The 144,179-nt window shown below is 38.1% G+C and overlaps 1 protein-coding gene across 2 annotated transcripts; it reads right to left on the bottom strand.

Moving 5' to 3' along the window:
- Positions 1-48,027: 48,027 nt before the first annotated feature.
- On the bottom strand, positions 48,028-133,684 carry sty (sprouty signaling antagonist). Of its 2 annotated transcripts, XR_016192834.1 has the most exons (2): positions 131,507-133,684; positions 48,028-48,890 (listed from the first exon to the last, which is right to left on the bottom strand). XR_016192834.1 is itself a non-coding variant. In XM_089233298.1 (1 exon), exon 1 carries the CDS (start codon positions 133,157-133,159, stop codon positions 132,263-132,265), a length of 897 nt encoding a protein of 298 aa, XP_089089424.1. In that variant the 5' UTR covers positions 133,160-133,684; the 3' UTR covers positions 130,574-132,262. The 2 variants fall into 2 exon arrangements, 1 of the variants encoding a protein (XP_089089424.1); XM_089233298.1 differs by lacking the exon at positions 48,028-48,890 and having other exon boundaries at positions 130,574-133,684.
- Between the last annotated feature and the right edge of the window lie 10,495 nt (positions 133,685-144,179).

The raw sequence follows: 144,179 nt of genomic DNA, 5'->3' as shown, positions 1-144,179 counted from the left end.
AATTACCGATGCTTTTTCTCTCTTAAAAAATCATTCATTATTGATCACCCATTTGTAATAAAAAAAAATGAATAAAATAACAGACACGTGATTGACGGATCATAAGAATGATTGTTTACCGTGTATGTCGCCTCCAGTGCAAGCATGATTACGAGAACCAACATATTAAGCTAAAAGTCATTAACAAAGTGATGATAATTACAGCTTCACATGTTTGTAAAAAAAAAAGTCCTTGGTACAAACTAAAGACATCGCAGATGATACAAAAGGAAATGGTGATAGATTTACGGTTTAAAAAAAAAGTATATATAATAATAAATGATTGACGACTTCCGAGGGTAATTAGTATCAGGTTGAATATCAGTCGATGTATTCCATTCACGAAAATGGTATATTTGCAAGAAAGTAACAAACGCAAAGTCATTTACGAAAGAAATTTGTGAGTCAGATGACCTTAAATGGAAATAAAATTGGTGCGACCTCACAGATCGTCTTTGCCTTAGAAAATTGAGGAAGAGAAATGGCTTGAGAGACGTTGAATATCGGCCTTCGTTAATAATGAACAGGATGAAATAGAGACACACGGGACAGCCCAATACCATCCCCTGTCTTCGGATCGAACGATGGAAAGAACTAAATAAAAAGTCCATCACGACACCTAACGATGATTGATTAGGATGTAGCACGTTTTTTAATGGATTGAGCTGTTAGATCATGTATTGATGATATCCTATGAAGAAACACACGCAAGTTTCTTTCACTATCATTGCAGCAGGCATATATATATATTCATCTTTGACCGGCTTCATAATCTGCATAAATCGATGTGAATCCCTCAAAGTGCTATAATCCTATATCTAATTGCTACATCACACATAAAGGGCGGTGAGTATTGTATCGACCAATTTGAATTACCAATGCTGCAAAATACACGCGTATGAGCGGTATACTTACACTCATGCTCAAAAGTTAAGCAACAAACTGATAATTCTCCATTGTGTAACGGTATGATAATCTGGACAGAAATTGTTATTGGTGTCCACATCGACCTACATGTCTTCAATAGAGGTTCAGAGACGATTTTGCACTATCAAGATGACATCCTTGCACCATATACTCACATCATTTCTTTCTGTCACGAGACCAACATGATGATGCAAAAGTTAACACTGTTTGGGTTGCCGAGCATTACGTTCAGTCCTAAAAGCTGAATCGTATGGAATAGTTACCCATTTCTTTTGATTTGAACTCAATAGAGAGTATATTAGACATCCATGGAAAACATTCAACTGCTCTCCATGACCCTTCCCAAAGCCTCGGTGAGCTGCTAACAAGTGTTTCGCTTAAATAGACCCTGATATCGCAAAACACCATTGATAATCTTATTATTGGTATACAGGGTGATTCAGAAAAGATGGGAAAAACTTTAAGAGGTGATGGTACACACCGATACAAACAATTGTCATCAAAGAATGCATGGTATAACATGAAACGCAAACGCGCTAGTGCGTTTCGAAACGGCCGCTCCGCAAACGTTAGAACGGCACTCGCACGATATGGTGCATTTGATACCCACAATAAACATGTCTGGGCGTCCGTAAATCCGCATGCGCATCAGCGACTCTTCTCCATCAATGTTTGGGCAGGAATAATCGGCGACCACCTAATAGGACTGTATCTTCTGCCGGAACGCCTTGACGAGGGCAAATACCGGACGTTTCTGCAAGAGGTGCTGCCAGACATGCTGGAGGACGTTCCAATTGCCCTCCGGCGGCGTATGTGGTTCCAGCACGATGGAGCTCCAGCCCATTTTGGGCGAGAGGCACGGCACTATCTGGACGTCATTTTTTCCGAACCCATGGACCGGGCGAGGTGGTCCTGTAGCTTGGCCACCACGATCGCCCGATCTGTCGTGTCTTGATTTCTTTTTGTGGGGACAACTGAAGAGTCTGGTGTATGAGACTCCTCTTGACTGTGAAGAGGACCTTTAGCAAAACTTTCGGCTGCTGCTGAGGAGGTTCACGATATACCTGGAATATTCCAGAGCGTTCGCAAATCCCTCCTTCGCCGATGTTCTTCTTGCATCACCGTTGGTGGTCGCTTTTTTTGAGCAATTATTGTAAATTATTCATTAAAGTTACTTTTTTACCTCGGTTTTACTATGTTGCGTCCTGTAGCACATTTGGGTCGCTTGACTGGGATCTTTGGTGGTACCCCCAAGTCAAACTTTTCACGGACCCTTCTATAAAGAATTAATAGTATGAAAAAAAAGATGATATTTTTGTCCCGGAGGGTTTGAACCCTGTCAGCCCCGCCCTTGTGGGGAGCCATGTTTGAAACTAAAGGCGCATTTATGGTTTTGCCGCCTGCGGGCTACACGAATTTTGCTGCCCTTCTCCCATTATAGTCTAATTTTCTTGACTAAACTCTTTCCTCGAATTTCCCACCCTGTGCTATAACCCGCTTGGCCTCCCCCTCCCCCTACAAGTACACTGAGTGTCTAAAGTCACTCTTGTAGTCAATCTTATGTTTGCACACTGTTTTGGTCACTAACATTTTTGCACAGGCTCGAAGGTCACTCACTGACCTGGTCCCTCGCTCCAGGGCCGTAACTAGAGGGGGCAGGGGGAACTTGCTCCGGACGGCAAAATTTAGGGGGCGGCAGTTTTAGGTGGGAACAAAGCAAAGAACACCATATTACAAAATTATCGAATTTTAACGCCGTGGAGGCGGCAAAATAATCTTTGTCACGGGCGGCTGAACCGTGTTTGCCCCGGACGGCAAAAATACTAAATACTGCCCTACCTCGTTCTGTAGGTCACACGTCTGGTCATGCATATATCACTTGAGTGACTCACAACTCACTTACAGATCACTTAAGCTTCCCGTAAGCTTCCCGCGACACATTTACACTTCACTTGAGCGACCCACTGCATTTGTATAGATCAATTGGCTAGTGGCTCTCGGCATATTTCCAGATCACTTAAATTGCCAGCGACACATTTCCAGATCACTCAAGCGGTCCGCGGCACATTTCCAGATAGCTCAAGTGGCCCGCGGCACGCTTTAAGATCACCTGAGTGGCTCTTAACACGTTCCCAGATTACTTAAATTGCCGGACACACATTTCCAGGTGACTCAAGTGATCCGTGGCACATTTCCAGATAACTCAAGTGGCCCGCGGCACGTTTCCAAACCAATGAAGTGGCCCACACTTCCCGAAAGGTTGAGGAACCTTGATGGACAGGTTTTAAACACAGTGGAACGTCGATTTAACACCACCATCCATCGCAAATAATTTTTGGGGCCCCTTAAAAAGGAAAAAACTATGCAAAATAAGTGTAAATTTTTTGTGAGAGCCCCCATTCGGCTCGGGACCTCGAGGCAGTGCCCTGATTGCCCCCAGCCTAGTTACGGCCCTGAATGGGTTATTTCATTCATGGAGTTACACTAATAAGACATTGACATACAGTAGTTCGTAATAAACGTGTTAATTTATATATGGTGACATATCTGATGCCCCATTTCGACCACGATCCGACATAACGCCAAACTCATCCGACCAAAATTATTTGGTACGGATGGTGGCGTTAAATCGAGGTTCCACTGTATTTAAACCTGTGCCACTCTGAAGAGTGCTTAACCTTCCGGGAATTATGGGCCACTTCATTGGTTTGGAATATGGAGACGTACCAAGAGCCACATAGGTGATCTTAACGTGTGCAGCGGGCCAATTGAGCTATCTGGAAATTTGCAATACCCACCCCCCCCCGTGGCCCTCTCGCCTTATCTCCGTCCATGCTGGATACGCACAGTTGGCAGGCTTAAGAGATCTGGAAATGCACCGCGAGCCACTGAAGTGATCTGGAAATGTGTCGCGGGCCACTTGAGTGGTTTTTTTTAAAACCATTGAGTGGTTCGCCATTTGAGTGGTTTCGTTATTCATCGCGGGCCACATCAGCCGACTCCGAGAGCCACATCCGACCCGCGGGCCATGGGTTGAGCATGCATGCTGTACATAAAACAGGTCAAAAAGCCAGCCACGAGCGTCGTAGGTTTCGTTTCTCCGTGCGCGCGGGTGTGATGCCGTAAAGAAAACATTCGAGAATAATTCTTAGTTTATGTACTCGCCGCTAGATGGCGGTAGAGCATCCGCGGGGAAAAAAACCCCTATATATAAAAGCACCTGAATAAATAAATATATACGGAAAAAGTATGAGCATATTACAAATATTGCCGATGAAAAAAAAAATCATCGTGACATCACGTATGAATGATATATTTGGATATTTCTTTTTGAATATTTCTAGAAGGAAAGAGTTTAGCGGAAACTCTCGTATATATAATAGGACTCGGTGACTCTCTTTTATGTACATAAAGTCCAAATTAAATTGTTCAAGGCCCGATGACATAATGAGCCTCTTTCAAAACGGGGTTCTTCCTGACAAAAGAGAAATGCATTGTAACCGTTTGACCGCACGCGTTATGTTGAAACAGCTGTTTTGAACGAATAAGTGCAGGAAATAAATTCATTTGGTGTTTTATTGCGGTAATTTTTGATAAGGAAAGTAAAAAAAAAAACGCTAAACAATTATTAATTATTTTCCTATGTTGTATAGGGAGAAATGCGGCGGAAAACTCGGTTGCGATGACCTCGGTTGTAACGACACCTCGGCTATAACGTCTCTAATGCTAAGACAAGAAGTTTCTGTGCCCGGAACAAAAATGGTCATTTCTTATGTAATTTAGTGTGCTGAACACGAATTTTTCACCGTAAAAAAAGGCTAGATTGGCTACGATTTGCTCTGAAATTGCAGATTCAATACATATAGGCTATAGGTTGCATAGGTAACAGGGAAAATGGCATTTTACTGGCGAACAGTTTATCCTAGAAGTACACTACCAATTAGAAAAATTATCCAAATAACGTGTAGAACTCAGATATGTCATTCTTGTTGCAAGGGGTTTTGTATAGTTATTAAAATAAAAAAAACACTAGCTTTGACACCCTGTGCTCAAAAGTCCAATTAGAACGTTTTTGCCCTGTCTATCCTGATGTCAACAAAAAAATTTCACGTTTCTAAGTGCAATATTCGCAGAGATATTCGGAAAACGGATGAAATTTGGGAAAGAACAGCGATAATTGCGGAAAACCCGTTTTACCCGAATTTAACGCTGTTCTTCCCTAATTCCAAAAAAAATTGCGTGTTTCTAAGTGTAGTATTCCGCTGAGATATTCGAATTAAAAAAAACAGAAGGAAGTTGGGGAAAAAACAAAAACTAACGAACAAAATGCTTCTTCCTTATGCTGTTCTTTCTCTACTTTCCTCCGATTTTTGAATCGTAATTTGTTTATTGTCTTCAGGAGAGACAGGACAACAACTTTCTAATTGGGTTTTTGAGCACAGCGTGTCCACATAAAAAGTTAATTTTTATACAGAATTTTAATAACTATAATCCCTTACAATATGAATGACGTGTCTGAGGTCCACACGTTATTTGGACATTCCTTCTAATTATAAGTATGCCTCTAGGATCAATGGTTCGCTAGTAAAATGTCATGCACACTGTATAATAACACAATACAATACATTGAAACACAACGTAAGTAAATAGAAAACAAATTAAATTTACAGAGAAAAAACAACAAATATTACAGAAACTTCAATATATTGAGTCACTACATTAATATACATAAAAACACCATTCAAATACGTGCAAAAACAAATGTAGTATAGCACAATTAATTCATTTAATCGTTGTCTGACACGTTACTTCGGTTTGCACCAAACAAAAGGAGCCTCTGTCACAGTTGTCCATTAGTAATTAACCAGCATCGAAGTTGACCAATTGAAGTTGGTAAAGTTGTTATGGTCTCTATCACTTTTTCATCATAAAATAAAGCTCGTATACCACTTTCTAACTGTTGCTATGATGATGTCTCTTAAACAAGAGCCAATAAAACTTTTTCAACTTGATATTCGTGTTCAGCAGGTCAAAATCATTCGGAATTGCATTGCACATGCACAATTCCATTGTTGTCCAGTGTAATTGGCGGTCTAGACTGATTCCCATAGAACATAGAAAATAATGTTAATGAATCTTGCTTATAAAGTCAATGAAAAGCGATAAAAAACGACAAACTTTTCGTCACTTTTGTTCGGCTTTCAATATGGTTTTCTAATAAATTCTTGAGAGATCACATCCAGGGAATGCTCGTCTGTTGTTTTATCTATATCTAACACTGAAAAAAAAAGATTTATTTCATGTTCAACGTTACGACTTGCTCATTGGCATGACCACTGTACCAAACATTTCCGTATTTTGTCCTTCCCGACTTTTTCTTATAAACTATCCCGTTTTTTTCAACGAAACTCACAATTTCTAATCTTTACTAGAAACAAGAATAAAGGTAATTTGCATAATTTATATAAGGAATGTGACCGTAAATATTCATCTCACATATTTGCCAAGTTCATTTTTTTTCTGTGAAGTACATTTTATCAGACTTGCTGTAGCATTGTATAACTCACCAAGGACTATTTATAAGTTATATTTCTTATCACCGACATTTGGCAACATGTGTAGTGAGAATAAACGTACCCCATATTAATTAATATATAATTTCCCGTATTTTTCTCGCTCAAATATGGTCACCCTGATCATAAACAAATAAAAACTTCACTCACAGTACTTGATTGCCTGTGATTATATTTTCCGTTGAGAAAGGTCTTCAAAAACGTTAACCTCAGTAAAAACGATAATATTTCGTCGAATCTTGAATGTCGTTACAACTGAGTTTGAGTGTATATTTACTGCGAATCTGGAAAATTCTCAGAATTCTGTACGAAAGAAAGGGTCCGGAATTGGTGGTATGAGAAGTAATTTTGTGACCGGAAACGCGTTGGCGTTGGTCATAAGAAGTTTGGCCATGGTTGGTTCATTTCGTGTAGGAAATCAAGCGCAAAAACCTATTGTGGGTGAGGTCATGTGAAGGAGTACCTTTAACCAACCCTTTGGATTTAGCATCAGATACGCGAGAAAGACTTCGTTCGGTTCGATATCCTCCGTCACCGGATGAGACGATTTACCAGTCTTACAATTATTGCAAATGCGGTGAATCTATAGAGTTCTGGGAAAACGGGCTCCTAATCGAACAGTGTCCCTTAAATATTTGAAGGATTCACTTATTTTGTGAAATCATTCCTTTCATAAATTCTCAATTTTCATACATGATAAAATTCTGAATCTCATACTTAATGAAATTCTGAATCTCATACTTAATGAAATTCTGAATCTCATACTTAATGAAATTCTGAATCTCATACTTAATGAAATTCTGAATCTCATACTTAATGAAATTCCGAATCTCATACTTAATGAAATTCTGAATCTCATACTTTTTTGAATTATTTCCAGCATGAATTCTGAATTTTCATCAATATTCTGGAGTTATTTCTGTTGTAAATTCAGAATTTTCATTAACTACATTTCTTTCATAAATTTTCAATTTTCGCTACATCTGAAATTGTATCTTTCATAAATTTCATTAATTCTGAAATTATATTTTTCGTAAATTCCATTAATCCTGAATATTTATAAACTCTGAAATTAATTATTTCTTTTATTCTGAAACGATTCCTCTCTTTAATTCTAAATTATCATCAATTCTGATGTTATTCTTGAAATTGAAATTTATTTTTATTTACACGCACACACATATATATAAAGACACAGAAAGTGACAACACACAACATATAATGAACATACACATACATGGTTCCATTAAATTATTACCTATTGGGATGCTAACTTACTACCCCAAGCATAAAATATATTAAAACGGGGGGGGGGGGAGTTGAATGGACGACGGTCCTGGGGCAAATAACGAGAAATTAAACTTCGCAATTATGTTTCCGTCAGAATTAAATGTAAAATTCGTTTTGTTATAACTCAAATATCAATGATTTGATAGAAATGAAACTAAACCTTTAGTACTCATACTTTTTGACTCAGTTTTTCTCCCACAACTCAATATGGGGTTTATGGATATGAAAACCAGTTTTCTCAAAGAAAAGGAAAAAATATGGCAAAATGAGCATTTTCACAAAGACGACAAGACAGCTGAATAGTAAGGGTAAAAATAGTTCTGTCTCGTAAAATATGGGACGTATATATATCCGTACTGGCATATCGTTTCCATTTCTGTTTTCTGCTTATGAATACTTTTAATGGCCGTATAGGAGCTAAATTGCTTCTTCGAGAGCCAAATATGGAACAAAAATACTGAGATGAAATCAGTGTGTTTAAATGAATACTTGTTATATAATTAGTGCGGTGGCAGAGGTGCATTTATGGTTTTGCCGCCTGTGGGCCAAACGAATTTTGTCGCCCTTCTCCCATTTTAGTCTAATTTTCTCGGCTACTCTTTCCTCGAATTCGCCACGCTGCGCTACAATCCGCTTAGCCCCCTCCCAACTCCTGCAACTCCTCTACTTGTGTCTCTGAAGTCACTTTTTTAGTCATTCGCATGCTTGCGCACTCTTTTGGTGACTCACATGCTTGCTAGGTCACTCACTATGTAGATATCACTCATTTGGTCATTCACATGTGCTTGCAAACTATCTAGGTCATTCCTTTGGTCACTCACTGACGTAGTCCCTTGCTGTTTGGGCAGAGGAGGATTTATTTGAGGGTTATTACACAAATTTCGTCGCACTTCTATTCTACTAATTTCCTTGGCCACTCATTCCTCAAATTTGCCCCCCCCCCCGTACTTACCGCTCAGGGCACCGGCTACGGCTCCTTTAAATACGCCACTGTACAGAGGTGTTTAAGAACGTCCAACAATTTTAGTAATTTATCTAATTCTATGTCGTGCACATATCAGGCAGGGTGCACACACACGCTGGACCGATACGACATCTACCGACCGACCTACCGAGACGCGTAATGAAAAAAAAAAAGTTACGCGTCGTGGTCTTATCGTATCGGTCCAATGTGCACCCTGCCCTACATTCAAATTCACAATTTTCAATTCGCCTTATATCGCAATTGAAAATAAAGTAATTTTTAAATTTATTTCCAGGCCAGGTGAAATTCCCAAGTGTGCCTAATTGGTCCTCGGACTAGAGTTTGCGCACGAACTAAACGACCATATTCTTTGAAGTGTCGGTACAACCCATCTGGTCTAGCTAGAGAACTTCGATACAATAAAATGGTGAGCGGTTCTAAAGGGTTTTAGATTGTCGCAACAGCTTATCTCCCGCGTAAGCCCCTAACTAAACCCATCAAAAGAGCTCGTCGTCGTTGCAAGAGTTCACGGCTCGAGGATGCGCTTAATTAAGACGAATTAAAGTCAATTGGCGATACGTCAGCGAGGTCGTGTATCAATTCGTCTGCCTGCCTCCCGTCTGTGTTAAACAGCAAAACGAGTACATTGCCTGCCTACTACAGTCAACGGAAATGGCAGCGACTTTCAATCGATGTGATGTGATGCCCGTCCTTATCAAAGAACCATCCACTTTTGACGTGAATACGTCTTTTAAATCATCTGACCATACTGGCGGCATTCGCAAAAAGTTACGCAACGGAATAATTTAAATCTGATATCTCAGGAAGTATTAAAAATATATGAGTTTAATAGATCGGGTATGGGATCTTGTTAAGACAAATCCAATGATACCACTCTGGTTTTGATACCTATTCCGGATCATCAGGCTGACGGCCCGTTTTCGTAACGAAATGGTTTTTCGCTATATCTCGAGAGGTTCGCAACGCAAATAGAAGCCAATGGTGTTGTCTGATAGATATTCTTGAGAGAAATCGAATGACGTCAGTCTGGTTTTGATATCTTTTTCGGTCTGTGTGCTCACGACCCGCATTCGTAACGAAATTGTTTTTTGCAATATCTCGTGGACTCCGCAACGCAAATAGAAGACAATGGTGTCGTCTTATAGACATTTCAGAGACAAATACGATGATGTCACTCCAGATGCCGCAACTAGGGGGGAGCAGGCGGGTCTCGTGCCCGGGCACTGGAACCGAGGGGGCGCAAATTTCATTACGAAACCTTGCCTTCAGCATTACAAGGCGGTGTCAAAATGCGTGCTTGCCCCGGGTGACCAAGCATCCAGTTGCGGCCCTGTGTCACTCAGATTTTGATACCTCTTCGGAAGAAGCTCTTCCGGTCTGGGCGCCAAGCTCACGTCCCGCTTTCGTAACGAAATCGTTTTACGCTAAATTTCTAGAAGTTCGCAACGCAAATAGACGACATCGGTATCGTCTGTTAGCTATTCTAAAGACAAATCCGATGATGCCAACTTTATTATGACAGTACCTACCACGCGATTCAAGGCCCAAAGAATGTATTCCCGTCCCGCAATTTTTTATTTTTATTTTCTTGTTCTTTCCTTGGGTTGAAAAACCCAACTTACCATGTTAGCAAACAAATTGGTAAATGGTCAAGGTAATTTAAATGGATCAACAAAATTCTCTTTCCTCTCTCTCATTATGCATTGTTCAATTTCCCACCGTCACTTCTTCAAATTTCCTTCAGTGAAACTAACAGGTGGTCCAGTAAAAGATCATCATCCGCTCACCTGGACCCTTTTATTTCTGTATGTTGTGAGTGCAGAGCGTAAAATTCGACCATCCACAAAAATATGGGAAGCGAGAGGTTTTTTCCTCTCACCTATGCCCCCCATTCTTTTATTCGCGTTACATGTATACGCAAACTTAGAGTTTGTATCAAAAGTAGAAAAAGGAAGCCCCGTGAAAATAATAATAATATAAAAAAGGACATAAGTTAGCCGAGGCTTTTCTTAAACTCTGACTGTAGCGCGCAGTTCACATGGTCATAAAGTTTTCATTTATAGCGTCGTATAAGCAGTTAGAAGAGAATCTGTACGAGGTGTTATAAGAAGAGAAGGGGGGACATCACAAAGATTCATGACATGGCTGAGCCCCTGTTACTCGCAGAAATCCCATGCGGATGGCGCAGCGATACAACATCCCGTTCTTTGTACCCGATCCACAGCTGTATGGCAACGCTGTAAAAACACGTAATAACACAGCAAGCAGCTGTTTGTTGTGTTATTGGATTCATTCGAGTGAATCTTTCCCAAAATTCAAATGAAATTCTGATTTCATGGAGAAACACCCTCGTCTCGAAACCTTTAATTAATACTGTATTATATTCCCTTCTCTTCTACGATACGAGCGGGGTATAAATGTTTTTGATTAGATACCATGAAATGCAACCGGGAAATGAAATTTTCCAGTGGAATTTCAATTAATGTGGGAAAATGACGAGATGCCATCAAAAAACAAACTATACCACAGTGTTTTTTAAAGTGGGCGTCTTGGCGAGCTGGAGATATCGACTCTGTGTGCCTATTTATACTTTTAAGCAAGTACTCCTTCTACATTACACGGGGGCGCCAAATGTGTGCTAGTCCTGGCACAAATTCAATGAAGACTTTTACTCCAAAAGACAATTGGGTAAAAAAACACTTTATTACAAAACTATCGCATTTTAAAGTTGGGGGCGGCAAAATCCAGCCCCCCCTCCCCGAGCAAAACCCTAGTTCTGGCTCTGCAGTGGTGGCCGGCTGAAGTTTTGTTTTCTGTGGTTTTACAACTTCGAATGAAGATGTCTCTCTCTCAGTCGGTCTCCCATTTGAAAAAGTCTCCCCACAGAGAGCAGGCAGATCTACACTAGGATAAAATACATCAGGGCCGTAACTAGAGTGGGGGGCAGGGGAGGCACCGGGCAGCAAAATTTAGGAAGCGGAAACTTTAGGTGGGAACAAAAAAAAACCGTTTTAAAAGGATCAAATTTTAAAGTGTTGGGGGCGGCAAACATCCTAGTTACGGCTCTGCTCAAACTTCAGTGCCATCGTAGATTCTAATATTGGAAACGAGTAATCCTGTCAGGGACTAAGGCCGGAATAACACTATAAAAGTTTTATAAAATCCCTTTTATGAAACTTGAAAAATCTAACCAATAAGGTTATTGGTTACATTCTAGAAAATGCAACCGTTGACCTCATTGGCTGCATTTTTCAAGTTTTATAATAGGACTTTTATCAAACTTTTATAGTGTAATACCGGCCTTAGGCTGATACTGCGAGAGGTTGAGCACATTTTACAAAGAATCTACAGGGCGAGCAATGATGCCGAATATCCGGAGGGTTAACGGATAAAATGTACAATTATTTTGCGTGTGGTGCGTTTCTTTTCCTCCAATCTTTTTTTTTTTGCAGGTGCCCTTATTATAAAGAACAGGAATGTGCATATAAGAAGCAATTCGGCAGTCACGAGCCCCAGCAGCAGTCAGTCGCGTCTCTCTCTCTTTTAATGCATCGTCTCCTATAGAAGATGAATCCTTACATCGCCCCTTCCTTTGCCAGCAAGGATCGGGATCGAAAACTCCCTCAACAACTTCCAGTCGGAAGCACCCTATTTCCTATACAGACATTACAGAGCAGAACAGAACCATTCCCCCAATGGCCCCGGCTTCCTTCCTTTTTGAAATCACCTTAACTTGGCAGTGTCATTGTGTGCGAGAAGTGTCTCACAACTATTCCACAATTCCCCCAAAAGCTTTTTTGAAAAAAGTTTTAAAGAGACGATATAATATGGACCTATAGATGGAGGGGAATGAAATACAGTACCGAAGAGAAGACTTCGACAGCTGTCGCTGAACGAGCTCGCATTCGTATCGTACTTGAATTTACCAATAAAACTCACGAAGAGTAGTATCAAATTTTGTTGATTTTCTGGATTAGACCAGGGAAGTGTTTCCTCAACTTTTCTGAACCTAAGGACCAGTAAAATGTTTGAAACAATTCGACGGACACACTTGTGCCCAGTAAAAATACGTCCTGTATTTTTCCGAATTTTTTTTATAAATTTGTCCCGTTTCTCCAGCGATGCTTATTCGAATTTGTAATGTTTACTGAAATCGTGAATGAACAGCGTTTTCATAACTTACGATAATTATAGTTATAAATACAAATATTTATCTAACATTCATCTAACGTCAGGTTCAACGTTTTCCTTCAATATTTCAGTAATTTTAACTGTAATTGGGGACTTTGCCGACTTATGGCAAAGTTTTGCACAATTTTTGACCGTATTTTATTGTATTGAAGAGATTTCATTTCCCCGTATTTTCAGGAATGAAATATGGTCATCTACTCACTTCGATTATTTTTTCTTCAAATCATTTTTCTTTACTACGATTTGTAGTGGCCCTTTATTCCCCCACCGTTCACCACCTTTAACAGAAATTAGCAAATTTGTCGTAAATTTCATTTTTTGGCTACAGTTAGCGATATCCCAATCTTATTTCCCGATCTGTGTTCTTTTCTTTTATGGTGAACCTGAGTATGAAGGTACAATTTTTACTTGAGAACCCATATAGATAAACTGAAGAGCCAAAAAAACTGGTACAGGCATGCGTATGCAAATAAAGAGATATGGAACCAATCAGAGTACGGCGCTGCGGTCGGCAACGCCTATATAACACAACAAGTGTCTGGCATAGTTGTTAGATCGGTTACTGCTGCTAAAATGGCAGGTTATCGAGATTTAAGTGAGTTTGAACGTGGTGTTATAGTCGGCGTACGAGAGATGGGACATAACATCTCCAAGGTAGCGATTAAATTTGAATTTTCCCGTACGACCATTTCACGAGTGTACCGTGAATATCGGGAATCCGGTAAAAAATTAAATCTACGACTTTGCTGCGGCCGGAAAAAGATCATGCAAGAACGGGACTGACGACGACAGACGTGCAACCTTTCCGCAAATTGCTGCAGATTTCAATGTTGGGCCATCAACAAGTGTCAGCGTGAGAACCATTCAACGAAACATCATCGATATGGGCTTTCGGAGCCGAAGGCCCACTCGTGTACCCTTGATGACTCATAACACCAAACATGGCCCCCGCTCTGTCGGGAACCCTTGATGACTGCACGACACAAAGCTTTACGCCTCGCCTGGGCCCGACAACACCGACATTGGACTGTTGAGGACTGGAAACACGTTGCCTGGTCTGACGAGTCTCGGTTCCAATTGCTTCGAGTTGATGGACGTGTATGGGTATGGAGACACCCTCATGAATCCATGGACCCTACATGTCAACAGACGACTGTTCAAGCTGGTGGAGGCTCTGTGATGGTATGGAGCGTGTGCAGTTGGCGTGATATGGGACCCCTGATACGTCTAGATACGACTCTGACAGGTGACAGGTACGTAAGCATCCTGTCTGATCACCTGCACCCATTCATGTCCATTGTGCATTCCGACGGACTTGGACAATTTCAGGAGGACAATGCGACACCCCACACGTCCAGAATTGCTACAAAGTGGCTCCAGGAACACTCTTCTGACTTTAGACACTTCCGCTGGCCACCTAAATCCCCAGACATGAACATTATTGAACATATCTGGGATGCCTTGCAACGTGCTGTTCAGAAGAGATCTCCACCCCCTCTTACTCCTACGGATTTATGGACAGCCGTGCAGGATTCATGGTGTCAATTACCTCCAGCACTACTTCAGACATTACTCGAGTCCATCCCACGTCGTGTTGCGGCACTTCTGCGGGCTCGTGGGGGCCTTACACGATAGTTCTAGACGCACTCTGGTGCGTCTAGTTCTTTCAATGTCAATTCTAATATGGGGCACCACCAGCAAAATTACATACTTGTTCTCATGAATGATAATGTCTCCTTATCGCGTGCGTAGAGGTGCCCGGGCCCATACGCTAAGACCCCGAGTGTGCCGTAAAGTTTATGTGAGTTCTGCGGTTCAAGGATTCTCACTCCACGGATGAAGTCGTGGAATCTTTTTAACTACTTATAATTTCTTGATGAAACTGAAATTAGCATTTATTTCGTCTTATCTGACGCAAGCAGTTGGAACCAGCTTCTTGTTTAAAAATTCACTGAAAAAAAAAACTCGAACTAATACGCAAACCAATAAAATGAAGTGACATCTGACCTAGTAAAAGAAACTGCCAGTTTTGAGCGCATAAATCTCTGGAGGTTACTAAAAGTTTTTTGTTTTGCCCACAATGTTACATAACAAGATGTTGATTCGACAGTCAAAGCACTTCCGCGGAACCCTTGATGATAATGAGGCTGCTCTACGGAACTCAAACAAATTTTTGAATATTTATCCAAAAAGAAATGGGTCCCTACTGCCTTTTCAACAGCATCACAGCTCCAGGGCAGAATGAAAGGGGGCTTAGGGGCACCACCTACTAATATACATATTTATCGTCAGATCTTATCGTGGCGAATGAAGTCCCTGTGCCGTGCCTGGGTGGAACTCGTGTATTAAGATGGTCCTGAGTGTCCCGTAAAGTACACATAAACGCTGATATTCAAGAATCTTCACTTCTAGTGGATAAAAAAAATTCCTTAAAAACATATTTTTTACACCTTATAATTTAATGATGAAATAGAAAATAACATACATGAACTTCTGGAGCTTCTAGTTCCAACATTCGATGTGAAAAAATGTAATGTTACTGTTTCCTAACTTGTTTAGTCATCCAAGTGATCTGATTTTTTTTCTTCAAAATAACACTATCTTGTTAAAATTCAAATAAAGAACAGCTTCGCGAGTGTTAGTAACAAGAAAGTTTTCTTCTTTGAAAGCTCTTCTGGATTCCGAGATTTTTAAGGGATCCGTGGCGTTTGTTCATGCGGAACCCCAAAAAAAGCTGTCACGGAGCTCCTAGGTTCCGCGGAACACCAGTTGGAAACCCATGGGTTAGCCACATAAAAACAATCGAACGAAAACTACGGAACTTGGTTGGTGAAAGAAAGAGACGGTTTTGTTTCGAGTAATTATCTGATAGCCAAGCAATGTTCGAAATAAAGAACGGAAGGCAAGTAGATGAAGCGGAACAACCAACAACTTACAGAAGTCTTCGACCTCAAACCTAACGTCTTATATGGTACGTAAGAAAAGGCTGAAGGTGCCTGTGATTTCAACACACCGTGTTTCCGCTTCATTGCCTGCTTCTTCAGAGACATTATGGTGGTGGTGGTTTCTATCCACCTCAACACTTCTTGACTCTCGTTGCACGTAGAATAGGTAATTAGTTGCTCAAAGAAGAAGTTTCGCTATTATAATGGATTCATGTAGCATTTCCCTTCCTGTCGATCGATGGCCTGTAAAATGTCATACGTGAGATCAGTAATCAATGAGAATTAACGTAATTAAAATTTCATTTTCAATGTTGTTTCCAAGTCTTTTTTGACGGGAATACGTTTTTAACCCTCTATAGTCCAGAGTATATTTGAATATGCATGACAAATGCATTGTCGGCAAACCCATTTTACAATTCCTTTTCTTCATTTTTTGGTGTTTTACCGAAAGTTGACCTTTTAATGTCTTTTAATTAGGAGTGGTCCGATTAATCGATCAATTGTTAATCACAGTTAAAATTTTAGTTGAGTTAATCGACTCGATAAATCCGATCAAAATTCGATTAAAATTTTTATCAAAAGTTTATAATTGAACTTAATTTATTTGACTAAACCGCTTAAATGTCTTATAAATTATGTTCCTATACAAAGCATTTCAGATAAGTGACCGTATTTAAAAATATTTGAATCAATATTTTGATCAAATTTTTTGACATGAGGAAACACAAGTCGATTCAACGAAAACTAGTGATGACTTCTAAAATTACTGATTAAAAAGACTACAAGACCCAAGTTAAAAAATTCCAGGATATGACAAGCATATTCAGCATATCTTCCCCCTTATACCAGAGATGTGAATGTACAATTTTTCACTTTTGGGTTTATCAGCTGGTTGGATAACTTATTTTGCTATCTAAGTTTTTCTAGAAACGCGAATATGTGACTCTTATTGAAACGCATTTTACAAAACATTTTAGAAAAATTTCCATCGAGTAACATGGGTAGAGTAAACATTCAAATGTCGTTTTCCAAGTTCTAGAAATTTGGACATTCATTTTTCGGCATAAGGGACGATACTACATAGCTTCAAGCATTTTGAATTCTTGAAATTCAAACATTTAATACGTTTTCATGGGGGTGAACCATAGAGGGTTAACTTCAGAATCGTGTATGGGACCCTCGGAGAAAGATCAGCTTTTAAACTAAACATAGGCGAGTTTTGTCGTCTAAACCAGCGTTCCTCAACCTAAGGTCCTTGAACCAGAGGTGACTGTGAATGATAAGACAGGTAGCCCCCCCCCCCCCCCAGCGTCAAAGGTGGAGTCGACTGGTCTAATGTGCATGTGTATATATGAATTGACATCATCATCATCATCATCGTGCCCCCTCAGAATTTCAAGTCTATCTCCGACTGATTACAATACGATTAAAATGAAGCAAGTTTCAAAAGTTAGATTTTCTGTTTCTGATAAGTTTTCTGTTCCTACACTAAAAATTAAAATCCATAGACAAAATAAAAAAATTCTTACACAGTTTTTTGCAATAAAAAATACAATGTTGAATTATGTTTCTTCAACATTCACAAAGCAAGAGTAGGAAACGTGGGTACCTTCGGATATCACTTGTCAAGACAAATTCAACAAGACTAATTCACATATTAAATTCTCATCATAACTTGTGAAGACTAATTCACTATTTTAGCGAGGACCGCAACCCACACGTAAAAGATTTAAGAGTGCAAAAATTTCATAATGCTTAACCCTCTATGGTTGCTTCATAAAAACGTATAAAACGAGAAATTATGAAAAAATGTCATAAAAATGAATTCAGTTCATAGAAACGTGTTGAAAAAAAAAAGTACAAATACTGATGTAAAAATTAGTGTTGTTAACATATTTTTTATTGGCACAATACATTAACACGGCAATTTAACTAATTAGAGTGGTTTTTTTTTTCTTTATTAGTTACGGTTGTAATTAAAAGTAAAATATAAAGTTTTTCTTTATCTTACTGTTATCTGTAAACTGATAAAATCTTGCTAAATCTAAAATCTAAAATTTTATTTCGGATTCTCTCAATTTGGTGCTATTTTATACATCTCTGAACACGTAAAATTTCGGCAGCTCTCAAAGAATGACACCGCCAAGGAATCGACTACTTTTAGATAAAAAAAAGTATTGTACTTATATAGCCGTATTTTGTTCTGAAATCACACTAAAAGATGTACTTACTGAAATACGAAAAAAATTGAGAAAAGAAATTCGTATAATGGGTTTTTTTTTGCCGTGAACTTACCATGTACTGTATATTCAAATGTACACCGGACCATACAGGGTTGGTAACTCATTCATACCATAATGAATGAGTTATCACCAGACTTGTTCAACGAGAATCATCTCTAGACATCCAGTTAGATTGTCTAACTGGGTGTCTAGAGATAACTCTCGTTGTAGTCCAGAGATAACTCATTCATTATGGTATGACCAGAATCAACAGAAAAAGCCAAAAAAATCATGATGTCGAATAATTTTATAGTTCGTGTTATCTAAATTGAATAATATACTGATTCAATAGCAGGAAAAATAATCTCAAGCAACCATAAGCTGGAGATACGGGGTGGGGGGGGGGGGGCAGGGTGAAAGGTGGAGCCTACTGATCTAATGTATATGTCTATATATGAATTGACATCATCATCATCATCATCATGCTCACCCCAGCAATCATCATCTTGCCCCCCCCCCCAGACTTTCACGCCTATCTCCGCCTATGTCAACACCCTAACAAACTCGTGACATTCGAGTAAAGCTCAAAGCTCTAGACATATTCGCATAAAACACTTGCGGGTGTGTCTCCAAACACAACATATCTAATTTTTGTCTATCAACGGGGGCACTAAATTTGAATCAAAGAGTCTTCGATAAAACCGTTATATCGATTATCGAATTTATTTATTTATTTTTTGCTGCATCAGCTGAAAATAGAACTTTTCCATCATCTCAATGGAAATGTTACGGCGGTAAAACTACAAAAGACATTTTTTTTTTTACATATCTTTCTTTCAAGTCTGATCTTTAAGAAGCTGGTCAAACAGATAAGATTGGAACGCGCCACTTCTGAAAAGTAAAGGAATCGAACTTCTGTTATCTTTCGAACAACTTTGAGCTGTTGCTTGTTCTTCTTGGGAATGACAGTTGGCACATACAACACGTAACATGATATGCGATTCGGTAGCTCACGATCATTTAAATTCGAAATACACTTGAACTCGATTATAACGACCTCATTTGTAACGATACCTTAGTTATAACATCAATAATTTGTGGTTGTGACTAATTCCCATAGAGACCAATGTTAATTAACCTTGCTTAAAGTCAGTGAAAACGCAACGAGACCTCGGATATAACGACACTTCCTTTTTCGTTATTCCTTATTATTTATCATAACAGTAGACAGCAAATTTCGAAAACTTTTTTGCGTCCTGAAGAAAAATCGTCAATTCCTATGTAATTCTGTGCGCTGAACACGAATCTGACCATAAAAAAGGTGGATTGGCTCCGGTTTTCTCTGTAATTGCATATTTAAGACATATATATAGTAGTACAATACAAATACATCATAACACAATGGAGAAAACAATAAATATGCAAAAAACAACATAAAGGTATAAAAATATCGCAAATATTAGACACAACATTAATATAAAACACAACAAAAATGAATAGAAACAAATATATTACAGCCTGTTGTTCATTCATTCTTAACATGATAATATCTCCGAGAAAAAGACCGATAGAACTTTTTCATGGCAATATTGATGTTCAGCAAGTCAAAACCATTCGGAATTGTGTATTTTCATGCCGGTCTTCAACTATTGGACTTACATATCTGAAATTTCATTGTTGTCCACAGACACCGCTCGTAAACATTTTCAACACTTCGCATGGTAATATCTCCAAAAAGGCCAATAGAACTTTTCCATGGTGATATTCGTAGGTCAAAACCATTCAAAATCATGTATTTTCATGTTGAGCGCACTTTCATTTTTATCCGCAGATCCCGCTCGTAGAGCATTTTTTTCACACTTCATATGGTGATATCTCAAAAACAAGAACCAATGCAACTTTTCCATGGGAATATTCATGTTCAGCAGGTCAAAGTATTCAAAATTAGAAATTGGAATTGAATATTTTCATGTCGGACGCAATTTCATTGTTGTCCAGTGTGATTAGGGTGATATAATGTGACACGTATATGAGACATTTCGTAATTTTGATCCATTTGGCTTTTCTTATAAAAATGGATCCCCTTCTATTCTACAAAGTTTAATTTAATTCATAATCCTTATAGGGGATGAAGATAATTTGCGTAATTTATGGATTAGATTATGGTAATTATGACTACAAATATGAATATTTGTCAATCTCACATATTTGCTGTGTTCACTACCGTCTTAACGTATGGGCCCAACATGGCACGGTCTGGTGGTCTCAAGTGAGGAAAGGGCATCATGAAATGCGATCTGATCAAATTTTCGACAGAGTGTATGCAAACTGGGTATCAAGTACTTCTAACCAGGCAGGGGGCTGCCTGGTTAGAAGTACTCCTTCCTCCTCACCTTAGAAGTAAACTTCGTAAGAAGTTTCCTTGGAGCTCGTGTACACTGAAAGGGACCGTAGTGTACACGAGCTCCAAGGAAAGATTGAGAGATTCGGTGCCTCTGTAGTCTAGTGGTCTAGGGCGTTCACCCGGAAAGTGAAAGGACGTGGGGTCGATTCCCCGCAGGGGCCGCTGAATTTTCTCTCTTTCCAAAATATATCTTCGCAACAGCCAGTTGTTAAAACCTTCGTACTCAGATCTATGTAGCGCCAGTTCTGGTTGACGAATTCCTTTGAAACTTCGTATATACGCTATATGAACCATGGGATAATGTAAAATGCACCACTTTTTCACTTGGTGGTCGAAAATTTAAATATTTTTGTACTTCATAAATGTCTCCCGTGGTCTCATTAAGATATCCTAAAAGTTTGGCTGTATTCGGGTACGCGGTTTTTGAGAAAACTACTCAGAGTACGAGAACTCTAACTATAATCATCCTGTATTTTCCAAATCAAAGTTGTTAGTAGCACCGTTGGTATTTATTTGCTGCCAAAACAATTATACATGTAAATCAATTAATAAAATAAAAAACTAGATGTTTCACCCCGTAAAAGTATTTACTGCATTATACTTTTTTGTACTACCCCCCCCCCCCACCAAAAAGTTTGCCCTTACAAATGTACGCAACAAATTATGATTTCCTTCGGTGGTGAAATTAATAAACATTCCTGCAGCTGTATTATTAAACATATTTTAATTAGTATTTTGTAATTTTTATTGTAAGCGTAGAGTGCTGAAAGTACCACGCCAATGAATTTGCTGTATACTAACTAATTTTTAGAAAGAAAAAAAAAATTATTTGTAGGGCTTAGTGAGAACTACAACGACCTACCAAAAAAAATTTACATGAGATAAATCTTTCATTTTTAACATAATGTGGTACCGAAAGGGTAAAACAGAATTCAAATTAATTCAAATCTCTTTAAACTCCTTAAAACACAACAGTCATTTTAAAAAAAATAAGGAGGAACATGTCTTTTAAGAAAAGAAACAAAACAAAAAATTAATTGAACCATTTCCTGTGTGTGTTTTTTGTATTTTTTTGGTAAAAAGAGATTTTTCTCTCCAAGGGATAGGAAATAGGATGAAGATTCGCTGAGATGAAACCACAAGTTTTTCCAAGTGAATGTTCGCCCTCGAGCGACGTGGTTTCCATTGCTGCTCTTCCGTGAATCCGTTTTCTTGTGGGAAAAGACAATCAACTAAAAATCCAATAATAATAATAAAACGTCGAAGGAAAAAAAAAAGCAAAATAATAATAATAATAATATAATAATCGATCTATCAAATCTCAGGAACAAAATTCCAATTAAAATGCTTATTAATGACTCAATTACAGCTGAACCTCCAACCCCGCGAAACAATCGTTCATCAATGCCCGCTATATATTAATAATGACTATGTTGTTGTTGTTGTTGTGTTTTAAGTGTAATCCAAAGTTGTAATAAATTAAATATTAGGCTATTTAAAAAAAATTAACAAGAAATGGCCGTTTTCGATGAGGAGTTGAGAGCCGATGTTTTTTTGTGAAGTCGTGAATATAGACCAAGGGTGCTCAACCTTTAGGACGGTGCGGGCCACGTCATTCGTTTGAAAACTCGTCGCAGATTAAGTGATCTCGCATGGAGCCGCAGGTTATTGGGGTGATCCGTGAATGTACCGCGGGCCACTCGAGTGATCTGTAAATATGCTGCGGGTCACTTGAGGGATTTGGAACCGAACCGCGGTCCACTTAAGTGCTCTGAAACTACGTCGCGGGTCACTCAAGTGATCTCAAGTTATGCCGTGGGTCAATTAAATGATCTGTAAATGCACCGCGGGACATTTAAGTGCTTTGGAACTGTGCCTCAGTGATCTGTAAATATGTTACGAGTCATATAAGTGATCTGTAACTGTGCCGCGGGCTACTTAAGTGCACTGTAAATGTGCCATGAGAAGCTTAAATGCTTTGGAACTGTGCCGCGGTGATCTGTAAATATGCCGAAGGTCACTCAACTAATGTGGGACTGCACTGTGGGTCACATAAGTAATCAAGAAATGTGACGTTCAGTTCTTTTTTTACAAAATTAGGTTTTAGGTCGCGGGACATGGGTTGAGCTTGAATGATTTAGAGTTCATAAAAATTTTTGATTTAGTGAATTTTCACTAATTTAGTGAATATTCACTAAATTTTTTATATTCATTTATTGCACTGTATTATTCTAAGCACAGCTTCGAAGAGTTGAATCTTGGTTTTATGTGAAGTCATGAATAGACCATAAAAATTTTGAATTTGGGGAATTTAATTGAATTTTTTAATTCATTTATTATATACCATTGTATTATTCTAAGCACTAGTTTCTTTTAATGATGACGACAGATGCAACCTTACTGGACCTTAAAACAAAATTAAAGTCAAAATAAAATTCGTGGTCAAGATATTTTAACCGCTGTAGTTTAAAATTCCATCAACTTTAAATATTTCGTATATAAGATATGAGTACTATGCTTAATAGATAGAGAGATAAGTAATTTTAGCTATGCTTAATTAATTAACAATTAGAGAAACAAGTGATTTTAACGGAGGAACCCAACACCGATTTTCTAGAAATTTTATAGTGCAAAAAATTGAAAAAAATATACTGCGTATGTATAAGGTACGATCTGCGGTCCATCCAGCTAGAACCCTGTACACCCATCCCCTAATGGCTAGAAAAAAACCCAAATAACCTAAAAAACCTCTGCACCAGTTAAAAACAAGTATGCTTGAACTAATTTCATCAATTAGTTAAGCCCTCGAACGAGTAAATTTAGCTGTTACTACGCCCGAAAAGTGTTTTTGGGTAGAAAACGGCCCGCAAGCTGAAAAGTTTGTGCACCCAGGGGTTTAGCATACCGAGTTGCTTTCGGCAAAAAAAAATGGCCATAATTTCTCTTTTTCTCTATATATCTATATTATTTTACATTTGGCAAGTCGTTCAACAAAACAAAAGAAATTTTTATTGCATCAATTAATATCACATAGCTATTAATATCACATTTGTTATAAATCATTGGCATTTGAAAATAACTGATTTAAGTTCGATCAATCAATAAAACTTTTTTCGACTTATTGGTTACAGATAATAATCAATAGTTAATCAGTTTTATACTTTTTGATTAATCAGATAAAATTTTTTGATTAACTGCAGGTTTTTTGTTCACTCAGATTTAATTTTATAATTAATCAATTATATTTTAGAGATTAATCAGCTGCAGTTTCTTGATTAATCAGATAAAAAAAATTAATTAATCAGTTGAAAAATTTTGATTGATTCCACCTCTATTTAACCCTTAAATGCTCGATTTTTTTGTTGAGCTGATAATTTTTTCATAGGTAATGATAAAAAACCTGAATAATCATTAAAAAAACCTATCGCGAATTGTGTTGCTCATAAAGGACCTTAAATAGGCCGTCCAGACTCTAGAACCTCAAAAATCGCCCATAAAATAAATTCATTGAAGAAGAATAAAATATATATTAAATATTACATTCCAAATATATAACTACTTTCTTTGTGATTCAAACTATGGTAAGAAAAAAAATCTGGTTGCTGTTGCTAACTTCAAGATTAAAAAAAAAGAATATGCAAACAAAAACATTTTAACAAATTAGCGAAATCACAGCCACGCGTATTCTGCAACAAAGAGTTGTTGCTGTTAATTGGGGCATCCACCAGCAAATTCAAGATATAAAATGGAAAGAATACGGCCTTAGCTTATATGGGCAAAGCCAATTCAGAGTTTTTATCTTCAAACTGACTGCAGTAATGAACGTCCAAAGGATCCTTTGCAATTTTTGCAAAGCTACGCATTTAAGGGCTAATGATCCACTCGCGTGGAGGGTGAAATGCAATTTTGTTGGACAAATTGCATGGGTCAGTTACACCTCATGAAAACTTATCAATCGAAGGGTCAATTGCACCGAAAAATTTCCCAGTTTAGAGTTGGGTAGAATTTTCAGATCAGTTTTGAAATTTTTAGATCACTGACAAATCGTGATTTGACTATATATTGTCGCGGAAATCCATACTAAACGGTGGAAATAGACTGCAACCCGACATTGACTATATTTTTTCGCTTTTCTTGCGGGCCAAACGGAGAATCTGGAAAACTAAAAAGCCCACCAATTACCATGTTAAAGAAAGCCTGCTATAAATAAAAGAAGAAGAAAAAAAACCGTATATTTCTCTGCAAATCCTCGCGTGACAAATGGCACGATTACCCACGTGATATCTCACAACTACAATATCTTTTCTTTTTCAGGGGAGAGAGAGAGAGAGAGAGAGAGATCATCATTTATCATCAGATCCAATATGCAAATAGATGACCTTACAAAGGCCACACACAGAAAGTAAAACGAAACAGGAAAGCACCTAAAAAACAAGAAATAGTTTTTGTTTTTTAGAGAGAGAGAGAGAGAGTCGGTTTCCTGTGTCAAATAGAGAAAGAAGAAGCCGATGTTCGTGTAAATAGGATGATGGAAGAACAACAACATGAACATTTCTACTTCCCAACAAAACCAAAAATTATTGTTTTCGTGCCATCCCAAAGAAAAATAAAAAAGATGAACTTGATAATGGAGCCCTGTGTTGTGTAGCGTATTTACTGTATTTTACAGGAAGTCATTCGTCTAAGGTGGGTGGGGACCGGAAGGAACCAAAAAAAGAACAACAAGAATATACAAAATCCCTCCCAGAAAAACCTTGGTTTTTCTACCTGAAGACGGTCTGGTCTGGTGTGTTCCAACTAAAAATATGTATACTAACGCTCTTCCATATGTTCTCGCTTCATCCTCGCTTTAGGCGTTTCGATTACACCTTTTTAAAGCTTTTTGAACTGCGGTGGAAACCTCCCGAAAAAGGGGCTGGCCTACCTTTAATGTAAGGATGCTCGACCTTTTTTTAGAGAGTGCGGGACACTTAAGCGATCTGAAACTGCACCACGGGTCACTCAAATGATTGGAATACGTGCCGTGGGCCACCTAACTGATCTGAAACTGCGTCATTGGTCACTTAAGTCAGCGTTTCTCAACCTTTCTGGACTATTAAATTGTCTGAAACGATTCGACAGACTACTTGTGCCCCGTATTACGGGACATTCCTGTGTTTTTAGTTGTTCCGAAATTTTTTACACATTTGTCCTGTTTTTCAATGATGCTTATTGGAATTTGTAATGTCTACTAAAACGTAAATAAAAGCATCTTCATAACTTATTATGATGATTATGGCTCAAAATACAAATATTCATTTTACATAATTGTCAGGTTCAATGTTTTCCCCTCAATTTTTCATGATTTTAACTTCAAATCGGGAGTTCATCAACTTCTGGCAACTTATGTTTTTGATGGCAATTGACGGCGCTCCGCGTTTAAAATTCTTGTTCTCCTTATTTTTCTCAATGAAATATTGCCATCTAGTCATTCGAATGATTTTTTCCTAAAATACATTTTTGTTTACTGCGATTTGTAGCAGCCCTTTATCTTCCCCCCTTTTCCAGTTTTAGCAATAATTAGTAAATTTGCATTAAATTGAATTTTTTGGCAACAATTAATAATATCTCGTAATTAGGATCGCATTCCCTTGATGAGGTAATGTGAACTTAAGTATGAATATGCAAGTGTTATTATATTTGACCTCAAAACAATATTACTTGTAATATCAATTACAACAATTGAATACTTTTTCATTTAGGGTTTTACAATTCAATAATCAAGTCTGCTTGGGTCCGCAACCATAGGTCGAGAAATGCTGACTTATAAGTGATCCATGAATGTGCCGCGGTCCACTTGGGTGATCTAGAAATGGACTGCGGGTCGCTAAGTGATTTTTAGCTATGCCTTGAGCCGCTTGAATGATCTGGAACTGCGTCGTGTGTCACTAAAGTAATCAGCAATTGCACCGCAGGCTACTTGAGTGATCTGGAACTGTGCCTTTGGGTCACCTAAGTGACGTATAACCACATCGCGAGTTACTTCAGTGATCTGGTAATGTGCCACGAGACGTTTGATAACTCGAGAACTTTGTCACATGTCACTTAAATAACCTGTAAATGTGCTGCGGGTCACTTGGGGGAATCTGGAACTGTGCCATATGTCACTAAAGTAATTTAGAAATGTGCCGCAGTTCACTAAAGTACTCTGGAAATGTGCCGCAGTTCACCAACGTACTCTGTAAATGTGTCGCAGTTCACTAAAGTACTCTGGAAATGTGTCGCAGTTCAGTTCACTAAAGTACTCTAGAAATGTGACGCATTTCACTAGAATACTCTGGAAATGTGTCGCAGTTCACCAAAGTACTCTGAAAATGTGTCGCAGTTCACTAAAGTACTCTGGAAATGTGCCTCGGGTCACTTTAGTGATGTGGTACTACACCCCGTGTCACTTAAATGATCTGGAAATGTACCGTTGCGGTTCTGATATTGAGGACACGGGCCACATAAGATGACCCCGAGGGGGTTGGCTCCCCCCACATTTGGCCCGCGGGCCATGTATTGGGCATGTATGCCTTAGTGCCTTCGAAAGATGCCCTTTCTCTAATTAAAGAAATACATAATAAACATTTTTTTTGAGAAAAAATGTTTCGGCACAGTACTGTATATCATTTTTTTCATCACTTAAAAATTTTTCCAACGGGACATCATCTGTGCAAAAAAAGATAGACATCTAACATTTTATAGAGGGTTTAGTGAATTCTTGATTCCTACGCTGCCGCAGAAAGGCTTAAAAGGCTATTTCTATCCATTTTTGGTCAGAGAAGATATTTTCTCTTTGATTCTTCTTCGGTAGACATGAGTTATCGATAAAGTCAATTCCTGGAATTTAAGGTTCATTGGTACTGACGCAAAGGATAGCAGACACAATCAAAAATACGTGTAAAAAATTTGAAATAAATCAATGCTTAAATAGTATTTTTAACGATATTTCTACTAGATAAGCCATCTTCAACCTGTTGCTCGCGAGCACCATGGTGCTCCCCTGAAGCACCAAGAGTGCTCAATGATCGTGAAAATTTTGTGCTCGTGAGCACTTTGAGATCAACTCTTTTAAATCAATCAACCCTGTAAAAATTGCATTCAAGAATTACGATTAATGCAGACTTCAAGCATAGGTATGTAAACATTGTGGTAAGGCACACATACTCAACTCGTGGCCCGCGGGACCAATGTGGCCCTCAGAGTAATATGATGTGCCCTGTGACTTTTCAAACCTAATTTTATAAAAAAAAATGAGCTAACTGACACATTTCTAGACCACTTAATTGACCCGTGGTACATTTCCAGAAGACTTAAGTGACCTGTGTCACAGTTCCAGATCTCACAAGTGGACCGCGGCATGTCTAAAGATCACCTAAAATACCTGCAGCACAGTTCCAGATCACTCAAGCACTCGCCTCACATTTACATATCTTTTACGCGACCCACAGCACATTTACAGATTACTTGAGTGAACCCGTAGCACATCTACAGATGACTCGAATGGCTCAAAACACAATTCCAGATCACTTCAGCGGCCCACAGCACATTTACAGATCACTTAAAAGATCCGCGGCACATTAACAGATCACTTGGGTGGCCTACCGCACAGTTCCGCAATGGGGGGGGGGGCGGCAGGGTGGGCAACTTCCCCGGATGGCAAAATTTAAGGTGCGGCAGTTTTAGATGAGAACAAAGAACATCGTTACAAAATTAACGAATTTTAAAGTTGTGGGGGGTGTTAATAATGTTTGCCCCGGGCGCAAAAATCCTAGTTACAACCCTGCACTTAAGCGTCTGTCGCGTACTCAAGCGGCCCGCAACACATTTCCAAACCAATGAAGTGGCCCCGCACTCTCCTAAAGGTTGAGCACCCTTGCCGTATGGGATGCTATTTGTTTGTTGATAAGTATAGGCAGTGCTCGCGACCCGAGAAAGGTTGAAAATCCCTGTACTAGATCATAGTTTTTCACCATGTTAAAAGGTATGAGACGCTTTAAATCCATAAGGGCAACTTTGGACCACGGCCCTGAAAAAAGATAACCTATCAGAGAATTGCCACTGAATTTTCAAAAAACCATTTCCTCTATTTCGTAATGCGATTTAAAAAAGATCTTCCATGATATCGATGCTGCCTTGAAGCGGTTTTCAAGACACGTAGCAGCGGTCGGACTGTCCATTCGGGTGACAAACGATGGGACACACGCGCCGCTGTGTAAAGATTCATATGTTTACGTGGAATTGTTATTGATGTAATTAATTATTTAATTACCACTTTTACCGTAATTTGCATAAATGCCTCGAGATGACGCCTCGAGGCACCTTTCTTATACCAACCGCGATATAGCGAAAGAGAGAGAGAGAGCGTCAGCTTTAAATTTAGATGAGTAATCCATTTTTTGCTTTCTTTTTTGCTTTTACTTTCTTAAGTATTCTTGTCCTTTTACATATTTTTTTTCTTTTCCTCCATTTTCTAAGACGTTCATAGATTCGTATATATACAGTTTGGTCGTTGGGCGTGGAGCAATTTCTGCCTAGCTAATTAACCAGTCGCGGCGGACGTAAGCACGGGAGCCTTCCTTACTTTACTCATTTTTTTCCCATATACTGTATTATTTAAAAAAAAATACGAAAAACAAAAAGGCAGGGACAGCAGTAATTTCCAGAAATAACGTTAATCAAGATGAAGGAAGAGGTGTTTTTTGGCACCCACCCCGAAGGCGCCCGAGAGCCAAATTTCCGTTTCTGCCGTCTTTTTTATCGCCCCGTGATCATCTCAGACACCAGACTCCAACGAAAGAGAATCATCATCTTGCTACACGAGACCCACACCACACACACACGTTTTCCAACTAAACTTCTCCAACATACAACCGCGGCAAAAGAGAAAAAATAATAATTTGAAGGTCGTTGGTGGATAAGATGATGCACAGAGAACGGGGCGAGGGGAAAAAAACCACAAAGATCTTATGACGTGAGTGAAGAACCAACAATGCTGAAATGTTTTGTAATCACTGAGAGCATACTAACTGGTGCATGTACAGTTGTTAAATTTTCATTCTGAAAAAAAATATTAAGATTAAGTTTAAACCCTTTGCTTACAGGTGATTGGCAAGAAATTCGGGTGATCTCTGTATGATGAATTGGTGATAAATATGGTAACCTTGTCCTAGCCTAACCGCATGTTAGGAAAAGGAAGGAAAAAAAGGAAAAAAAAAAACAAATGAAAGGGAAAAAAACGGTTAATAGATAAGTACAAGATTCATTGAAAGACTGGTTATTTGTGGAGATGAAGATTACATGGAAGAAAAGTCTCCACTGCCCCCACAGGGACACGAACCCCGGTCTTTCGCTTGCCGGACGAGTGTTCTACCATCTAAGCTATGGAAGTAGGTAGAATATTTCAACCTTGGAGCGTATATATATGTTGAAATGCTCCGCACATGGACGGCGACAACACTCAACTAATAGCTCGTGAATGACAGGCCACCAGATGGCTACATGCATACAGATTTCTGCCGCCGTCCATGTACGGAGCCTTTCAATATATATATATACGCCCCAAGGTTGAAATATTGTACCTGCTTCCATAGCTTAGATGGTCGAGCACTCGTCCGGCAAGCGAGAAACAGGGGTCCGAGTCCCCGTGGGGGCAGTTGTGAAATTTCTTCCTGGTAACCTTCATCTCCACAAATAACCAGTCTTTCAATGAATCTTGTATTCTCTAGCGTTTGGGCGCAATATTACGTCCTTGATCGTAAAGTGGTTAAATAGGTTCAATTCATGAAAGTTAGATTGATTGAGATGCCGAAATTTTCCGATATTGTTTTCAGAGAGATGCTCATTTTCTAAAACTGGATAATATTTTGCAATAGCCATAGGAGGAGGATGTACACTCTTGTACATCGATGACGAATTTTGTATCTTCGAGAATCCGCATTTTCGTGGGCTGAATTGATATCAGCGTCATTTTTGGGTCTGTGAGAATTTCCATTTTCTTTAATTGAATTGGCATTTATGACGAGTTTTGGGTCTGTGTAGGAATCTTCATTTTCTTCGACTGAATTGATATCAGCGTTATTTTTAGATCCATGTTAGAATTGCCACTTTCTTTTATTGAATTGCCATCAATGAGGAGTCCGAAGATGATGTCATTCCATGCCATTACTACGAAGGTTTCGACAGCTTTCTGATGCGAAGATAAGAAAATCCAGGAAAGGAAATTCAACTGTCCTTGCGTAGAAACAAACCCACGTCCTCTCACTTTTTGTTGAGGTTTGAGAGGTCTAGTAGAGCAGGTCTTTTGAGGACTCATCAACAGGGAGAATGTTAGTTCAGATGCCCACAAACTAGGGAAAGATTTTTCAAGTTTTTCGCATTCCTAGTAAAGATACCATTAAGAATATATATTTTTATAAAGGGTGGTTGATGACGTAAGCATCAGTCAAACTCCCCTTCGCCCCTTGTCATCAAAAATCAGCAAACCCAAACCCCTCCCCCATCGATGCTGACGTAATACTTGAATGTGCGCCCTCCCCCACTACTTCATTTGAATTGACATTTATGGCGAGTTTTGGTTCTGTAAGAATCTTCACTTTCTTCGAATGAATTGACATCAGTGTCGTTTTTGGGTCTGTAAGAATTCTCACTTTCTGCGGGATTTTCATTTCTTCGAATGAATTGACAGCAGTCATTTCTAGATTTGTAAGAATCCACATTATTTTCGAATGTTTAGGCCTCGGCCAACATTTATTGTATAAATAAATGAATAAATAATACAATTGTTATTATATAGCACCCTGTTGGATCTGTGAGAATCCACATTTTCTCCAACTGAATAGGCATCGGTGCCGAGTTTTGATTCTGTAAGCATCCTGGACTGACGCCGGCACCGAGTTTTGGGTATACGAGATTCCTCACTTTCTCCGATTGAATTTACGTCAGCACCATGTTTAGGATCTATGAGAATTCACATTCCCTTTGATTAAATTAACATCTACGCCAAGTTTTGAGTCTGCAACAAGTCTCAAAATTTTCTCGATTATATTGTCATCGACAAGAGTTTCTGGTCTGAGAATCCGCATTGGATTGAATTGACATCAGTGCCGAGTTTTGGGTCTGTCAAAATTCATCTCCTTTACTTCGATTTCAACAAAAAGAAAATAATTAAAAATTATACGAACGAATTTCAATCGAAATTTTCAAGCTACCCATGAAAGTTTGGTATGTCTCCCTTTCGATGGATATACTTGAAATAAAATCAAATAATCAACTACCAAAAAAAAAAAAAAAAATGGCAACAAGGCCATACCGTCCATCAAACAATCAATCACCAGGCGACCAAGATATGACACGAAACATACCAAACATCATGTCTTAGTCGCGATTATCGCAATGGATTTGGGTGCATTAGGACGGAACAAATACTTGCAAGGTCGGGTAACGGCGCCATTTCTGTTGATTGATTTCGCACGTATGTTAAATATACACAACTACACACATATTTTTCCTCCAAATAATATATACATACGGCATACCGAGATCAAGTAAACTAACATGAAGGATAGGCCTGTCATGCATTTATTTTTTATAAGGGCGACATGAAACTCAGCATGTACACCCATATTTTCTTTTCTTACCTTCGACAATATTGCCGCACCCATCAAAGAGACCGACAGGTGCTGTTGAACAGAGGGAGAATTACGGTTTTTTTACGCCTGGCGGGCTACGCAAATTTTGCCGCCCTTCTCCTATTCTAGTCTAGTTTTCTTGACCACTCATTCCTCAAATTTAACACCCAGGGCTATATAGCCCGCCCAGCCCCTAAAAATACGCCTTTGCGTCTAAGTCACTCTTTTCGTTACAGCCACCTCGTTGGGCATTTTGCCTGTTGTGGCGTTGTATTTTTATTTCGTTATCATATGCTTGCGCACTTTCTTAGTTACTCTTTTGGTCTTTCTAATGCTCTTTTATATTTGGTCGCTCACCGGCCTGGTTCCTCTGTCTCTAGCTCACTTTGGATCACTTCTATGCTTACACCCTCTTCGTGTCACTCTGTTTCAATCGATGTTTCTTATCCGGCCCGGTACCGGGCCCCTGACATCATTCAAACCGGGCCGAGAGTGCGTATGTCTGTTTGTGATTAGCCGTTTTCATTTTTCTCATTCATTTTTCGTTAGTCGCGCGGTTGACCGGACCTTACAATTACAAAAATAAATGGAACTGGACCAAGGGGCTTCCAAAAGTTGAGAACCATCGCTCTAGGTCACTCTTTTGGTCGTCCACTGACTTGGTTCATTGCTCTCTAGATCACTATATTGGTCACTCAATGACTTAGACGCTTGAACATGGCATGTGAATGGCCATTCACATGACATGTTTGCATTCACATGCTTGCACACTGTTTTGGGTGCTCCCATGCTTACATACGTTCTAGGTCACTCTTACGATTGTTCACCGACCTGGTCTCATATTCTCTAGGTCATTCTTTTCGTCACCTCATGCTTGCAACCTGTTTAAGTTACTCAATTGATCACTCGTTTACCTGGTGGCTTTCCTTCTCGGTCACTCATTTGGTCGCCCACATGCTTGCAAACAGTTTCGATCTTTCAAATGCTTGCACATTATTTTGGTCAAACTCTCTAGGCCACTCTTTTGGCCACTCACTGACCTGATCTCTTGTTCTTTAGGTCACTCTTTCGGTCACTTACATGCTTGGAAATCCTCTAGGTAACTGAGATTTGGCCACTCTCGTTTTCTCGTTCACTCGCCGAGGCCGATTTTACCACCTCTGAGCAAAACAAATTTTGCGCCTTTTCTTCCATTTTACTAATTTTCTTGACCATTACTCATTTTCCGCCCTGGGCTATAGCCCGCTAAGCCCCCGTAAATACGCATATGCTGTTGAGAAGAAATCTTGGACGTACATACCAGCGTATGATAATGATGTCGTTCATTATCATCATATCGGGGTTTTTTTTTTCCCCGTGAATGAATCGGACAAACGCATGTCGCTGAAGTGTGTCGGCCTAGTTCTTTTTTAGTACATACATACGAATTGGCGGGACATTTCTTTTTTCTATAAGGAAGCCTTGAAAATAGTGTGTTGTTCTTATATGAGTCGAGAGTGTGAGTCGTAGTTTTTAGTAGAAGCCGCAACAGAGCAGCAGCAGTGAAGGCAAGGCCTGCTTTTTTGCCTCTCCTCCTCAGAGTCCATGACGTCAGTTGACGATCGTCTCCATTCATAAAAAGCCGCGGAGCCCCAACTTATTCATTATTCCGCTCATGGCTACTCTAGCTTAGGTCTTATAACACATATTACTAGGGGGAAAAAAAGGAAGAAGAACAATCCTTTGCATGATTGCATGCGTATGATTTGGCTTGATGCCAGTTTATTTAACTGGGCTAACAAACACTACACATCCTCAGACACAGAAAAGAAACTCTTTTCAAACAACGCAATGCAGCTTGCTTAAAAAGTTTAGGAAAAGAAAGTGCACGTTATATACATGTGGTGGTCAATTTAGAGTTGGAATCATGGGTGGCTTTGGGTGTGGAACTTCCCAAAAAGAGAGTCGTCGTCGGTCGGCTTTTTTACTCCAAGGTCAAGTGGCGGGAATTTTACTTTATTTTTTTTTGCCATCTCTGCGTGATGTCAGGAAGTCAAAGCCGCATTTTTTTTGCAATCTGCAACTACATAGAAGAAGGCTGAAGAAAAAAATATATTTTCTTCGCTGGAAATTTTCAATGTGGTTGTGATGAATGTACCTTAATGACGTCAAACAAAATGGGCTGTTCTACAAATTACTATCTAACTCTGTAATAACGGTCAGTGACGTCTTAACGGGTGAGCCAACGGAGACGCCACAAATTAGGCATCCTCAAATTATTAACTCTTTAATTTTAGCAATTTAATTATCCAGAGGAATATTTTTTTGACGAGTTATATTGAGCAAATGAAGTACTTTGAATGTCAAAAAAAAATCATTGTGTCAATATTAAAAAAACGTGGGATGCTGCACTACAAGGAACATACTGTATTTATATGATTTACGTAGATTAGAATAGCACGAAAATACCATTTATTGTTTTCCAACATTTTTTCTATCATATTTCTATTCTATGTTTTCTATCATTGTTGAAGAGTGCAGAGCGATACCTCTTCTCCACACATGGTATTTCACTCGAAAACGCAAAGATTAACAATAGTCATTGCTTGGCTTGCCAACAAATGAGAGGCATGTGTACATTCGAGCCATTCTGCTGGTGATAGAAACTTCATGAACAGGTCACAGGTAAAAATCAAATAACTATGAGTTGCTTAGAAGCATACAAATGCCGAAAGGAGTTCAAAATATACAATGACTAAAAAATATATGAAACTCTTGTTGCGATTGAGAGCACTGTCGAATAAACGGTAAAAAGACTCATTAATTCTGAATTTTCAACAATTCTGAAATTAATTAGTTTCTCAATATTCATTAATTAAAAAAATTTCCTTAAATTTTCATTAATTTTAAAAATCGTCATTTATTTTTGCTCAGTTACAATTCTTCCAATTTACAACATTTCGAAGATTATACACGGTACTTTGAAAAATAGTCAGTGTCTGTTCGATTCTTAGGAATTGGAAGCAGGTGTTAAAATTGGAGGTCGAGAGATCGAGGGCCGTAACTAGCATTTTTGCCGCTTTAAAATTCGATAATTTTATAACGGAGTTCTTTGTTCCCACCTAAAATTGCCGCCCGGGGCAGTTGCCCCCTGCCGCTGATTGAAAATACACTATAATTAATCAAATTGATTTATTGATGCATTGTTTGAATTAAAAACATGCTAACAGCACAAATTTACATCCGTTTTTGTGAAAAAATTATAATTTCGCAATACGTTTTTATGAGGGGGTTAACATTATTTTCCACAAGAATCAGCCGGGGGCCACTGAATATTGACGTTACAGCCGAGGTGTCGTTATAACCGAGTTTGACTGTCGCTATGGGTATTTTGCAGTGAGTCGTGTTGGGTTTGACCGGAAAGCGGCTCGGATGCCCATACGGTCAGGTCAGAGGTTGGCTATTGATTATCCTAAATAGGAGGTTAAAGATTATACCGTCTCGAGAATGGTCTGAAATTTTCCTTTTCTTCAGGAAACGCAGGTGTCCATCCATTTGAGTGAATGATATTGCTTAGGTTAGGTTAGGTTAGGGGTTTCTCTTCTTTCTTTTCTATTGAAGAGCGGAAGTCCTTGGGCGGGTGGTAAATTTCAACCGGAAGTACTGTCGTCGGAGAGAAGAGCACGCGTCTGTGTCTAGTATACAGTGTGTGGCATTAACGCATATGCACGTATCCGCCACCTGGTTAATAAATGCCGTCAACCAAAAAGAAACCCTCCTTTAAGAAGAAAAAAAAAAACCGTTCATCTTTCGCCTCTTCCGTTTTCTTGACGTCAATGCCGAACGAACACAAATTCCCCTCCAACAATGAAAATATCAAAAAAAAAAAACCACCAAATATTTTCTGAAAAAGCAAAGTAAAATAAAAAAACGCGCCCATGATTTTCTGCATAAGGAGTTATAAGCTCATTACATGCTCAACCCCTGGCTCGAGGGACAAATATGCTTATCTGATGTAGCCTGTGATGTGAAACAAACCTAATTTTGTAAAATATTAACTGAGCGACACACTTTACAGATTAGTAAAGGGACCTGCGGCACCGTTCGAGAGCGCTCAAGTCACCCGCAACACCATTACAGAGTGCATAACTGACCAGCAGCATATTTACACTTCGTACAATTTACACTTTATAAATCACTTCAGTGATACACGGCACATTTCCAGATAACTTCAGTGACCCAGTTACAGAGCACTTGACCGGTCTGCGGCACATTTACCCACGACGTGAGGAATTTCCTATTCAAAAGAGAAGAAATTAGAAGGGCACGCCGTTTTACAGTCCACGTGTGCAGTATGTCTGCCTCATATATGCTCAATCCATGGTCCACGGGTCAAATGTGGCCCTTGGAGTCATCTAACTTAATTATCGTGACATGAAACTTAATTTTCCAAAATGAACTAAACGGCACATTTCCAGATCATTTAAGTGACCAACGGTGCAGTTTCGCATCACTTAGGGCGGTATTCACCGACATGGTTTAAACTAGTCACAATTTTTTGATAAGAGATCGACACGGATTGGTTAAATTCAGGTTTTTAACCAATCTATGTTGATCTCTTATCCAAAAATTGTGACTAAAGTTTAAACCATGTCGGTGAATACGGCCCTTAATTGGCCGATGACATATTCCCAGATCACTTGAGTGTCCCGCGTCATATAAAATCACTCAAGCAGCCAGGGTGCATTTTCAGAATACTTAAGTGACCCCCGATGCAATTCCACGTCCCTTGAGTGCCTCGCGGTATATTTCCAGACATGTTAACTGACCGCGCATATGTGCAGATCACCTGATTGACTCGCATCACAGTGTCAGATCCCCTGAGCGACTCGCATCACCGTGTCAGATCACTTAAGTGGTCCGTGGTGCAGTTCGACATCACTCAAATGACCCGCGACGCATTTCCATATCGCTCAAATGACCCACGACACATTTCCATATCGCTCAAATGACCCGCGACACATTTCCATATCACTCAAATGACCCGCAGCCGATTTACAGATGCCTCAACTGACCCCCGGCACATTTACAGATCACTTAAGTGGCCCGCACAACACGTTTTCAAACATATAACGTTTCCCGTACTCTCCTAAAGGTTCATCACCCTCGAGTTATAGCGTAAATTCGTAACAGCATACTAAAATGAAAATAATATAACTATTACTGATGCATGTAATCAATCTCCACTCGCGTTTAAACAGTGCAATAACGCAATAACAATAAAATAATTTGACCTGGAAAAGAACCGGAAGACTGACAGCATTCATTTGGGACCCCGGGTTAAATCCCCCCCCCCCCCCACTACGATAGTTAATAGTTTCGAATTCGAATCTCTTCCCCTCAACACATTCTATAATCACTGTTAACCATTCAGTGGTTATACGATGCAATCAAAACTTTGTCTGAAACGTAGTTATATTGTATGAAACGGATATCTAATGGTACTGCGTACTTTTTTTATAGTATTAAGACGAGTACTAGGTGCACATAAAAAGACTTATTTTCTTTGCTCGTTGCTTTAACGAGGAGTAAAAGACAGGAAGTCCTCACTGCGGATAATAATAATAATAATAAAAAGAAGAAGCAAAAGCTATCTATCTTATAACCCGCAGACACTCACTATTAGTTTTCTCGCTGCGGAAAGAGGGCCATGACAGCAATTGAAAAACACGAGACCCTAGGGGAGAGGTAAAAAAAATGCAGCTTCTACCAGGCCTTAATGTCGTAACAATTTTGGACAGGAAACCTATATTTCATAACATTAAAGCCCCCCCCCCTCATTGGACCAACTCCTCCAAAAAAAACACCATCTCATTCATCTACGGGTAGAATAAGTACCACAGGAAAGAGTACGTATATACTGTCCCAAACAGGGGAAATACAGTAATAAACACACGCAACAGCAGCACACTTTGGGCTATACATAGTCTATATATTATGTGTTGGTTTGATGATTTATTTATTGGCTTCCCGGCAAAGTCACAAAAACACGCCTCGAGGATCTGGGGGAATTTGGACTGTGTATTTTTCTTGGCAAGTAATAACGATGATGTCTTTGAACAATTTTACAACGGAAATTGATCTCTGATGATATCGTATGTTTTTTTAAGACAAAGAAAGATATACAGCAGGAGTGCACAACCTCGGGCCAGTAGGCCAAATGCGGACCGCCAAGAGGTTTCTACCCGGCCCGCGAAGGTTGTTCCGTTAGAAAAGTATCAATACTCGCAACACGATAAAAATACCTGGGCTGACTATATTTCTTTCACAAAAATACGGGCTATCGTCAAAAATGTTATCAACGAAAGTAAAGTTGCCTATTACATCCGGAAATATTGTCAAAGTCAGGTCAAGTTGTCATTTGCAGCCAAAGTGAAAACGATGTGACATGAAATAGTCATTCAAACATGTAATATAATCAGGGCCGGAACTAGAGGGGGCAAGGGGCAACTGACCCGGGAGACAAAATTTAGAGGGCGGCAGTTTTAGGTGGGAACAAATAACACCATTATAAAATTATAGAATTTTAAAGTTGTGATGGCGGCAAAAATCCTAGTTATGGCCCTGAATATAATTACTGTTGCTTATTGAATACAGAAAATTTTCATTAAGGTCTGAGACACGGGCCGATTAGGTCCCTAAGAGCTGCAGAGTGTATTGTTCTATTGTCTTTATTTTGCATATAATTTGTATTTACGCATTTGTGTGTACTGTTTTGCAATAAAGAAAATTATCAAAAGCAAGAAAAGTTACCAGTTACAATAAAAAAAATGTCAAAGGCGAGTAAAGCAGCCATTTACATCCCAAAAATTCCCAAAGGCTGGGATTACACTATAAAAGTTTGATAAAAGACCTTTCACAAAACTCGAATGTAACCGAAGTGCTTATTGGTTGCATTTTTCAAGCTTTCTAAAACTTTTACAGTGTAATGCCTACCAGAGGCAAATAAAGCCGTCAACTATCGCTAAAATTGCAGAAAAATTGCTAATCGCGGAAAATGATGGGTATTGCAAGTAAAAACAACTTATACTATAGGTGTTTGACAAATATGTGAGATTAATATACTTATATATACAGGGTGCACACAGCAAAAAGGTGGTATGACATTTTACTGGCGAACCGTCGATCCTAGAGGCATACTTCCAGTTAAAAAAAAGTTTCGAAATAACGTGTAGTACTCAGATATGTCATTCATGTTTCAAGGGATTGCATAGTTGTCAAAATAAAAATATTAACTTTTTGTGCAGTCTCCGTGTGCCTCAGAAAGTTGTTTCCCTGTCTCTCCTGATGCCAACAAAAAAACATTCCACGTTTCTAAGTGCAATATTCTCTGAGATATTCAAATTCGAAAAACGGAGGAAAATTGGGGAAAAAACAGCTCTAAATGTGGATAGAGTAGTTTTTCCGGATTTATAGAGTTTTCTCTTTGCCAAGTTTTTGTTAATTTGGCGAGATTTACAGATAATTTCATTAATGATTATTTTTCAGCATTCCTGTATATTTTGTGGAAATGTATGAATTTTTGGATGTGCGTCGATTTCCCGCTGTCTAACGGAATGTATAAAATCGGGACTAAAGAGCTCCGAAATTATGAAGCCTCCTCTTTGGTCCCGCTATTATTTTCCTCTCCGGGCTTCGCGTCTGGTAAGGGCAGCCCTGATAACGACGAAATTTCACTGTTGTAAGGCTGGGATTACACTATAAAGGTTTGATAAAAGATTTCCTACAAAATTTAGCTTACCTCGGAGGTGAGGAATTCTAACATAATTGATGCGTTTAAAGAGACCTACACAATGGACATAGTGGAATGAATCAAGAAGCTATCCATACTTAGATAAGGCAGCCTTAACCTCTTTTTTATGAGCAATGTACAGTATTATATATTATTAATTATTATATATTATTAAGTTTTTTTGGTGATATATGCTTCTGCATAGGGCTGCTGTACTTTGGTTATATTTGGTATCCATATTTTTTATGGGCATAATTTTTTCAGCCACCTCGTTGGGCCACCCTGTTGTGGCCTTTGTATTTGTATTTGAAAAAACACCCAATAAACTTATTGGTTGTATTCGCTCAAATGTAACCGATGCGTTTATTGGTTGCATTTTTTAAGTTTTATAAAAGAATGTTCATGAAACTTTTACAGTGTAATCCCGGCCTAAACAAATGAGTCTTAGATTACACTATAAAATTTTTCTAAAACCTGATAAACGCAACCAATAAGCGGATCGGTTACATTCTATCGAATGCATCCAATAGGCTCATTGGTTGTTTTTTTTTTCAAGTTTTATAAAAGAACTTTCTAAAACTTTTATTTATAGGGTAAATCCGGCCGTATCCATTTTCATTTTGATTCTTCAACTCCTTTTTAGCTTGCGTTGTTGTCCAATGAATTTATTTGGGAAAAAAAAAGAAAAGAAATTATGTATATTAAAATAATAATAACATTATGAACCAATGCTGCAGTTGGTAAAAGAATTTCTCCAGAAGGAAAATGTGGAAAGACGAATGCCAGTCTTCATGGTCGCTGATGTGAGAGCAAAAACAGTGCAAAGATGTCAGTAAACATGCAGATTTTGCGTAGGGTGATCATTTCCTGTGGCCCCGCTTTTGCAAAAGAAAAAAGAATGAAACTCTTACACATAACAAGATGGAGAAGAGACGAGTTCAAGAAAAAAAAGGGTTTAGTTTTTCTTTTTCAAAAGAAGCTGAGCTAAACACTTCCAGAAGAAAAAGAAGCCAATGTCGTCTTATATTCGTTTTATTTTTGTAATGGTGGCTATGGGAATGAGGACGAACTTGCATCCCATGTTTAGATCTTTGAATTTAAAAACAAAACCATATAAAGTTTATAATATTGGCCGGAAACTAATGTTTTATGGACAGTGGCGTCTTAAGGGGTAAATAATGTCCATGAACTAATGTTTTATGGAATGTTATATAGAATGGCTTAAGGGGTCTAAAAGATTTTAACATGGTACAGACTATGCTCTAGTAGGAATATATATCATTAAAAATTACAATTTAACCATTGATTTATTTCAAATTTTTTACACATATTTTGGATTGTATACGCTATCCTATGCAAGTATCAAGTTTTACATATCTTTAATATTTAATTTTTTCCAAATTTTCAAAAATATTCAACAAAAACAGCTTGTACGCATGATAAAATAGCAAAAGATTGATATTTCATCTATGATGATTGAAAATGATTGATATTCAAGCCATCCTCAATGATGGATTAAACTCTTCCGTAGCTATTAATATTATATCAACTGTTGATGCTGTTCGTGATATCTTTATGTGGCCATCTACTTCAATAATTTCGAGAAGAGTACGAATGTTTCTTGCAGTGCTGCCCGTCTGCGATGGTGCTCATTTGAACCACATCACGTCCTGCTAAAAACTTGATGTAAATCATACACTTGAGTATTGGTAAGTGTCCCCCCCCCCCACCAGAACTGTGCAAAGAGCTTACTCAAAATTACACTTTTGCGCTTTCTTTAGCCAGAAATTTTATACTAATGTGTTTCGCAGTGGAAGCTGTACTTCTTGCTCGCTCATTCTGCTACTGAGTACAGACACGAGTTGCTACAGAAGAAAAGAAGTAAGACACACATCCAAACCACCTACAAGTAACCGTTATAGAAGCCACTCATCAACACCCTATCCTTCTAGAATGAAATTCCAGTATGTATTTGATCCATCTCTAGTTATTACGGGAAACTAGACACACATCGGTGTGTTCTCTGCCGTGCCCTATCGATTTCCAATCTCATATTCATTACCCATTTATATTATATAGGTTATTTCTCAAAACTAATATAAAAAAATTCAATGGGAACACATTTAAACAATCATTTTTTTTTTGTTAAAGAATGCGTAGTTGAACGTGGAAAGTTGAAGTCCAAAAAAAACAGTTATCAGCTGCAGTAATAACACATTAACAACATTAATTTTGGTGTCGAGGTTCTCAGTGGTTTTAGTTCGAGTTGCGTTCATAATGCTCTCAAGATAGCACCCCAAAAAAAATCGAGACAGGACAGATGGGGAGATTGGGGACATCCGATGGGTCTGCTGTGCCCAATCCATTGGAACAGAAACACACTGTCTTGATGATTTCATATTTAATGGTAAAAAATGGCGCATCATCTTACTACTTTAGCGCACGCCAACTCCGGTCATATCGCCATACAACAATTGGACGGCTTTTATATAAAAGGAACCAAGCGCCACTTTTAACATTTTTGAGATATACCAACATCTCTGAACTATTGAAAAGAGGTGGGATTTTTTTATCTAAATAAAACCAAGTGACACATATAGGCTGCGATGCCGTCTGTGTGCACTTGAACCAACTACCAAACTGAAGAGATAACTGAATCGGGAGAAGATAACTTTAAATAGCTTTTTTCTCAGTTTTGATTTAATGGCGACCGAGTTGGGTGGTCGGAAATAATTGTCTGTGGAGCATATATGCTCAACCTATGGCCCGCGGGCCAAATGTGTCTCGCGGAGTCATCTGATGCGGCCCACGATGTATAACCAAATCACTCAAGTGACCCAAGAAAGATGATCAAATCACTTAGAGGCCCGTAGCACATTTTGAAATAACTTGAGCGACCCGCGGCACACTTCCAAATCACTTGCGTGACCCTCGGCACATTTCCAGTTCACTAAAGTGGCTCATGGTACGTTTGCGAATTTCTTTAGTGGCTTTCCGTTACATTTCCAGGTCATTCGAGTGGCCAACGGCACGCTTCAAGATCAATTGATTGACTTACAGCCCCCTTACAGATCATTTAAGCGTCATTTTACAGTGACGACGATTTACCGTGACACATTTAAAGTTCGCTTATAAGCGGCCCATTGCATTTTTATAGATCACTTAAGTGGCTCGCGGCATATTTCCAGATGACTCAATTGGTCCGCGGCACATTTTTAGAGCAGATACTCAAGTGGACCGCGACAAGCTTCAAAACCAATGAACTGGCCAGTACTCTCCAAAAGGTTGAGCACCCTTGCTCTAGAGAAAGTCACTTCTGTCCTCGTCTTGTACAGAGGGACTTCCGGCGAGAGCATATTGTGGCACCATCTACCGGAGGTCACCTCAGGTCCGATAGGCAAAGAATTTATCTATATCATTGCCCAGGGTCGAGCCCACAGACCCGATGGTAGCCTTCACGTTGGTACACGAGCATCTTACCACTGCGCCACTCACGCCCCCTGATCCATCATCCTGGAACCACGTGCTTTCTCGAATGGCACGCGCAAATCTATCAAGAAAAATAGAGTACGTACTACATTTGATTCTTAAGAAAAGTGCTGTTATACACTGTCCACATATTTGTTATGGCTTTACATAAAACAGGATATTAAAACTTCCCGATCAAATATAGTTTTAGCGTTTGTGGTGGTCGAGTGTCTCCAAGACCCGAAAAAATGTATAAACAAGTGGCCATGGCTCTAAATGGTAAGCTACTGAAGTATTCTGTCTGTCTGGAAAGTTTCCAGAAACGAACGGCCTTGAAGATTTTTGTCTTTTCCCGTTTGGTTTGAATAAATGCTTCCAAATAGGGTAGAGAGTCGCAAACTTGTCCGTATTTACATTTGGTGGTATTTCTGGCTGAAGGAAACATTTGGTTGAAAGAGCAGCAGAATGGTAGAAAAGTCTGGCGTTTCTTGTTCTCATTGCAGGGCAAAAAAGAAGATTCTGGTGCATTGGAGAGGTGGGAATGAATGTGCTGCTTGGGCTATTTCGAGTTTTTCGGGCCGGAAGACGGTTTGTTTACCCATTCGGACTTCCTTTGCATCCTACTCACTCTCCATCCTTCAGCTGGACCGATTCCCGCCCGAGAATGTTGTGTAATAAGAAGCAACGTGACGTCAAATATTGGGGAGCATGTGCGCGATAGAAATAGTATAGTATACGAGGGTCATGTGCTGGTTTCGTGGTGCTCTATCTCTCTCTTTTTCGACTTTTTACAACACAGTTTATACCCATCATCTCTGCTCCAACTTCCAAGATTTCCATGAACAACTTCAACCTTTTCTTCTATTATTATTTTTTTCTTACCCCGCTGTTCTTCTAATGCAATCAACGAAGTGGTTTGTATGTTTTTTGGCTCCTGATCTTTGGAGCCATCTGCAGTTTTTTTTTAATGAGGCCTCACATTAGGCAAAGGCTGATGGGGATCGTCCAAATGAGATCAACTTTAAATAAAAGAAAGAATGGGTTTCTTTAATATTCTAACTAACTCGTCGACGTATTCAAGTTCGACACACAGCGGCACGTGTCCATCCATTTTTGTAGTAGGGGGTGGGGCAAAGTGGGCAACTGCCTTGGGTAGCAAACATTAGGGGGGCGGAAAATTTTAGGAAAGAACAAAAATACCGCTATAAAATCATCGAATTTTATCGTAGTGGAGCAGAAAAAGTATATTTGCCGCCCCTTTCCCACACAAAAATCCAAGCTGCGGCCCTCGGTGGAGGATGTGTGTGTTAGTTTTTCTTTTAACCTCTCACAGAGCCGAGCCGAGGCGCTTGTGCGAAGAATAATTTTGCGGTTAATTTTTTTTAACAAAGGTAATAAAAATCATCTCATGAATGAACAATCAAATTAATTTTTTTGTCTTGAAGTTTAATTACAGAGCCATTATTGACATTTGAAAGTGTAATGGGCAGCCAATTTCTTTACCACTCCAATACAAAGGCTAGTTTGATTTGAAGCGGGGCTTTTAGTAAAAAAGCTATCTAGGAAGGCTTTCACAGCAAAATTCAATGATTTTTAGTTACAATATGTGTGATTTTGAGCAGGGCTATAACTATAGTTTTTGCTGTCCGGGGCAAACATTGTTTTGCCGCCCCCACAACTTTAAAATTCGATAATTTTATAAAAAGGGGTGTTTGCTGCCACCTAAAATTGCCGCCCCCTAAATTTTTCCACCCGGGACAGTTGTTCCCACCCCCCTCCTCCTCTAGTTACGGCCCTGTTTTGAGATATAATAAATACAGCCGAGCTAGACAAATCGCAAAAAATCTAGGCACCAGAACAATTTTTTAGGCAACAAAAATATTTTTACCCGAAGAAAAAGGTCCAAATTAATGTTTCTTATGACTTTTTCAGGGCATAGTGACACACCCCCCCCCCTTCATGTAGGCAGATATGCTGCTATAACTTCCAAAACATTTTGTGCTGCTCTCAGCCTTCAATTTATTAACTACACTTTAAAAAATTTTAGGCGCCAGTATCATTTTTCAGTCACCATGGTGACCTGGCGCCTGGGATTGGTCCAGCCTTGAAATACAGTACAAAGTATGTTAAACATGATATAAATATTAATAAAATTTATTCACCGAATAACTAAAAATTCTTGTAACTGGTCGTGAAGGTCTCCAAATGGTTGCTTCGCCCAAGACCCTGCGAAGCGAAATTGGGCTCTGTATCTAGGTGGTATACGAATTAATTGTCCAGTATGCTTTTAAACTTCATGGCTCTAATCAAACTACAAGGCAAAAGTTTGGTTGAAAAATTGTTTGAAATGAATATTGTAAGGGGTACTGGAGGCCCAAAATTGGGGGCCCCCAATAATTTTGTCCCTCTCATTTGGGGCCTGGAATTATCAGGAACATTTACGAACGCTCTAATTTCTTGTGCAAAAATTAGATCAGCACAGGTACATAGAGTGCTAGTTACAATGATAATTCGAAAACAGAAAAAAAAAATTGAATCTTTGACAAAAACTTTCAATGCGTTCATTAGGAAAGAAAAAAATATGCGGGGGCCCCCTTATATTTTTTATTGCCTGGTTCAACAGCACCCTTCGAAACTGCTCAAGTTCAGTCGTATTAATAAAGCTGGTAATTCTAGGTAACTGGTAATTCTACCGAAACAAGTAATTGAAAGTCTAATCGGGTGCGAGAAAGAAAAACAACTATTTTGTTGTGGCACTGTCTACAATACTGTATGTGTATATAAGGCCCCCGAAAGAGAGAGACTGACGGAGAATAGAGGCTCAGAGAGATCAAGCTTGCTATTTCTATTCAGATTTTTGCTTTGCACATTTTCTAGAAAATCAGTTTAGCGCTAAAATTCTTGGTTTCGAGTGCGTCCGGCTAAAGAGTTGGCTGGGCCCCAAATCAAAAACAGTGAGTTCTAAATTATTGAATATTTTCATTTGTAAGCATATACAAGATATTTAATACATATATAAATTAGGCTGATGTGGTTCCCGTTCGGACCCCTTTGAACTTGTTAAAATGACAAATATTCTTATTATTATGAGGTGACCAGACAGCCCAATGTCTGAGTAAATTTTTCAGTTTTTTTCCGAGAGAATATATATAGGCTATATATAAGTAATATCATACAATTCGGTTACTCTACTGGTTGTGAAAAAGTGATATTTGGCAAAAATTGACTATATTTAGTGAGAATTGACCAGTTGATTTCATTTTATGGAAATCAGGTCTCCCTATTATTACATATCTATAAACTGATGAAATTTTAAGCTATGGCTTCATTTAACAATCAAAATGAAAAGCGTAATTGAAACATCTTTCATTCCGTTTTACGGTTCCCTAAAACGTTGTAGCACAATGCGGCCGGACGTTCCTTCTTGATAATACAGTATCATTTGAAAAATAGCTTCTGTACACTTTTCCATAATATGTTGAAGGTTAAAAACTTTCAAAAATGTTTTTGCCGCACCGATATTCATGCCAGTATATCTTTCTTTAGTAACGGAAACTTTCACCAGTTGGTCATCATTCACTCGAATCACTGAGATCTTCTCAGTGATAAGAGCGAATGTCACTGAACTCATGGAAAACAGATGGTCAAAATAGTACTACGTACGTACATCCAGTAGTACGTATCTTGAGAGGGAACGGAAGAGGATGGGCTCACCCTTCAAGTTCCATGGAGTTGTTTTTCGCGTACTACTCGGTTTTCAGGAAACGCGCTCTCTTTCACCCTCGATATTGATTACTACTACCAAATGTTTCCTGATTACAGTGGGAACAAGGAAACCATATGGGGTTTCACCATCGTCATTCATCCAAAATGTTGCTCAATATATATAAATTATATAAAACCCAATTTTTTTTCCTTCATAGATTTTTAACGTGTATCAGAACAAATTGAGAATCTGCATCTGCTCGGACCAGGCGCGAATCCAGGATGATGTGACGGGAATTGTGTAAGTTCGTTTGATCATCCCATATTTTACGGGACAAACAAACTTTCCCATATTCGGCTCTTGGAGGCGGTCATTTCCATCCCCTCCTCTGGATCCGTACCTGAGCGAAAACAGCTACGGATGGAGAGAGGCGGTCATCTCGAGGCATTTTTTAACTAAAAGTTGTAGAATGCAATGAAAACTTTTTGGGATATGATTGTATAATATACATATCTTTCGTTTCAACAATCCTTGATATTCTCAATTCAAAATGATGCAAATGAAAAAGTTTTGAACGTATTGCTTAGTTTTGATTCGTTGCACAGAAAGAGCTGTATAAAATACGGTGGAAAAGTTTCATAGCGATATAGATGTGAAAAACGCTTGAGAAATCAAGTTTTTTGTGAAGTAAAAAAACAAAAATAAACAAATCTTTAGAAAACGTCATTCAAAGATTTATTTGCAAAATAACCAAACTAAGATCATTAAATTCGTTTTATTCAAATGATAATAACTTCGCTTCTAGTTATCGAAGAGACAAAAATAAAACATTTTTAGATTCTAAAATAACTGCGCTTTCAAATGAACAAATAAAAAAAAATTAAATTTTGTCGTCATTTAAATTCGTCATTTCAAAACACGCAATCACCTTAAACTGAATATAAAAATAGATTTGTGACTTTCAACAAGAAATTCACGGCATGTTGATAGTTGAAAACCACCGGAAAACATCAAAATTAAGCAGGAGGTGCCACGAGATGTCCCTCTCATGCCAGAAGAATGAATGTGCAAATTTTCACTTTTTTAGTTTTCAGCTGGTTGTATCCCTTATTTTGCTAAGTTTTGTCAGAAACGCGAACGTTTAACTCCTATTGAAACGTATGCTACAAAGCATTTTAGGGAAACAAGCACTCATAGAGTAACATGGGTGGAGTAAACATTCAAACGTCATTTCCCACGTTTCAGAAATTTGCACATCCATGCTTCTGGCATGGGGGGGGGGGGGATATAATATCATATTATGTATTACTCATTACTTATATTATTACTCATTACTTATATTATTACTCATTACTTATATTATTACTCATTACTTATATTATTACTCATTACTTATATTATTACTCATTACTTATATTATTACTCATTACTTATATTTTTACATATTATTAACATTGTACAATTTTGTAATCTCATTCCGAAGGATGTCGCAACTTTGAAGGTCTTTTTTTCAAGTGGTCTACCACTTTTAAATTTTCAGAGCTGCGACTAGGTACTTGGTCATGCATTTTATCACCCTCGTACTCGTAATGTTGAACGAGTTGTCAAAGGAAAACAAATTGTGGAATTCGGACTTCCAATCATTCTGCATCCAGAACACGAGACCAGCTTTCTCTCTCCTCAGTTGCGGCACCGTTTAAATTTCTTATAAAATGAACCTGTAATAATAATAATAATAATTGGCAATTCATTAAAAATGATAAAACAATATTCACATACAAAACAACTAAGGGGAATTTAGTCCCGAACTGGTTATTAAAATAAAAATACTTGTATATATTAAAATTATTACAATAATTTCTGTTACAATTCATGACAAATAAATAAAAATACAATAATTAATGGCATAAAGAGTAAAAAATATTACGTATTATCAAGACGAGAAATAATAAGTGGTGGCAATATATGTACAATTGGTGTGAATAATAAACATATAACGGAGGTGAAGGGGCTGTGACGCTTATTAAATATAAGAACATGAATCAACATTTGCCTAATACAATACTGTACATCCACTCCATTGCAATACACATGCAAATGTCCAAGTTTTTGTAAAAAGAAAAACTCGATGTTATTGACAACATTTTCCCCCCTATTTAGTTTATACATGGAGTTAATAAAGCAGAAAAAAATTCAAATTTTACTTTAAGAGAAAAAGTCAGAGGGTGAAATTAAAAGTGGATCTCAATGCCTGGAATTTGAACTCACGATTTTTTATTTTTATTTTGAAAATGTGTATAGTTGCCTGTTTAAACTCAATGTGGCCATGGTATTATAATATAATGAGAAAACTAAAATGTGTTTTGAGTATAGTTTTGTGAACTAAAGGTCGTGAATAAAAGTAATATTGAAGCGATCGAATGAGCGGGATGAGGTAGAAGGTAAAGGAAATTGATTCTTTTTGATTATATCATTACTGATCTATAAATATACAAATATCGTTGAGGTAGAATCTGGAGTTGATGGAGTGTTATAATTATAAGTCAAAAGCCTGATAATTTTCTTTTTTTGTAGACAAATAAATAGAAGTGATATATTATAATATATATAATCACTTCTCCCCACATACTGATAGACCATAAAGTAAATAAGAGTGGAACATTGGGTAGTCGTAGGTTAGGAGAAAGGTTTTACTCACGATAGGGTTTAAAATGATAAAACTTGTATAACATGAAACGCAGTTTGCATTGTAAGTTAATTGGTTGATATGGGAAAGGCATTTTTAAATTCCGGTCGACATGAATTCCAAAGGGAGAAAAATAAAATATAAAAAAAATCGCGTTATTTTTATAAATAATATGAGAATTGGCATTTGTTCAGTCAGTCTATTCTTTTCTCTCTCTGTCAGTGCGTAACAAACCTTGCATTCTAGAAATGGCCCTCCCTGTCCTGGTAGATTAGGGGTCATTCCATCCGCGCTTTCAACAATAAGTCGTCAAGATGATAGTTTCTTGTTGTGTTTCATGAGCGAGAATCGTCTTAGTCGCGCTACGTCGCAGACAAGTTTCATTAATGACAGCCGTGAAAACACATGCTCGCGAACAATTGGACGATGCTATACTGTGCGAGTGTGTATAGTCAGAAGAAAAAGAAAAAAAAAAAAGACACCATATAGAAAGAAGACGAAGGTTTGGTTGGTGTCGCTGTTATAGGAATAGATTGAAGTGTTTTTTTGTTGTTGTTGTTGTTGCAACACAGGCGTCACGCTATGGGAACCTCAGCGACAAACTTTCCTGCAAACGACTTTGTGATGCAAGTCGTCGTCTTCTTTCTCAATCTCACCCTTCTTATTTTTTCACTTGTATCTGCCCCCGCATTTCCTGTAAAGTTTTCTTTTTTTTCTCATTCCACACCATCTTTTGCTGATGATGATGACAGTTTTTATTTTGTATTCCCCCCTTTAAAAACTGTCTAAAAGCTAGCTACAATTTAAAAAAAAAAAAAAAAATTGTTGGCTATCTGTCAGCCATATCAAAACCAAACGGCCTATAGTGTTCCCGTCTGTCTCTCAGAGGTTAGTTAGTTAGAGATGGTTGGTATCAACCAAAGAAATCTCGATGACCGTTTGTGTGCTGCTGGCAGTTCCTAAGCTGGATATTTTCTCATTCGTGAAAATTATTTATTTACTTTCAACACATTCGCTTTCAAAAAAACGTTTTGATTTTCTCAGAAAGGGATCTCCTAGCTTTTCACGTGGTAAAAAACTTCCTTATACGTTGATTTACTTCAAGTTTTTACCACATATATTTGATTGTGTATGCTATCCCATGCCAGTACAAAATTTTACATATTTCTAACACTTAATTTTTTTTATAAATTTAAAAAAAAAAAACCGCATTAAAAACATCTTGCACGCATGATGAAATAACATGGCATCAATGAAATTGAATAAAAATTGATTCAAAATCAAGGAAACTGTTTAGTTTATAAAATGAGAAAAAAGATTTGAGACCCATTCATAAACACTTAGGTAATAAAACATTTAAAAAATTAATTTTTAAATTTCTACATAAGAAAGTTTTCCACCATGTTAAAAGGTAGGAGACACCCCCCCCCCCCCACTCACTTGTAAGACATCTGATCTGTTTTTTCGTCTTCAAATAAATCAAGTTGATTCACAAACTTTTAGTAAACATTTTAATCGAATTTTAATCCTATTGATTAAAACTCAACTAAAATTTTTGACTGCGATCAGTAATTGATCGATTAACCGGACCGATTAATCGGACCAGCCCTAGTAAACATCAAGTAAAAGAAGAATTGCCACGGCAGGGAAACAATCAACAAAGAAGTAATCAATTCAATAAGTAAAAGGCCAGTTATATAGATCCGGAATGTACGGCAGTATTTCTCAAAGTGTGCGTCGCGGCTCCTAGGACCGTCGCCAAACTTTGTGATGGGCGTCACAGCAAGTTGGAGGTTCCCAACGATTTTGTTCACGTGAAATCATTGAGGCACATTTGAAAATCTAATTACAAATAAAATGAAGTTAAATGAAAATTATTCAATTGTATGTGATAAATATTAATGATAATCTATATATAGTTTGAAATAAAGAATTAAAACCAGATAGGGAGAGATCTGTAAATGTGTGCCGTTATCCACTTGAGTGATATGTAAATGTGGCGTTGGCCAATTGAGTAATTTGTAAATGTGTCTTTGGCCCCATGAGTGATCTGTAAATCCACAGTGGGTCATTTAAGTGATCTGTAAACGTACAGTGGGTGATTTAAGTGATCTCTAAATGTATAGCGGGTCATTTAGGTGATCTGGGAATGTGTCGCGGGTCACTTAAGTGATCTGAAAATGCTTTTCTGGCCGATTAATTGCTCTGTAACTTTGTCGCACGTTACTCAAGTGAATTGTAAATGTGCCGTGGACCACTTGAGTGATCTGGAACTGTGCTCCCGGTCACTCCAGTGCCACCTAGTTCGTTTCCACAAAATTAGGTTTGGGTTTGCGGGCCTCATCAGACAACTCCCAGGGCCACATTTAACCCGCGGTCCATGGGTTGAACATATATGCCTTATACAGTAATAGGGAAATTATTTCGAGATTTCCGCATGGACACAAAGGTCATATAATGCCGATAGAAGTTTCAATTCATCCTCACGGTATGCAAAACTGTATATGTATATTGTTTAAGTGTAATTATCAAATTATCAATTAACATTATCAATTAGCGTCTGTCAATGATCAATTACAAAGAGGTTTTTTCGTTACCTTTCTTTCTTTTTTTTGTTGAAATGAGTATGTGGATGAATAAGAATCGTCTTTGAATGTTGTTAGTTGTGTGGTGAGAGAATGACTCACAGAGTCTCACGTTCTTTTTACCCTTAAACTAAAGAAGTGACTCACGAGCTTTCTGTTGAACTTGTAAGACACCTGAATCACGGAAGACAAGAAAAAGAAAATGAAATAAAAGAAGAAAATCGACAATTTTTCTAGCTGTGAAAATTCTTGTTGTCGGAGGGAATGACACAGAAATGGGGCACACATATTTCTTTGCCACTAACAGCAGCTGATGTCACTAAACAAAGCCAAAATACCTCTTTTTTTTCTTGCATCATGTCGTTTAGAAACCGTTTTTTTGTTTTGTCGCTCCAAAAAGAAAGAACGAACCCAAAAAAACTACCGGTATCGTCTTAATTATAACTTTATTAACGCTCGTAGGATAGACATAATACGTATTTACTACAAACTTAGTTTCTTTTAAACCATATATGCTCAACCCGTGGTCCGAGGGCTAAATGAGGCCCTCGGAGTCGTCTGATGTGGCCAGCGACTTCAAACCTAACTGTTGTAAAAATGAACTAAGAGGCACATAAACAAATCGCTTGAGTGACCCGCGGCACAGTTCCAGATCGCTCAAGTTTCTCACGGCACATTCACAAATAACTTAAATGACCCGCGGCACATTTCAAGATCACTGAAATGACCCGCGACACATTTCCATGTCACTTAAGTGACCTTCCGTGCTACTTCACCAAACACCAACTCCGACCACATCGCTATATTATAATTAATTGCTATTAACGAGTTGGGTTGGAAATGTACTGCCATTAACGAGTTGGATCTATCGGTGGTCGTCTCAAACTCGTTAGGGAAAAAAATATCTTGTTATATATATATATTCTTTCCCCGGTTCGAGCCTGGGATCTGATGGAAAATTCCACGGTCGTGAAAGACCTTCGGTGCTGTTCTAGATCACTTGAACAACCAGCAGCACATTCGCAGATCACCCAAATGACTCGCTGTACATTTACCCGAGTGTTAGAGATCACTTCAGTGACCCGCGGCACAGTTTCGGGATACTTACATGACCCGTAACACATTCCCACATCACCTAAATGACCCACGACACGTTTCTAGATAACTTAAATGACCCACTGCATTTATAGATCACTTGAGTGGCCCGTGGCACAGTTCCAGCTCACTCAAGGGGGGAACGGCACATTAAAAGATCACTCAAGTGGCCAACGGCACATTTACGGATCACTTAAATGACCTGCAACGCTGTTGCAGATGACTTAAACAAGTGGCCCGCGACACATTTTCAAACCAAAGAAGTGGCCTACACTCTCCCAAAGGTCAAGCACCCTTGTTGTAAACGTATGTAAATTAAAAGAGTGGGAGTGCGAACTCGGTTTCCAATGCAAACATTTTTATTGATTCGGACACTTATTTTTTTTCCTCTTACATTTTATGAATTCTTCTGCGCAATTCAACGAAATTTCTTTTGTATACAGGGTGCCCTGTAAGTCCTAATGAGGCTTTTATCTCATCAATTTTTCGTCGCAGAGGTATGATTCCAATTTAGAAAATGCTCAAAATGCGTTTAAAAATCACTCTTTAACAGTTTTGAGAGAGAAAATACAGTGTGTAACGAAATAGAAACTCTAAATTTTTATACAGTCCCTGTTCCTCTAACTTCTAATTAGAAAGTTGTTGCCCTGTCTCTACAGAGGCCAGCAAAAAAATTCCACGTTTCCAAATGCAATATTCGCTAAGATATTTGAGTTAAAAAAGGGGGTTAAAAGTTGGGAAAGAACAGCATAAACTAAGGAACAACACTGCTTTCCCTCATTTCTTTCATAACTTTTCTCCGATTTTTTTAATTCAAATATCTCAGCAGAATCTCGCTTAGAAACACGAAATTATTCTTTTTTTCCTCTGGGGAGACAGGGTAACCAACAAATACAAATACAAATACAAATACAAATACAACGCCACAACAGGCAAAATGCCCAACGAGGTGGCTGATAAAAAGATGCCCATAAAAATATGGTTGTCATATGTTTTTAACAACTTTCTAATTAAAAGTTGGAAGAATAGGGAGCGTATAAAAATTTAGATTCTTTATTTAGTTACATACACACTGTATTTTCCCTCACGAAACTGGTACAGAGTGATTTCTAAACACATTTTGAGCATTTTCTAAATTGAAATCATATCTCTACGACTAACGGTTGATGAGATAAAGGCCGCATCAGGACTTACAGGACACCCTACCCTGTATAAACTCCAGTGTGACGTCCATTTATGTAATTAAATTGCCCGCAATCATTTCAATGAAAAATTCATCTTCTCGTTGAAACATGTTGAATAAAAATTGATTAAAAATAAAGAAAACTGTTGCGGCAAAAATTTTGAGCTCTATTCCTGAATATAGTACTTGATCAATGTATTGGAAAAAACCCCATTATTTATTTTAATTATTTTTTTTTTTTTTTATATTTTAAATAAGATTGAGTCAATCAAATTTTAGTCTTTTTCCTCATTTGATGAATTGAACAGTTTTCTTCATTTTCAGTATTTATTCAATTAAATTGATGTCATGCTATTTCATGGTGTTAGCAATACATTTTTTTTCCTCAATGTCAGAAAACTTGCAAAAAAAAACTATTAAATATATGGATTAAATATAACATCGTGTGGCATATACAATCGAAAATATATGTGCTAAATTTGAAATAAATTCATGGTCAAAATATCAATTTTCACCATGATTTGTTAAAATGAAATATATTATTGAATTTAAATATCAGTTTTTATTGATATTTCTATAGAGCAGGGGTTCTTAATCTTTTTTAGCAGCCGCTGCCCGAGATCAACATGATCAATTTCGCTACCCACGGGGCTGTTTGTTTTTCAAAGTTAATGCAACCATTGACGCAATAAGTACATTCATAACAGGGCTGAAAGTGGATTTGTAAAACTCATATTGGAAGCCTCTGCGTCCCTTGGGTTAAGAACCCTTAGGTTGCCAATTGGGGTTCCGTGACACTTCTTTTGAGGTTCCGCATGATCGGATACCACGAAACCCTTAAGAATCCCGACTCGGGATTTTTGGTCTCGTAGCAGATATTCTCCAAGAAATTTTTGCATAAAATTTCATGTTGTCAAGGCAATTTAGCACCCTACCAAACAATTGAAATTCTCAATTATTATATCACTGCTCACTTCCATGACTGTATGGACTCGTCAACATTTTCCCGCTGGTCGGAAAGTTTTTTAGCACAATTTTTTCAGTCATTCGGAAACGAATATAAATTGCAAGTTCTAGTGCCGTGGTCTCTTAGTCACTGAAGGTCAAATAAAACCATCAGATAACCCATGTGTGAGATGACCAGATGAGGTGTCCGCAAAACCGGGACATTTTCAAAACTCTCATTAGGTGGGCATTACAGAGTAAAATTGCAAACTAATAATGTATTACGAAAATATTATTATAATACTTCTACACAGAGGTGCAAAAACGAGTAAAACATGAGAATATGGGAGCTATGGTTGTCAGACGTCCCGTATATACGTGATTGAAGGGCGTATGCCATGAAGGGTGAGATGCGTTACATTATATGCTGATAAATTACTTGGGGGGATGGATAACTTAAGTACTCTTAGTCTCATAATGTGACGTTTATGTTTCTACGAACAGTCGATCCTCGGTTTACGAACTTACTAATTCGTTCCGGATGTCCGTTAGTAAACCAAATTGTTCAGAAACCCAAATAGCCCCCCCCCCCTATAGGAATCAGAGTAAAATTGATTATTTCGTTCCAAGGACTCCCGAATAGTTACAGTGTGTTAACTTTCACCGCAGTGCTTCACGCTCAAGTGTGCAACGTAAAACCGATTGAAATCATTACACTGAAACGCTTTCCCTAGAATAGATAATCCCAACCTTAGGAGATAACAAGCTTAAATCCCATATCGGAGCAAAGGCCGGGCTACGTCTGGTTTCTTTTATACATCATCTATAATCTCAGTGTCAAAGCCCTAGAATTTCTGCCTGCAATCTGGCCACAATTCCTTAAAAAAACTCAATTCATTTTTCATTCCATTCATTTCTATATGGGCTACAATGTAGAAAAATTCCTTGACTTTTTTGTGTACATGCTTTATTCGAAGTACCTCAGAGTAATTGTTACGAGGGGCATTGCCAAAATAAGAGTAATCATATTCAATACCAGAAGAGAGAGGAAATGGGAAAAACTAGCATTTTTGAGAATTCTTATGACGTTATAGCGCAGTGGTTCTCAAATGGTGCTTCGTGGAGCCCTTGGGACTTCCCGACCGCCTGAGGAAAATAATATATATTAATAAATTTGAAATTAAAATGAATTTTGTAAATTTGATATTTTCAGTTTTTCTTGCTAACGGAGGTCAAGCCTACGGAGCTCAGCCACAGAAATTATACACTAAAAAGTGCTCCAAGAGTAAAAAAAACTCAGAGAATCGCTGTTATAGCGAATGCTTTCTAATTTTCTACTCGCTATAACCCCTAATATTTTTTGTATCTTTAACACGTTAGCTATTTGACAATCACTTGCAAATCACTCGTTATAGCGAGATTCTCGTTATAACGGACTTTTACTGTATTCAAAAATTTGTTTGAGTTCCGTAGAACAGTCTCATTATATAATCAAGGGCTCTGCGAATCAGTTTTACAACTATCAAGGGTTTCGCGAGGAGTTTTATGTTGAAAACCCCTGTACTAGAACATACTTTTAAAGCTCTTTGACCATGTCAAAACATATGTATGATCCCTCGAAATTGCAATAATTTGTATGGAGAAAATGGTGCTGCCATCTGTTTGGCCGACGCGGCAACGGAATATTATTGGAGTAATAGCATGCTCAGTCATTCATTCACTGTATTTGTACCGTTGAACTTTTCAAATGCGTTCGCCATGAAAAGAAAAATCGTTTATTTTAAACAAGTAAATCAGAGTGTTGAGTTCCGCATGCCTTCAAGTTGGTTTGATTGTCATTAAGCCATCGCCCCGTTTAGTATATTTAACTTTAGCTGCTCCGCTTCGTTAAGTTTGGTTGTTGCCGAAAAAGCAGTTAGCAGCTCTCACTCACACCATTGCCTTGATGACCCGAATCTATTGAGATCTTTATTCTCGACTTCCGTTCCTTTAGCAAAAATGTCTTATCTACATTCTTCTTTCCTTTTCTATACGCAAAGAAGGAAAAGAAAAATCTCTCTCTTTCTCCTTATTGTATTATTATTATTATTTCTATTGCTTTCCTTAAGACTTAAAGAATGAAGTCAACCTTATGAATGAAGCAAGTGTGGCTACTGATCCGGAAAACCATGCAGCTACAGTGAATTGCCTCCATCTGATCTTTCGGGTTTTCTGAATACAATGATCACACCTTACGCACACAATACAGCTCTATGTATTCATTTCTAATACCTTTTAGGGTAAGAATTGCTGGTTGCAACGTTTGGACTCAAAGCTGCATTAAGAGTAGCTTTCAAGTGGCTTTGCTTGGATCCGTTCATATCCTTCCACATCAATATCCAATAATGATTCCTGCATTTTGTCTCCATTCACAGACAGCGGGGGCCATAGGCACCAGTCAGAACACCCCTCCCCCTAAAATGACGATTTCAGACAATTGTTGACAGTTTTCTGTAATTAGCTGAGCTCAACTTTGTAGAGTTTCAAAAAAATTAAATTTTTTGGACATGAAAACGCTGCATCTCAACCGGCATTGACGAGATATCTCGCCTTCTTAAAAGCCACTTATTTTAGCTTTCACAAGCTCAGATATTATGTAAAGTTGATTTCTCAATGGAACACTTTTCTCCTAAGTACCCCTTACTTTGCACCTACTGAAAATCGGAACAAAGCCTACTTCATTAAAAAAGCTGCGGCATATTGACGGTGGTTTAGTGATTTTTGCTGTGCCGCTCAAAGGGTTAAAAAGTTCCATTTATGACAAGCACAAGAAGTAAGGAAAGCTGTTTCCTGGCTTAAAGTTGAAGATAAAATTTTTATTTACTATAAATTTACAAGACGTAAGGCTGCTCCGTGTTCACCTCCATGTAGCATCATGGTTTCCAACGGGGCACTCACGCCCCTTAAGGAGGGGCAATATGATTTTTAAAGGGGCAATTTTATTTTCAATGGGAGCAATCAGGATTTATAAAAATTCATATTTAGTGAAAAATAATTTAAGAAGTTCATATCCAAAATGAAAAAATAATTCGAAAATTAATGAAATTCATTTCCAATGAAAAAAATAATTCAAAAATTAACGAGAAAATTCATATTTGCAGTGGCGGATTGAAGTCGGTTGAGGCCCCGGACGCAAAAGAAAATATTGGGCTCCTTGAACTAGAAAAAAAAGTGTAAAGTTTGGGTTTTTCGGACCCTTCAGAAGTCGGGGCACCTGGAGTGCCCGACGTTAAATCCGCCTCTGCATATTTGATAAGAAAATAATTTAAGAATTAATGAAACAACTCTGAAAATCATGTTCCTCAAACCAATCTGAGATAATTCCAGCCCCGTGGGAGGGTGCATTGTCCTGCTGGAAATAGCCATCATCATCGGGAAACATTTTGGCTATAAACGGGTGCATGTGGTCAGCAATGATGTGGAGGAGGGCATTGACGGATGTTTCCAATGGAAATAAGGGGACAAGAGTATGCCAGAAAAATGCTTCCCAGACCGTGATTCCGACACCCGTTTGAACAGTTGTCATGTGGCATGCCAAATCCATGGCTTCGAGCTGCTTGTGCCACACACGGATCTTGTCGTCAACGTCATGGAAAAGAAATTTTGCCTCGTCACCCAAGACGACCTTCTTCCATTCATCAAGTGTCCAATTTTGGCGTTCTCTAGCCCACAAAAGCGCCGTTTTCTTCAGTTTTGCAGTGAAATCGAAGGGACTCTGCTGGTCACCGGCTATTAAAATCAATTCGTTTTTAAGGCGCGTATACTGATCTTGCAACATACGACCACTGCAGCGGTTAACCACGTTTGTGCCTTTCTTTCCTTTGTGTTCATTGAAAAAAAAAACCTATTCCAGGTGAATCCAGTTCAAACAGCTCAAGAATCGTTCACAACACCGTACAAATTACTGAACAACAAATTGTGAATGTTTTCATTGCATGATCTGCGTGCTAATGTATATGCGCCTTAAGATCCGTCTTGTAGAGCGTACGGATATGCTTTGCGATGATCCTGAGTTGTATTGCGCTGCAGTTTGTTGCGTTGTAGCTCTTCTGTTGCTGCACACAATGCGTGTCAGTCGCCTGGCACTTCTTTCGTTCACAAGTGATTTCCACCCACTATTCTGCTTTCCGCTCGAAGTTTTTTGGCTTGGCTGCCGTTCTTTGAAGACTCGAGATACTATTGTACGAGAAAAGCCAAGACGGTTAGCGTCTTCGGAGATACTGGAACCATCCCTTCATGCCGCATTCAAAGTCACTCAAATCTCTTGTTTTCTTCATGAACTGGCAAATTGCAACGTTAACTGGTGCTTCTAACCAGGAGAAAGCTTTTTACCAGTAAATCTGGTTTATTACGTCAGCGCACGTGCTGTACGGACGAGTCGATGTTTGAATGATGGGTGTTCCTAATTTTTTGGCCACTGAGTGTAATACCCAATGATATGAATAATATCGAAGAGTTGGTAAATTTGAAATGTATTAAGAATTATTCGTAAAATACAATCATGTATAAACCGGATTTATCCCATTTACTCTCTGTAATAAATATATTCACTATAATCCTCCATAATGGGATCTTAGTTTTTAGAATTGCATTTTTAATTGGGGGGGGGGGTTGCTGTATTTTAGAAATATATGATATCCATATTCATTATGGGCACCTTTTCCTCAGCTACCTCGATGGGCATTTTGTGGCCTGTATTTGTATCTAGTTATCGAAAAAACCTTCTAAATATAGATTGATGCTTAGGATCGGACCATTATCGTGCTATTTTCGTTTTCCGGTATCATTATTATTTTTGAAATTATTTTGCAACGATCACAATCCATCATCTATCCATTTTGATGATCATTTAGCGTGACAGATGTATCGATTCATCGGATGACAGACATCGCTATGAAGACTTATTTAATGCAAAATACGGACTAAGAAAAAAAGAATACGGACGCAAGTTACATATCGATTGAGGTCATGTCCATCGACGGACACGACCCCATTCATAACATGTCGTGTTGCACCACCCACTACATATTTAGCATTGTGAGGGGGCACCCTTCGTCTCTCATCTAATAATAATGGTACATAATAATTTTTTTTTTTCTCTTCGCGCACAAACTACCTACATACTTATTATTGTATACCAATTTTGCATAAGGCAGAACAAGGGTGTTCAACCTTTAGAAGAGGAGAGTGCGCGCCACTTCATGATCACTTTCAGATCACTTAGGTGGCCCTCGGCACATTCCCAGGTAACTTAAGTAACCCACGGAATATTTACAGATAACTTAAGGGACCCATGGCAGAGTTACAGCATTCAAGTGGTCCGCAGCACATTTACACACTTCCAGATCACTCAAGTGACCCTCTGGGCTGAAACCGCTTGAGTAATCTGGTAATGTGCCGTGGGCCATTTATGAGGCAGTCATACTGCCAATAAAATTACACATGGACTTATTTATAAAACGGTATAACCTTCGAGGTTTTTCTCTTTTATATAGGAAACTCCTCACCAACCCCATTTAAGAAATAAATCTGCCGATTCCCCCTGTATATCCCGAGTTTCCGTCTGTATTCTGTTGTATCCTCCAAGGGAGCCCCAACACATCCCCTCACGAGATCCCTCATATAGCCTCACCCTAACCTCATATAGTTACTGACACACACACACGTAACCTCTCTCTTTTCTTGATATATATTTTTTATTATTAATTTCAAAAGGTGGCTGCTGTTCATTTACCATTCTTTCTTGGAGACACGCTCAACCATCCCTCACGGATTCCTCCCATAGAGTTTGATTCAATTGGTGTCTCAGCCAATCCCTCATCGGCAACCCCCTGTCGTTCTTCCGCGGGCCATTATATTCCTCATGCTGTACACAAGTGCCTTTTTTTTTTTTTTTTTTACATATATCTACTTCCTCTATTGTATTGTCCATAGGCCAACGCAGGAAGCCCTTCCTTTATAGGCACTCCTTCCGTCCTTCCCTTCTTAGGCCCAGAGACATTACCTCAGCCCTCTTTTCTTTATCTTGAAAAAAAAACGGGGTTTCTTTTTCCATTCTTATTTCATATATATTGAAGCTTCTTTCTTCTTCTTCTTTTTTTTTATAAAACGTGGGGCCCGGTATAGTATATCACAATATGTGTACTAGACGGGCATGTATTCCCGCGCTGGTACGGTATACCCAGGCACGTGGCCGGCTTGTGTTATGTACGATATTCCTCAGGGTTGCCACTAATGGTTTTTACTTTTTCTTTCTTTCCTATGTAGGCTTTAGTTTATACATGCTCAACCCGTGGCATTTGGAATCATCTGATGTGGCCCACGGCGAATAACCAAACCCCTCAAGTGGCCCGAGAAAGATTATCAAATCATTTAAGCGGCCCGTGGCATATTTCTAGATTACTTCAGTGACTCGCGCGAACGAGTGCAAGAATGTGAATGACCAAAAGAGTGACTAGGGGAGCGGGGGACCAGGTCAGTGAGTTACCAAAAGAGTGATCTAGGGGGTGTGCAAGCATATGAATGACCAAAAGAGTGACCTAGAGAACAAGGGACCAGGTCAATAAGCCAGCAAAAGAGTGACCTAGAGTGTGAGCATGTGAATAAGCAAAAGGATGACCTAGAGCGTGTGTGAGCATGTGAATGAGCAAAAAAGTTACCTAGAGAGTGAGGAATCATGTCAGTGAATGACCAAAAGAGAGACCTAGGGTATGTACAAGAATATGAATGACCAAAAGAGTGACCTAGAGAACGAAGGACCATGTCAGTAAACCCCCAAAAGAGTGACCTAGAGAGTGTGTGAGCATGTGAATTATCAAAAGATTGACCTAGAGAGCGAAGGACCAGTGAGCGACGAAAAGAGTGACCTACAAAGCGTGTGAGCATTGCAGTGACCTAGAGCGTGTGCAAGCATGGCAGAGTGACTTACAGAGAATATACAAGCATGCAAGTGCCCAAAACAGCGTGCAAACATGTGAATGACGGGAAGAGTGACCTAGAGAGTGTGTGAGGAAAAAAAGTAAAATATCATAAGAAAATACCTGTTACCTAAGTATTTTCAAACAATTTCTCTGTTATTTTGAATGCATTTTGAAAGGTGACATCTCCAAATTTCTCGGGAAGAAAATCTTTGTGCCCCATCCAAAGGTCGAGCCTGCGTACGCCCCTGATGACAGGCATATTTACAGGGGCTGGGACTTGGTGGGTTATAGCGTAGGGCGGTGGATTGGGGAAATGAGCGGATAAGAAAAATTAAACTAGAATGGGAGAAGGCGGCAGAATTCGTCTAGCCCACTGCCGCCGGCAAAACCATAAATCCGCCTCTGACCATCGTGTGGTCCGCAGATCGAGAAACGCTGCTGTTACATGATGATCGTAAGTCGGTAGCCTTTCAAGCAGAGAATGTTTTGATCTTTTTTTTGGTGGAATCGTGTCCTCCGTAGTTCTGCCATCCTCCTCACCTACATGTAACAGGCTGCTTTTTGGCTGCTTAAAGATTAGATAAAAGCAAACAACTTGAGCAGTAACTACTTGAGTCTTCGGATGATAAGTAGAGTTTTTCGCTGATAAGACGGACAACGAAGAGCAATCAATGTGTGAGTACAGCCTAAAACGCTATCGCCCTTCATTGGGGCCTTATCGCGAGGCTTTACTAAGCTCAGCCCTCCCTCCATACAGCAGCTATACCAAGTCATTTCACCGGAAGCCAGTTTTCCTCTTGGACGTGATTCTTCTTCTTTTCCGAAAAACTCTCTTTCTTACATTATTATTATTATTATATAACACAATAAACGTCGTGCCTTCTTGGTTTCAAGTCGCTCGCTATCGGCCATTTATCTACGATAAAGATTGATATTCAATCGCTAGAATAAATACGATTATGTTTTATTTAAAAAATAGAAATGATTCGAAAGAAAACTGCCGTTTTTCGTGATGACAAATTGGTTCAACTGACGTGGCCTTTTTGTGCTGTTCAGTCAGAAAAATGAACAGAGACAACATCCACGAATGAGTAGGGTGGATCTATGGTGGTGATCGCCCCCTTTCCAAGTGAAATGCGATAATTCATGAAATTTTCGGAACTTTTATATGATGATATTGCAACGAAAAATTAAGCAACAAATTCAAGAAAAATTCGACTAAAACAGGGTCATTTATCAAAAAAAAGTTGGGTTAGGGGGGAAAAAACAGAAAAACAGAGTACTGTCAAGGAAAATACGGGACACATGGTCACCCCATGCAAGCGATTTGTAAAATCACCCCTCCCTCCCTCAACAGCGATCTCTAGATCCGAAAAGCCTCCCCTGCGAATGAGGAATATTATTGGAATTACACATGCTCGACTCGAGGCCTGAATTATGTCCTCGGAGCCCGCGGGGATCCGGAACTTTCGCCACCGACATCTTGCCCCTGGAACGTTTCGTCCCCGTTACATTTGACCCCCGGAAATTTCGCCCCTGGCGCATTTGGACCCGAAAAATTCACACCTGACATTTCACTTGCCCTGAACGTATGAGTGACCGTATGAGTGATTGACTGTGTGAGTGATCGAGTGACCAAGTGAGTGTGAAATGGACGGTAGGAGTGCGTTAGTGACCGTACAAATGACTAATCGAGTTGCAGAATGACTCACCACGTGAGTGACCGTATCAACTAGTGTGCAATTGACTTACCACGTGAGTGACCGTATCAACTAGTGTGCAATTGACTTACCACGTGAGTGGCCGTATCAACTAGTGTGCAATTGACTTACCACGTGAGTGACCGTATCAACTAGTGTGCAATTGACTTTATGAGTGAATGACCGTATGAGTGACCACGTGACTGACCGAATGGCCGTATGAGCGACCAAATGAATGACCTCATGAGCGACCAAGTGATTAACTGTATGAGCGATCAAGTAAGTGATCGAGGGATTGACCGTGTGAGTGACCAAGGGTGTTACCGAGCGATGAAACGTTTGAGTGAATGAGTGACCAAGAGTGAGTGACCGATTAAATCTTATGTAATTTTCCAAGTGAGTGACTGAGTGATTGAGCATATGAGTGACCAAAGGAGAGACTGAGTGATTGAGAATATGAGTGACCAAAGGAAAGACTGAGTAATTAACCGTATGAGTGACCGAGTGACTGGCCGAATGGACGTATGAGTGACCAAGTGAATGACCGCATGAACGACCAAGTGATTAACTGTATGAGTGATCAAGTGAGTGATAGTGGGATCGACCGTGTCAGTGACAAAGGGAGGAATTGAGCGATGGAACGTTTGAGTGAATAAGTGACTGACCGAATGAGTGACCAAGTGAGTGGCTAATTAAATACTGGTGTAAGTTTCCTAGTGAATGATTGAGCGTATGAGTGACCGAGTGGCTGACGGAATGAAAGACAGAGTGAATGCTTGAATAAATTTGCGAGTGACTGAGTGATTGAGCATATGAGTGATCAAGGGAGAGACTGAGTGATTAACCGTATGAGTGACCGAGTGACTGACCGCATGAGTGACCGAGTGACTGACCGCATGAGTGACCGAGTGGTTAACTGCATGAGTGACCAAGTGAGTGACTGTATATGTGACCAGGTGAGTGACGGTACGAGTGTCCAAGTGAGTGATCAAGGGACTGACCGTGTGAGTGACCAAGGGAGTTACTGAGTGATGGAACGCATAAGTGAATGTGTGACCAAGTGAGTGACTGCATGAGTGACCGAAAGATTGATAAAGTAAATAACCGTATGATTGACCCAGTGAGCGATTGAGTGATTGACAAAGTGAGCGATTGAGTGATTGGCAGAGTGAGCGATTGAGTGATTGGCAAAGTGCGAGGCTGGAGTGCCTGCAAAGATGATCCTCCTCATCCCCTCCCTTTTTATAGGTGGTTACGTAGCACTGAGTGACTCACACTTTAATGGATTCTAAGAATTTGGAATTTTCAGTTAAAGCATAAAATATTTTTCCCAAATTTACGACTCACACCGGTGTGGTCACTCACACTATCATTCATATATTCACCCATACGGTCACGCGTACGGTCAAGGTAGGCAAAATGACAGGGGATCAATTTCCGATTCACTTGATTACTCACTGAGTCACTCATAAGGGCAGGGCAGGTGAAATGTCCGGGGATAAATTTTCAATTCACTCGATCACTCATGTATTCATTCACTTGGTCACTCATGCGATCAGGGGAAGCAAAATGTCACGAGTAAATGTCCAACTCACTTGATCACTCATGTGGTCACTCACACCATCATTCATATGTTCACTCATACAGTCACGCGTGCGATAAGGGCTGGCGAAATATCAGAGATAAATTTCCGATTTACTTGATTACTTACTGAGTCACTCATATGGTCACTCACTGGGTCACTGATATGGTCAGGGCAGGCGAAAGGTCAGGGCGAAATTCCCGGTGTGAAATGTCCGGGGCGAAATTTCCGGGGGCTAAATGTACCGGATGTCAGGGGCAAAATTTCCGGGGGCCAAATGTACTAGGGACGAAACGTGCCAGGGGCGAGATGTCGGGGACGAAATGTCGGAGGCGAAATATCGGGGGCAAAGGTTCCGTGAACCGAGCGCACAATTCCAGATCCCTTAAATGTCCGAGTGGCGTGGGAGGGGGGGGGTGGGTGTAACACGCTCGTCTACCACCGTGAAGGTTGCTGTCACATTCCCAGGTTCAAACCCAGGAGAAAGAATACAGATATATATTTTCCCTAACGAGCTTGAGGCGATCACCAATAGATGGCGCTTTCATTCCCAACCCATCTCATTAATGGCAGTAAATTGCAATACAGCGATATGGCTAGAGTTGGTGTGTTTGGCGAAGTGACAGATCACTTAAGTGCCCCGAGACATTATTCCAGATGACTGACGCGGCCCTTAATACTTCTCCAAACAAATAAATGGCTCGCACTCTCGAAAAGGTTAAGCACCCTTGATTTGAATTATTAAATAACCCTTTTGTGCATTCTTACATGATTAAAAATTTTTTTGCTCGAGGCTGTGTTGTCTCGTGTACTTTTTTTAATGAATCGTTGGTATTTTAACATTTTATTTTTTTTTCCTTTTTTCAACTGATTCTTCCAGTTTATGGAAAAAACAAAAAATAAAGGGGCAGAATATCTTGTCTGGACTCCATACAGGTCCTCGATCATATCGTTCTTTTTTAGAACCTCTTGAAAGGTCGCTAATTTAGATGATGTATCGAGAAAACTCCGTCCATGCGTCTTCTTTCAACCAATTTCACCAGAAATACCCAGTCTTTTTGACATCCGTTCAACTTTTGTTTGTTGTTGTTTCGCGGATGGTCCTCAATTTAAAATACTATACACGCACTAAATGACAGTCAATGCGTATATATGTATCCCCGTACTCTGTGATATTCATTTACTTTCTTTTTTTTTAATCAACATACGGCGTGTATAGCAGGGGTCTTCAACATTTATTGAGTCGCGGGCGCTGCATATGCCAGTTCTTAACCTTTTTCAGCCGTGACCCAAAATCAACAGCACATGATCAACTTCGCGATCGTCGGCTATTTTTAATTTGAAAATTCCTGCCGAATGTTTATGCAAAGGTTTTTAACAGCTGGCTGATGCGAAGATATATTTTTGAAAGAGAGGAAAAAAAAACAAACCTGACTGCCCCTGCGCGGGGAATCGAACCCACGTCTCTTCATTTCCCGGGTGAACGCCCTAGACCACTAGACTACAGAGACAACGAACGTCGCACAACTTTCTTTGGAGCTCGTGTGTACTGAACGGGACCGTACATGAACGGTCGGACCTAACTCAGGTCAAAGTTCACAATTGCTGACAATGCCACCAGATGGCGACTTATCCGAGGATGATGATGTATGGATAAGTCGCCTTAAGGAGGACCTTTGTATCGATAACGGAGAGTGACATCATTCTTGGATGAATATTTATGGTCAACAAAATGTTTAGTTTTCGAACCTAGTCAAACTTAGTCTTAATAGGTGGGCTATTGGGGCCTGAGAGCCCAGGGTCCCTGAATCAAAAAGAGGGCACCAGGCTATTAAGAACTTTCAATAATTTTCAAATTATTTCTTTCATAAATTCTGAATTTGCATTAATTCTGGAATTATATTTCTATCTCTAATTTTAAACTATCCTTCATTATCTTTCATTAATTTTAGAATTATTTTTCATTAGTTTTGGAAATTCTTAATTAATTCTTGAGTAATTTTTCATTAATTCTTCAATTATTTTTTACAAAACCTGGAATTATTTTTTACCAATTCTGGATTTATTTTTCATCAATTCAGGAATCATTTCTTATTAATTAGGAAATGTTTTTCATTAATCCTGGATTGTAAGGGGACGCTTACGACCCATCTGAGAAACCCCTGTGATCCAAGTTATGGTAGTGACCTATAGGTTAAGAACCCCTGTGCCCAATATCAAACGAGGAGAGCAGCACCCTTATGGCAACTTTGACATAATTATGACTGGAATCTGTATAATTGAGGAGCTTTTTTATTTCCAAAAAGGAACATTTCCACTTTTTTTTTGAAATGCACTTTTTAAAAAGGTTTATGAATCTTTGAATTACGCTCTGTCAGATTATGCAACCGGGGATATTTTCGGTAGAAATTACGATGAAAAGTTATTCATTTTTCTATCAAAAGGTAACATATCCATCTTTTTCATACACGTCGGTATTTTTCATCTCTCGATAACAGACGCCCATGGCAACGAAAATTTTGTCCGCTAATGAAGAGTGCCCGTTAATGGATAGTGATACATTGTGAGTCTCGACGATGTAATTCGAAATGTGTCAGTGGAAGTGTCCGTTATAGGAGGTTTCATGTTTCTTCTGTTACTCTGTAAGGGTTCGTTCCTGGTCTAAGTCAAACCTTCTGAAATCAATGGATGTCGTAGAAATGTCCAATTTTTCAGATTTAACCAGCTTCAGTTTTGATCAGAAAGTTTTTTCCAGCATTTCCATTAATTTTCTTTCAAAACGGAACATTTCCAAAATGTAAATGTAGATAACTCCCTTGAATGTTTATCATCAAACATAATATTTAAATATTCTTATACCACTTACTTCAGTATGGCTATTTTCCACTTTTATAAAGCAGTCCATTCCCGAGGAAAAGGGTTTTTAACTCTTATATGTGCTAATTTTTGCGCTTATTTTCTAGTTTTACTGCACATATTTTTCTTTTCTCTTAGGTTAGGCCACACTTTTATTGTTTTTAATGTATGCATACTTTTCATTTTGAGCATATTTTTAATTTTGGGTCCTATTTTTGCATTTTTAAATGCAGTTTTTTTTTTTTCATTTTTGCGCATATATTTTCGCTTTTTCCATTTCATGCATATTTTTTGTTTCATGCACATTTCGGTATTTTTAAATGCATATTTCCACAATTTTTTTTTATGAACTTTTTACAGTACTTCTACATGTATTTTTTTTTTTACATTTTTCGCGTACATTTTTCATTTTTTAGTGACATACTTCGGCATTACTAAGTGGATTTGTTTTTATTTTTCGCCTATATTTTTCATTTTATGGCGTATCTCAGCATATTTAAATACAGATTTATCTTTATTTTTGGTGCATGTTTCAGCAGTTTTAGTCCATATTTTAGCATTTTCGGTGCATATTTTGCCACTTTTTTAGTGCATATAATCCTGGCTCTAATAATAAGGCAGGCAGGCAGGCAGGCCTCCTACCTCTGTGTCGGGGGAGGGGTAATCAGGATATCCGCTCATATATTGTTCTAGCGGAAGAGGGCTTCAAAACAACGAGGAGGAGCAAAAAACTTCCCGCAGTGTCGTCAGCGGATGTTGCACAAAGAATATACCATTTAACCACAAGGAAAAAAAAAGCAAAAGAGAGAGAGAGAGAGAGATACTCTTCTCTTGCTGTTGAATGGCTGAGCTTCTTCGGCAAAATGAATGTACTTGATGGCGGCGCGAATCCAACACTCTCTGTGGGAGTAGAGCTAAACTAATTAGAGCGAAAAACGAAAAGAAGCCATCCTCTCTGAGTTGTTGCCCAGCGGTGCTCCTTCCGGTACACAAACAAAATTATCCTTTCCTTTCATAAATATCTCACAGGTTTATGGTCAAGGTAAGCATTGTCACACACAATCGTGGACCTGCCAACTTTTTCTTTCGACTCGATCCTGTTTTCTGGTTTAGTGGATTTTATTTAGGATCGTTGTAGATTGTAAGGAAAAGGAGGTTCTTATTCTTTTCTTTTTTTGGAGTCGTGAGCACCGTCTATGCCCTACGCGCAAAAAAATGACCAGCGGGCCAAATGTGGCACTCAGAGTCATCTGATGTGTCCCGCGGCCTCAAGCATAATTTTGTAAACGCTGAAATATTTGAATTTGAAAATCGGAGAAAAACAGCATAAAAACACACAACGCTGCTCCCCTACATTTATGATGTTATTTCTCACAACTTTTCTCTAATTTTTGAATTCAAGTATCGAAAACGTGAATTTTTTTTTTTTTGTGGTTTTCCTCAGAAGAGACCGGGCAACAACTTTTTAATTGGTTTTTTTAAAAGAACAGGGTGCCCATATAAAAATTTAGATTTTTTATTTTTATTTTGTGGCACACTGTATTTTCACTCTCAAAACTGGTACAGGATGGTTTCCGAACACAATTTGAGCATTTTTTAAACTGGAACCATTCCTCTACGACGAACGGTTGATGAGATAAAGGCCGAATCAGGAATTATAGGACACCCCGTGTTAAGCAAATGAGATGTTCTGAATGCTGTTACATGACAAAAAAAATATCGTCGCTATTTAAAAATATATGGGATGTTACAGTTCAGGGAACACACTGTATTAATATGCTCTACATAGATTTGAATAGGATAAAAATGTAATTTATTGTTTGCACACATGGTATTTCCTTCCAAAATGAGGATTAAAAATCGTTCTTGCTTTGCTTGTTAAGATAAAGGAGACGCGTGTGTGTGTACCTTTGAGCCATTCTGTGCTGGTGTATTATAGAAACTTCATTAACATAACATCTCACAAGTAAACATCGAATGTTTAGGACATATATGCTGAACCCGTGGCCCTCGGAGTCATCTGAGTCACCTCAAACTCCTATATTTTTTTCGAAGAAAGACAAATTTTTTATCATTTTTGAAATTTTTATTGTCATTTGTAAAAATGAACTAAAACCGAAGCATTACCAGATGGTCACTTAAGTGACCCGTAATGCAGTTCCACATCACTTCGGTGGCTCGTGACATATTTCCAGATCACTTAAGTCGCTTGTGACACATTTACAGATCACTTAAGTCACTCCTGGCACAGTTTCAAAACCCTTAAGTGACCCTCAGTACATTTTCACCTCAATCAAGTGGCCTCGGCACATTTCCAGATCACTTAAGCTGTCCGCGGCACATTCCCAGATCAATTAAGTGGCCCGCGAGAAGTTTTCAAACCGATGAAGTGACCCGCACTCTCCAAAAGGTTGAGCACTCTTTATTTAGGAGTTGGTTAGAAGTATCAATGCCGAACTATACAACGAATGTCGAACTCAACTCAAACTATACAATGTCTTTATTTGAAAAATATAAAGAAACTCACATGTTGCTTTTTTGATAGCAACACTGCCAAATAAAGTGTTGAGATTCGAGATACGAATCTTATAAGCATGACGTGGGTCATTCTTCTTGCGATTTTGATGATCCTTGTAGAGAAGAGCCATAGTCTCATGGGAATCAACCATGAAACAATCGTTATAACCACTTTGAGATCGAAGATAATTTTTTTCTTCTTCAAATTTCTACCACGTGGCATCCAACAAAACTTAACCGCCAACACTGAATATATGCTCGTCGAAATTATCACGATCGATCATCCGGACATTCGACGTGTCACTTCCCACGATTGATCGGTCAAAAAACAAAATAATTTTACAATCGGTGAAAAAAACAACATGTATATATATATTTACAGTAAATGTCTCGCCAAATACGATCTCAAAATTTGATGTCTCACACACACACACTTTGATATCTTCACTTAAAATATATCTTTAACAGCACAGTCAGACAAATTTAGACGTAAGATTCCTCTGATAATAACGGGAAAGAAAAATGTTAAAAAAAGTGATTTTTATCTAAACAAATAGTATATATAAAAGTGAACGCGCACGCAGCAACATATTATCCAGAGCCGCCCTTAGGGGTGTGCGAAAGGTGTAGTCGCACCGAGCCCCGCGGTTTGGGAAGGGGGCCACACTCATGATATTAGAAATGAAAAAAATATAAGTGTATCAAAAAAATTCATTTTTTTGTAGAAAATAGTTTCTGAGCTTTCAACTGATTTCATACTGGAATTTTCATTATTTCTAGCATTATGTTTTTCATCAATTCTGGAAATGTTTGTTTCATAAATTCTTAATTTCCATCCGTTCTAGAATTTTTTCCTCTCGTTAATTCTGAAATTTGATGAATTCTGAGATTTATTATTTCATTAATTCTGAATTTCCATCAATTCTGGAATTTTTCTTTCATCAAGTCCGAATTTTTGTCAATTCTGCGGTTTTCCTTTCGTTAATTTTGGATTTTGATCCAGTTCTGAAATTTTTTTCCTTCATTAATTCTGAATTTTCATCGAATCGGGGATATTTTCTTTGACTAATCCTGAATTTTCATTCGTGTGGAGATGCTAGAACTATTTCTCATTTTTAATTCATCAATTTTAAATTATCATTAGAGTTCACAGATTATTAGGCCCTAATTTTCAGCAGTTTTGAAATAATTTCTTTCACCAGTTTCAAATTTTCTTTTGTTCTGAATTTTCATCGATTCAAAATTCTCATTAATTTTTGCGTTAACTTGCATTTAATTGCGTTTGTGTATTTTTTTGAGTGGATGGGGTTTTTTTTTCGGCATTCTTGAACATTCCGTGATATGGGGGATACCGATTCCTCTTCCCCCCACCCCACAAAATATATGAAATCGGGGCTAAGCAGGCCCGAAATTATTTTCGCACCGGTCCCCGCGTCTGATAACGGCGGCCCCTTCTATTATCCGAAACGGATAATTAATTGCGGGATCGATCTCGAAATGAATACAGGGAACAAATTGTTGCAATAAGTACAATAACAAAAAAAAAAAAACCTTTCAGAGAGGGAGTATAAAGAGAGATAATTCTTTCCCCCCGAAATTATTACCGGATCGCGTGATTCCATCGACATCCATTTTACAGCCTCTAAGACATGAATTAACATTGGATCACACTCGTGTCCTCCTATGTATTAACGATTTTCGTAGTTTTCTTTTCCTCGTGCAACATACTGTGCATGACATATATCTATTCTGTGACCCCCCCCCCCTTCATCTTGCTCAAACTTCCATCATCCAACATGAGCCGGGTGTTGGCAATTTCATTGGAAAGCCCCCGTGACCTTCGAAGGTCGTTGACTAGGTTCCCCTCCTCTGGATAAACAATGATCCATCCTATACCTGAAGTCGATCCACCAGTTAGTTCTCTTTTTTTTTTTATATATACTGTATATGTATTATATATTATTACTATCTTCTCAAGATATGTTCTTTTTATTATTTTCTTCTCTTTATAGTCTTCACAAAACAGGCCCCCCCCCTCCCCCCGTTCTTCCCAAATCATATCAAGAAGCCTAGTGACAGCTAGAGACAAAAAAAAAAAATGCTAGCGTCGTTGCCCATATCTAATGAAATTATTTTCTCTAATATATATCGAGGTTTTTTACCCTTTATATTATAGTGATTGAAATGACAAAATTCTCATAATTAATCTATCGTTCCTCGTCCAAGGAAGTGAATTCGGTTTCGGCCATGGCCCTGTAGGCTTTTAACCGGCTTCTTATATTGATTTGCTATTTAAACCGTTTTATAAATTTTATTAATAAAAACACGGAAAGATACTGTGGAACCTCGTTTATACGACGTTCTAGAGGCAGAGTCAAAATGTCGTATGAATGTGTAAGGCTGGTATTACACTATAAAATTTTGATAACTTTTAAAAAACTTGAAAAATCTAACCAATAGGGTTATTGGTTACATTTTAGAAAATGCAACTGGTGACCTTATTGGCTGCATTTTTCAAGTTTTATAAAAGGACTTTTACCAAATTTTATAGTGTAATACCGGCCTAAGGCTGATATTACACTATAAAACTTTGATAAAAATTCTTTTATAAAACTTGAAAAATGTAACCAATAAACACATCTGTTACATTCGAGCGAACTTAACTGATCCGCCTATTGGTTGCATTTTTCAAGTTTTATAAACGAACTTTTATAAAACTTGAAAAATCCAACCAATATGGTTATTGGTTACATTCTAGAAAATGCAACCGTTGACCTTATTGGCTGCATTTTCCCAGTTTTATAATAGGACTTTTATCAAACTTTTATAGTGTAATACCGGCCTAAGTCGAATAACTAAAACTTTTTTTTTTAAAAATGACTTTTTTTTCTCTCCCCAACATACATACAAAATATTATGAAATTCAATTTGTTGGACTGCATCTCCAATTCTGTTATTAAATAAAATGTCATTGCAATCGTGCTTGAAGGGAAAAAAATTAAATTGCATTTCTAATCACTTGAAGAAATAAAATTTAGTAGAACCTTTGAAACACGACATTGGGTAAAAACTGCAACAAAATCTTCTCGACTTGGGAAAATTTCCTATCTTGGACTTTTTCCTATTTTTTGGCAGTAGATGATTTGCAAGCAGCAGCTTGGTCTTTGATTTTGTTTCTCTGCCTTATAATCGTTTTCAAAATTGACACAGGGATATTCAACTGTTTTGTAAGATCTACTTTCGTCATTCATTTAAAATTCTTGTCGAATTCTTACAAAATTTCCAGTTTTTTTTTTTTTTTTTAGAGAAAGCGCTTTTTGTTTTCTCGACCTTACGAACACCCCTCTTCCCCCGTTCTTCCCAATAGAAAGTATATTATAGTGATTAAAATGACAAAATTCCCATAATTAATCTATCGTTCCTCATCTACGGAAGTGAATTCGGCTTGGGCCATGGCCTTCTAGGCTAGGACTTTTATATATAACTGGCTTCTTATATTGAATTCCTATTTAACTCGTTATAAATTTTATTAATGAAAACACCGAGACATAGGTTCTTCACAGGACAACGTGGTGCCCCAGCCATGGTTGACAATGAATCGATGCAGTTATTTTTTTTCTACTAAATTTATATTCAATTTCTTTGTTCATTATAAGGTCGATTCTTGTTCTATCCAAAAGAGTAATATGCTAACATCTCTCGTCTAGGAGGCCATATATACAGGGTGTCATCGTAGTCATTATTCGGCCTATATCTCATCAACCGTTCGTCATAAAGGTATGGTTCCAATTTAAAAAATGTTCAAAATGTGTTCAGGAAACAATCTGTAAGAGTTTCGAGAGGACAGGGTACAGGGTATCACAAAGTAAAAATCTAAATTTTTATACGGCCCACCCTGTCATCTAACTTTCAATTAGAAAGTTGTTGCCTTGTCTCTAATCAGACCAACCAAAAATATTCCATGTTTTTAAGTGCAATATTCGCTGAGATATTTGAATTCAAAAAACGCATCCAGCTGTCGAATAAAGCTACATCATATTCATCCAACGGTCAATTTACGTCACCTTTTATTCTTCTACTGGATCCCATGCATCCAGCTGTCGAATTAAAGCTAGATTCTATCAATCCAGCTGTCGGTTTAAGTTACCTTTTTCATTAAACCGATAAACGAATAGGATCAAGACCGAAAAAAAGACGATAATTTGATCCAAATCTTAATTGGTAGAATAACTTCACACCAAAAATCAATTAATACGCAAAATTTAACGCCAGAAACACATATAAAAGTGTTTTTAAAGGGTGCACGACTCCTGAAGTCTATTTTCCAAAAATGACTTTAAAAATTATTTCATACAATTGCAAATCAAATGCAAAAAAATTCGTGTCAATCGGTTAATTTTCTCTTTCAAAATGAAAGAATTATTGTGTAAATGCATGCAGGAAAAAACACTTGGAACGCGATTTTTTCAGATTGCATTTATTAAATTCATCCGTAAGATAAAAAAATACTACTGCACAAAAATTCTGGAATTTTTCAGAAATGTTTATTCTACATGTGCTAGTAAAATGAACCTCCAAATTACGAAATTGACCAATGGGAATTATTTTTTAAAAATGTTGAATTCAGATTTTTGAAATTTATATATATATATTTTTTTTTCAAACTTTAAAATTTCATAAAACTCTAACAAATAGTCAGATGTCAAAGTTCGAGGTTCATTTTACTAACACTGGTAAAATCATCACATTTGCAGATGACACAATACTACTTTATTCAACTGATGATGATCATTCACTAGCAAGTCTAATCAACACTGATTTATTGATAATTCGTAATTGGTTTATCAGTAATGACTTACAAATAAATGTAACAAAAACTAAGTTTACGTACTTCTCTTCTATAGCTAATAATCTTCAACCATAATCTGATACTCCACAATAATAATTGCCAAAATATTTCTACTTATAATTGTCAGAGTCTCGAACAGGTTTCTACGATTAAATACCTAGGTATTCATATCGATTATAACCTTAGATGGAAAACTCACGTAAAATATTTGCAAAATAAACCTCACTATGTAATTTACAAACTATATTACTTTAAACCATATATAGATCACTCGTTCATGTTAATTCCTTACTATTATATGGTTTGGCTATTTGGGGTGGTGACTTGGTTTCAAATCTTACACCAGTAATGAAACTCCAGAAAGAACAATAAGACTCATCACAAGTGACTTATTAACCCCGTCCAAAAAAACTTTTTCACAGTCTTAGAATCCTTCCCCTTACGTCAGCTTTACTTCTACAAATCTACTATAATTATTTTTAAACGACAATTTACTTTGCCTTTAAACAGTTCTCGTATTGAACAATATATACTCGCTACCGCTTATTCACAAAGCCCTTCTAAAGAAGCATTTTACTTACCTCATCCCAAAATTTTGCAACTCTTTAATATCCTTTAAGGATCCTTTGCAATATCCTTAATATTACTAATTTATTACCTTTCAAAAGACACATGAAGCAATATCTTTTTTCAATCAGTGACATTGAGAGTTTCTTTTGAACTGTCATATGCTCCTTACTCAGTTAAATTATGAATTTATTCGATCTTATGCATTGCAACATTAAATTGATTCTTGTTATTTGTACTCATCTGAAAACCATGCACATAATGTATATTTCATATAGTTGCACTCTTTGCTGTTGCCAAAAATACCAGAAATCATGCGAAAGTTTGTTTGATATTTGATTTTTTCCCCTCATATTAACCACTACAAAATAAAACAGGGGGGAGAAAAGGGGAAATTTTAATTTTTAAATTCACCCTTTTGCGTTTTTTTTAAACTATATTTCTTTTTTCCATTTTAGTTTGTTGATATTATTCACTAATAAGTAAGTGTTCATTAGTATTCATTAATTCATAATAAACTTGCAATGTATCAACCACTATGGGTCTTTAAAGCCTGGCTGATTTTTGGTCTCATCTTGTATTTTATGTAATAAAATGAAACAATAAAGTGAATTGAAAAAAAACATTTCTGTAAAATTTCAGAATTTTTTTGTGTAGTAATGTTTTTAATCTTACGGATGAGCTCAAAAGCTGCAACCTGAGGAAATCGTGTTTTTTCTTGTATATGTTACGGTAAAGGTGAATATAATCGGTTATTATACATAATAACCGGTTATTATGTATACTTACGAATCGTCTTGGTAAGTTTGATAAATTTATCACTTTTATCTTCGAATATGCATAATACCCAAGTGTCGTTAGTAAATTTGATAAATACTTGAAATCGCCTTGAAATTTATCTGTGATTATGCATAATTCTTTAGGGCAATTGAATTTGATAAGTAGGAAAAAAAAAATCTAAATGAGTCTAAATAAGTGAAAACAGTTGGACCCCGATATAATGATAACAAATTTTGCGATCGCACCCAGATATAATGATACAATATATGTATGAATTATCACTATATGATATATTTATATATACTATATCATATAGTACAATTTATCATGTTTACCAAAGACGTGACTCTTTGGTATTATGCATAATCGCAGGTAAAAGTGATAAATTTAGAGAAATTTATCAAACTTACCAAAATGCTTGGTAAGTATGCATAATAACTGGTCATTACGCATAATAACCGCATTTATCACATTTACCGTAACATATACATTTACACTACAATTCACATCACTTCTTTCTTTTATTTTGAAAGAACAAATTAACAGATTGGCACGAAATTTTATGCATTTGATTTGCAATTGTATTAAATATTTCTTATATTCGTTTTCAAAAAGTCTACTTCAGGGGTCGTGCGTGACACACCTTAAGGGAAAAGTCACAAAAAAAGCGTAACTTCACAACAAAAACGCGGTACAAAAGTCAATTAATACACAAAATTTAACGCCAGAAAAGACAAAAACGGGGGTGTTTTTTGAGGAAAAACTCACAAAAAATAAAGAGCGAAAAGAAAATGAGCCGTCGGTCGCAACGTACACGTGCGAGTCAGTAGCTCAGACGTGCGAAAGGTAAAAACTTAAATTTACTAGAAGAGAGAGAATATGTGGGATATGTCTGAGAGTGTGTGTGTGTAGATATATTGTAGGGTATAATCAAACGGGATGGTGGAATGGATTGCGGCTGTTGTATGTAGTGAGTGAGTGATCGTCTCAGTGTTGCGCAAGGAAAATTGCCTTCTCGCAAAGGTAGTTTACCATCAAGCAGCAGCAAAATTTCACTTCGGCCTCCCTCTTTATTCCAACTTCCACCTCAATGTTGTGAAAGATAGACAGAGAGAGAGAAAATGAGTGTTGGTGGAAGAGAGAGACAGAGAGAGGAGATTGGACTTTGGGTAAAAGCTGGTGCAATTTAGTGCTCCACAGCGCACGCCGGCTTGGGTAAAATCTCAGGTACTCATCCGTGGTTCCTTTTCCATGCAGTCGCTGCCTGTGAAGCGTGCATAACCATCGGGATGACTTTTGGTTGCTTTTAGTATGGCCGTGATCAAGCAGCGACTACAACTTCTTCTACAAGTTCGACAGACACATAATAACTTCGAAAAACTATCTACGTCTATTTCGTGTGTTTTTTTATTTATTTTATTTTATTTATTTATTTTTTCGTAGAAAAAAAACATTTTTCCAACTATTCTAAGAACTAAAAATAAATTAAAGATTGCTATCCCATCTTGGTACTTTTTAGAAATTTTAAGCTGAAATGTTTCATTTTTTGAATAATTTTGGCGTAAGCAACGAAAATTAGTGATAAAAATATAAATAAAGCAGGACATCTCTCTTCTAGGTCAAACTTGGGTTGATGCGGAGGATTCGTTTACACCGAGCCGCAAAATATTAGGGGTTGTAAAACTGGATTCTAATGCAGTAGACTCTCGATAATCCGGCTCATCCAGTAATCCGGAGGTTTTTAGGAGGGTTTTCTTCGAAAATAGAAGAGGAAAACATGTCGCTGTATGTCTGGGAGCAGAAGTTTATATTATTCAAAGGGGCTTTTTTCAATTGACTTACAGTAATCTGGCGATTCCGATTATCCGACACAACTTGGTCTGATATGTGCCGGATTAGCGTTTTTTATTTGGTGACTCAGAGAACGTAACCGTCGAAATGTAATTTTTAATGAAGTGCAGTAGATTCTCGCTAATCTGTTACGTGCTCTGTGCGACCAAGATAAATATCATCGTGCTCTGAGCGACCAAATCCTTTTCTATTCTTTACTTCGACAATAGAGGACCGGCCCTTATGAGATATTATAATTGCCAGCGATTATACCTTTCAGTTCGTGTGTTAAAGTGTAAATTCCTCTATGGCTAGTATTTAATTATTTAAACTTTTCGCTGTACTGCATATATGTATAAACACTCGCCGACTCAATTTCCGTAAGTCGAATTATTTCTGCTTGAGAAATTCGAATTTAAAAGACTAACTGTAGCTCATTGAGATGAAAACTGGAACATCCAGCTAATTATAGCCAGTAAGGGATTATCACAGGGATATTCTGAATAGTGTGCCGCCGCACCTCAGGGTGCCACGAAATTTACCGCACAGATGTGCCACGAGACATCTTTAGAACAACATTGCATTAAAAATTCCAATTAGGTCAGCAATTTCCAACGGTGTGTCGCGTGGCATTTTAATGTGTCTAGAGATCGTGCTGCCTTGCAGCGGAGTCTTGATTTACATTCTGGTATTCAAAACTAAATTAAGAGTTAAACTGTGAACACATTCTGCTTTTGATACAGAGAGGGGGGGGGGTAAATACTGTATAAAGAGATAAAAAGAAGTTCTCGAGTAGCACACAGAAATCTCACGACAAAAGTTTTCTCGAAGAAATATCCCAAGAAAAGATTTGTTTGTCCGAATAAAGAGTTTGGTTGCTCAGAGCACGATTAGATTTATCTTGGTCACACATAGCACGGGTCGCTCAAAGCTCGCCCAGAGCACGACACCGTTTTGACTTTCCTGCTTAACCCTTTAAGCCAGGCGTCTTCAACGTATGGCCAGCGCCATATGCTAAACCCCGAGCCATCATTATTACCTGCCCCTCTATTACCTGACCATCAAACGCTCTTTTTGGATCTTAAATCCATCTGTGGAAGGAAAAGGCATACATAATTACAGAAATGCTTGAAAACCTCTTAATGGAAAAAATAGTTTCAGAATCAGTGACAAATCATTTCGGAATTGATGACAGAAATATAATTCAAGAATACTTGACAAAAATAATTTAAAGACGTATTGAAAGAAATAATCTCAGAATGAATGAAAGAAATAACATTTAGATTACTTAAAATAATTTCAGAATTGATCAAAAAATATTTTCAGAATAAGTGAAATATTAACAAAGATTTCACAACAAATAAAAAGCTTCAAACCTACATTGGGGGGCTATTTTTACTCGGGGATTTCTTACCATGTTTGACCAATATTTCAAGATACCACAGTATACTTCACAATTATTTTTTGAATCTGCATTGCATCTTGCAAGTATAGATACTACAGTATATAACTTGATGTGGTAGCCCAAGGACTTCATGGGAGGTTCGAATTTGGCCCACAATGTCTGGAAGGTGGAAAACCCCTGCTTTAAGCGGCACAGCAGAAATCACTAAATCTCCTATAAAATTACTTATCTTTTTTGGATTAAGTAGGCTTTCTTCCGATTTTCAGCAGGTGCAAAGTAAGAGGTATAGAGAAGAGTGTTTCTCATTGAGAAATAATTGACTTTACAAAATATCTATGCTTGTCAATGCTAAAATAAGGAGGTCTTTAAGGATGTGAAATATCTCGTCAATGCGCCACTTAAATGGTTAACAAAGTCTGCTACGGTAGCTTGAAATTCTATCGATCTATATATATATATGGGAAACGTGTTTCGCGTCGTATTAATGGATACATATATGAATATGAACCTTTGACCCCCTCAGGGCAGTAACTAGGAATTTTGTGTTATTTTGCCGTCCCCACCAATTTAAAACTCGATAATTTTGTGATGATTCTTTGTTTCCACCTAAAATTTGCCACTCCCTAAATTTTTCCGCAAGGGGCAGTTGTCCCCCCTTTGCCCTCCTGTAGTTCCGGCCCTGCCGTGACCCCCAACCCCACACACCGGACCGTGAAACACGATTAAAATACATTGAATATGTCAGTGATTCACAGAGGGAAGACGCGGCACCGAGATCTTTTAGGGGTACCAAAAGATATTTCAGAAATGCTAAAGCAGTAAGTAAAACCGTTTAAGCATCATGGACTTGGTATTTAATTTTTATTTAAGGCAGGGATTTTGACAGCACCTCCCCAGAAAAACCCTTTAATGGACTCCTATGAGAATTTTCTAGGAAAGGTTCTGATGCAAAAAATCAAAGTATGTATGACATTGATTTTCTAGGCTTCTCTAGAATAGAGAGCCTTGTCAACCGCTATCTTATAGTTATATTGTAGTATGCAACCCCTTTAAAATGTGTATAAATTATTGCCCCTTTAAAATGCTATATACGCATATACAGGGTGGGAAAAAAGTCCGTAAAGATTTTAAAAATTCATAAAAACCGGAAAAATAACCGAAATAAAAAACGGTTTGCAGGGTTGGCATCGCTAGGTCACGAGTATTTTTTTAAGACGGAAAAATAACTCAAAAAACTGCCAATAGGTGGCACTGACGTACACAAGTCAAAGAAAAGATACGCAAATAACGAACAGAATGCCTCCAAATCGTTTATTACAGCAGTATGTGTTCCACATGACCACAACCATAGGGAATAACACATTGCAGGCGAGTCACAAATCCAGCAACGGCAGAGTGCAGCAGGTCCACATACACGGTTTACAATGGTGAACTGGTTGTGGATTAGGAGCTCAAGTTCTTATAATCGCCTCGTTTGCATATTTCCACCAAAGTAGCTCGTACCAGTGCCACCTATCGGCTGTTTTATTAGGTTTCTTTTCCTGTCTTAAAAAAATTCTCGTGACCTTGCGATGCTAACCCTGCCAACCGTTTCTTATTTCGGTTATTTTTTCGGTTTTTATTCATTTTTAAAGTTTCTACGGACTTTTGCCCACCCTGTACTGTAGATATTTTAAAGGGGCAGCGAAATCCATTTTGCATCGGGTTGTAAACTTCATTAACTCAACCCTTCCCACATCCTGCAACCTGGACTTTAGACAAGGATTTATTTGCCAGCCCTTAGGTAAGAATTTTTCACTGGCACCCCTGGTAAATTTGCAGTATAAAAGAAATAATGAGATTCATTCCAGGCCAAAGGACTGGGCTTTTTCAGCTTATCCCTTTTTTAGTGTCGTGAGGACTGCCTATGCCTTTCCATCGACTGCTGAATGATTAGGACCCAGCGGCCGAATAAATGGTGGCATAAATTGACCGCTGGATGAATATGATCCAACTTTTATTCGGCAGCTGGATGCATAGGACGCAGATATCAAATAAAAAGTGTTCTAAACTGATTGCCGGACTGATGGGATCCTGCTTTTATTTAACAGTCGGATGCATAAGATCCAGATGTCAAATATATAGTAGCATAAACCAGATCTCTGGATTGAGATCTCCAGATCTAAGGATCCAGCTTCTGACCCCTGGATAAATAGGATCTAGCTTCTATTCGACAGCTGGACGAATAGGAGATCAACAGTCGAATGAAAACTAGCATAAATTGACCGTTGGAACTGTTTACTGTCAATACCTTGTTGACAGCAGGATGAATAGAATCCAATAGTTAAATGAGCAGGTTATAAATTGACATCTGGGTGCATAGTATTTAGCAGGCAAAAGAAAACAGACCTAAATAAACGGCTGAGTGAATAGGATCAGAATTTTTATGACAGCTGGACGAATAGGTTGAATAATATTCAGCGGTTCAATGAAAGGTTAGATTACCTATTCGGCAACTCTTATCCCTTTCAGACCCTAATGCTATAAATGTGTGGGTTTCTTTTTCCCACTGTAGAATTGTTTATTTTGACCTCTTGGAGTTAAGCCCTGACTTAAAGAATTGTATAGGTCTTGAGTTAGAAATATGGTGAATATATTAACTTAAATACAAATACAACGCCACAACAGGCAAATTACCCAACAAGGTGGCTGACTTAAGAACATCATGGATGAGCCATTTTTTGGCTCGGGGATCCCTACCTACTACTGCTACACCACACATGCACCCCGCCATGAAGTTGGGAACCACAGAAAACCAACTTCAGCCGACCACCACTGTAAGGTTCGAACCCGGATCCTCGCATCGCGAGTCCGTCACTATAACCACTCGACCACCACAGCGGCGAAGGAGGAAGCTTTCATCAGGAAGGCAGCACTTAAAGTTGAACTAAATAACATTCTTGGAAAAAATTTGTATGTGAAAATGAATATACCTTTGCATCATCTTGGCTGAAAAAATTTGAAGCAAGGAAATTATTTCTTCATAAAAAAAATTAAAAATTTGAAAAAATAAAGATATGTTGACTATCAAAACTGCAAAAACCTTTTTAAAATTCCAAAAAATTAATGCTCGGGTCTGAAAGTGTTATAAATTCTCAAACTGAAATTCGCATTAAGCTAAATCCCATCAATGCCTCGCAAACACGAAATCAAGCACTTTTGGGGGGGTTGGTGCTCGTGAGCAACAATTTACAGATTCCTAACATACGACCAATATGATGAACTCTACAATTTGAAATCACTCTTAAAGAAAAATATGGCCTTACTTTGAACAAAATTACCATAAAAGATATTGAACTGTATAAATTAGAATATATAATTTATTCAGCACATATATAGTACACCCATCAAGACGTTGATGAAGATTAGTCCGTGGAATGCTACTTGGAAATGATGATAGTTTAATATAAAAAAAAAACAGTTCATTAAGATGCAGAACGGCATGTTGAATTATATGAACCTGTTTATTATTTTAGCATGTCTTCTTCGAGATGTGCATTGGTGACATCGCGTCTTGAAGCAAAATGAGTTAAATTTAGGTTCAGCCTTTAATTTTTTTTTTATATATCTCGTCGTTTCCCGTTCACAGGTATGTGCCATCCCACGCTTTCCTCTTAGGTGAAGGTTGCCTTAACGATATGTGTAGATAAATTATGCTGAACCCAACCCGTTTGAGCCCACTACATACTCAGTAGTACGTGCTACGTACGAGTCTCTTGTCTAGCCAATCCTCCTAAATATACGCGACAAGCCTAACAGACGTCGCTTTTATTATTATATTATCATCATCATCATCATTTTCTTCTTAAATACAGTCCGACGTCGTTGAGGTGAAGTCACGGGGGTACCGAAAATATTTCGTACTAACTAAATTGAGTATTAACCGATATAACTCTCTATAATTTGATTATGAAAACTAGCCCTTGAAATAGAGTTACATATTGTATGTTGAATGATGTTCATTGGGCAGTGAGGGCAGTGTTTCTCAAACTTTTGGCTGCAGTGGCTTAACTTGCTGCCAGTACCGTTTTAATGCATGGACCCAACCAGGCAAAGCCCGGGGGCATCGGGAGCAAAGGAGGGCATCTGCTATGAGAGAGATGTGCAACTATGGTTTTCGATGGTATATATGCAAACTAGTAGGTTGCTAACTTCTGCCTGAAAGGGGCCCTTTAAACATCACTTGCCCGAGGGCCGACGATGGTCCTGTGATGGCCCTGCTTTTCACTTCGTTCCCGGTGTGCCCTTTTCATTCCATTCCCTTGAAATCTTTGATACAGCCAGGACCATAGCTAGGTGAGGCAGTGTTTCTCAAATTTTTGACTACCGTGGCTTCTTTTCCAATGTCCAGTTCATTGCGGCTTCTTTCCCAGTATCCAGTCAATTGCGGCTTCTTTTCCAGTATCCAGTCAATTGCGGCTCGTTTGCCATTGTCCTATCTCTCATTTCCTACTAATTGCTATATAAATGCACATGAATATACTCACTTTAATTGACACGACGCACTGAACAAGTTTCACGAACACTCCTGAGAGCCGCGGAAAACAATTTGAGAACCACTGTCAGAAGACATAAATATTGAGCTGTTTCCAACTTGATAATAAACAGTATATACACTTTTAAGTTCATAGATTTGTGATTTCCATGTTAAGGGGACAAGGGACGTTGAAAATGAGGATTATATTTTCTTTGTTTTCAGCTAATGTGTTTTAAAATAGCGTGAACACACACAATAAATACGTTTTGGTGAATCTAATCCAATTACTCGGAAATTTTTTTATATTAAATGAATAGGTTATTGAAAAAACAACTGCAAAACTGAAATGAGCTACATGTGTCCCCTGCGTTCCCCATTTCGATGAAATCCATTCATATGTTTTATCGTACTTCCAAAGACACACACAAACAATTATAAGCGTTGCATTTTAGAATACGTCGAACGATATGTGAGAAAAAAATAAAGACTAAAAAATAATCATACCAAACAACAACTATTTTGGCCTTTTTAAACAATTAATTCATATTCTTAGCAGTAAATATTGATGGATTTAAAAATAGAGAGTTATAACTTAGTTATCTCAAATAGGTCATAAGATACAAGTGTGGGAAATTTGGAGTAAATTGAATGAAAAAAAAATTTGGTTCGCTGGGGACATTTTTTGAATAGCAGTTTGTGACGAAAAAAACTAGAAATGAAGATATTATTTCCCGTAAACAAAACCGTGATTTTTTAATTATAAAAATTGCAGTGGAAAAATGCGGTTTATTGAAAAATATTTTACGCAAATTTTGCTATCTTTTTGTTTAATAAAAAACATTTCGTTATTTTCATGATTTGAGAACGTTCCATACCCCCTTAAAAGTAAACGAAAACGTTGCTGTTATTTTTGAATATAATACGGCAACAGGTATTCAATTCGTATTAAACGAGTTCGTCTCATCTCGTGGTTCCATATAATTTTCTCTTTTAACGAGTTTCTAGGGATAACGACGAACACAGAAGTTAATTTTGTTACTTTCAGTGTATCGAAACAAAGATGGCTGATCATCCCCCCCCCCCCCCCCGAAAAGAAAAATAATAATAAAAATAATCGATCGCATCTTCGGTTATTGGAAATGGTGATTCTAAGTAACAGTGGGGAGGCAGGCCCCATACACGAGCGTGGGCCGCACACCGAGTAAAACTGCGTTGGAGTATCACAAGTGGGACAACGATCGCGGATGCCAAACAGCGGGCCTCTGCCATGCTGGTTGTTCTTTTCTTGAGTTTCTAGTGTTACCTTGTGTGTCCCTCCCACCAGCCAAGGATGGCATCACACACACACACACACACATAACAAACCTTCCTTTTCCTTTTTATTATTTTAGTTTTTTCCCGGTTGTGACGGCTTCCATATGTGGCCTACATTGAAATCTCTTCACGAGCATCCAGATGGCATTATCCATGCATACCAAATTACGCTATTTTTCTTCCCTCTACGGAATTTGTTTTCCCTTAACATTCATTCAGTCGTTGGCCTCTTTCTTACTCTTATGGCGATGATGATCTATTTTTGTGGATCTCTAAATTTCAAATTTTCGAAAATCTATTAAAACATCATTGATTTTCATACAAATTACACAGTCGGGCCACATTCTATTGCAAACATCAACTGTAGCTAATGAAATAAAGCGAGCGTCTTGCAGAGCTTGGTGCAGATATAACGCCGCGGTACTACACTATAAAAATTCTTGAAGAAAGATCTGTCATAAAATAAGTTAGACTAAGAAATGTGATAATGTAATGGTCAATTTTGATAAAAGACGTACTTTGAAGTTTCTTTTATCAAAGTTAGCCTCGTCATCCATCTTTTGAAATAAAAGATTTATGTTGATGCACTTTGTATTTTCAAGGAATAAAGGATTGTCTCTATGTGGTATAATGATCAGTGAGTTTACCCGGTATCCAAGAGGTCCTGGGTGCGATTCTCGGTGGAGAAAACAACGCTTTTTTTCAATCATTTTTGCACCAAAATGTAAACTTCATAAACTCAACACTCTGCCCATTTCCTGCAACTGGGACTCTATACAAGGATTTGTTTGCTGGCCCTTAGGAAATAATTTTTCACTGGCACCTCAGGGAAATTTGCAGTATAAAAAAAATAGAAATTCATTCCAGGCCACAGGCAGACCCGTCATTTGGGGGGGCAGGGAAGGGAGGGCCGTTGCCCCCCCCCCTCGGCTTTTGAAAATACACTAAAAATGGCATATATACATACACAAATATATATATATATATATATAATTATAAATACATTGAGTACATGTTCTTTGCTCCCGGAAAAAGTTGAAATGACGGCCCTGGCCACAGAGCTAGGCTTTTTCAGCCTATCCCTTTTTGGTGTCGGGAGCACTGCCTATGCCTTTAGCTGGATGCATAGGATCCAGATGTCAAATTAAAAATGTTCTAAACTGATTGCTGGATTGATGGAATCCTGCTTTTGTTCAACAGTTGGATGCATAAGATCTAGATGTCAAATATATAGTATCGCAAACATGTTTCATATATATTTAATCCACATATAGTCTTACCCACACGCGCTTCTTTTTCTTGCTATTCTTTCTTTAAAATCGAATGAATGCAAATGATAAATTTGCTACAGTAATTGTAAAAATATGTGATCCATAGCCGGTAACGGCACAAGTAAACTCAAACTGACCAAAACTTTTAAAAAATATTTTACAAATCTTTTATACAGTGTAATATGTCCCATTCATTGTCTTAAAAAACGTTTAGTAAAACAAATTTGAATAAAAATTTGAAAAAAGATTTTTGTCAAAGAACTTTTATAGTGTAATACCGGCCTAAGGTGAGAGTAAGCATTCTTAATATGTATCAGTCGTTACAGTCACAGGTGAGAAACGCTATTCTTCAGATTTTAAAGGAGGGGTGAATGTCAGCTTTCCAGTCAAGCACGACAGTATGAAATTGGGTGATTTATGAAATATTCAGTTGCTGGTGTGGTTTATATAACAGCACTAATAACTAGTCTATATTTGTCTAGTAACTAGACAAATTGCACTACTGCGATCAACTGAAAGTAAAAACAGTGGATGTCAATTACGCCCGAGTGGCGTGGTGGTAAGATGCTCGTCTACCACCGTGAAGGTTGCTGTCACGGTACCGCGTTCCAACCCAAGGAAGGATATAGATAAGATATTTTCCCTAACGAACTAGAGGCGAGACCAGCGCCTTCTATTCCCAACCCACCTCATTAATGTCAGTAAATTGCGATATGGCCAGAGTTGGTGTTAGTAGTGGGTGAACGTCGGCCGAGAAGGTACTTGAGTGCCGATCGACACATTACAGTTGTATGAATCAGGGAGCAGCAACCAGACCCTCATCTAAAATGTCAGCGGAGCAAACCCTGATGTATATGGTCCCCAAAGCAGATAGGCAGTCATGGCAGTGTAGTTGCATCGATACAAATGACTACAATTAGGAATGTGGTATCGAAATCGGACATCTTCTGATCGGCAAAGTATTGCCGACTTCGATGAGTCACATTCTATGCTGTGTAGAATAGATAGCTGCTGTCATATCAGTTGAGAAATCTCCGTAAACAAGGCTCTCTAGCCATTACCGAACGATTAAAAGTAGATGAAAGCGGTACTATTTCCCAAGAAGTGGCATTGTGTATAGGTTCACTAATAATTCTGCAAACCACTTTGAACCATTACGATTATGAATTCATCCTTGCAGATAATGGGCATTAATAAATGTATATTATCTTCCCTGGTCACATAGGATCCTCAAGAGCGGTTATGCTACCGACCGTTTCGCTCTGTAAATTGTAGAAAGATCAAAATTTCCAAATCCTTTTCTGGTTTTCTAATTCTCCAGACTTAATGCCGATCGAGTAAATATTTACCAATCCAATCAATATCATTGTATGTAATATCTTCCGCCAATCACTTTCCAGCAGCTATTAAAAAGACTACAGTCTAATTGGATTTAGATAAAAGTAAAATCTTCCAGCATCACATTATGTCACTGATAGACCAACTTGCTGCTGCCAGGACTGCACAAAATCGTTTTATATGTACAGTAGAACTTAGTTAATTCGAACTTTTACGAACTTCCCTTGAGTTTTCTATTTAATTTAATGTTAAAATTTCTTGTTTAATTCGAACGTTCTTCGCATTTTTTGGATAGTTCGAAGGAAAAAAAATCATGGTTTTTTAAGAGCAAATTTAGTTTGGAATTCGGACTTTTCTTTTCTCTATCAAGTTGTTGAACAACAAATTTTTAAAGACTAATAAAAGTTTGAAAATTCTGTTTTTATCTCTAGTCTTTTTTTTTATAATTTAATACCCATTTTTGCATTGTTCAGCTGGAGTGCATCGAGACTATACTACTTAATACCGATGACGCTTTTCAATCTATAGATCAAGGTGTAACTTTTAAAATCTGAATCTTTTCGTCGTCATTAAGAGTATGGAAAGTATCGGAAAGTTCAGATTTGTAATACGTTAATGAAAGTATATTTCCTTGATAGCATAAGAATGATAAGCGAAATTTGGGAAATAGTTTCATAACGGATGATCATGAACTGTTTCCGTAAATCAGTGATGTTGATTCTAGAACAATGGAATAATGGTACAGCTAAGATCAATTGTTATAATTATAAATTATTGAAATTTGGGAAAACAGTTTCGTAGCTGATAAAATTTAAATAATTGATAATTATTATCCTATGTCCATATTGATGATTAAGTTGTAATTTGTGTGCTTTTACAGATCCAGGATAGATTAATTGTATAATTCGAACATTTTTCCAGTGACGTTGGACTCCGAATTAACCAAGCTCGATTAGATAAGCTGGTGGTCACATTAATGTAACTCGATTGTGTAACTAACATTATAAAATCGCTGGTACTGTCGGAAATGGAACAGATCGTCTTATGTTTTGAACATAACGACGTTTTTGTGTACACCACTGTCACGAAGAAGCGTGAAATTAAACAAATCGTAGCAAGCCCTTAGGCCTTAGGGCTTACCCGATTCAAGCAGCCGGGCCTCCACCCTTTACGTGATTCGCCTAGGGTCAATGTTGCTTCTTTCAATGATGAACACAGAAGAAAAAGAAGATGATGATGGAGATGGAGTGAGGGCAATGGAGAGATGGATGGATAATATCATTTAGGAAGATCACCGTTTGGCCTCAACCAACAACCAACCCAGCAGAAAGCAGGCAATCACTCTACTGGTCTCTCTCTCTCTCTCTTCTTGACTTGATGTCTGTCTGGATATGTGTAGGGGATTGTAGCCACAAGCAAACACATAAAAAAAAGACTTGCTTCAGGCAAAAAAACTACCGATCACTCGAGTTTTAATGCAAGCAACAGATAGCCAACAACACAAGAGGCCATGAACTCAAGTCTGCTAATGGAATAGTAACTCCAGTACCAAATTAGATCAAAAATCCATTAGAGACTAGTAGAACGAAGAAGAAAAAAAGATTAAATTCACGTATAGAAAGATCAGTATTGTTAGAGCCATGTCGATTAATTAGCCTGAATGTAGTTGTAGTTACGATTAAACTTGGTTGAGAAACTTGATGGCTGTAACAAGTAAAAGTCCGGACTATCTATGGCGAAAAAATGGATAGATTCCTATCGGTATCGGTGTTTTATTGCTGTTCCGTTTTGGAATCAATGTTTAATGAACATTATGATATTAGAGAAATTTATAAAACTGAACGTGAAGGTTCTCTATAGAAATCAGTGATATCAACAGTGGTGTTCAATAAGCTTGGTGACCCCAGAGACACCATTTTAACAGTCTATCGCTCAGGATAAAAAGTACATCCTGCGCTATGGCATCGCTATCGCAGGCGAGACGGGTGAAAAAAATTACGTCACATGGGCTTTCCATAATTTCCTTTTTATCTTTTTTTATCTCAAACACACACACTATTTAAAGACCACTTTTTGAAAATCCGTGATCCAAAACAGTACAAACAGCTACAGACAGCAGCCATGATCCTAAATCAGAAGTAGTATAGGATTAAAAGTTTTAACTGTGAATCTCAGACAGCTAAAAAGTAGTCAAAGTCCTTGCAAATATAAAATTCACTTTCACACATGCACGTAGAAATCACTCGGCAGGGACGGACTTAAGAACCTTGCAACCCGGTGCGAAAAACCATTTTGCTATCCCTTTAATAGGCAATATATGTGATCCTTCCCATCGAAGGCAAGCTTTTAGCCTAGTGTTTCTCAAAGTGTGTGTTGTGATTCCTAGGGGCATCGCCAACCTTTGTCAGGGGCGTCGCGACGAGCTGGAGATATTAATTTGTGTGTGTGTGTGTGTCGGTGGGTGTTTGTGCACCTATTCATGCTCCGAAGTGATTCTTTTATAAGTGAAAATATCTAATATAAACTATTTCGGGGAGCCGTAAATGAGCCACGGCAAAGGAGCCGTGGGTGACACAAGTTTGAGAACTGCTGATCTAGCTAGCTCATTGGGGTTCTTAACCTAAGGAGACAAGGGCGTAGCGAGGGGCGGACTTGGGGGTCTGATCCCTCCCCCCGAAATGTGAGAAAATGGCCGAAAAAAGAGAAAAAGATGGCCAAATCTATTGTTCTATCACTTTGGTCCCCCCCCCGAACGAAATTTCTGGCTACGCCCCTGTAAGGAGATATAGCTCCCTTGGGGTCCTGGGATATTCTAAGGCGGACCACGGATGAAAACTAATTGGAAGGAAGCTATGACATGGAGTTAAAGGTGCTATAGAGAGCTGTGAAAAAAAAAACGGCTTTTGAGTGGAAATTGAGAGACTATTTTTTCAGAATCCAGCAAAGCCCTTTACAACCCAAGTCATCGTAAAGCATGGGCCCATCCGGGATGGCATGGTGGCCTCATATCCATAGGGGGCCTACATAATTAGTTCTGGTACAGAGTGGTTATAAATAAACTGACACTACTCAGACGTATGAAGCCCCCATTCTGATGGAGGTATTTTGATGAAACTTGGTATGGACCACGGTTAGAAAGAAGGAAGATTCAATAAAAAAATAGTTCAATTTTTGACCACCGGGTGAGAAAGGGGTGCTTTTTTATCGCAATTATGTTTTTCCCATGGTCGAAATAACGTATATACAAAGTTTCAATGAAATTCGTGACGTCCATCACAACGGGCGCTATATAGGTCAGAGTCTGTCAGTATAATTAAGCTGAGTGTAGTGTCAGTAGAATTACCCCGTTTGGTGAACGTATTTCATTGAAACTTGGTACATACGTTATTTGGACCATGGGAAAAAAACAACTGAGATAAAAAGTGCCACTTTTTCACCTAGTGGTCAAAAATTGAATTTTTTTTTTTATATTGAACCTCTCTCTTTTCTCTATAGTCCATACCAAGTTTCATCAAAATACCTCCATCACAATGGGGGCTTCATACGTCTGAGTAGTGTCACTTTATTTAAAACCACCCTGTATTATGATTTTTAAGATTACATATAAATAGAAAGTTGCTGCTTCCAATTGAGTGGAGAAGCCCGACAACATCAATTTGCTCGATGGTCCATGATGTTGAGACGGACCTGCATTTTTTTACAACCCCACCCCCCTTCCCTCATAAGAGGAAAGCTCACTGAATTCTGCCCAGTGGGAATTAGTTCAATACGTAGAAAAAGGTCTCACTCCGGGATGACAAGGCTGGATGAGAGAAGGGAACATAAGAAGGAAATATGATCAAAAGGGGGCTTATGGGCGAAAAAAGTTAACGACCTTGTTAAAGTTAAGAAACATTGCTCTAGCCTGCAGGCATGGGATGATATATGAACTGATTTTTTAAATTCTGCATTATAAATTTATAGAAAGTCAATTTAACGACACAGTAAAAATCCAACTAGGGTCTAAGAAAAAAATACTGTTCTTGTACGTATGACTCGCATTTGCATACAACGTACCTAAAAATTGATATAATTTTACGGCAGGGCTTTTTAAGCAGTTAGGGTCCAAATCAGATACGTAATCAATATATTTTAAACCTATTTTAACGATCCCAAAACATTTCGGTAAGGAATCAATGTGCTAGAACATAGTTACCCAAACTTTTTGTTCCATCGCCCCCTTCTTATGAAATTTTTTCTCTCATCGCCCTCCAACTCAAGTGAGCCCATAGGATCCAATGTTAGACCCGTATATTCGTATATTCTATCGCTCCCCAGGAACATTCCATAGCCCACCAGGAGGCGATATTGCCCACTTTGGGAAACATTGTGCTAGAACAAGGGTGCTCAACCTTTAGAAGAGTGTGGCCACTTCATTGATTTGAAAACGTGTCACGGGCTACTTATTTAGGTGATCCGGAACAACACCGCAAGTTACTTGAGCAATCAGTAAATGATCCCCGGGCCGCTTGAATAATCTGGAACTAGACCCTACTAAAGTCCTAGTAGCCGGAACCTGGACCGGCCGGCAATGTCGAGACATGGCTAAAAGTACACAGCCGCGCTAAATGAGGCTTTTGTTCGCGCGGATTTGGAACTGTGCCGCGTTTAAATAAAAAGATCGGGGAGTGTCCGCGGGTCACTTGAATGATCTGAAAATGTGCAGCGAGTCACCTAAGTGCTCTGAACTGTGCCACGGTGTTCTGTGGATATGCCGTGGGTCACTTAAGTAATTTGGAAATATGCAGCGGGCCACTAAGTGTTCTGGAACTGCACCCCAAGTCACTCATGTGATCTGTAAATATGCCGCGGCTGAGAGTTATTCAAGTGATTTGGATATGTGCCGTGGGCCACTTAAGTGATATGGAACTGCACCTCAGGTCACCATAAGCGTAAACTTACATCCGGCCCATGGGCCTAAGCCCCAGCTCTAACATTTGCAACCATCTCCATAATAATCCATAGAAATATTAGGTTAGAGATGCCCCCCCCCCCACCAATAATTCTGAGCCCTCAAAACATTTCCAATAACTTTACGCCTATGAGGGTCACTAAAAAGATCTAGAAATTTGCCGCTTAGTTCATTTTTACAAAATTAGATTTGAGGTTCGGAGGCGGCCGCATATGGCCCGTGGGCCATGGATCGAGTATGTTTAAGTGCTAGAACATCCTCTAGCAATTATTATACACACTATCTTGTTATTAAGATCGCCATCCAAAAAAAACAAAATTGCGGTCGGCAAAAGGGTATAAAAAGAAAGGGAAGAGCTAAGTTTAGGGCTCTCCACAAAACTTTCCTTTCAGACCTTCCTGCATGATTTTCCCAGGATCCTCGTAAAAAAATTCAGCCCAGAATTTTTTTTTTTTTTACTCTCTCGGTGCAAGTCAACCAACCTGAAGACATTTTAGCAAAAAAAAAGGTTTTTTTTCCAGTAAAAAGTGAGCATTTCCGCTTTCAGCAAGCGCTTTTAGGTCCCAGCATAAGATAAGATAACGGATGTATGATATATATATAAGAAAGAGAGAGAGTGAGAGGGAAATGCGATGAGATGGTGAAGACTTCTTGGCGGTGGGAGATTTAAAATGCAGTAGAGAGAGCAAAGCAATAATAAAGATGGCGGACAAAAAAAAAGCGAATTTGATGGTGCATTTTCAACTGAACAAGCACTTGATGTTGGTCGATATCTTCATCACTGAAAACAACAATCTTCTTTCCCAAAAATGACACCAATGTGTTTCTCAAAGTGTGTGTCGTGACCCAAAGTACCATAACCAAACTTTGTCGAGGATATCACCCTGGTCGAGGTAAAGGTTTTTAATAGAGCCCGGGGAAATGCATATGCGCATATGCATTTGCATATTTTACTTTTTTTTAGCGTTAATGCATAACCGCTGTGGTGGTCGAGTGGTCAGAGTGACGGACTCGCATTGCGAGGTCCCGGGTTCGAATCCCACTGTCGCCACAGTGGTGGTCGGCTGAAGTTGGTTTTCTATGGCTCCCAAAATTCGAGCCGCTTCACTCAGAATTTGTATTATATATGGCACCCCAAAAAATACACACACACAACACTATACATTCAGTGGCCAAAAAATTAGGAACACCCCTCACTCAAACTTTGCGCGTGCAGCATGTTCGCTGCCGTACTAAACCAGATCTGTTAATAAAAAGCTTTCTCTTGGTCAGAAGCACCAGCTAGCGTTCCAATTTGCCTGTTTATGGGGAAAACAAGAGATTTGAGTGACTTTGAACGTGGCATGATTGTGAGCACCAGAAGGGGTGATTCCAGTCTCTCCGAAGCCGCTAACCTTCTGCAACAGTATCTTCTACAACGAGTCTTTTCTCGTGCAACAGTGTCTTCAAAGAATGGCAGCCAAGCAAAAAAAAAAACTGTAAGCGGAATAGTGGGCGTAAATCGCTTGTGAACGAAAGAGGTGCCACGCGACTGATACGCATTGTGTGCGGCAACATAAGAACTACAATGCAAAAATAGCAGCGCAATACAACTCAGAATCATCGCAAAGCATATCCGTCCGCTCTACAAGACGGATCTTAAAACGAATTGGTTTTAATAGCCGGCGACCAACAAGAGTCCCTTTTATTTCGCTGCAAAACAGAAGAAAACGGCTTTCGTAAGCTAAAGAACGCCTGGACACTTGAGATGAATGGACGAAGGCTGTTTGGTCTGATGAGTCAAGATTCATTGATGGCAGGATCCGTGTGGTGCGAGCAGCACGAAGTCGTAGATCCGGCATGCCACATGACAACTGTTCAAGCAGATGGTGGCAGAATCACGGTCTGGGGAGCATTTTCCTGGTATAGGCCTATTCTTGATCCCTTATTTACATTGGAAACATCCGTTAATGCCAGTGCCCACCTCCACATCGTTGCTGGCCACGTGGATCCGTTTTTTGGCCATAATGTTTCCAAATGACGAAGGGGCTAGTTCCAGCAGGACAATGCACCTTCTCACGGGGCTGGAATTATCTCACAATTGTTTGAGGAACATGATTCAGAGTTTCAAATGCTTCAATGGCCTCCTCAGTTACCCGATCTCAACCAAATTGAGCATTTGTGGGACAAGGTTAAAAAGTCTGTTAAAAGCTCCGAAACACCACATAGTAATTTGAGGGAATTAAGAGCTGCCATTTCGTCAGCATGGGCTAATATTCCTCCTCACCGGATTGCTTTAAGCGGGCAGCCTTAATTTCTTAATCTGCTCCTATATTTGTTCACACCTGGTGAATAGTATGTGTAATGAATAAGATATATTTTTATAGCATCAATAAATTTTATATGGTTACGAAAAATTTCGATTAAAATTCGATTAATCGACTAAAAATTTTTGATTAACCAGTTAAAAATTTTTATCGATTCCTTGCCCTAATAAAGAGAGCCATATTTTTCTACACGTTATCATTAATACTAGATTGACAGCTAGTGTTGCGATGGACATTAGGAATCGATCATAATGATAGATGACGATCAGTTACGAAGAGAAACCAACACCGAAGGCTATTACTAGGACCTCGAAATACAGAGTGTCCTGAAAATTGTAATTCGACCTTTATCTTATCAACCGTTCATCGTAGAAGTATGGTTCTAATTTAAAAAATGCTCAAAATGTGTTCAGAAATCATTCTGTATCAGTTTCAAGAGTGAAAACACAGTATGTCGTATAGTAAAAGATCTAAATTTTTATACGGTCCCCCCGCCCCTGTCTTCTAACTTCCAATTAGAAAGTCATTGCCTTCCCTGTCTCTCCTGATGCCAACAAAAAAATTCCACTTTCTAAAGGCAATATTCGTTGAGATACTATACGGTACTTTACCGTGACTTCATAAAATTCCACTTGCATTGTAACTGCAATCTGCTCCGGTAAAAAAGAATGTATTCTCTAAAATCTGTGCAAATGAAAGTCACGTGTTAAATCTTTTTATTGTTTTGATAACACCTTGGTCCATTGGAAGAAATGAGCTGCTTGTGTTTGGAAGCAACAAAGCAACTTCAATCTATAGGTTAAAATTAATTAAGAGTTGAATTGCCTACAATGAGCATCACAATGATCGAACTTATTTTTAAGAATGGCCATAACGTTGAATTTCTGGTATGAAATTATCTTTTCTGTAAAATATAAGATACACACTATGCATGCCTTGGGATTCCACTTCTGAATCATGGCAAAGTTTTTACCATTATAATACTGTAGCCTAGCGTTTCTCAACGTTTCTGAATCCAAAGAACAGTAAAATATCTGAGACAATTCGACAGGCCTATAATTTACAGCATGTTCACGCGTCCCGTACTTTACGGGACATTTCTGTGCTATTGTTCTGATTTCAAGCAATTGTCCCGTTTTTTATTTCAACGAAGGTTATTCGAATTTGTAATCTTAACTTAAAATGATGAATGAAGATAACTTTTATCATAGGCGTACGCAGAATTTTCTCGAGGGGGTTCAGATTTTTTTTTCCTTCTGGGGGGAGGGTTACGTTTTTTCCTGCAAAATAATACTATAATCTTGGCTCAAGGGGGGGGGGTGTTAGAAACCCCCCCCTCCATTGCGTACGCCAATGACTTTTATAACATAAATTAAATTGTGATATTTATACTGTGATAGTATTTATACTTTTAGTCGTAATGACTAAAAATATAAATACTCATCTTTTCGATCTTACATATGTTGTCATGTTTTCTACGTAACACATTTTAGTTTACTGCGATTTGGTAGTCTTTCATTTCCCGACTCTTCAGCAATTTCAGCAAATATTCATAAATTGCATTTTTTGGTTACAATTTACTTCATATTTAATATTGCGATTTCCAGTGTTTTCTTCGATTAGATCTGGCTACCCAAAGTATGAAGGTCTAATTTTTATTTCACCCCATAAGAATATTACTAAAAAAATAACAACATTGGGAATAAAAACATTTTTCATTTAGTTAGAATTAAAATAATCAAGTCTGCCTGCGGACCACCTGTACCATCGGGACCATAGGTTGAGGAACGCTGCGGTATTTTACCAAAAATGGGTAGTTTCATCACAATAACCCCGTGGTTATGCTTAAATTTAATAAAATCGCGTACATACTAAATCGCGCAACTCGGGATGGCGTAAGTCGGGATATTACTGTACAAATATATCTATCCATATTCCATATACGTATGTGGAATCAAGTAAAAATGTGCATAATAAATGCATACAGTGCTTAAAGAATAAGAAACTACTCCAAGAACGGGTAAAGACATGGGAAAAAGCGTAATACGGGATGGATGTTGACTCTCAGAAACTCTTGAGCAATTGCCTCCCCGAAGCTAATCTTTTAAAAAGAACGATCTTGTGGACGGATGGACCTTTCCTTCATCCTAAAAAAGCACTACTACTTTGTTGAAAATGGTTTATTATTGAAGTGCTTTTTTTTTTTTCGACTACCGTTTCTTTTTTCTTTTCTGGAACTTTCTGTGTGTGTGTGTGTCTCATTAACATCCATTAACGTGGTAGGGATGAGAGAGAGGAGAGAGGAATGTGTCTCTCAAACCTTAAAATGGGTTTTTTTTATCTCGAAAACGCAGTAAAAACCGCTAAAAGACAGATTTTTCAACGAAGGGCAAAAAGAAAGAGAGGAAGAGAAGAAGGAAGACACGATGTAGAATATGTGGAGAACTGTCCACAATCTACTCTATACTACCTTGGGAAAAGGCAAAAGTCGCCAGTCGTCTTCACGAGAAATGGTCGTCGCCGCCGCGAAGGCGCACGGGGGCCTCTTCTCCGTCTTGACCCACAACATACCTAACTTTGTTAAAGACTACATAACCCAAACTGTCTTATAAAGAGAAAAAAAGAAAATAAGAAAAGCAAAGGTGAGTTGTTTTTACCTCGACGAGGGAAAAAGAGATCTCTCGTGAAAATGATTCTGCCGCGAATTTTTTCATTTACGATCAGTCCGAAATCTTCACGAGGCTTTTCGCATAGTCCAGTGTTTCTCGACCTTTCTGAACTCAAGCACCAGTAAAATGTCTGATACAATTTTACGGACCACTTGTGTCCCGTACAACGGGACATTCCAGTAATTTTGGTTGTTCCAATTGTTTTTTTTTTATACATTTGTCCCGTTTTTTTCAACGATGCTTGAATTTGCAATATTTACTAAAGTCGTGAATACACAGCGTCTTCATAATACAGTATATAAATTATATTATGATAATTTACGACAAAAAATATATATATATTCATCTCACATATTTGTCAGCTTCAACGTTTTTCCACAATTAATAAACAATTAATTTTAATAAAAATTGGGGATTGTACCTACTTTCGGCAACGTTTTTGACAACAATTTGTTATGTCCTGCATTTTACCCTATTTAAAATCCCAGTTTATAGTATTTTTTACAATGGAATATCATAATCAGATCATTTGAATATTTTATTCGTGACATACATTTGTTTACTGTGATTTGTAGCAGCCCTTTATTCCCCGCCCCCCTCTTCTGCAATTTCAGAATTAATTTGCGCATTGCATATAAGGCAATAAATTGCTTTTTTTTTTGGAAAAATTTAGTGATATCGCTTGATATACGGGACCCGTATTTGCGATCGAAATTTCCCGCATTTTCCTCGATGATGTATGGTAAACCAAAGCATAAAGGTATTTTTATTTGAACCCATATGGATATTACTAATGTCAATTACAACCGTTGAATAATTTTTCATTCAGTGAAAATTAAATTATCGAGTCTGCCTGCGGACTACCCATGCTCACGTTGCGGACGTGGTCCGCGGACCATAGGTAAGAAACGCTGGCATAGACCACTGTTTCTCAACTTGGCGCCATATGGCTCCCTTGCTCTCCTGGGATATTCTAAGGCGGCCGCGGAGGAAAATCAGATGAAGTAGGGGGCGAAAGGAAGCTGTGAAGAAATAAAGTTTTCAAATGAAGGGTGGTTTCAAGTATGGTGAGCAAAAAAATGTGACTCCTCTTATATTTATTAATTCATAATTCTTAATCCACTAATTTATAATCTAAAGAGCCATCTTAACTCATGTGCTCATAGTCCAGGGCCTCGTGACCATAGTGGGCTTACATGACGAGATCTGGGGTATGATTTTAAGTGTAAGTATGTGAAAGCTGCACTAGCAGCTAAGAAATGATGGACCCAGAAAATCACTCTGTCCAGAACCCATTATGTTGAGACGGCCATGCATAGAACCCCACAAGAAAGAAGCTCAGTGAAATCTGGCCCAGGATAGATATATAGATAGATAGAACCGCTCACACACAAAACCCCGGAATGATGCAAAGCACCTTACTTCCGTTACCTCAAAAGAGGCAGAGTTGCGTTGGAAAAGTTAGCAAAGATTTATAGTGATGGCTCCCCTTGCCCCGTGCTCACAAGTATCTATAGGATAGGCTCGGATCCAGGGTGAGGACCCATCGCCCCTGCTGATCTCATGTGTCGAGGGGAAGGGCTAATTTATTTTGTAGGTTCGTCGGATCGTCCCGAATTTTATACAGACCCGTTTTTCCCATATAATTCTGCTTTTGGGCGGGATGATCACCCATCTTCTGGATCCATGCTTGGCTCACGATTCCAAAGATCGATCGCATTTATAAAATGTTTGTACATTATTAAATTTAGTTTTGACCACATTAAATTCAAAAGTCGTGCTCTTGGAAAAGGGGGGGGGGCTGGATAAGATTGGGGCCACGAAAGACAATATGTTTCCAAGAGAGTGGTGGGCGGAAAAAGGTTTAGAAATACTGACATATATAGACGTCATAATCATCAACATCACTTTGAGGGACAGGTACAGGATGATTCCCCAATAGAAATCAATGTTAAAATTGTCGATTTTACTGTGGAAATGCGAAATTTTTTTTAGTGGGGTTTTCCACCAGAGTTGTTTGTCTTAAAGATATGAAGCCCAGAAAATTAGATACAAAATAATTAACCGAACCTACTTTTGAGTTGGATATCCAGAAGCTGCTCGAACTCACCTGCCACCGGGGTGCAAAGTCGCATGTGCAGCCCCTATAGATGATCCTGATGGGAGGCTGAAATTGTTTATAGCCTAGAGAAAGAGAGGGGGGGGGCTGAAATAAACCTGATTTTTTATCCTTCTAAAGTCGTAAACCATTTTTTACCAAAAAATATATACTTGACCATACACCCCGCTTATAAAAGAACTGTCCCGTTTCTTGGTACAGAGCTATTTCACTATTCTCGATTATGCAAGATAACTTTTCCCACATCACAGCTCTTTTTGATGAACCATCATATTTCCCTTCCTTTTGGGGTTAAACTTTAATTAATCTCATATCTCCAACATAGAGCCAGAGGCGTACGCAAGGAGAGGCATAAGGAGGCACATGTCCCCCTCACGACTATCAAATTATCAGAAATGAATTTAATATTTTTTAAATATCTTTGTAAAATAATTACAATATCCAAAGAAAATACTTTTATATGCTATCTTGATCAATTTGTTAATTTAAAAGACTTTTTGAAGGTTCGTGAGTGAAAATATTCTATAAGAAATTCATTGTCCTCCTCCTAAACTCGGTGCGCGCCCTCCAAAGTTCGATCCTGCGTACGCCCCTGCATAGAGCTGAATATTAACGCCAAAATAACTACACAACGACACTTCTCTAAGGTTCCCAGGGCAGAAACTAGGGGAGTGCAAGGAGGTTCTGGTGCTCAAGACTTTAGACAAGATAGAACCCGAATGCAAATCTTGGCCTTTATCTGACCGCTTCCAAAAAATTACTGGGGGGAGGGGCACCAAAATGGAACCAAATGCTGCACTCTTGCTCGCCCCAATCTTACAGAGGAGGGATAGAGTCCATTCTTGTTTTTGGTATTACTATCCAGGCCCTGTCTGGTTCACTCAAGTTTTTTCTACATTTTTGTTGTCAAGGCATGGTTCCATATGGCCCTCACTACGGTGAGGACAGAGCTCCAGCCCAGGGGATCCGAGACGATTTTCATCATTATTAAGTTTTCTCACACCAGAAATTATCTAGAGAGGGGCCAATGACAAATACCATACGTACCGTTTCACCAAACGGGATGTGTGATCACCGCACTTGCAAACGAGATTTTTTTGGATATAGTTATCATTCGGTCGTTGTTATCAGAAACCACGAGTCCCGAAGCGGCATGGACTCTATATGCAGCCCTGGATGGATCATGTGATTCCCATTAGGGTATACATTAGAATGTAATATGTTAAGTATCTGTGTTAACTGTAGGCCTATTGTCTTTATACGTGTTAATTAAATTTGAAAAAAAAATTAATCAATAAAATCCACACAACTGTGGCATTATTTGTGAATCTAGCAACCACTTCTTATTTACGTGTCCTAAACGGTCAATTTTTCGGAAATCCTTTTTGCAGAATGCAGGATCTGGTGACAATCAAATGTCTGACTGGCATTGACTTATTAAACTGCCTCCGGGGGTACTTTAGTTAAAGAATTCCAACTATTCATGAAAAAAATAAAACAGGTTTTGATCTCTGTTGCCTTTGACTTGTCTCTCGATTTGTGAGATATTATTTTTTGGTGTTTTTCATTGATTTTCAGTTTTCTTTTGATTGTTTGATGCTGAGAATGTTTTTGTATTGTTTTTCTTCGTTTTGCACATTTCTGTACTGCTTTGATTTCCTTGGTGATAGTTGAACTTATTTTCAAAATTGAACATTTCCACTATTTTTAAAAATGGACTTTGCAATGGTTTCTGAATCTTTGGGATGAGCTCTGTCAGATTATGCAACAGGGTTTACTCAAAAGAAAATATTTTTGGTCGAAATTATAATGTAAAATGGGTCGTTTCTACCAAAAGGAAACACATCCACCTTGTTCATTCACTTCAGTAATTTTCATTCATAAAGGAACACAACAAAGCGGTTATTCTATTGGCGTTAAGGGATTTTTTTCAAAACGGCAAATTTTTTAGAAGCACTTTCAAAGTCGCATTTTACAGTAAAACCTTTGGATAACGGACACCCATGGGACTGAAAATTTTGTCCGTTAATGGATAGTAAAATACATTGAGTCCCGACGTAACTCAAAAAAGTGTCCATTGGTGGAGGCGTCCGCTAACGGGAGTGTCCGTTATGGGAGGTTCCACATAACGAATGAACGGTAGAATGATCGTGTTTTTTTTATGTTATTCACGAGAGAGAAATAAGGATAAACTTTACTTAGCCAGGTGAAAAATTTTGAAATCAACGGTTGTGGCGTAGAAATTTCAAATTTTTCAGACTTAATCAGCTATAATTTTGATCGAAAAAGGTAACATTAATTTTCTTTCCAAATGGAACATTTCCAAAATTTGAATATAGATAACTCCCTTTAATATTTATCAAGAAGTATAATATTTAAATATTCTTATACCACTCCCTTATGCTACCTGTTGGGCTATTTTCCATTATTGTAAAGCAGTCCATTCCGGAGAAAAAGGGTTTTTCATTTCTATTGTAAATTTAGCAAAAGTGGAAATGTTCCCTTTTGAAAATGAGCTCCTCAGTTATGTTCAATATTATTTATTTTGAATTTGTGTCCTAAAGCAGTCCTGGTGCCCACAGCAAGCATGGAGGATGTTAATGTATATCTGTATCTGAGTCGCACAGGTGGGCTCATGTGTTAAGATGGCCTTAAACGGAAAGTCTCTATTTTGCCCGTTTCAATAAATTCCAAACAATTAAAACGGTAAAAAAAAATTGAGAACAGCTATGGAATCTACGATTAAATATTTTGTCAATACAACTACGTGAGTACGTACATTAGTAATTAAATAATGCTATTAATATTCAATAACTAATTCAATTTCTACTGTACGACGAATTTTATTGTTGTTAAATTTATTTTATTTATAACACTATGTGGCATTAACCTTTTTTTTTCTAGTAATAAATTAAAAATTTCTAAATTGAAAATGAAACTTAATATATAAAGAAGTGTCGAAATTGAAGAGCTAGCTCAGTGCAACCAAACAGTTATATTTGGTTGTTATAACAGTTATATTTCTATTTTTTTCAGGTTTTCATTGTTTTCTGCTCATAAAATTATCCTCTTTCGTTTGGTGAAACAATCAAATTGATCCGACTAATACAGAAAAGAAAAGATGGTCCACAGAAGCTGTATTAATGCTGTCGTCACATGTCAAAAATTACACGGCTCCATATTTAAATAAATAATTAATTATGAGCGATGTTATTGATCTATCAAACTAAATATATGTAAAATATATAAATTAAGGCTAATTACTTGCTAAGTAAATAGAAATTCGAATTAAATCATTGCCTAATATTTTATTTTTGGCGGGGGGTGGGGGGGGGGGCTCTTTAATTCTACGCATATTTAATCGTTCCATCCGAACTTGGATTCGTGGATAACAATCTGTATAAACCGCGATTTTAAAGACCCGATATATCTGAACTTACCTTGAATTTCGTGGACGTGTAAGAGTCCTCCAATGCCAAATTTGATGAAATGTCAAGGTACATAACGACAATTCAACCACCGACGAGAAGTTGGTCTAAAAAATTGGGATTCATTTTATTACGGATCATTTTATGTACTAGTGTTTTTTGAAATTTTTCGTCCCTTTCGACCATATTTTCTTCTGGTGCACCCTCCACCTTAACCAGAGCTCCACCATGTAGAATTGAGACCCCTTTCTACTTAAAAAATTGATTTCTAAATAAATTTATAATGTTCTAAATATGGTTGGTCTCAGGGCTAGGGAGGCTCTAATTGGTTCTAAACGTAGTCTAAGGCCGGTATCACACTACAAAAGTTTAATAAAATCCCTTTTATAAAACTCAAAAAATCCAACAAATAAAGCTCATAGGTTACATTCGAGCAAATGCAACCGATAATCTTATTGGTTGAATTTTTCAAGTTTTATAAAATGACTTTGAGAAAACTTTTATAGTGTAATACTGGCCTAAAACGTATTTGCTTCATTTCTTCACGTTCATATTTATTTTCACAGCTCTCGGTGGCCAGCTCAGAGATTTCGATGGCTGCAGTTTAACCTATGCTGTATACTAAAGTATTACGTTATCTTACGTCAAACACCAAATTAATCTCAATAACGGAATATGTAGGCTTTCACGGCCGACATCAAGTTTAAACGATTTCGTGGTCCAGATGGACAGCCGAGAGGATCTCATCGACTCTACTGAGTATAACCACCGGAGATGTGAACAAACGAATGGAAATAACTGTTTATCTAGAGTCTAGACTCTACACCAGTTGTTATCAACCTGGGGCCCATATACCCCCCTGCAGTCCTGGGACATTCTGGGGGCCCTTGGGTGAAAATCTATTGAAGAGGAGCCAGGAAAGTTAGTTAAGGGGGCCACAGGGAGCTCAGAAAAAAAATTCGACTGCGAAGAAATAAAGCTTTCGAATAAAGCGGGAAAAAATTGGACTACTTTCAGAATCCTGCAGAGCTGCCCGTAGAACCTGAAACATCTTAAAGAATGGGCCTATCTGGCAAGGCCGTAACTAGGATTTTTGCCTCGTGTCCATAAGAGGGGGGGGGGGCTACATGAAGAGATCTGGTGATACGTTTTTCGGGTGTAAGTATGTAAGGTGTTACTTTCAGCTAATTATGGAGGCACCAGAGCATCACTTAGCTCGAAGACCCATGATGTTGAGACGGCCATGCATAGAACTCCCAGAAGAAGGAAAATCTCACAGAATTCTCGCCCAGGGTAGGTAGGCACTAACCCAAAGTGACGTGTCGGGAGGGACAATTTATCGTCTCTCGCGAGGTTCGTTGGATTGTTTCGTATTTTACACAGATCTATTTTTCACCATAAAGTTCGATTCTTGGGAGGGATGATCATCACCTCCTCTTTCTGGATCCGTACTTAGTCCAGGATTCCAGAGATTTATTTTATTTAAAAAAAATCTTTGTTCGCTATAAAATCAGTTTTGACTAAATTCAAAAGAGAGGGAAAGTAGAAAGGATTTCGTTACTGGACGAGGGTAGAGGCCCTGGGTAAGACGGTCACGAGAGGAAAATACTCCTCCCGACACATCACTGTGGATCCGCATCTACTCTGATCTAGAGTTCAGTGAGCTTCCTTCGTGTGGGGGGAGTGCTATGCATGGTCGGCTCACCATCCCTGATTTCCGGGCAAAGTGAAGTTCTGGGGGTGGGGGGCTATACTTAGCTGGAAGTAACTGTAAAAGCTTACATATTTACACTCGAAGATCATAGTATCAGATTTCATCATGTAAGCTCCATATGGACATGAGGACACCAAGTCATGCCCACATGGGTTAAGATGGCCCTGACTCCATGGACAGCTCTGCTGGATTCTGATAGTAGTCACATTTTTCCCAACAATATTTCACTTGAAAATCTTATTTCTTCACATCACATTACTTTGTGGCTCCACTCACCACTCGTCGTGGCTCCCCTTTTATCTGATTTTCACCCGTTGCCCCCTTAGAATATTCCATGACCGCAAGGGGGCCATATGGTCCCAGGTTGAGGACCACTGCTTTTCTGAGCAGAATCTATTCTCAATAACGTTCCAATCCAAGATTCCAAACCATCTGTAAGTTTCTGTCGGCATTATTTAAGATTACGTCACACTTACTGTCGTCATCGAGCTCAGAAAAATGTATACATTTACTATACAAACTTCTTTCAAATTGCCGTGGGTATTGTAATAACAATGTTTCCAAACCAAATTTTTACAAAACAATGCATTTCTCAAGCCTTATACTGTAAATTTCCACGAACACATTTGAAAAGAATCGATAAAAGAATTACTAATTAAGAAAAGAATGTCCCGGAAGAGAAAATTATCAACACGATGTGAGCCAACCTGTTACTTTTTTCTTTAAATTCGAATCGATCAGAGAATTTTCCATGAGAAATAACTAATGGTTGTGAAGAACCAATGTGAGAAATGCGGCGGAACAATTTCCGGATTGAAAATCTAAACCGATTGTCTCTCTTCCTCGGATGTGTTTCCGTTTTTCCCGCCACTTTCTTTCACAATTGGTTACTGCTTTGTACTTGCAATAAATACCATTGTTGGTGGGGGTAGAAGTGATATTTTCTTTTCTTTCCCTTGTAAAGTCTTGGGCGATTCCTTTTCGTAAGCCGAGCACGTTTATGGTTTTGTGAACGAGAACTTGGCGTACTCGTGTATGAGTGCTGTCTACGGTTGTATGCTCAAAGCTTTCTGTTTCTTAGTAACTTTTTCTTAGAGTAGTATATAGTGACGGTGTGGTAGAGAAGAGATCCATCCATTCAAACAATATATGCTTCGATAGCTATCGAAAGGAAACTCCGACCAATCACGTCAACAGGATGTAGTTAAAGCACAATTTGAAGCAAGCTTATCGTCCGTAACTGCGGGAATAAAAAAGAATTCTCTGGTAGCCCACCAACAACTACGTCACTGATTGCGTCACAACTCTTCTTCAGTGGTGTTTCAATGGCGGGAAATAAAATTTAAAAAAATAAAGAAGTCGAACCTCTCAAAAGAAAAAGCGTACAGCCATCTGTGTGTGGTGGTGGTGGTGGACGACGATTACCTACAACCACGACCACTACTACAAGTTCTCTTGAATGAATAGGTAATAATGACCAACATCTATTACTGGTGTACGGTTATCGACCCAAATTAGCGACGGCCTCACAACCACTCACTCGTTGGTTGATTGGTTAGTTTTTCGTGGAAAGAAAACCTAGCGAAATGTGCCTTTCTTGGCCTGCCTTTCTCGTTTAGGCATTTCTTTACGGTTTTTATTTTGTTTATTATTATTATTCTTGACAAATGAATGGATGAATGAATGTTTCGACATTGAATGGGCACGACGTAGAATATCAAGGACGAACAAAATAGCCACGGTATATGAAAACGCCCTCCTTTTATTTTTCCTTTTTAGACGTCCATTCAGAAAAACTGCTGTTTGTTGTTGAGGATATGACAACGATTGTCTAAAGCCCAGAGATATCCTAAGTGTGGCACCGGGGCTAATCAATTATGGAACCACCGGAGACCTATTCACGCTGCATGAACAAGAGAAATTCTTAATAATTACTAACTTCAAAAGATAGCTTTTTGAATCGGAAGAAATTTATTATATGTACAAACTGCATTTTAAGATATTTTTAATTGTAATTTGCCTTGCGGGCGGAAGCCCCCAAGTCCTCCCCCCACATATGCCTCAGAAAGCCACATTAAATTATGCAAAAAAAAAAGCACATTTTTTAAACTAAAGTTTTACTCAGAAATAAATTTAATAAGTAAAAAAAGGGCACTGCCTATTTTTGAATGTGATTGCTCTGGTTAAGACAGGTGGAAGAGCAAAGAAAGGAAATACAGTCCAGAGATTGGCCATTGTGACAGAAGTACAGAAATGCTGAAAAATATCGAAACAAATGTTTGAATAGAAAACACCGAACATTAATATAAATTCGGAGTTGATGAAAGTCTTCAATAATTTCGGGTCCCTGTTTGACTCGGAGCTCCAGGCCCGGTTGCAAGGCTGTAGCGAGACTTGAAGTATGGTGTCGTCGTCCCTGAAATACAAGTGGTCCCCCATTTTCAACGGAAATTTCTAGCTACGGGCCTGCCCGGTTGGCCAACCCGTTGAACCCTTTATAAGCGGCACTAAACTGCCTTCAAAATGTCATACCTTTTTTTAATAAAGTAGGCTTTCTCCCAATTTTTAGCAAGTGCAAAGTAAGGGGTATAGGAGAAAGTGTTTCATGGGGAAATCACCTTTACAAAATATCTGGGCTTGTCAATGCTAAAATAAGAGGCTTTTAACCCATATTTGACAGCTTCTCAAATTCATGACTAAATTGCACAATTTTTTAATATATAACTGGTTACTTGAATAACATATTTGAGAAGTTTCAAAAAATTGGATATCAATTTAGCATGTTTTTCTTTGAAATTAATGTAAATTTACGATTAATAAGCTTTTAATTAATGTAAATTTACGATTAATAAACTTTAATTAATATAAATTACTTTAATTTAATTAAAATAGTTAGTGATTATGATATTGGAAAACCTCATGCATCATGTGACAAAAAAATATAAGAATTTTTTTTTTCTATTTTAAAAAAAATTATTTCTGTTCATGGTCATAGAAAAAAAAACCCATATCGAAAATCAGGATAAAATTTCCAAAAATTTGATTTTTGAAAAAATCCATAAAAAATTATATACCTTTGTAAACAAATTTAAAAAAATACTATGGCACTCATTGAACCTTTTAATTTCCAAAAATGCTAATTTGATGCAAAAATGTGAATAAAAATGAATTGAAGAAAAAATTTTAAACAAAGCGTTGCGCAAATGCAACGTCAGTCAAAAATGGGTCGAGGAGGCGAGATATCTCGTCAGTGCCACTCAATGGGTTGAGACGTCACTGTCCCCAGCGAGTAAAAAGAATGCAATAGAAACGGAAACCACAACCGGCAATCCATTACGGTACGTCTTTCTTCTTGACATACAGTAACTCAGTCGAAAATCGATTCCACCGTGTCTGGCATCATAAGCGTGCTTGGATAATATGGCCAAGGCCCTGGAAAACAATTTACTCAAGTGAATGAATCTGGCACAATTTCGAATCGAATCCAACGGCGATACAAAAACGGCTATCTTGCATCTGTGTGGAACTAATGTTATTTCCATTGGATGTGATGGACACTCATCGATGGATCCAGAGAGAGAGAGAGGATGACGTATTTCCAAGTTTCAAAAACAACAAGAGTGAGCAAATAAATGGCATGGGAAACGAATTCATCAATGTGCTGTTGCACATCTTATGGTCTGATGCAGTCAGTGTGTGTCGTTTTATATAAGCTAAGAAATTCCCATGTTTAAAAAGTCCAACAGAGGATGCAGTGAGTGCCAGATCAGCCAGCCGTGATTCCTTTTTTTTATTCATTTTCTTATTCTTAGGTGGGGGAGGGTAAGGCCAAGAAACAACAACAACAACAAGCAAAAACACAAAACCAGGCGCGAGTGGTCGCTCGCTAAACGTGTTTATCGAATACTCCTGGCAGGTTGCCTCATCCCTACCTTTCAAGGACGGAGCCAATCTTTTCCGCGGAGGATGCACCAAACTACGTACATTGACACGTGCTTCTCTCTCTCTCGATATGTAACACTCATCATTCAATGCTCATCCTCTATGGCAGTGTTTCTCAAAGTGTGCGACGCGGCTCCTGGGGGTGTCGCCAACTTATGTCAAAGGCATCGCGGCGAGCAGGAGATATTGATTTGTGCGCCCATTTATTCTTTGAAGTAGTTCTTTTATAGGTGAAACTATCTACTAAACCAGTGTTTCTTAATGCCCTCCATTTCGGTGCTGGGATACTCCAGGGGAAGGGGCACGGGTGAATGAAGGGGGGGACAGTGACACAGGCTGCTAAGGGACACCACGAAGCCGGGAATGCCGGAAATGTTTCGAACCTGTGGGTGTTCGTTCTCAGTTTCATGTAGGAAATTTTGATTTCTCTGAATAAATTCTAGGGGTGCTCGGACCTGTTCCATAAATTTCTCTATGGTTGCTCCGTAGGTTTGTGGAAAAGTGAATACAGATTCATTCTTTGAAATATAAGCGCAAATTATTTTAAATACTATTTTTTTTTTTGTGTTTTAGTAAACTTTAATAATTGATCAGATTGTACTTGATCATATAATTGAAAAAGGTTTTTTTTTTTATGTTTCTAATGAGTGTGAATTACCTTATCCACAAATTTCTGTGGGTACCGAGTAAAGCCGTAGGGACGGGGGGACTAATGGGTCCGGTCCAATTGGTTCCCCCTGAAACATAAGCTGTCCCCCCCCCCCTCCAGAAGAAATTTCTGGCAACGGTCCTGGTGCAGAGCACCCACAGCACCGCCGGCTCCGACGCCAATGTACAAAGTGCTGTGGGGGCTATGAAAATTCAGACGTGAAGATATGACTCTTCAAGTGAGATATGGTGGGAAGAAAGTATGACTACATTCAAAATGGAGCAGAAACATGACTGACACACATGGTGTTGAGACGGCACTGAATAGAATCTCCCCCCCCCCCTCCCTCCACTAAAACCCCTCAATCAGGGGGTTGACCTCACTCATGAAATTTTTCTTCAATATCACTAAAAAAAAAATCAATCTGTGTTCGAAAAAATCAATAAATTAGACGAGGTGGGGTGGGGGCTGGATGAGGCAGGGGGCACGAATCCCCCTGTTGAATTTTTGATCGTTTTTCAGAAATTTGAAAATTCCATCGACTTTCTTTTTAATTTGTGAAAATGATTAATTTTAGACATTTACATGAAATACATAAAAATTATATTTCGGTGGATATACCTATAATGCTGCCTGCTATGATTTAGAAATGAATAAAAGAGGAAATCGATTCAAAATCTTCGAAAAATAAGCGTAAATTAGTTTAAGGGGTCTCCTACCTTTTAACATGGTGAAAAAAACTTTCTTATGTATAAATATTATTAAAAACATCATTTATCCATCGATTTATTTCAACTTTTTACCACGTATATTTGACTGGGTATGCTATCCTATGCTAGTACAAAATTTTACATGTCTCTAATACTTAATCTTTTACAAATTTTAAAAAAAAATGCATTAAAAACAGCTTGCACGCATGAAATCAATATAACCAAATAAAAAAGTGATTCAAAATAAACAAAATTGTTCAGTTCTTAAAATGATGAAAAAGATTGAGATTTTATCGACACGACATAATTTTATTCAAAATTAAAGTTTAAATTATTTTTTTTTTAATTTTTATAATCCAAGTATTTAAGAATGTGTCTCAAATCTTTATCGCCAATTCATATGAACTGAACAGTTTTCTTTATTTTGAATTAATTTTTATTCAATTTTATTGATCTCATGTTATTTTCCCGTTCGCGCAAGCTGCTTTTAAGGCGTTTTTGGTTTTTTTTTTTTGAAAATTTGTAAAAAATTAAGTATTAGAGATATGCAAAATTTTGAACTGACATAGGATAGCATATGTAATTAAAAACACATGTACAATAAAAAGGTAGAAGTCTCCCTTAAATACTATTTTTTGTGTGTTCTTGTAAACGTGGGTAATTTTTCTGATTTTAACTGTAATTAATCTAGCATTTTATTTTATTATCAGAAACTTTTTTTTTTTACCAAAAATTCTATAAATCACATAACGCGGGTCAAAATGACATATTTGGAACTTATAGAATTTTTTGATCTTGAGAAGGCGAAAGAGGTTGTAAAAGAGTAAAAGTGCTAGTATTTTCAGTAGTCGTGTGTACAAAAATAATGAGAGGATTTGAGGTTCACGCAATCTAAAAAAAGACTCAGCTAAGTATGTATGAATGAATTCGTGAGGTCATTTAATGATTCGGTTGGATTAGTCATGCTAAAAATTATACCACATCCTAAATTTTCAACATTTTAAAAGTTAGGGAGAGAAACAGAGTGTAATGGTTTTCCAACTAGACTGATTAGAGAAACTACTCGACCGCAGAACAAATACAGCAGTAATTTTCATCCCGGCGTGGATCCAGATGGGGGGGCTCGATAGCACTCCGTTAGCCCTCTATGCGGCATTGATAAGATATCTCGCCTCCTTAAAAGCCTCTTATTTTAGCATCGGCAAACCAAGATATTTCATAAAGGTCATCTCTCAATGAAACACTTTTCCTTATACTCCTTACTCTGCACTTACAGAAACTTGCCTTCTTCATTAAAAAAATATGCCATTTTCACACGAGGTTTAATGATTGCTGCTGTACCGCTTAAATAGTTGGAGCCCTGTTGCCAAAAACAATATATGGGAAGGATTCTGTCCCGTAAATTACGAGACGTATTATCAACGTATGTGACCTCCCCTCCTACTAAAATTTGGTCCCTTCCTGACGCATCCTCCCGGATCCGCGTTTAGTCCACGGACATCACGGCTTCCACCACGCGTTTCCTTGGTATCCAGAAATGACTGAATTCCAGTTTATCCCATTAACAAGTTTCTACGTTACACTCAAGTTAATAGCAGTTTTTACCCATAAACTTGAACATCTACACCTGCCATCCTTGCAAAAAATTACTCATGCACCTTGATGCCAGATCTTTCAAACGTTTTTGTTAACGTGGAACCCTTGGTTGTTACGAGACTGCACCACGGAACCCAAACATTTTAGTTTCTTTAATATAAACATTTTTATAGAAAGACCAATGAAAATCTTAACGGCTTTCGGTACCACGAAACTCCAAAAAATCTTTTACGGAATACAAGTAGGAAACATATATCCTGAACACGTAAATGGCTGTAATAGCCAACCATTATAGAGTACAACAACCCTTAAGAAAACAAGTATCATATTCAGGAATAAAAAGAGTTCTTTCTCGTGTGGGTTATGTGGTACGCCATTTATCAATCATCTTTCATGAGGGATTAAGTATAATAGTGGTTGGGTTGCCGGAGCTCTGAAGATGCAGGTGTTCAAACCCTTAGAATTCTAGTCTTTCTGGAGTTTGTCCACCAACACCACAGATTTTCACCTGCATTCTCTCGATCAACAAGAACCATCTGAAAGCTGCATTGAAATCCATCTGCAGTCGAATTTTTCTAGTCTAGAGTCTAGACCAGTGGTTCTCAACCTGGGATCATATGGCTCTCTTGTGGTCTTAGGATATATTGAAATACATCTCCAGTTGAATTTTTCTAGACTAAAAAATTCGACTGGATTTCAATTTTCAAATGCAGCTTTGAGATGATTCTTGTTGATCGAGAGAATGCAGCTGAAAATCTGTGGTGTTGGTAGATAAACTCTTGTGGTCCTAGGATATTATTGGGAGGCCGCGGGAGAAAATCCGATGAAAAGGGAGCCACGAAAAGTGGTGAAGGGGCAACAGAGAGAGCTGTAAAGAAATGAAGCTTTCAAGTGAAATATGGTGGGGAAATCGTGACTACTTTCACAGTATCCAGCAGAGCTGTCCATAGAACCAGGGTCATCTTAACTCACGGGCCCATGTGAGCATGCCCCGGGCCTCATATCCATAGGGAGCCTGCACGATGAGATCTGATTCTATGACTTTCAAATGTAAGCTGTTGCTTCTAGCTAAATATTGGGCCCCAGAACATTGCTGTCCGAATTTCGGGCATTGGCCTGGTCACCTGGGATGGCCACTTTACGAAGTAGTCAACTTCGGGCTTTGGCAGTAACAGTGCCAGATCTTGTTACGAGACTGCATCACGGAACCCAAACATTTTAGTTTCTTTAATATAAACATTTTAACAGTAATATGTAAGATGTTACTTTCAGCTAATTACAGAGGCACAAGAACATCACTTCACTCGAGGACCCATAATGTTGAGAAGGCCATGCATAAGACTCCCACAAGATGGAAGATCACTGATTTCTAACCCAGAGTAGACGCGGTCCCAGGGTGATATGTCATGAGGTTCGATTTGTTAGATCGTCCTGTATTTCACAAAGTATTTTTCCCCTATGTAATTCGGCTTTTTGGGAGGGATGATAACGCATTTTCTGTATCTGTTCCAAGGCCCAGGATTCCAGAGAGAGATAGATCCTTTTTTATAAAATTTTTGTTCACTATAAATTTAGTTTTGATTCAATTCAATTCGATAAGTAATAGGGTATCGCTGTTGGATGAGGGGCTTTATAATGTGTCATTCAAGTATTAAAAGTATTACGCCAGAAGACCCATTTACGCCAGTTTGGCCATTTTTGATCCCCCTCAGCAAAGGTAAGCAAAGAACAAACTCCCTCCCCCTTTTGTCAGCGAAATTAAGTAAGCTGGGCCTCTTTTTTAGACTGATACTAGATCTAGAAGACTTCACTCACTTCCAGAGGAGTACGCAGGAGTATAGGGGTGGCCGTTGCTTCCCCCCCCCCCAACATAAAAAACTAAAATCTTGTATAAAAAAATTAAACATTGTCGAAGAAAAGAAAAACATTTTTCTGTTGTTTTGATCAATTTATGATCCTTTGATCATTTTTGTCACACCGCGGCCATTTTCTGCACACGAGGGCTAATTAGACCTGGACCTGCAATTTATTGTCGATTCCGAACGGCAGCCTTTTTTTATACTCATCGAGAGGTTGGTGCACTAACCCCTTGATTTTTTTGACGTTGGGAGGGGCGATCGCCCGGATCTGAGCATCCCTTAAGTGATCTGTAAATGTGCCCCCTTATAAAATTAGGTTTGAGAACACTGGTCACATCAGATGACTCCGTGAGCCACAGATTAAGCATATACGGTCCGAACCAATGGCTCTACACCTTGACAAGCCCACGGCCCGGTCGATTCCTTTTTTTGTGAGTGGAAGGACCGGTTACACACGCGATCAATGAGAAATAAATCGGGAAAAATGAAACGGAGTGAACCCGGGTACCGGGCCGCCACCCGGCGGTTGAGAAACACTGGTCTAGACTTCACTGGTAGTTGTTGTCGAAAAAACGTCGGGCCGTTCGCCGAACTATACATTATAAAGTAAGAAACAGGAAATTCCCAGCTTCCCTTCTTAAAACCCACACGCGCGCACTCACTGCCATTTCCGGCTGCCATTGCCTCCACGCCGCGGTACTACTACTACTGCTTTCAAACACACATCAGCCAACCAACCAAAAGTCAATCCTGAAAAAGAACAAACTATTTCTGGGTACGCAACTGACTGTCACGGATCAAGGCTAAAATGAAAGCTACTTCCGGTAAAGTGTCTATCTATCTCGAAAAGACCATCGAGAGAGAGAGAGAGACACATAAGAATCCATAACACAGTAAGTACAGCTCGTGTGTGCCGCCGCCGCCTTGCTGCGATGCAATATAAACACGCCTTAGGGAGAATAAATAATAATAAAAACTCGGGATGGATATTTTTTAACGTTGTAAAAAAAAAAAGTAAGAAAATGACGCCCCCAATTTGCCTCTTATTTTTGCGAAAGAAAAAGTGAAGAAGAGGAAAAGAAGCCGTAAATTCGAGCTCATGAGTGTGACCTTGAGAGACTTTGATTTCCCCTCACTGCTGCCTTTTTCTTGAAGGGAGGGGGGAGGAAAAATAATAAGAATAAGATGCAGAAGAAGATGTGATGCAGGAGCAGCAACATCTGCCGGAAGTCGGGATACAGAATATCTGATTCCGTCAAAAAACGCGCGATCGCCAAAAAGCAAAAGAAACGCGCGCACACACACACACACAGAGAAAGGCCCCTCTCTCACTGTAAAAGAAACCTTACACCGCCCAAGAAATAATAACGAAAAAAAACAACAGATGATGATGGTGGTGGTGGTGCTTGTTGACGTTGTTGTTGTCCGAGTTTTTACCCTTCCAGAATTTTCGCCCGTTTTGATGGACGTTTGGTTCGAAAAGAAAAAAAAGTTGGTGTCGTTTTTCAGCGACTTGAAATTGACTTTCGGATATCCGCACAATGATTAATGAGCCTTAACAACCCCCCCCCCCCCCCACTTCCCCTCTTTCAGCAAAACTCACCCTTCTTGTACGAAATTTCCGGTTCGGGTCCAGTTATAAGGGGTGAGAAGACTTATAAGAAAAAGGGGTTAGCCTCAGAACTGAGTAGAAAGCTGCAGAGCTAAATACAGTGAAACCTCGAAATAACGATATAGTAGAGTAGTGGTTCTTAACCTGGGGCCATATGCATCCCCCTCCCCTTACGGTCCTGGGATATGCTGGGGGGGGGGGGGGCACAGAGAAATGTGAAAAGTAATATTTTCAAGTGAAATATGTTGAAAAGTGTTTGTTGTTGAAGAGTGACTACTTTCAGAATCCAGCAGAGCTTTCTATGGAGCAGTCCTGTGTTCGAGATCATCTAAATCCATATGGGCATTGCTTGGGATCCTCATATCCATAGTGCCCTTCACTATGACCTATGACATCTGGTACTATGATGTTTGAGCGTAAATATATAAGCTGTTGCTGTTACATGCAGCTAAATATGGGACCCCCAGAACATCACTTTGCCCGGGAACACATGATGGTGAGACGATCATGCATAGACCCCCCCCCCCCCACAAGAACAAGGGTGGGTGCGTGCGGAAACATAGCGATGTGTCGAGAGGGACAATTTATTGTGTAGGTTCCTTGGCTCGTCCAGTATTTCACACTGACCTATTTTTCCCATATATTTCGGCTCTTGACAGGGATGACAATCTCCCCCCCCCCACCCTTGGGATCCGTGCCTGGCCAAAAGGGGTAACAGATCTTATTTATAAAATTATTGTTCATTATAAATTTAGTTTTGACTATATTCAATTGAGTAAGTAGAAAGGATCTCGTTCCTTGATGAGGGTAGGAGGACCTAGGTAAGACGAGGGGGGCCACAAGAAGAAAATATGGCTCAAAGTGGGGGGCATGGGCTAAAGAAGGTTGAGAACCACTGCAGTAGAGCAGGGGTTTTCGACGTGAAAGTGTACTATGTACATTGTTTTATTTAATTTTCTATTTTATTTATTTTTGTTATTATTCTAGTTTAATAAAGTTCGCCACGGCCCAGCCCCGTTGCGGAAATAGCTAAAATTGCCCAACCGCGATAGAGCATGGACCGTGTTTGGTTTGAAAAGAAAGAAAGAAAGAGAACGCAAAACTTCTCGCGGAACCCTTGATAGAGAGTTATAAGGCTGTTCCGGGGAGCCCTTTATAATAATGAGTACGGAACTCAAACAAATTTTTAAATTTTTTATTTAAAAAAAAAGTGGTGTGTCCATACTGCCGTCTAAACAGCATCATAACTCCAGGGCAAAATAATAGAGCGCTTAGACGCCACCTCTTAATATACATATTTGTTGTCATAAATCAATGCCGAATCTTAAGAGTGGAAGCCCCTATGCAAATGAGGTCCACGTGCCGTGCCCGGGTGAGACTCGTGTGTTAAGAGGTTCCTGAGTGTCCCGTAAAGTACACATAAATTCTGCAATTCAAGAATTCTCACTTCTAGTGGATAAAATATTTCCAAAAAAAACCAACATCCTATTTTACAACTTATAACTTCCTGATGAAACTGAAAATGGCATCCATGAATTTCTGGAGCATATGGTTCGAAAATTCGATGTGCAAAAATGTAATGATACTGTTTCTAAATTGCCAAATCATCCAAGTGGTGTGATTTTTTTAAACGACACACAATCTCGTTAAAATTCAAAACAAAGAACAGCTTTGAGAGTATATCAGCCACAAGAATTTCTTTTTTAAAAGCTCTCCGGATTTCGGGATCTTTAAGGGTTCCATGTTGTTTAAAAGTAGTCACAGAACGCAAAGGTTCCGCAGAACACCAGTTGGAAGCCCATGCAGTAGGGTCTCGATAATCCGAGGTACACGGAACCGAGATCACCTCTTATAACTGAAAACGCGGATTATACAAAAAAAAAAAATAAAAAAAAAAGATACTTGAAATGTCGAAGATGAGGGGTAGATTTTTGCCCTTCGGCTTAAATCAATGGTTCTCAAACTTTCGTCACCCGCGGCTCCCTTGCCAAATTCATTGTTCATTTGTGGCTCCCAGAATAGTTTATATTGTAGATATTTTCACACACACTCGTAAAAGAACCATTTCAAAGCCATAAATAGGCACACAAATCGATATCACCAGCTCGCTGCAACGCACAATTTCAGAAACACTGTTGTAGAGGGATTATCGTTATATCGAGAGGCAGCAGTTCAACATCAGAGTAGAGACATTTCCAAACAAGACTTTAAAAATATTCATTGTAGAGAAATTTATCGTTATATCGAGTATCGTTGTGAGCGAGGTTTCATTGCATTTAATATCGTACATCATGTCGTGGCTCCATGCTGAGGGTATTAATGCACTGATTAGTAAGAATCAGACATGGCCCACAAGAGTGGGGCTGTAAGGGCTCTGCTGATCCTTTGGGGGTGTCTTTAAAGGGGTTTCGGGGGTTCTGTGGGCCGTGATAAGAAAAAAATTAACTTTTTGTTTTTACATCAATTTTTGCTGAATATTATTCTGTAAAGGGATCCGTGGCCTTTATTCATCTTATTGGCGGGGGGAGGGGGGGGGGTTCCTGGCCCTCATCTTATTAGCAAAAGGGGTCCACGGAACACAAACGGTTAAGAATCTTCCTGCCATGGAGGAAGTACCTCTTGAACTATCTCCATGTTATCAAGCACCCATGTGGTCAACATACCAATCTTTTCCTGTTGTAACAGAAATAATTAACTTATTTTTCTGTAATCTGTGACAATTGATCGACAAAAATAACTGTTAGATTAAGGTTATACAACTAACGGCGGCTCTAAAATTTGCGAAACCTCGTTCAACCTTTTTTGCACGATTACCCTGAAATGAAGAAAAAAGGTGTGCACTTAACCTGTATTTTTCTCGTCAACTGCTTATTTGCCGTGATTTTTGCAGACCATTGTTCCCGAGTTCAATCTTCAACTGAGCGAAAATTCACAGTATCTCCTGCTAGACAAACCGTTCTATAACGAATTTTAGTTCAGCTTTGATAAGTTTCAAAAAATAGCTTTAATTTTTTTTGGAGCATTTAGAGGCCGTATCACAAAGGTAGCAATATCCCAGCGTTCATGCATCACGCAGAAATTTCAACCATGGTACTCACAAAGAGTAAAGAAAGCTGTTATGTTGCTTAAAATAATACACAGGAACATTATAATTTTTATTTAAACACCGCTATGTAGGATCGCTACTGATTATATCGCATGTGAAATACACGAGCACAGAATACGATCACGGTCATTTTATACATTCTTACGGAACTGATTAGACCTGAAACTATAAAATTTTGAACAAATATAAATTGGCAAAAAATCACAGATGAGCGAAGATGATAAATCTACAAAAAAATTGAGACAGAATATAGATGTACGTATAAAATATTTTAAATTCTAAATGCGTTGCAACAAATGTTTCCGATCATTAATCCTATTTTTAGGCGAGATTTTTGTTCCTCCTCCAACTATAACATGCTTCATCCATTGCAACAGCGACTCAGGTAAAAGCATACAATAACAAAACAATAATAATAATAATGGAAAAAGGCCCAGACGACACGAAGTGACCCTTTCTTTTTCCCCTTGCATTCACCAAGTAATAAGTGTCCGGTGGTGGGTCGAATTATCTTTTTTCGCCGGACAGGAAGTCACTGCTGACCCTTCTCACCTCGTGTATTCTCTCCTCCTTCATTCCATCACATTCGATGGTTGCTTGGGTGCGTATACACGCACACATACAATGGCTATTTGGCCATATATACAAGACAAGGGGCGGTTGAGCACAAAACTTCCTCTCATCTAGTCATGTGTGTAGAGATAGGGTAATACTCTTTTCTTCTCCTTTGTCTTTGGAGTCCTATTGTTGTTAATACAACTTTCTTGACAGACTCGATTCCGTCAATGGACAACAGTTCGTTCTGTATCCTTATGCGACAACGAACGAAGATTTTTTTGCACGGCAATTATTTTACACATTGAGATATGGAAAAAAATCGTAATTTTGTTTTAAAAGAATTATACCGCATTTTTTATTTTTTAGTTTCTTGGATTTTACGCGGTAGAATTTTAGATTATTTTTATGAGATAAATACATGATAAATGGAAGAAAAGAAATTATTAAAAATCACGTAAATTCATTTAGCTCTTCGGAGCTTTCTGAAAGACCATGAATAAGTTTTGAATTTCTGAACATGGGGGAAAAATATTCTGATTTGGCAATGCCATTGTTGGCAACGTTCGGTGATGGGAACATTTTTTCAGATGAAGTTGAAGCTGCGTGGTGAACAAACACCTCCTTCAAGGACTGAATACTGTATCTGTATATGTTGGCATAGTTTGAATAACGGCGGAACTTCAATTGCAAAGTCATTCACGTAGTTGCAGGCGAAGGAATTCATTTCACCTGGCAATGATGTCAACCCTCTGACACAACCCATCAAACGGCTTACATTACCAATGGTGATAGACTTCGAGTCACTAAGAAGGGGTTGAGGTTGGTCTGCCAAACGCGAAACTGAATACTGTACATGTCACGGTAAATGTGATAAATTCGGTTTTTTACATAATAAACGGTTATCATGCATAATATAACCTATTCATCACATTTACCGTAACATATACAGTACTGTACATCAGGGGCCGACAGGAAAACTAAACGACTTTTTTTAAGCCCTCGTAACTCCCGTATTATCACAAATTCTAAGTAAACAAAAAAATCAATTTTCGTCTTGTCTTTGATGAGATTATCGAATACCAAGCTTTTTGAAGCATAAATGCAAATATCTGATAACTTTTCCCTTTATAATGGGTTTTCAAAGGAAAATCGCTGGGAAAAAATGGTCCCGTGATCGACCGAAATAGGGATTGCGATTAATGGGTTACCTAACGTTACTGTACACATCCTTCATGTTTTTTTTTTTCTGGAATACCATGTAATTAGACGTAGACTATAAAATATTGCAGAAAACGAAAAAAAAACCTTGTAAATGCTGGTTTGTTTTGCTCTTCCAAAAAGGAAATAAAATAATAATAATAGTAATAAAAAAACATAGAAAGCCCTTTTTTCCCATAGGACAGGAATAAACAGTTTCTCGGTGTTCAGTGTCTTCTAATTTGGGCCTGTAGGAAAATGTTTGGCTTTTAGCCGCGCGTCTTTTCAACCAGATGCTTTTTCTTTCATGTCGTTTTCCTTCGAAAAATTCTCTTTCTTTGCTCTCTTCTTTCACAAGTCTTCATAATAAACACAACACAGCAAAAAAAGTACTTTTTTTCCTCTTTTCTCTCAAGAAGATCATCTTCTTTCATTCATTCACGCGCCAATGTTGTTGTCAATGGCTGTTGTGTGAAGGAAGCCTCTTGAATCCCGTGAATAGTATATCTTCCTTCATTCATTCAACGTGGTTTTTTTGTTTGTTTAAAAATAAAATAAAAAATAAACAAATAAATAAAAAGCGTAAATCCCAACAACCAGACATTTTTTTTTTCCAACGCCTCTAGACTAACAACTTCCCACGCATTCCTAAATAACTTTCTGATATTTATTTGCTTGGTACGCATATTCTGATGCTAATGAAAAAATATTGCTCAAAATAGAGGATTCTCTGGTGAACCCCAAATCCTCCGTGTAGTTAGTATCTTTTCGAAATAGATTTTCAAAATTTTGTACGGAAAATTTCGAAGGAAAACATAGTCATCCGCATTAACGACAATTTGCATAATCAACGTACGACTGAATTGGTTTGATTTGCTTAACGCGAGAATAGATTTAAAGTGAGAAGTACACAAAAAAAAAACCAAAAAAAACCACGAAAAACAGCTGAAATGGCTAAGGTCGTTGCAAAGTCAATATTATATTTCATATATGCACGCACACATACTATACAGCTGCTATTCCTTTTCCCCAGATATTATTTCCAGATTCGCACCTGTAGATGTGAACGAGAAACAACGGTAATAAAACAGTGGAGGAATGCAAACAGCAAGTTCCTTATTGAAACGACACGATTTCAGCTTGTGAGCTAAAATTATGCGGACAGAGAAAGCAAAAAGGGGAAAAATTATTCAAATAAACATCGCTTTTATCAAAATTCCTCAGTTAAACCGACAATCAATTCTCCCAAATACAAATTTCAAGAAGCACAACGCCCAAAAATTAAAAATAAAACGTTCCTTTTCTATTTCAAATATGTTATTTGTTTATTCTGTTTTTGCACTCTGTTTTATATATAATTGCCAAGCAATCTTCAATTTCCAACAGTACGTATAATTTTTTAGTTTAGCTCTCTTTTGACACACCACATAAACACTTTTGGCATACATATAATACATATTTTACATATCTACATGACTTATGTACAGTCGATATATAGATAGGTTTTTCTCTTTGTGAGGGATCGATATTAATTTACATACTGATATCACAACTCAATAGTATGTAGTTCAATAATTATTTCTATTTGATGTCCACATTTACATTATTTTGTATAAAAAAATGTATAAAAACATGTACACACACAAAAAAGAAAAGGAAGAAGAAGCTCTGTAGCCTTACAAAATGAAAAGTATAAATAATCGGAATTCTACATGAATTTTTCACAATTTATCTCATGATGAAATTTAAAAAAAAGGACAAAAATTAATTAATTGAACAAAAATTATAATTTACTTATAGAGTTCTTGTTTCTTTTTGCGACGCATTTAAAACTTTAAAAAAACAGCAATAATGATCTTACTTGATTTAAATATGGAAGACAATATTATATATAGTGATAAGATCTGTTTAGGCGATGACCGGTTTTCTTATGTGCGTATATATTTCATTTTATTTCATAAAAATAAGCCTTAAACTGTCAGTGAAAAAAATTCTTATCGATCACCAAAATTTTTTTGTCATTGACTTTCACTGACAGTTAAAAGATTGATTGTTCTTATCTTATGAACTAGAAAGTTTAAAATTTACATTTAAGTATCTCTATATATATATATTTCAATGATTACAACAATATCGAAGGTACTCACCTTACCAAGTTTCGAAGCCGTTCAAGACCACTTACCTGTTTTATATACTCTTCCACGTGCTTTGAAATTTCCACAAACGCGTTGAAACTCAAACCCTAGCAAATTACACCACTATACTACCCAACTCGGTACACACCAATGAGCAAAACGATCATGTAAAGATTTTCGTAATATTTTCCGGAAGGACTCGCAGGCATCTGATGAAAACAGTATTATCCGTTGTCGTATAACGTTTGATAATTCAGCACAGGTTGGTTCGTCTTCACGTGAATCAAAAATGAATACTTACATGTATTTTTCAAAACTTATAAGGCGCGCAGGGAGATAAGACTCATAAAAAAACCCCCGTCCGAATAATCAAAGCGAGACACAACATTCCGGCAACTTTAAAGAACGATAAGAATGACATCACAAACGTAATTATTAATCACTATCTCAGCCGATTACGAGATCAAAATCGACGTGATGTAACTAAAAAATGAAATTGCCGAAACGTTAAGTCTACGCAAAATAATTAAAATAACCACGGCCAGCCTAATTAATCAACTTAATCAAAATCAACAAAAACAATATTTTTTCGAACTACATTATTTTTTATTGATATCTGTTAAGCTTTTTTTTTAGAAGGAAAAACATATTTCTTTTTTTATGGGAAGTCAAAAATAAATATTACAATTTCTCTTTCCTTTGAAAAAATTTTTAATATAGTATTTATATATATATATATATGATCTATGAAACAAAAAAAATATCAAAACAATAAATAACCTTTTCACAGTAAAAGATTGTTTCTCTTTCTTTGCACAACGTGAGACAAAAGACTTATGTACAATTCACTAATTGCGAAAAATTATCATTATTTCAAAGTATTTCTTTCTTTTTTTTGAATGAATATTAGACTGCAATTAATGGAAAAATAAGGCAAAAAAGTATATCATCAGCTTTAAAAAAAAAGCGACATGAGTTATATGTAAATATGTACACATGTAAATAAAACGACTGAAAAAGTTGAAAGCATGATGATTGCTGTCATGATGAGAAAAAAAAAATGAACGCAAAAATGGCGATTTTTCAACAGAGATTGCAAAAAAAAAGTTTTCTATAAATGCTTTTGTGTATGTGATTGATATCTTCTCTCATCACATTTCTCATTATGTAAATGTAAAATAATTCATTATATTCTGCTATTTTTAAAAAGTATTACACGTACAGAACAGTGCAAAATGATAAAAAAACACGTTTAGAGTTAAAAACAGAGTATAATAATAATATGTATATAATATATTTTGTGCATTTTTGCAACACATTTTCTCAAGGAAAAATGAATATAAATGCAGTGAATTTTTATAATTTTGTAATCAAAGTAATCACGGTAATAATTAATGTGCGAATGTAGTTGATATTTTCAATATTGAATAAAAAAAATTCACAATTTTTCTTTCTATACAATTTTTTTTCTATCAATATTATTATTGTTATAATTATTTCATTCATCTCAAGGCACTAGGTAAGTATTTAGAAAATAGAGGAAGAAAAATAATATATATAAAGTTTTGATTGCTAAAATACCGGTTCTATATTTAAAAAAAACCGATTTTAAATATAGAATATTTTATATATCTTTTTTCATTTATATATATTATTTATAAATTTATCACCAAAATTTACAAATACATCACACGTTTACTTGCATTTGGAAGAAGGAGTGTACATTGAATATATAAAATGTGAGAGATCGTGGAAATTTTTTTGTTTGAGGAAAAAATAACATTTTAATCGGATTGTAATATTATGCCTATATATTACATAAAAGCGTTCACACACATTGATATTTCGTGAAAAACTGCAAGACCACTTGAAAGATAGTAGCAATCTGGATATAGTGTCGGTATGACGTTTGAATATACATACACTGTTGCCATCATTTTTTAGAAAAATTTTAACTGATATAATTTTACCTATTAACACGAAAATCAGAATATGCCGAAAGATGCGACGCGTCGCAGAATAATCAGTGCTGCTGCAGAACAATCTCGGGAACAGTTTTAAGAAAAGTTCAGAAAACACTATTATGGGAATTTTTACCGCTGAGCATTTCCAGTCAGCTGAGAGCTCGTTACAGAGCAATGCATTCTGCTTTGGGGATATGCAATTATACTAAAAAATCGTTTCATACAGTTTTTTAAAATTAAAATAATTTCTTTTTTTTTCAACGTGTTCTCATTGAGAGAGAATTCCAAATAAATCACGAACATTGATAGATATATCGCCATCTTAAAAGCTTTTTGTTTTAGCAATGACAAGCTCAGATATTTTGTAAAGTCGATTTCCCTATGGATCATATTTTCTCATTTCCCTTTACTTTGCACCTGCTGGAAATCGGAAGAAAACTTATTTCATAAAAAAAAAATGTTTAGTACTTTCTGCTATGCTGGTTGAAGGGTTTGTGTGGGTTGTCCTCCCCTCCTTCCGATTCCTATGGAAAAATGTTTTTCAGCTGTCAGCAATAAAATACTGGATCGATTCCAAATAGCACAATGATATATCGAAATGGAAAAAATAAATAAATAAACTCCCAGAATGAATTTAAAACCTTCAACGATTTGGAACTTGGATCACCCGTTAAGACGCCGCTGATGAATTATAGACTAACAGCTCTCCGTGCAAGACTGCAAAAAAGCACTAAAGCTAAACAACATTAATTAGAGCGAGAGGGTTCATTAGCAATTCTTCAGCACTGTCCACTACAATATCACTAAGATAAGTCACACAAATAGAAATTTAAAAAAATCGCGCACCTCATTGAGGAACACATTGATTGATATTTTTTAAGCGCGTTAAGTCCACTAACACCCACGATCCCGCCGGTCATAAAATAGGTACATGTATATTTCCCCGGGATACAGGAAACATTCCTACAGCAACAACGTCTGCCACCGCTAAAATGGGAGAGACCTCCGAAAATGCCATCCATCCATTCCTCTGCCGTGTCTTCACGTCCATGAAAGAATAAGCTCGGAGCAAGCGATCAGCCCACAACTCGCTCACTTACATAAGCTGTGCTAGTTGCAAAGTAATGAACGGGGAACTGACTGATGACGGCCCTGCCTGCCTGTTGTGAAGGTAGTAGTAGTAGTACGTACGTACTAGTGGTAGTATATGTTAAGGTTATATCACGTCCGGAAAAACTGAGGTCTCTCTCTCTCTCTCTTTTTTGTGCTTGCAAAGGCAACGCAGAGAGAGAGAGAGAGAGAGAGAGTAATTACTATATCATTAACTGCGTTTGGCGTTCCGGTTATAAGAGCACAAAAACGACTGTTTATCTGCAGAGTAGGTGTAGAACTGCGAATTAAACCTGAGGAGCTTTCGCGAACTGTTAAGATTTACGACCGTCTTGGCCCAAACGACGACTCCCTTCTCTCTTCTACTTCTCATTTTTTCTCTTCTTTCTTTTTTTTTCTATCACCAAGGCGCTCGCTAACACTCTTTACGGGTTTCGATAAGTAAATAAATAACACAAAATTTTGAAAAAAAAAAAACAAAAACATCCCAAGTCTATCTATCCTCAGAATGAATCTCGTTCGACCGCCATAATTCACGTCATCAATCACAAGAGTTCTCCAGCTAATGACCAAAACTAAACAAACTATGAATAATGCGATTAGCAGCTATTTGAGTTATTGTCGAGTATTTGAAACGAGCGTCCATATTTATTTATTTATCTATCTATCGTATCTGATGGTGATAATCGTAGTAACCGCGATTGTGGAAGAAATAAAACTAAATAAAAAACCTAGACCATATATATCCGCCGTGTTGAATCGGCGGTGGTGCTTTTCTTCTTAAGGTGGCTCATTTAAATGAGGAAACGACAATAATAAAAACCGCCATATTTTTGCATACGTGCGTGTCTTCGGACAAAACACGTCGCCCACTTTGCGTCTTGATTCTGAGAACTAATTAATTTCCTGTCATAACAGAATCAAGAATCATTTAATGGTCATTAATATTAAAATATAAAGTAACAGTTGGTGATTTTAGTTGAGTGACCAGGCGTGATTCTACTCCCAAGCGGACACCGAACGGGGTACGCACGTATATTATAATACATAGCAACAGCAACTGCTGTCACTTTGAGAAGCGTTCAATTAATTATTCAAACACTAGGGAAATATAATTAATGGTTACTTTCTTAGAAACATGACTAAAACGACGTCACTGAAGATAATTTTTTTGTCCCTCAACTTCAATGAGATAGGAAAAGATGTGGTTGAATGAAAGTTTTGAGGAGACTCGGGAATTTCAGAATTTTTTGGTTTTTAATTAACCTCTTTATGATCACGGGCGTAATATTACGTCCAAACACCAGTGGAATAAATTCAAACACATTCTCTGTGTTTTCTTTCCTCTCTCTTGCCCATCGCGAAGCTTTATAGTAACCCTATCTGTACGAAGTTTCTCTTCCTCTCCCTCCTTTCTTTCATACGCTTGTTAATGATTTTTTCCCCCACACACATATAATGTATCTTTCTACTACACATGTAAGAGCGGAAGAGAACACGTGGGGTGAGAGTGAAAAGAGGACTCTAATAAAAAATATCTTATCTACTTTATCTATTCTACTTTTTATTTTGTATTTTTTCTTTTTCCTCCGTCTTTCTTTTTCTAACGTGCGGTTAGGTTAGCACAAAGTCACCAGATTTATCGCCGATTCGTCAAATTCAGATAATCCGACTTTCTCGCCAAATGCTTGTACGCGAAGTGGTTAAAACCGAGCTTGACAAATCCCAGACGCAAGGTCGTCATGGCGACAAAAAAATTGACATTGACGCCTAATTTTTTTGCCCTATAACTAGATTAATGTTTTAGGATAGCACAAAATTATTAGAAATTATGTCAATGTTTCTGCTAGCATGGAAAGAGGTTCCCAAGTCCCGGACAAGTCAAAGAATACACTATTTTATCGATGAAAAAATGCCTGGCGTCTATGAAACTTTACTGGCGCCTAAAATGTTTTCCGATTTGTCAAGTCCTAAAATATATATTATATCCAGCGCCAGTGACTTACGCGAATCGAAAAGCTGTAAAGATATCTCATAAAATAGATACGATATGAAAAGTTGTCATTTATGTCTCGGGCCCGCTCTTTGGATATATTTCGGCCTTCACAGAACTCACACGACATTGCGTCTGCCAATCTGATAATATAGTTTCCGTTCTGGTTTAGCTACTAGTGCGTGCCGTATTTGCCGACACGCATCATTACGGCAGGAAATGAAAAATGGTTGCCGTGTTCGTGGGGAAAAGTTGGAGCAATTTTTTTTTTTGACGTTCTTTTTCCTATATCGCGAGCACCTGCCATCAAAGCAACGCATGACGATCCAGTTTGCACACGTTCCTGATTTAAAAATGTACCATGCACCCTAAACAGCGTTGATATTAGCATGTTTCCCCACTAATTCATTAAAAAATAATAATTTCATTTGAATAGTTAGTCGAACGAACGGAAGATTAATGATCGCGTATAACAGCAAAAATGAGTATAATGGATGTCATGCTGATACATGGGCGGAGATACCCGGGGGGGGGGGGGGGCGTGGGGGCATTGCCCCCCCCCCCAGCGTCAAAAGTGGAGTGGGCAGATCTAATGTATATGTGTATATATGAATTGACATCATAATCGTGCCCCTCCCAGCAATAATGACCTTGCCCCCCCCCCAGACTTCCAAGTGTATCCCCGCCTATGTGCTGATACCTAAATCATAAATGATTAAACAATCCAATATCAAAGACAATATTTTGAAAAAGGAGAACGTACTGTGTCACGTTAATCTCAGAACGATTCAGCGATAATTTTCGCTGATGCGAGTGTTTCTTTGTCGATTAGTATGTTTTTAAGCAACTGCAATTAATCTATTCACTAGCTAGGAATCGTTATTACGCTTGTTGCTACGCTGACGAGATTGTGATCAGTAAATAATATTCGACACAACCCAGAGATTACCGATAAACATCGTGAAAGTGATTCTAACACTGATTCGCGTTTTTAAATCGGTGGTGCCCACAGACCTGCATGACTTCCGTGTTTCAATGTTGATTTATAAGGAGTTGAATTCTTTATTTTTCACGGAGTTATTTCAAAGGTGGGCTTAGGAAGAGAGCTTAACGTCGTCAGAATTAATTGAAGAATAAATGATACATTCCTCTCTTTCTTTCAGCCATTAGATAAACGCTGATTATTCAGACACTATCAAATTTGCAGGACATGCAGCATTTAAAAAAATTGGGCTCTCTTGAAATGAGAACACGTGAAAAATATTATAAGAATCATCAGGGCTGCAGTGCCGTCTTAACGCATGGGCCCCAACCGGGCGGCGAGGGGCCCATATAAATGGCATCTGGTTAAAATCTTTGAAAGTGAGCATAAGTTGGTGGACAAGCATGATGCTCTTAGGACACCCTGTGTGGCTGTACTGATAAAAAAGGTGTAAATTTAGGAAACTCAAGAAAGCCCCTGAATGGTGGATCGGTGTCATTGACCTTGATAGCGAATGTTCAAGTCACTTCGTTATAAGGAAAAATTAATCTAAATGATAAAAATAAGTGCTTTCAAGCATTGGCGTACGCAAAAGTGGTTTGGGGTTCTAACACCCACCCCCCTTGAGTCAAGATTATAGTGTTATTTTGCAGGAAAAAACGTAACCCCCCTCCCCGAGAAAAATTCTATGTACGCCTATGCTTTCAAGACACAGTTGATGGCAACACGCACCATTAGGAAAAACCTACACACGAAATATTCATCCAACATTATTGAGAAAAAAACTAATAAAAAAAATAATTTAAATCATTGTGCATGAACGTTGTTATATAACAAAATAAATAATTATTCAAATTCATCATGAATATCTAATCCAGATTTAAAATTACCAAACCAGATTTATGTGCCTGGATGAGATAAACATTAACAAAACAAATGCAGGGCTTGACAAATCCCAGGTGCCAGGTCACCATGGCGACTAGAAAATCGGTATTGGCGTCTAAAATTTTATGTAGGCCCATGTGATTACTAAATTAGAATCTATGAATAACACAAAATTTTCTGATTTCATGACAATGTGTGTTTTAACGATAGAAAAGGGTTATGAAATGCTGAATAAATCGAAAAACCATTTTTAGGACTGTTTTTGTTGAGATTAAAGTCATTTTTGACTCAAAAAAAAATTTGGCTGGCTGTTTGTAAAAATCTAAAGTGGTTTTTTCAAATGGTTTTGAAAAAACCTGAAGTTTTATCAATTCGTCAAGCCCTGGCAAAGATACCACAACTCAATTGTTAAATTCTTGACATCCAAGGAAGTCAATATAAAATTGAAATCTCATATTTTTAGAAGAAAATAAAATCAATTAAAACTTTTTATGATAAGTATAAATTTCTAGAATGAGATCTATCCTTATCAAATCTATAAATTTTAGGAATCGTCAAGTTAGTGAGTGAAAAATAAGAAATGAGTACGAGTACCAGTATTCATTGAGATACAGCAGTTAGTGGATGCAATGCACTCAATTTGCTGTCAACTACTACTATGAAGCATATCTAACTAGATATAACAAGCAAAGAAATCATGTATTTAAAATACGATGAAAAAAAAAAAATGATGAAATGCATTATATGTAAATGTGACTGAGAATCGAAATGGAAAAACAAACAGTTACTGAGGCGAAAGTAATAAAAACTATCTTAAAAAAAAAGAGGAAAACGAAATGACAATGACTTTTTAAAATAAAGTTTAGCTTACTGACTGATGCTCCATTTATCTTCCAAGTCTTGTTTCCGGTGAGAAAAGTAAACACAATTGTAACTGACGAGGGTTTACACTCATCCAAACAGAACAATTAGAACATAAAAAGAAAGAAGCACAAGTGAAAAATATCATCATTTGGTACGAAAAAAAAAAAATCCAATCCGCAGGCTTCAGTGAATCAAAAATGTAACACATGGGAGCAAATGTGAAAGGATTATCTTCGTCAATCCGCTCTTATTGAGGAGAGAAAGAGAGGTCTTCATCGAACAAATCAATTGCAAAAATGAGTATGGTATGGGATATATGTGATGCACGCGCAGTAACATAAAGGCACAGGAAGAGCTTGACATATATATATATATTTGTGTGTGTATATATAGAGACTTAGATCATGAGGATTGATTAAGCATGCAGAAACGTCGATGTTGTCCACTGCAGTCCACGTGGATTTTTCTGATGGCTTGACCAACAATGATTTTTTTTTAATTGCCACGCTGCTGTTTCAGTTAAAAAAAGATGTAAACACTTTTTATCCCGTTTAACTCTACAGTAGACCTATCAACGGTCGGCTATAAACAGTTGACTAAATTTCCGTTGCAACATCTTGTGCAGTTTGCGATCGTTTCCACCGGTTATTGCGAGAGTAATAATTTATTTTTTTTTCCTCGTGTGTATTTTTCTTTTCCTTTTTATTTTATTTCTACGTCTTTGGTACGAAGCTGTTGATAAGTTGGGATATTTAGGAGTGCATCAACAGTCAGAATTCGCGTCCAGAAGCCGTTTATCTGGCGCTTGTTCGCTCGGTAGCGGTTGAGTTCTGTGGTGGGGTGTACATCGACAACCACGTGCCGTGTACCGCATGTAGCACTTCTCGCACGTTTTGACGCAGCCGCGGAGAGGCCAGTAGCAACATAAGCAGGGCAACGGCAAAGACAGGAGCCCGAGACATGCCCACCTCAGGATCCTCTTGTGTGGAGAACAGGAACACGGCTGGTCAGCGCAAGTCACGTCGCTGTCCATCTCGTAGTCTTTACCCCAATGGTAGAAGAGCCCCTTAACACAGCACATACACGAACAATAATCCACGACGTTATTCGCGGAGCACAGAAATTTGTCGTGGCAAATCCATTTGGAAGGTAAATGGCGAGGTGTCCGGCACGCTTCGCATTTGCAACGCCGGCACTGACGGCAAATGATAGACTCTTGGTGTTGCTCGTCCGACGTACCGTCCGACGTGCTGCTCAAACTGTCGGGTAGTTTCTCTTTTTTGAAAGTGGCCACTGTCGGTTGGGCTGTTATGGGCAGCTGTCCACCTCCGTGTAGGAACAATCCCGGCCTGATAGGCCTGTGTACGCTTGGGAACCCCGTCGATCTCGAGTTGACCGGCCCCGACGCGGCCGCAACAGCCGCGTTTGGAGGCGAGTGATCATCTTTTAAACGCGGTATATTCGACTTCACCGCGGGTAGTTGCGGCCTCAGCGGTGTTTCGATGTACTCGTTCTGCTTTCTGGCCATTCCTGGCCTCGGTTGGGCCAACGTGATGAAGTCCCTCGAATTTGCCGGACCCCTCTGGACCGGGGATCTCGATGCTGCCGGCTGTGTGGCCGCGACACGAGCAGTCGGAGTCGCTCCGCCATTTTGTTCCATGAAGATTTACAAACGAACTAAGTCTTTGCACGCTAAAAACACACACGCACGAGATTAAAGTTGTCCCGCGCTTCGAACATGGTCACAGCGCACTCACTCACATTATACTAGTAGAGAAGAGGAAAAGATCGTTCGCCCCAAAAGTCACAACTTCCTCTCGCTCGACGCAAGCGCGAACCAGTTGCTGCTGCTCAAAGGAATAGAATATCCACCACCAAGTCAAGCAGCGAGCGGCAAGAGAGGAGTCGGCGACGGGCTCTAGCTTTAGGCCTAGCGGAAAAGTAATCAAACCGTACAACAACTCCTTCATAAAAGGACAGATAATTTTTTGTTTGACAAATCCGTATCAATAATCCACGGCAAGTCCCGTAATCATCGACGATGTACTCGTGCTGAGCAAGGATCGTGACAGCTGTTGCTGCGGATATTCGAAGTACACGTAAAATGCATACGAACAGGAGAACGACTTTACACTAGGCATAGCTTTTTACAAACACCACCTTCCCGTTTGAAAGCTCAACTCGATCTGAAAGCCGAAAAACGCGCCGCCGCCAACTCATTCAGGCAGCGCGAACTATCAAGCCAAGGCCAACTCGCAAAAAAAAAAAAAAAAACTAAAAGAAAGAGAAACCAACCCCAAACTCTCCCCTACGAGAAGGGATTTTATCATCACCAGAGGGAAAAAACTACAGCAATATTCCCTCACGCGAATTCAACCCATTTGTATCTACAGCAGCGTTTCTCAACGTTTCTGAACCCAAGGACCAGTAAAATCATCCAGAGACTTCCACAAACTTCCAGTATGTGGGACGAGATTATATGTCCCGTGATACGGGAGACAAAATCAGAAATAAAATACGTGTTATGCAGGAATGTGCCGTATTTTCAGTGATTTTCCTGTATTTTATGGTCATTCTCACTGTTTCACAGATTTGTCCCGTTTTTTTTCAACGAAGCATATTTGGATTTGCAATTTTTACTGAGAAATTTGAATGAAAACACTTTCACACTATAAATATTCATCTGAACATATTTGTCATATTCCAAGTTTTTATCCACGAACTACGTTTTTTTTCTTTTTTTGAATTCATTGAGATTTCCGGTAATTCTTCATTACCCACTAATTGATATTTTTTTTAGCAATAACTGGTGCTGATTTCGTCGACTTATGGCAACGTTTTTGACGAAAATTGCCGATGTTCCTTTTTTTACTATATTTGAGCTCCCATTTGTCGTGTTTTCTGAATGAATTACGGTCACCCAAGTCTCATGACGAAATCAATTCCATTGAGATATAAATTATTTTTTACTGCAATCTGCAGCATCTCTTGATTTCTTCCTCCTTCAGCAATTTCGGTTAGCAAATTCGTCGTAAATTGAATTTTTTGCCTACAATTTATCCCATATTTGGAATCACAATTTACCGTATTTTTCTAGTTGACATGTGGTTACCCTAAGAACGAAGGTCTAATTTTCTATTTTAATCCATGGGGTAATACTGTATTCATTACGAAAATTCTATAGTCTTTTCGCGTCAGTTAGAATTTAATTACCAAGTCTGTATGCCGACCACCTGTGCCATCGTCGGGGACTATAGGTTGAGAAACACTGATCTACAGTATATTCTTTTTTCTTCTCATTACAATATTTCGAGCTCCATTCTAAAACAAGAATGAAAAATAATTAAATTAAAATTTTCGATTTGATATATAGTTTTGAAATTTACTAAATATTCATAATTAATATATTAAAAAGCTACTCCTATACAGCCCCAAAAATATTGAACTATTTCCATAGCATTAACAATACAATTAATGAGATATATTGGGCTGAGAAAAAGTTGTCTATCAAGGAAACATATTTTCTGGATATTATGCTGAGGTGAACTCGGAAAGAAAAGTCATCTTATTTCCACCGGGCCTCGAACCCAGGCCCTCTTGCATATCGGGCGAACATGCTACCATCTACCCCACTAGAGTTGGTTAAACATTTGAGTGGCAATTGGGCGGCGACCAAAAAAACCCCAACTGGTGCAGCATAACATAAGGTATATCGTGCAAGGCTGTCTAATAATTTTAATGCCATACACAGCGATGGGTTTCTGGAGCTACGCAATAAGTCAAGTAGTTGGCTCATAGTCTCGAAAGCCTTTTAAATCATGTAATTAGCTGCTATTAAAAAATTTCCTGAAGATGAAAAAGGGAGACCAAGATAGATATAGCTACGGGTTATTTCGAGTTTAATGTTACCCCAGAAAAAGTTAGTATTTTTTGCGGGCGGCCAGACTCTCTGAATGCAACGATTTTGATTTTGTTTAGGTCAACAGAAAGGTGATTAGATTTAAAATATGAGTCAAGAAGATTGATTTTTTTCTGCATCTGTATTTTTGAGAGTCACCATCACAATATCATCCGCTTACAGGAGGATGTTGAGTTAGGTAGAGTTTTGTTAATTGAGATGCTATGAATATGAGGTTGACAAATAGATTTTTCAATGTCAGCAAAAAAGAGGGGGAAAAAAGGGGGGGGGGGCATTCATCCTGCAAAAATTCCCTGACGACAGGGAAAGGATCTATAAGCCCATCGGTGCTTCTTACTCTTGCTCGGGCGTTATTTAAAAGCCAATCGTTAATTTTAATAATTTTATGGCTCATTCCCAGGTCCGAAACCTTCCACCACAAGATGTTTAGATTAACAGAATCGAAAGCTTGACCTAGTTTAACGAAACACGCAAAAACTTTGCCAGCGAGCCTTCGGAGATGGATTTAATTTTAAAAAATCGCGCGAGCTAAGCGTGAAAATGTGGTCAGTGCAACCCCTGCTTTTACGGAATGCACTCTGAGATTCAGGTAGGATTCCATTTTGCTCTGGCCAATGATATAACCACGATATATAAAAAGAAAAATTCATAAAATTAAACTTAATTGAATAATAATAAAAAATAAATTTCTTAAAATAAATGAAATTTAATTGAATGAAATTCAATGAGTTTTATTTCTGATAATCAATGTAAAAAATTCCATCATTGAAGTTGGTTCTAATGAACTTTGTCAATATGAAAAACAAAAATTATCATCAGAACTTTTGTTAAATATCTCACGATCATAAAACTTTTATCAATTTATCTCCAATAAGTTTTTTTCCCCCAACGTATAAAAAAATTAATTTAAATAAAAGTAAATCAAATTTCTCACGATCAGCTTGAAAAAAATTTCGGTATCAAAATGATTTCTAGTGATTTAACTTTCTTAAAATGAGAAATAATTAAAAGATATTTAAATTAATCAAGAGTGTTTCTCACGATCAACAGACATATTTTCTCCAACAATGATTTATTTTTTTTTTTAAATCTTCAATTTTGAGAATTTAAAAATACGTAATACTATATAAAAATATATTTTCGTCTTTTTTCCCCCTTACCGTAATACATTTTTCCCTACGTTAAGGGAAATTTCAAAAACGAAATGTGTGCGCATCGCCATTTGGCGAGTTACGGCGAAGGATAAATGGCCAATGAGGAGAGACGATCGTGTCCGGTATCTTGGTTTTTATGAATGGGAGTGAGGGGCTGTGAATGAAAATCCACAAGGCATGTTTCCTCCGTAAATCGGCTACGGTTCGCTCCTCGTACGACAAGAGGAAAAAAAGACTCGACTTGTATTCTCCCTTCTTTTTTACCGCTGTTGAATTAAACAACTGCTGCTGGGGCTGTTTCGCAATTAGTGCCTTAAGGCCGATTGTCGAACTAACCAAAAACCAAGGAAATTCTGCACAATGCTCACGACAAACAAAAAATCACAATAAAGAAACCTCAAAAACCACTCGACGCTGCGAATTTTTTTTTCCTCGACGTTAGATATTGTACAGTGACAGCAGGTGGAAAAATCGACAACAATAACATCAATAATCAGAGGCAAATAACTTGGTTGAGACTTACGACGGGATTATACTATAAATGTTTGATAAAATAGCTTTTAGGCCGGGATTACACTGTAAAAGTGCTTTTATAAAACTTGAAAAATACAACCAATAAGCGGATCGATTCGAGCAAATGCAACCGATCAGTTTATTGGTTGTATTTTCCAGTTTTATAAAAGAACTTTTACATAACTTTTATATAGTGTAATCCCAGCCTTACAAAACTTAAACAAACAAACAACCAATAAGTCAGCCAATTCGCTAGAATGTAAATGCTGCGCTTGTTGGTTGCATTTTTCAAGCTTTTAAAAAAGCTTTTCTAAAACTTTTATAGAGCAATGCTGGCTTAGGTCGGTATTACACTATAAAAGTTTTGTAAAAATTATTTTATAAAATTTGAAAAATGCAACAAATGAGCGCATCGGTTACATGCGAGCAAATGTAACCAATAAACTTATTGGTTGCATTTTGCAAGTTTTATAAAAGAACTTTTCTAAAAATTTTACAGTGTAATTCCGGCCTTATGAAATAAAATTCCGTCTGAATCTGAATGGTTAAATTTAGCTCTGGCAGGCTAAAAGAAATTCTTATTTTTAATATTAATTATCGATTAAATCGATGGTACTAGCCTCTTGATGAGCAAGAGTCAGGCCGGGATTACACTATAAAAGTTTGATAAAAGATCTTTTACAAAACGTGGAAAGTGCAACCAATGAGCGTATCCGTTACATTCGAGCGAATGTAACCGACACGCTTATTGGGTGCATTTTAAAGTTTTATGAAAGAACTTTAATCAAACTTTTATAGTGTAATTTTGATCTCATTCAAATGACTGTGAAAGCGGAGATACGGATTTGGTAACTATTAGCGGACCGCAATGAAACTAAATGGTTCAAAACTGCCGACTGATTATTTTCTACAAGCTACAATGAATGTTTTCAATCATGTTTCAAAACAATTTATTATTTTTTACAAACTGCAATAATATTTTCAATAACAACCCAGAAATTAATTTTTTCATTAGACTGAGTTTTTAGACCGGGATTGCACTATAAAAGTTTAATGGAAGTCCTTTTACAAAAACTTGAAAAATGCAACTAATAAGCGCATCAGTTACATTCGAGCGAATAAAACCAAGAGGCTTATTAGATGTTTTTTTTCAAATTTTGCAAATGATATTTTATAAAACTTGAAAAATGCAACCAATAAGATCACCGGTTGCATTTGCTCGAATGTAACCAATATGCTTTTATTGGTTGGATTTTTTAAATTTTATAAAAGAGCTATTATCAAACTTTTATAGTGTAATCCCGGCCTTAGAGAATCCTGTATCGAAGAGTTCGCTAAAAAAAAGGTGATTTGAGTCATTTATTTTATCATGCGTGTAAACAGAATTTATTTCGATTGATGGAAGAAGAAGGTAGCTCGAGAGATAATCGAAAATGATATCAGGAAAAAAAATTTTGACGAAATTTGAAAATTGCAATTCTCTTTTGTTTAGTTTTCAAAAAACTTATGGAAACTGGGGCTTTCTTTCTTTCTTTTTACACCTAACCCCTCCATTGTCAATTTGCCAGCAGTTGTAATTTTCACAATTTTTCAATTATTAATATTCACTAAGGTTTTACATTCATATAAGTTTCATATTATTCGCCATCTTTCAAGCTATCGAACAAACTCAATAAAATTCCAAGAAATAAAGAGATTCATCCACCAAAGTGATATGCCATTACACTTAATTGAATAACTGTTCCACCCAGTGGCGTATATGTGTGTGTATATATATATATATATATATATATATATATATAAAGTTGCGAACAAAAGCCAAACCGAAAGGAAAAGAGGAGAATATTGAATGAGAAGAGGCAAGCCCATCCCGTGTAGTTGTTGTATAGTACGCAGTCTGTCTCAAAAGCAACTTAGAAAAAAAAAAAGATCTTTTATAATATGTATAGAGAGCTATGGGAGTGTTATATATAATATAGGAAAGGAAGAAAGCAATGGCAAGACCTTGTCCTTATGGTTCCATCAGGCAACAGCAGGGCCCTATTCCATAGCAAAAGATTTCCTTTTGTGAGAGGCTCACGCGTCCGCATCTCCTGTGACTTACTTGTATTTCCTGTCTTTCTTTTTTGATTTCCTTTCTTCGCCCTTTTCCCTGTTATTTCATTCTCAAATGTTCTTCATTCACCAAGGAAATGCATTCAAAATAATTACCTAAAGCTAAAAACGAGTAATATTTCTAAATTATTTCAGTACGACATAGTTTGTGCTGAGATTAATTTTTATGGATACGGTAAAGCTTCTGATATCTGGAGCAACCGAAATTATTCTTCGCGTGTCCATATTTGAAGATATTTACTGGCTGAGGGGAGGATGGTGATCTAGAGCAGCGGTTCTCAACCGGTGCTCCGCGGAGCCTTTGGGGCTCCTTGTGCGCTCTCCAGGGGCTCCGCGGCCGCAAGAGAAAAATAAAAATAAATCAGTAACTTTGATGAATTATTAAAAAATTTGCCCACGGGGCTCCGCCATGGAATTTTTTTACTTAAAGTCAAAAAAGGTTGAGAACCGCTGATCTAGAGCAATGGTTTTCAACCTGTGGCCATGTGGCTTCTTTAAGGTACTGGGATATTCCAAGGGCACCACGGGTGAAAATCAGATGAAAGGGGAAACCACGACAAGTGGTGAAGGGGGGGGGGCACGCAGAGCTGTGAAGAATTAGAGCTTTCAAGTGAAATATGGTGGGAGAAAATGTTATTATATATGTACTTTCAGAATCAAGCAGAGCTATCCACACAATCAGGGCCATCTTAACCCATGGGCCCATGTGGGCATGGTCCGGGGTCTCATATCCATAGGAGGTCTACATGATGAGATCTGTTACTATGATTTTCAAACGCAAGTATATAAACATGTAAGTTGTTACTTCCAAATAAGTGGGGGGGGGGGGGGGCAGAACATCGCTTTGTTCGGAGACCCTATGATGTTCAGACGGTCATGCATACCCCACAAGAGGAAGTTCACTGTGCTCTGGCCCAGGGTAAGCGCGTACGCAGGGTGATGTGTCGGGAAGGTCGATTGTAGGTTCGCGTTGGATTGTCCCATATTTTACAGACCTATTTTTCACATTTAATTCGGCTCTTGGGAGACATGATCACCCGATTTCTGAATCCCTGGCCCACGGTTCCAGAGACCGATCTCATTTATAAAATTTTTATTCATTATAAATTAAGTTTTGATTAAAAATTCACAAAGTAGAAATTCAATTCAATAAGTAGAAGGTGTCTCGTTGTTTGATAAGGGTAGGTGGTTGCCCTGGATAAGACGGGGGGGGGGCGGAGCACGAGAAGTAAATGCTGTCCAAAATGGAGCCATGGGCTGAAAAAGGTTGAGAAATACTGATCTATATGTATATATACTGTATATGTATATATCGTATACGTAGTTGGACAAATGTCCTTCCAAATTGCATGGATATCATGTTAAATATTTAACATTTTTCCGTCATAACCTCCTCAGTCCGCAAGGTCATTTAGAATTTTTTTTTTAAGTTCATTTTTAACTGTAAAACTGCCTAAAATCAGTTTCTGCCGACAGATGAGTTATATTAATAAGTTATATACTACCACATGTTTATAACATCTAGAATTAATTTTGAGGTCTCTGTGAGCATTTAATTTAGCTAGGTGGAATTTCTTTTATAGCGCTGTGTAGTGGTTAGGCGACAGGTGGGGGGATAAATTCGTTCCCAGTAACGGATTAATTTTTAAAATCAAAGAAATTGCCTGTAAAAAAGAGATATTATTGATTGATATCGACAAAGATGATCCTACAGGACTAAAAGAAAGTAACACGATTGTGAAAGTTTTGTCCCCAAATGTTACCAGTTTGGTGTAACCATTAGTACCACGGACTCACGGCCATAAAATATTATAGACCGTATAATGAGAATGAAATACATTGACTATATGTATCACATTTTTTATTTCAACTGCTTGACAAAGCCTGGTTTAAGGTCCTGACAGTATGCAAAAAAAATCATTAAAAATATGAGTCTTATGTCTTATTAACAAACACACACCCGTGGCCTCACAGGACGTTTAGTGGGTCCCCTACGGTGACTATTGATTGATCCATGGACCTCTCAAATACAACTCTATCAGCCTCCCTCTTGTGGGAAGCCATGTATATAGATATTGTAGGGGTTCCGCAAGAACGGTCCAGATTGGAACCAAGCTCGTTGTTAACTTTGATGTCCATCAATTTAGCCTTTTTTAAAGCTATACGGCAGTGGTTCTCAAAGTTTGTGTCGCGAACTTTTGTCAGGGGTTGTCGTGAGGAGTTGATGTACTGATGCGTACCCGTTCAGTGTTTTGAAGCGGTTCTTTTCTGAACTGTTCTGGGAAGCCGCTGATAAGCGATGACAAGGCCAAGAAAGCCATGGGTGGAAAAATTTTGAGAACCACTACTCTACAGAGAGAGATGTTTACTCATATTCAAAATTCATTCAGTCACCAATACTTCTGACTTGGGAGGTTCTATTGTACATTGTATACACAGTGAAATCTCGTTGCAATGATACTCGATACAACGATAAATCCCTCCACAACGATATTTTTCAAGTGTTGTTTAAAAAAGGCGATACACTAATGTTTAACTGCTGTTAGGGCCGCAACTAGATACTTTGTCACCCGGGGCACGCACGCAATTCAGCGCTCCTGTGTAATGTAGAAGGAACAGTTAAAACGTGAATCTATCTCCTCCCCTCTAGTCCAGCGCCCGGGGCACCAGACCCGCCTGCTCCCCCCAGTTGCGGCCCTGACTGCTGCCTTTCGATGTAAAAGATAGTCCCTCTACAACGATCTTTTTTTGGACGCAGCTGCCAACTCTCTCGACGCATATGGGATTCGAATACGGGCTTATATAGAAACTGGAGGTTGGCGGTACGCTCGCCACAAGCCCACTAGGCGGCATTTACTGAGTGTTCGTTGTTATCTGTTGTCGAGAGTGTTTCCGTTGAAAACTTAATTAAGAAGAGTCGACTTTATGGGGTTTTGCGTTACATCTTTTCATCAACTTTAGATAACAAGAATTACGTTCGTATAACTGACTCAATCCTCAAGAAGAGTCCACGAACAGTGCGTCATTCTTCGAATCACATACGTAAAAAGGCAAGCCCTTTTTCTTTTGCCTAATCTCTTTCAACGTTGTTATCGGTTTCTGATACCTATTATATTTATCAGATCAAAATGATTATTTATTGATTGCTGGATCTAATTATGCATATAAATTACATCAATTATGTAAACTGAGATGAAAGAGACAACGAGTGAATGATTCCGCGTCAAGGTTCCGAAGATGAGACTTCCCAGTCGATTTCTACTTTCACATCAATAGGAGAAAGTTTACCAGACGATGATGGCAGTCCTGCCATCTATCGGATTTATTCGCAAACGTTTTACCTACAAATTAAAGTACGGAAAAAGAATACGAGATTGTTTCGCCTTTTTATTTATACATTTGTGTGTGTGTGTGTGATATAATTTTTTATCATATGTGATGATGGGACAAGGCTCCCATATCCAGAACAGCTGTTCGGAAATGGGGGTACCGGGTCCATGTGCACCCTGGTTCAGGCCAGGTTTACGTTGTCACCCGAAAATGACTGTCAAACTACTATTTCATAATCATTAAAAAGCTTATAACTTTGGACAATAGTGCCACCTGCCCAGCGAAAAAATTGCAGATGTGCCCTCAGACACTTAAAGTGTGGGGGCTGCCATGATTGTGTATATATATATCTATATATAGAACTGATTATCTACCCAGGGCCGAGACTAAATACTCTTTTCAGCCGGGTGATCATGCATTAGGCTTCCCTCTTGTAATTTTGAATGAGTGGTTAAAAGAAAAATTTAGCGCTTCCCTCCCATAAGGGCGGGGCTGACACGGCTCTAGCCCTGGGGCCCGGGACAATTCTCATAATTTTTTGCTTTTTTACGCTATAAATTAATTATAGAAGGGACCGTGGGAAGTCTGACAGAAAGTCCCGTAGAAGATCCCAGCCTAGGGGCCCTGCTCCAAGATATGGGGGAGGCATGCCTCCTTTGGTCCATCTCCCGGTACACCAGATCCACCTACACCACCCTTCTTGGCTTGGGAGGAAGGGGCTGTCACAACCCCAAGCTAGAGGGTCAAATGTCTTAATGTTAGAGGGTTCTCTATCGTGGACAGCATTTTAAGCTATTAGCTTAAAACTCTGTCCAAAATTATTGCTATGCAATATATTGCTTTGTTAATAAATTGAAGTAAAAAAATGCGATCGAAGTAATTTTATTCTCTTTTGCGTCCCCTAAAATTTAGCGGCCCAGTGCGGCCGCACCCTTCGGTAAGTTCGGAGCTGCTCCCAGGGCTCCACGGCTTTTTGTACTGGGGGATCCGCGGCCCAATTGTAGAATTATAAAAAAAATGAATGCCAAGTTGAAAAAATAGATATAAATTACAATGGATAATTAAATTGCGCGCAAAAGTATCGCTGAAACGTTGACTGCAGCAGTAATATTGTTAGAATTCGACTAGAGTTACAACTGTCCTCCTTTTTGGGTACTGCCAGTTATACAATATTCTATTACAGTTTCAGGTAACTACGAGACTAATGTTAACATGGTTAGAAGGTCTTTGCAAAAAGTAATCAACAATGTATCCTAAAAAATTTTCATGATCCAGGACTGCAATAATGACTATAGATTTAATATACTCAGAAATCTTACCTTTATAAAACAATATTATTTTTCAGGAAAAACCCTTCATGGTTTAAAATAAAACAAACAGTGAGACAAACAAGACGAATAGGAATCCAAAATACGAAGTAATAAAACCATAACACAGAAAAAATTTTCATATATTGCTCCTAGAGAATATAATAATCTAAATCATGATATAAATCCGAAAAATGCACTAAAAAATTTAAACGATTACTAATTAATGATATCAATCAAATATCTTGAGTAACAAATAGAATGCAATCTGTCTTTCTTATTCTTATTTTTTTTGGGTATCTTATATTTGACTGTATTTGTGTTTTTTGTAATCTGATCGAT

Source organism: Pholcus phalangioides, unplaced genomic scaffold (assembly GCF_987345545.1).
Source record: "Pholcus phalangioides strain wild (caught in Gottingen) unplaced genomic scaffold, Ppha-v1.0 ptg000007l_1, whole genome shotgun sequence".
Taxonomy (NCBI): Eukaryota; Metazoa; Arthropoda; class Arachnida; order Araneae; family Pholcidae; genus Pholcus; species Pholcus phalangioides.
The sequence above is the reverse complement of the archived record's forward strand: the minus strand, read 5'-3'. Positions and strand labels throughout refer to the sequence as shown.

What these genes read in the sequence shown, in the direction of transcription:
- sty (XM_089233298.1), bottom strand. Translation starts at nt 133,159, where the DNA reads ATGGAACAAAATGGCGGAGCGACTCCGACTGCTCGTGTCGCGGCCACA.